This window comes from Artibeus jamaicensis, unplaced genomic scaffold (genome assembly GCF_021234435.1).
Source record: "Artibeus jamaicensis isolate MK-2021 breed Jamaican fruit bat unplaced genomic scaffold, CSHL_Jam_final scaffold_916, whole genome shotgun sequence".
In the NCBI taxonomy this organism is placed as follows: Eukaryota; Metazoa; Chordata; class Mammalia; order Chiroptera; family Phyllostomidae; genus Artibeus; species Artibeus jamaicensis.
Genome location: NW_026522059.1, coordinates 34,353,634 through 34,475,529, shown reverse-complemented (window position 1 = coordinate 34,475,529; position 121,896 = coordinate 34,353,634). Strand labels below are relative to the sequence as shown.

At 37.5% G+C, this 121,896-nt stretch overlaps 1 protein-coding gene and 1 non-coding gene across 2 annotated transcripts; one reads left to right on the top strand and one right to left on the bottom strand.

The window, feature by feature from the left end:
• The first annotated feature begins 733 nt into the window (after positions 1-733).
• On the top strand, positions 734-74,361 carry SLC26A7 (solute carrier family 26 member 7). Its single transcript, XM_037140386.2, has 18 exons — positions 734-970; positions 6,179-6,289; positions 8,923-9,095; positions 21,810-21,974; positions 24,789-24,941; positions 28,863-28,945; positions 31,168-31,315; positions 33,998-34,111; positions 36,943-37,020; positions 38,392-38,487; positions 44,386-44,492; positions 50,017-50,083; positions 53,177-53,314; positions 55,339-55,390; positions 66,109-66,209; positions 72,856-72,910; positions 73,012-73,124; positions 74,061-74,361. The coding sequence occupies exons 1-18, from the start codon at positions 778-780 to the stop codon at positions 74,094-74,096; spliced, it is 1,983 nt and encodes a 660-aa protein (XP_036996281.2). The 5' UTR covers positions 734-777; the 3' UTR covers positions 74,097-74,361.
• LOC119045630 (5S ribosomal RNA) lies at positions 29,048-29,166 on the bottom strand. Its single transcript, XR_008390831.1, has one exon. It is a non-coding gene; the product is annotated as a 5S ribosomal RNA (ribosomal RNA).
• Positions 74,362-121,896: the final 47,535 nt, after the last annotated feature.

Here is a 121,896-nt window from a genome sequence, read left to right as displayed (position 1 = left end):
AATTTATTGTGAGTTTTGATTATGGAAGTAATATATACTCAGTATATACACACACACAAACACACGTGTGTGTATATATGTAAACTTTTGAAAGGAAGTATATAATACAAATAAATATTGTTTTTGTGAATGAAAAATCTCACCTACCAGGGACTAAAAAAGATAGTGCATTTAGCAATGCCCTCTTATGTTGCTGAATTTTGTAGAACTGGAAGTGTATATTTCCTAAATAATACAGATTCTCTGAATTTTTTTTCAGGGCAGACAACTCTGGCAGTTTTATGTTTTTGCATAGTTTATAGGAAGAGTCTTAACTAGCTGAATGCTTCCTGTTTTCATTAGCATAACCCAGCCCACTTCCAACCCACAGCCAGAGCTACATTAGCCTTTGGGATTGGAGCCAAAATTTGAAACTACAGTGAACATAAGGGGATTTACTGGTGAGAGAGCTCTAGACCAACTTCACATTGAACCCATTCCTTTTCTAAGATCGGAAAAATGGTAACAAGAGCCATTTCCCCATATCGTTCAGATAAGAATTCAAGGTTTTAATCTATATTTTTATAGATTAAAAATATCTGGAATGATTAGCTGCACCACAGTAATACATTCAGCTCCGCTGCATATATTTAAGTTTGTCTGTTAATCTTTATCTCTCTTTTTTTATTGATTTATTTTTTGCATAGCGTTGACGTTATAAACCACAGACGAATTGGAGCTTCACATTGGAAGGACGCGTTCTGCAACATTTTTTTTTTACAAGAAGGGATCTGAAAAATGATAGGGACGAAGAGGAAAAAGAAGAGTGTGCTCTGGAGCAGGACAAAGACCCCCCATTGTGAAGACTTTAAACAGTGGGGCAGAAGGAGGCTACCTATTTTGGAATGGGCACTACATTACAACCTAAAAGAAAACTTGCCCCCAGACACCGTGTCTGGGATAATGTTGGCAGTTCAACAGGTGACACAAGGTAATGTACCGTCCTCATTTTTCCTGTCTTACACAGAACAAATGTCACTTTGCTTTTGTGGGAGAGTATTGTGACCTCAGATCTACAATTTAGCTAATGAAATGAATATTGAGTTAATTTGGGGGAAATAAACACATTGAACATTTAATACTGAAAAATGTATAAATATATAGAGAATTCTGTATGTCCTTAGAGCTTATGTTTATTGTGCATGCTGATTTAATTTTGGATCACATTGTACACTGTATTTATTTCTCAATAAGAAATTTAAACTGGTGAGAAGTCTCATTTTAATTTGCCTAAGGCAGATTCTAAGTGATATGCTGGGTTTAGATAGATGTTTCTCTTGGTGAAAACTTTTAGTTAACTAGTGGACACATGTGTGAGTGTGTGTATGTGTTTTCCTTAAAAGTATACTCATTTTATTTTTTAACTGATTCAGTTAATTATTTACTAACTGTAGCAAAGAAAGGAACTGACTTCTCAGGCTTGAGAAGTTAGAACACTTTCCTTAGCACAGACTTTGTAGATTTATATTTTCTTGCAGTTCCCCTACCTCCCTGTCTTGAACTATTACTCATACCATTAAACTATATGCACTCTTTGAACTGAATTATTCTGTAGCTGCAACAAACTTGTTTATTTGTGCTTTTAATGTGACTACAAACACCTGCACTAGGGCTTTACTTTAAGATCCATAATACTATCATTTTGTGGTGTTAAATTTTTCTAAATAGTCTTGTATTACTTTTTAATGACTGTTTGTTAACAGCAAAACACAGTGATCTTTCATTAAAAAGCAGAATAAATAACAGGTTAGGGCTTTTGCAGCCTTGTTTTTTATTTAATTTTATTCAAATGAGACACTGCTACGTTGAAACTTAGGGGATGAGTTTTAGTGGGGCTTTGTCACCAGGTAGTCTGAGTATATTTTTTAAACTTATTTTGTTTTAACTTAATGTGAAGCGAAAGGCTAATATATATTTAAAAACAATTTTTTCACCTTTGTAAAATACCAGGTTAATGAAGAAGTGTGGTAATATAATAAAATTACCGGTAATATGTCATTAGTGATATCATTTATATGTAAGTCATTAGTTAATTGTATGGCTTCTATCTGTGTATAGATTTTGAGGGATTTTGTTTTATAATTTATGCATTACATCAATTATGAAGAAAAACTGGGCAGATCTCAACTGATGAGAAGCACAAAGATCACCCAATGTGTCTTATAAAAGTATAGATCTTGCTATTGTTCCTTTTGGAAGTAAGTCTGCCCATGACTGGACAAGGCTACATCACGAGAGAAAGACCTTAAAATTTTGTGTTGGTGTATGAAAAGACTCATTCTTCTAAAAGTACCTATCCTCTTAAAAACAATGTTCTCAAACTTTCTCATGCTTACCTACTGTGGAGATATAAAAAGTGAAATATGCCCTGGCTGGTGTGGCTCAGTGGATTGAGTATTGGCCTGTGAACCAAAGGGTCGCTGGTTTAATTCCCAGTCAGGGCACTTGCCTGGGTTGTGGGCCAGGTCCCTGGTGAGGGCACATGAGAGGCAACCCCACATTGATGTTTTTCTCCCTCTCTTTCTCCTTCCCTTCCCCTCTCTCTAAAAATAAATAAATAAAATATTTTTTTAAAAGCAAAATGTCACAACATTGTAAGGAGCACTGTGCTAAACTCCATATATACGTTATATTCCCCCATCCCAACAAAATCCTAAGATAGCAGTTTCTTCTCCATAAGAAAATGTAGGCTTCAAAAAGTAAGTAATTTTTCTTGGACCTCATACCTAATAAGTGATAGAGTCAGGACTTGATTCCAAAGTCAACACTCTTAATATTTTATGCTTTACAATCTGTACTGCCAAAATAACTGGACATATTCATAATACCAATATTATTAATAATTGGAGACATTTCTTTAGAAAGGATCAAATATCCTCTCTTCAAATTACTTTTGCATTTAGCTTTCACCAGTGCGGGTTTCAGTCTCAAAAGTGAAGTTACAGGGAGAATAACTACAGTACAAGGGAAAATAAGGAAGGCATTTAGATATCACGGCCTTATGTTTGTGTGAATACAATCCTGGCAGATGTTACAGGCTCCATTTCTTTACAAAAGTCAGAAAAAAGAAGGGATAGTTTTTGCTTTTGCATCATAGCACAAAACTAGAAGCAAATACCTGTTTTTACTCTATTGATATTTGTTTCTTTTTAATATTTTATTTATTTATTTTTCAAGAGGGGGAAGGGAAGGAGAAAGAGTGGGAGAGAAACATCAATGTATGGTTGCCTCTCATGCGTCCCCTGCTGGGAACTGGCCTGCAACCCAGGCATGTGCCCTGACTGGGAATCAAACCTCGATACTCTGGTTCGCAGGCCCGTGCTCAATTCACTGAGCTACACCAGTCAGGGCTATTTGTTGTTTTTTTATTATTAAATACTTTTGAATTGTATTGTTGTTCAAGTACAGTTTTCTGCCTTTCCCCCATCCCTCCCAACCTCCCTCTGTTGCATCCCTGTTCGGACGCCAGATGTTGCAGACCCTGTCCAGCAGAGTCTGCCTGTTGTGGTTTATGACCAGAATCAATGCATAGGTGACAACAACCCTGTGTGGAGAAAGGGAACAGGCACGACTACTCTCTCAAGGGGAGAGTGCCTATGGTGCCTCAGCCACTCCCTCAAGAGGGGAGCACCCTGACCCTTGCCAAGACAGGCTTTTATTGTTTTCCTGGGGTCTTACATCATAGAAAGATTTATTATCTATCACATAGAATATTATTGTCTACATTCTAGGTACAATCAAGGAAATAAAAATAACATGCAAAGGGGAATGATAATGAGCTCATTAGCTCTGTTCTTGGGAGAACTTATACAGGCTTTGGAAATTACCTTGAAGATAGACAATACACATTTGTTGTTTTAGACCAGGGTGATGGAGTTTTAGCAAGAGCAAGACATAACAATCTATATGCATTTTCTAGGCCTGATTCCCATGGGAAAACTCAGTTTGAAGATCTGGCTCCTGCCCACCACTTCGCATCTGTAGGTTTTCCATACAGAGCTGAGTCACATTTGCCAGGCCAAGACAAACCGGTCTCCTGCATCCCTCCCCTGTTCCCAGCCCCCCTTGTTTTTGTCCATGTGTCCTTTATAATAGTTCCTGTAAACTCTTCACCCTTCCCCCCCATTATCCCCTCCCCTCTCCCTTGTGGTTACTGTCAGTTTGTTCTTAGTTTCAATGTCTTTGGTTCTATTTGCTTGCTTGTTTGTTTTGTTGATTAGGTTCCACTTATAGGTGAGATCATATGGTATTTGTCTTTCACCGCCTGGCTTATTTGACTCAGCATTATGCTCTCTAGTTCTGTCCATGCTGTCACAAAGGGCAGGAGCTCCCTCTTTATTTCTGCTGTGTAGAATTCCATTGTGTAAATGTACCATAGTTTTTTGATTCATTCATTTACTGATGGGCACTTAGGTTGCTTCTAGCACTTGGCTATTGTAAATTGTGCTGCTATGAACATTGGGGTACATAGGTTCTTTTGGATTGGTGTTTCAGGATTCTTAGGGTATAATCCCAGCAGTGGAATTGCTGTGTCAAAAGGCAGTTCCCTTTTTTTAGGAAATTCCATACTGTTTTCCACAGTGGCTGCACCAGTCTCCATTTCCACCAACAGCGCACTAGGGTTCCCTTTCTCCTGGGAAGGAGCTCATAGACTGTGTCAGACTGATAAAGGGGTGATTGCCCTTCCCCAAAGTAAGTAAATATAAATGTAGGTATGCTTATTTGAAAGAAAAAAAACAATTTAGATTATTTCTTAACCATGTTATTATAGTTTTTAGAAAACATTTGTGTTTTTTAAATACCGAAAACATGAGGGCTCTCTCATTTCTAATATTAGACAATGACCATTATAGTCAGCATCTACCACAATGCTTTTTAACTGACATCTTGTAAGATCTCACTACAGAATGTGTTTTAAAGATGAGCAAATACTCTAGAGAATGCTGTTGCCTTACAACGTGTCACCGATGTGGTTGGCAAGCTAAGTAGTATAGGACTCTGATTTGTAGAGTATTTATTTTGCATTCTAGCCTGGGTGACGACTTTGGGAGAAATAGCTCTTTTGTTTCCAACTTGAAAACCCAAATACTACAACAGGGCAGAGACTTACAATGCATGACTTGTCATGTAAGAACTCAATCCGCTCAGAAGCAATATGAGAATGTTTGATCTTATAATGCCCAGGAGCGCCTAGAATTTTGTCCCTAAGCCATGAAAATTCTATGCTGCCAGAGCATTGTGGGCTGCACAGAAAAGATGAATGTTCCTTATAATTATGCAGAATGTGTGACATTAATGGCACAAAAACGCATGTGTGGAAGCTCGGCGTCATTGCACCCTTGAGTGCAGCTTAGTGACATGTGGAACAGTAAGTGGAAACTCCCAAAGCGTACTGCTTTGTAAAAATTAAAGCTTGTCTCGGAATATTCTCCTGCATGGTCTCAGGCTTGAGGATGTGAAACCTTAGCATTAGCTACCTAGTTCTAACTTGACTCCCTGAATCACTGTCTTCCTGCTAGTACTTTTCTCCAGGAACAATAGTGACCTAATATTTCTAAATAAGTCTGAAGTATTCTTGCCTGGCCCCCATAAAAATATAACAAGGAGCTAGTAACACTCTGCTGGCTTTTCCCTTCTTCTCCATATCCCTCACCCCATGACCCATCATTCGTTCTTCACTATAGTTCCAGGCTTCATTCAACACTTCTGATTTTCTTTGGTGATTTGAACATTAAATGGCCATTTATATAATATATTAAGATTTGCAACAAAATAGATAGGCAGTGAGTGTGAAGATAAAGTGTGTGGCTTATGTAGTACCATGCATCTGTTTCTAGCAACTAGGGTCCATCCCTGTTTTTTTGTTGTTGTTGCTTTGCTTTGTTTTGTTTTAGTAACCTTGCCTCTGTAATCAAGGAAAAACACAGTATTCCAAAAATAATGATTTTTATCATTGAAATATAAACGAATGAGTGAATTATCTGTTATTTAGGACCATGATGCTATCTCTCATGGAGCAAATGGAATAATTAAATTATGGTTTATTTCATCATGAAATAAACCTAGATTAATTCTACTCTGTAATGGACTGTATTTGGAGGTTATAAGTAGGTCTTAATTATGCTGGTCTTCGTCACAGGGTTGGCCTTTGCTGTTCTCTCATCTGTGCACCCCGTGTTTGGTTTATATGGGTCTTTGTTTCCTGCCATCATTTACGCCATATTTGGAATGGGACGTCATGTTGCCACGGGTAATAATTCCTTTTTCTGCTTCTTATCTTACTAATGAAAGGGACCTCAGAAGTGATCCTTAGTTATTGGTTACATTTCTAACTTTGCTACTAAAAACTCAGCAAATATTAGGGCCAAGACATTTAACTTTCTGTGTTTCAGCTATTCCATACATATTATGATTTATTGCTATATTACTATATAACCAGGTTACTGTTAAAGACTCTGAATTTTTTAGTTGTAAAAAGCCATAAAAGGAGGACAATGTTCTGAATTTACAATGAAATGGAGAAAAATAAGCACTTTGAGGGGTAAAGAAAAGAATATATAAAATTTAGTGATTTAAATATTGAAAAATATTTTCCACATAATTGATCTTAGATTTATTCTAAGCTATAATCTACAATGTTCTTTATTTAATATGTCTTCTACCTTGTTTGGCTCTGCATTGTCTAATATAATTTGGTTTGAAGCATCACAAGTACAGTTGTCTGATAATAGAAGGGGATGGTTAAAAACGTGGGTTTTGGAGTTGTCAGGCTTCTTTTCAGCTAGATTTCAGGCAGTTCTGAATGATGGGGTTTTTTTTGTAGTTTAGTTGTAATTTTGATGTGGTTGTGGGAGGATTCAAGTACCAAGTTTAGCAACTCTGCCATCTTGACCTGAACCTCAACATTTTAAAATAGACATTTTCTGCATATTTAGGTTAAAAAGAAAAACCCTGGATTTCAGAAAGATTTCTGTGAGAACACAGACTAAACTCACAGGTGCGTGGATTAGAGCCCAGTTGTGGCCAAATCGAAAGCCCAAACTGTTCTTGTTAACAGCCAGTTGCTCAGGAAGGGACTGTCCTTTGTGTTGATGCAAAAGTAGAAAAGCACAATAATGAATTAGAATATTTTGAGGCCTATTATTTCTAAATTATTGTGCTCTCTAATTTCCTAAAAAAATTTTATTTTTCGAAATATTTTAAATATGTCATTAGCAAGAAAAAACAGATTGTTTTAGAGCTGACTCCAAAGCATTTTCTCTGTTAAAAACAAGAAAAAAGAAAAGGCAAAAAATTTTTCATGATATCATAAACACATAACTTGATATACATGTAAATGTACAGTTCACAAACCACTTTATTTCTTAAGCAGTTGTTATAGACATTTTACTGGTGGCATGGTTTTGAAATGGCCATTTTTATAAGACTCTTTAATAAATATTACTAACTGTAAATCATATAAATTTCAAAATACATATAATTTCTAAGGCATCGGTAAAGAAATAATTATTCTCTTGCCTTTTGGTATTATATTCACCCATTTATATGACCATATTTAACAAATATTAATTTAATAATATCATTATTTTGACTTTTTTATAATATTAAACATAGGGACCAAGTGAATCTTACTAAAATTTTTCTTTAGATATTTAATACAGATAATGTATTTCTCTTTTTAAATCAATTTATTATATTTTATAGTGGTGTATGTATGTGGGTAGAAATTCCTTTTTCCATTTTGTTGTTGAGAGAGGCATCAGAACTCTTGACAGAACACACTGGAAATGGTCCCACATTTGTGCGAAGCCAGGACAGTTCTTAGGAAATACCCTTGAACTTTATCTAATTACAGTAGACAGATATGGTATACCATATTTTGCTATGTATAATGTGCTCCCATGTATAATTTGCACCAAACTTTCAGGAAAATATCTTTTATTTTAATTTAATTTCTTAATTCAATTATTCATTTTTTATATTTAAAAACAAAAATGAATATTGTATTCCAGGGTATTATTTTGCATACAGATATTGTTATTGCTTTCTAGAGTTATGCTTTTAACACATAAGCATAAATAAAAGAACTAAAAACATTTATATAGGTACCGAATTAGTACTAACCATGTATAATGCACATGTTTATTTTTCCCTCAAAAATTTGGGCAAAACTGCGACTTATTCATGGCAAAATATGGTAATTGTTTTATGGGCTACAATATGTTGTTACACTATAATAAAGGTCCACTCTAATAAAGGTCTAATCTGCTATGAAAGTACAGGGAGTAGAAAGATTAAACTTGGCTTGCAGAATCCGGGATGAATCCTTATAAATATGGGATTAAAGCTAGACCTTGAAAGACCAGAGTGTGTGCACAGAGATGGAAGAGCAAGCACATCAGGCAAAGAGCTTCAGATTCATGCAGAGAACTCATATTTCACTACTGAGCCTACTGAGATTTTTATATTTATAATCTCATATTTCCCCAAACTCTGAAATGTAGATATGTGACTCTCATTTTATAAATGAGGCAATTTTGACTCAGGGTGATATACTGGATTTTCACCGAGTCCATGATTTTAATCCCTGCCCTGAGGACATTCTCTATGCAGGTCTGTAGAGAGGTGGGCACATGTATGGCCTGGGAGGGAATAGCGAATAGGTGGATGTGGCTAGAAGTTGAAGGAATGTGTATATGTAGGTAATTTTCTGCTTCTTCCATGGAGTGGAACAAAGAGTAGAGGAGTGGGGGTTGCAGAGGAGAGTGTTTCTAATAGATCTGCTCGGGTCTACAATATAGGTTCAACTTTAATGGTGGATTTCAACAATTTTCACTGAGTCTGTTACTAATAGGACATTCTCCACCCCATTCCCCCTTTTAGGCACTTTTGCCCTGACATCCTTAATATCAGCCAATGCAGTGGAACGTCTTGTCCCTCTGAGTAGCCAGAACCTAACTGCACAGAGTAACACAAGCATGCTGGGCTTGTCTGACTTTGAGATGCAAAGGATCGGTATTGCTGCAGCTGTTTCCTTCCTGGGCGGTGTGATTCAGGTAAGCAGTACTGAGATGTTGGGGGGAGGAAATTGAGATGGTAGCAAGGGAAAGGCAATTGGCGTTTTATTTTTATTCATGTTCATGGGTGTGTCTGTCTAGATGGATTAGGGGATATGTGTTGTCTTTATGAAAATACGGTCTGCTACATAAAATAGTTCATCTATAAGTGCTGGTTGAGTAAATGAGTTAGAATTAGTAAATGGAAGTTACAGAGAAGTAGTTTTTGACTTTTTAAGAACAAGCTTTCTCAAAAGTGTCTCACACAATGGATCAGACTTCCTTATGAGGCAATGAGGAAGGCCTCATGTTCACACAGTGATACAGTCATCACCATGCAATGATGTTATAGGAGAATTCTTATAATGGGAAGGAGACATGGCTGTTTCTATGATTCTTCCCTGTTTTCACAGTTGATGATGATACTGCCCATATCAATAGTAAACGGTGTTTAGTTGGTGCCATGGACTTGCTGGTGTGAGTGTTGGTGCATCAGTCTGTCTGGACCAGTCTTTGCCCCTTTCAGCATCAGGCGTGTGTGTTTTGCCAGATCATCTCTAGTATATTTTTCAAAACATCAGATCATATATTTGCTGTTTCTAGTCAGTTGTCAAAATTAGATAACTCAGAAATGAATATAAAATACATATCGACAAGTACTGACTATTAGCCATTGATTACCTGTTTCAGAGGTATTTTGGTTTACTCTTTCATTTTAAACTGAATTATGTATACATGAATGTCCTGGGTTGGTGGACACTATAGTTTACAGTATAACATTATTTACAAGGTCAAAGATGATATAAACACCAAAAATAGAGAAAAATAGTTGATGATTGTCTAAGATTGAATGATAGGAAGAAAAAATGTGACCTAGAGGTTAGGAACTTAAACTTAGTAGAATCACATCCCCTTCCAGCTACGTGGACAGGACAGACAACTTGATGTGCAATGAGAAAGAACTCCCGTCTTCACAGTTCTTTAGAGAACAGCCCATCTGTGTGTCAGCTTTGCCTAGGAGATTACTAGACTAGAAGGCCAGTATGCATTTTCTGTGGCTGATGTCTGTGCTTTCATGAAACACAAACTGGTTGCCTAGGTACCCTATATCCTTTGCTCTATATTTTTAAACGTGGATGATGCCAGCCTTTTCTGAGACTTGCAGAGGCAGAAATAGTGGCCTTTTCCTCCTCGATTGCCCTGCGTGAGGCCCTCTAATAGACATGTCATCTGTATCCATCTCAGAAATAATCAGCCTCATGAACTGGTCACTCGGACATGGACATGTTGCCATAGACTTGGTGTAGGTTTTCCTAATTTCTGTTCATTTACAATAAAAATCTTTTTATCAACACAGCAAAGATAGTATTGCTATTTCTTCTGGTCCTATTATTTTTCATTCATATTGCTTGTTAAATTTATTATTTTTGTTAGATTTAAACTTTCTCTTACTCTTATAAGATCTATTTTAAAGTCTGAGAGCATATATAATTAGCAATTAGACCCATCAACCTTTTGCTTAGGCTCATTTTTACCATTTTCCATAAATTTAAAATAATCACTGGCTATTTTGTTATCATCTACCATATTTGGATTAAAATTTAAATGATGAAATAAAAAAATAAGAGCCAGGATTTTAACATCATAGAAAAACAAATGTCTCACCCTGGTCAGGTGGCTCAATAGCTTGGAGAATCACCCCATACACCAGAAGGTTGTAGGTTTGATTCCCAGTCTGGACACATGCCCAGGTTGCAGGTTTGATCCACAGTTGGGTGTGTAGGGTGGTAGCAACCAATCGATGTTTCTCTCTCACACAGATGATTCTCTCTCCCTCCCTCCCCTCCTCCACCTTTCTCCCTTCCTCCCTCTCTTAAAAATATCAATAAACATTTCCTTGCAAAAAGAAAATGAAACTCTAGAATCACAGACTAAAGTGGGATACTATTGAAGATAATAAAAATAATTTGGATTTAAATACCTTTTGTTACAAGTAAAATATGATTCAGAGAGTTATAACTTCAAACGTCTGTTTTCCTTTGTCTTTAGTGCTGATACTGGGTGTGTGACCTGTATTTTAGCTGATTTTTAAACAGGTGGCTGGACTTCCTTTGACCTCTAAACTCACCTCTCCATAGTCAGTCAGAACCCTGAAGCCAGTCAGATCTTTTGGATTCAGCTGCTTAATTCCTTTTTCTTTTCCTGATCAGCTGTGAAATCCACCGAATAAAGGGCAGTGCCAAGGTATCCAGTTTGCACAAACACAGGAAGGCATTTGTTTGTTCACCTCATTTTATTTATTTATTTTTGGTTTGTTTTGCTTGTATATTATTTTCAGGTTGATTTTTCCCTCCTTTGAAGGTCTAACTAATGGAATTATTTAGGTTAATACAGTTATATTGTCAAGGTGTTTGAAACAATCAGATGTGGTCTGGTTCACAGATGGTGTATTCGTTGGAAATGCTCTCGGCCGTTAAGGAACAAAGAATCCTACCATCAGAGGCTTGTACTGTTTCTTGTGTAACAAGGTCATAGAAACAGATTCTGAAGGATCTTTGATGGCTGATCACCCGTTTGATTGATGAAATGATCTGCTTTATGGACACCTGTGACTTACTGGTGCTTTTTTTTTTTGCCTTTTTTTCTAGTAGTTCACAAATAAGGTTTCTTCCCCCACCTAAATTTTAGCATTTATTTGACTATTTTTCCCACATACTTCTCTCTCCAATTCTTTACATGGCATATATTCCTTAAAAGTTTTAATGATTCTGAAAAGTCCATCTCTTTCATTTTAACTTGTCTTATGCTATTTTTAGAAGAAAATATGGCATAAAATAATAAAGAAATTAAAATTATATTAATAGTATACTTACAGCAAATTATCTTCATAGCATAAAATTTCTGATTTTACTTTGAGAATTGGAGTTTGGTTTTATTTTTATTTTTTGCATTTCTTCTAACTTTCTGGAAATCCAAAATATTTTGGTCTTTTTTTCACACAGGATGTTGTTTAGAGCACAGGATTCTTCAGGTTAATTACAATATATTAATCCATTTTAAAGTCTTTATTAAACTTAGCATAGAATTCTGCACATGACAGATTCTCAGAAAAGTTGTTGAATTAAAAAATAAAATGTCAATTCAGGAACCTGAAAACCAAGAAATGACAGACATCATGCCAACTAATAATTTTGTGACTTAAAAAAATTAAGTGAGTCTAACCTTTGTTGATTTTAATTATTACTATATCAGGAGGGAACTATTTAAAAAGTACACTCAGAGGAGAGTTGCTCTTCCCACCCTTTTCTCCCCAGGTCTACTCCCTTTCCACCTCCACTCTGTTCTCACTCACCTCCTAGAGGTAACGTCTGATTCATTTCTGGTGTATGCTTCTTGTGCTTCACTTTGCAAAATGAAAAGATGCCTGCATATTTTCTTACTTGCTTTCTTTCTTACATGAAAGATAGTATTCTTTTGTATCTTTCTTTCTTCACTTAACAATATATCCTGGAAATCATTCTGAGGATCAATATATTTTTATATAAGACCCTTTTGTATCAATTTGGTGAACTGTTCATGTATCTTTCCTATTTATTATCAGTTGGTTGAGGGCTGATTTTCCCTCGAATTTTAAGAGTTCTTAATATGCTATGGATATTAGCTCTTTATCTGTGATATATGTTGCAGATCTTTTCTTCTAATTAGGCAGTTTTTCTTTGGTTTTATTTTACAGTGCATTTAAAAGAGTTAGGAAGTGAAATTTAAGAATTGTTTCTTTTATTGTCCTGGATTTTGAGTCAGCATTATAAAACGTTTTCCTACACTGAATCTACAGAGGAGTTTATCATATTGATCTAGTTAAATTTACTGAATTATTATCTGTATAATTTGTCTTTAGTTTTCAGATCAGTGTGTAGTTTATATTTATATACGATGTGAAATATGAATCTAGTTTTATTTTTTTTCTAAATGACTGCCCAGTTGGGCCAGCAACATTTATCAAAAAGCCTATCTTTGCTTCCATGATTTAAGATGCCAGCTTTATTATTTCTGTACCTATTTTCATCTATCTCAGGACTTTCTTTTCTATTCTATTGGCCTATAATTTTATTCTTATGGCAGTAGTACCCTGCTTTAATTATGGGGACTTATAGTGTGCTTTAATATTTGGTAAGACTAGTCCTTTTTTGTACTTTTTTGTTCTTAGTGTGTTCCCAATTATTTCTACATGTTTGTTTTTTTTCCTTATGAATTTTAGCATCAACTTGTCTATCTTCATTTAAAAAAACTTGTTTATATTTTTAATGTGGTTGTGTTAAATTGAAATTTTTATAATGTGGAGTTGTCCTATCCAGGAATAGGGATGCCTTTCCTTTTGTTTAAATCTAATTTTATGTCTTGTAAGAGAGTTTCCTCTTATAGGCTTTACACATTTTTGTCAAATTTATTCCTAAGTATTTAATCATCATTATTGCTATTATAAAAGGGGTTTTTTGACCATTTTGTCTTCTAGCTGTCTACTGTTTGTATTTACAAAAAACATTGATTTTTTGTATGTTAAGTATACATCCTGATACCTAATTGACTTCACTATTTGGTTTTATGGTTTATTGAATCACTAGTATTTTCTAGAGATATTTTTCACTTCTTTACAAATTGATGTAACTCATGATTTCTCTTATCCAGTTACATTATGTCATAACACCATTGTAATGTTAAATCATGGTGGAAACAGTGAGCATTCTTGCTTTTTCTTGAACTAACTAAAATGCCATTAGAGTCTCCACTGAGATACTAATAACGTGTGTAGGTGCCGGTCAAGGTAGAGTAGCAGGAGGATGCTACGTAGTGCCCCTCCTCACAGGACCATATCAAAATTACAACTAAATTATAGGACAGTGAACCTGGAGAACTATCTGAAGTCCAGCTAAACAGAAGTTTTATAACTAAGGTTGTACAGAAAAAGCCACATCAAGACTGGTAACAGGAGCAGAAATGTGAAACAAGCTGGGCCTTCTCCTGTGTATGGTGGTTGAGAATCTGGAGGGATATCTCAACTGACGAGGTCCCCCCTTAGGAGCAAAGGGTCTCATCCCCATGCTAGGCTCCCTACCTTGGAATACCAGGGTGGAAAAGAGAACCCACATAACATCTGGTGATAAAATCAGAGGGGATTCAATCAGTCAGGGTGAGATGGAAGGCTGCTGAAAATGTAAGCATACTTGTAAGAGGGCCAGTACACAAACTCACACTTGCAGGTCCTCACCTTTGGCTTCAGCTGAGGGACAGCAGCTCAAAAATTTCATAGATGTACAGGGAGCAACTGAGCCATGTGGCTTTGGGGAGAGGGCTGGAGAGATGGCTGCCATTGTCCCTGTGTTGAGCCATCCACAAGGGTCCCCAGGCCCCAGGCATGTGGCAGTGATAGGTGCTCTTTCCTGGGTTGAGCCCATCCCCCTCACCACCAAATCTGAATCTTCATGAACCTGGTGAATTCCACTAGCCTGAGGACTCCCTGAGACCCTTCCCTACCTAACTGGTCCATGACTCAAGGCTCTCTCAGTGTCAGCCAGCCTCAGCCTGCATTCGGTCTTTATTAAAAGACTCTCAAGGAATTCTGGTGAAGCTTGGGGGTTTCCAGAGACATACAAGGAGAAACTGTTGTATGGCTTCAGGGTGAGGGCTGGAGGGACAGCCACCATTGTCCCTAGATTGAGCACTCCCCACAAACCACAAAATCTGAATCTGTGTTGGCTTGGTGAACTGCACTCACTCCACCGTGATAAGTCCCTTAGACCCCAGCACTGCTACAAAGTTCCCCAACCCCCACGCCAGCAGTGCTGGTCTGTGTGTCCACTGAAACTTCTGCTGAGTATCTTCAAGCCCAGCACTGGTGCCAAATCTGAATCTGTATTAACTTGGTTAATATAACTTACCCCAATCAGGTGACTGCCTGAGGTACACAACATACGAGCGCTTTGTATATAAAGCAAATCTTGATGGACAGAAAGAGAGAGCTCAACAGTAATACAGTCAACAAAGAAATAGTAGCTGTGAATGCCACTTAAAATCAGATGGATTTAATTGATATTTTTAGAGCATTTCACCCCAAAGCAACAGAATACACATTCTTCTTAAGTGCACACATGTCAGGCAACAAAACAAGTCCCCATAAATTTGGGAAGATTGAAATTATATCAAGCATCTTCTTTGACCACAAAAATATGAAACTATAAATCAAAAGAAAAATGGAAAAACACATGGAGTCTAAATAACATGTAACAGAACAGTGAATGTGTTCACAGTGAGATCAAGGAAAAAATTACAAGATACCTTGAGGCAAATGGAAATGCAAACATAGCAACCCAAACTTTATGGGACACAGTGAAAGCAGTCCTAAGAAGGGAATTCACAGCAATACAGTGCTACCTCAAAAAATAAGAAAAAATATCAAAAACACGAACCCACGCCTAATGGAACCTTAAAAAGTACAACAAAGTACAAAGTGAGTAGAAGAAAGGAAATAATAAAGATCAGAGTGAAAATAAGTGAAATATAGTATAAAAAACAATGCAAAAGATCAATGAAACCAAGAGCTGGTCCTCTGAAAAGACAAACAATATTGACAAACCATTAACCAGATTCATCAAGAACAGAAGTAGGCCCAAATAAACAAAATCAGAATTCAGTGCAGACAAGAGACAACTGACAACACAGAAATGCAAATGGTTATAAGAAAATAGTATAAACAACTATGTAAAAATGGACAATCAGGAATAAATGAGTAAAATCTTAGAAACACACAATCTTCCAAGACTGAATGAAGAAGAAACTGGTAATGTGAGCAGACCAATCACTGTCAACAAAATCAGATCAGTAACAAAAAAAACGCACAGCAAACAAAAGTCCTAGATTGGATGGCTTCACAGATGAATTTTACCAAACATTCAAAGAAAAATTAATAAAAATAAAACAATATAATATATACAAAAAGAACAAACTGTTCTTTTCCAACTATTTCAAAAAAATTCAAGAGGAGGGAAGGCTCCAATACATTTTCCAATGCCACTATTGTCCTGATTGTGAAATCAGGCAAACACATTACATTAAAGAAGATTATAGGCCAATATCCCTGATGACCATGCGTGTAAAAATCCTCAACCAAACATTACACCCACTTCTCAGAATCATCATTTCACCTGTCTTTATACAACCTTTTAAACCATAAACTATACCTTTATTTCTGTATACTTCAATGATGCTATACTTAGCCCCTAACAGGTATTGTATTTTTAAAAATTCATTAAATGAATACATTGCAGACAAACTGATAAAACTTGAAGTGAATTCTGCATTCCACCACTTGGGAGGTAGAGTTGTTTTCTATGCACACTTTCCTTTATTCACTGTTTGAAGCCCACTTATAAAAAGTGGACTGAAACCTGAGGTATATTCAATTTACACAGAACACATGGTATTTACAGAAGCATTACCAAATAGTGTGCTAATGAATTTGATAATGTGCATCATGTTTTTAGTGTTATCTCAGAACATCAGCATTACTGCAAACAGCTGGAAGATCTTGCATGGGAAAATTTTGGAAGCTGGCTAGCCAGAGCAGCGTTATTATCATCCATATTATTAGTAAAAGGAACTGATGTGATTGTCTATGAAGTCATTCACTTAAAAAAGTCCTTAAAATTGGTAATATTTTACTGGTATAAAACAACTTTGGGTTCTTTCATTTCTTTTCCTCCTCCTTTCCCATCTTTTTCTCCTCCTCTTCCTATTTCTTTTTCTTAATGTATCTGCATCATCTTGGGTTATGGAGAGTGTTGTCATCCAGAAGAGATAAATGTCACTTCTGTTAAGTCTCACATGTTCACAATCATCCTTCATGAACCCAAGAGTTTGTATCAGAAATGAGGTCTCAGGAAGCGTCTTGACCTTTCAGAGTTAAGAATTCTCCATTTCAGGGATGTTTCCCTTGCTGGGAAGATTTTTTTAAGCACAAAATATGTGTATAAGTAGACTATTACAAAAAAAATTAAGTCTTATATAAGTTTTAAAGGAGGGTACTTTATCTTGTCTGTCTTCTGTTGTAAGGTAGATACCCGTATTTTCAACATCTGAAGTGCTTGAATTCTTATGGTGTCCTGTACTTTTCCTGAATCCTTCCTTTCATAACATTTCAGTTGTGGAAATGGAAAAGAAGCTGCTGCTGGAAGATAGTGATTGGCTGGAAGTGGTTGGTGACTGACTTTAGGTTAGGAGACCTTTGTTTCTCAGACCTGACAGATCATTAGCCCCTCTAAGTAAGTGATGGAATTCGGGAAACAAATAAGGACAGAAGATCAAATGGTGATGGTCTAATACAAGGACTCCCCAAAGGTTGCTTCTCAAGATAAGTGAAGGTAAAACTTCTTAGTGTATAGATAAAACTTTCCAAAATTCCATGTGCGCATAAAATTCCATATAAGCAAACAGGTTTCACAATTCCAAACGTTTGGATTGTTTGTATGTTGTAGTTAGCTGAAATGAAAATCCAGCTCTCTGGTGTTTGTCTTCCTCCAGTAAGTTCAGATTTAATCCTCATGGCCTGTGAGAGTTAATGTCTTAAATTGGAAGAAATTTACTAGCAGAGACATGCTTAGGAGAAAAATCATTCGATGTTTTTCTTAAGTGAGTTTGTCTTTAGGCTGAATATAACCAGACTATAAATCCAGAGTTGCCAGAAAGAACAGTGTTTTTCTTCTGTGCTTATACCATTTATTGATTGGGTTTGTCCCTCAGGAAATTTCTACTTTGACAAACAACATGGTTTCAGAAAAAAAATGTTAGCAGTAGAAGTGGCTGCTTTGGCTTCCTATGTTCATAGAACAAATTACTTGATTTCTACTTCAGCAATTCATATTATTTTCTTCACTATATATTGAATAAAAAGGAGGTTGTTACACCACAAACTATTCAAATACAATTCTTTCTGCACTAATAAATCCTTTCAAATTTTCCAGAGTTGAAAAATGTGCTATGACCCTTTCTACACATTCAAAGATGGTGGTGATTTTTTCTTACTGTATAAATATTTCTTTTTTAATTATATTTTATTGATTATGCTATCACAGTTTTCCCAGTTTCTCCCCCTGTATTCTCCCTCCACCCTGCACCCCCCAATCCTCCAGCATCCACCCCCTTAGTTTATGTCCATGGGTTGTACATATAAGTTATTTGAGTTCTCTGTTTCCCATACCACTTTTGGCCTCCCCCATCTATTTAATGCCTGCCAATTATGCTTCTTCCCTGTACCTTTTCCCCTTATTCCACCCCTCTCCCTCCCCACTGAAAACCCTCCATATGATGTCCATTTCTCTGATTCTGTTCCTGTTCTAGTAGTTTGCTTAGTTTTTGTTTTTTCTCTTTCCTTTTTTTAGGTTCATTTGTGGATAGTTTTGAGTTTGTTGTCATTTTACTGTTTATATTTTATTTCTGACCCCTCATGATATTACTAGTGCATCACATACAGGTTTCAAAACTCTTTCATGTGTTACTTGTTACTTCACATTCAACTTACAGCAGTTCTGTAAAGTAGCCCAGACATCACTATAATGATGCCAGTGATTATGAGGGTTAGCAAAAAAGTTTGATAGATCTTCCATAGCCATGAGGCTAAGACATAGTGGAGCCAGGATCAGAACTTAAGTTTTTAGGTTTGAACCCAGAAAACTGCATTTTGATATGTGTTCAGAGCATTACTGCTTTTGGCCAAGGCACGATGCATATGATAGAAATGACATTTTTGCAATTTAGGCTTTTGTGGTACCAGATAGCACTGTATTTTCACTGTCGTCAGTGTGACCTCTTGACAGAAGGAGATCTCATTGCTCTTCTTTCCTCTGATTTCCTTAATGATTTGTCTTATTTTCTAACAAGAATTTTAAGGCCTGACCTAAAAATGGTAAATAACACACCAAGAGGATGTGTTAACACGTCCTATGTCCAGTGTGGATAGTCAGGGATGCAATTTACTGTTAATTCCAAAACAGTGAACTTTGTTTTTTGCAGCTTCTGTAACTGAGTTTGCACAGTTGCATTCAGTCAAAGAGGGGGCCATCTCCTCAAAGCTCTCTTTCTGCCTCGAAGTGCTCATCATTGCCATGGCGATAGTGAGAGAGGAGAGCAGAGATTCTTCCTGTCATCTTGTGCCTAGCGGGGCTCGACACGCAGCTGCTACTCAGAGTTGATGATTTCACCTGGTTACGAAACCGTGTTGCAATGAAATATGATGCTGGAAGTAGCAAGGAAATATTTAAGGAAAATGATTTTTCCATTAATTCTTGGGTTTCTTAAGACATGTCCCTTTAACCTGTCTTTGTCTTTTGCTCTTCTCCATATACAGATAAGTCCAATATCTTCTTATTAATATTGGCCCCCTAGAGCTACTTGACAGAGTCTCCAGGCAAAACCATATTTTTCCATTTCTTAAAACTTGGGGGAACTCAAGAAATGGCTTTTTGTCCTTCATGTTTTTGAGGTTTTAGGCCTACTAGGTATAAAGTAGTCAATCCTGTCCTTTTGATTTTTTTCAATATAAGTTTTCTTTTATTTTGAAATTGAAACAGTGGAATGGAGTGTTTTGTGGCTCACACTGGAGTGCTCATACAGCAAAAGAGCAAACTGCAGACGTCTGAGCCCGCCACCCCACCTCCCCCAGGCAAAAGGCAAGACCAGATTAAAGAGTGGGAGGAAGGATGCACCAAACTGGTGATGATGGCTGGCAGGTTTCCAGCAAAGTGCAATTTTCAAAGTGGTCACACTCAGTCACAAATGTGTGTCCCCTCCCCCTCCGCCCTCATTGTGATTCATGTACATAGTGGAATATTTCTCACTGTCCCAAGTAAGAGGCTTCTCTTTCATACCCATTCACTCTTCCGTGGGGGAGGGCCTCTTTTGGCTTATTCCAGTTCTGGGACCAGGGTCAAGATGCTGGAGATGGGAGAATTCAAACTGTGGTGGAAGATGTTTATTTGTGATGCTAACTCATTGTTTGCTGAAATTTATTTTGAACACTTTTCCACCGCAGTGGGTTACATAAAATTTGTACAGAAGTGTTACAAGTTGCCCCCTCAGCCCCCACAGGAGAAATGGTGAGTCAAGACTTAAATACTCCAACACACCCAAAGCCTTGGCTCTTGGTGGGGATGAAAGTCACCTGGCTGGGGTAGGGGGTGGTAACAGGTGAGAAGCAAAGGTAGGACCCAGGGGCAGGAATAGGGTAGAGAGGCAGGGACAGGTAAGGCCATGAAATCTGTGTTTGTTCAGAGTAGCACATTACCTTAAATGAGTAGAGAAAATAAGAATGAAACTCATTTATGGGGGAAAAAGGACAAAAGTTTGGGGAATTAAAATAATATAGTAGTCACTGGAAAATGTATCCTTCTTTAAATTTCTTTTTAAAAAAATTGTTTGGGAAGTATTTTAAGGTAGTATTTTCTTTTCCTTTGGAAAAAGAAATCCCGCCCCACTCCCCTCCCCCAAGCAAGTGGAGTCGCCACCACCTAATTTATTTCTGTTGTCTGACGAAGAGGTAGATAAAACAAAAGTGAAATGGGGCTTCTAGGAGTAGGTCCATCAGAGGGTGGGACTGAGACAGTGGCCCAGGAGAACCCCGGATTACAAAGACACCTGAGTCACCAGAGGACCTGTCCCTCAGGCTCTCAGGACAAAGGATTGTGCTCCACCTTTTCTCCTTCTAGAGCCAACTGCCCCCACGGAGACTGAGATACAGTGGAGGTGGAGCATCTTAAAGGAACCTTGTTGAAGAGGTCTCAGTTCTGGCTTCCCCAGGCTTCCCCTGGCTTTGGGGCTCAGTGCTGGGTTCCAGACCAAGCCCCAGGTTGCACCTCTAGTCAGCCCCGTCTGGTAGAAGAGAAGGCAATTCCTCTTCTCACACTCTGGTTTGATGAAAACGTAGCAGGTGAGACAGACAGCTGGAGGGAAAGGGGCAAAACATGGGATCCTAGGGCAAGGAAGGCAGAAAGAGCCATCCCTCCTGCCCCAACTGATATGAATAGGGGATCCTGGCAAGCCCTACCTGTTCCTCAAGGATAGTTTTTGTGGAACATGTCTCAACTCACTCCTCCTGCCCTACCTTACCCTGTGCATGAGTCCCTGCCCTTGGTTCCAACTTACTGTAATGATTGAAGTAATTAATTTATACATGTAGTGTCTATCACCTGTGGTAATAACCCAAAACACATGCTCCCAAGGAACTTCCTGGTATTTCATTTAAGAATAATTCTTTCTTTACTTTGGTCTTATCATTCCAGATGCAACCATACTAAAGTACCAATAATGATGCTGTTTTTTTTAATTACAGATATGATAATGCAAATTTGATTTTTCTTCATAGAGCCACATATATTAACCGACTTCAGAATTTTTTGGTAACATGTATGATTTAAAAAACAGAAAAAAAAGAAAAGTAAATATTCAGGAAAAAACATGTTAACTTTAATTGAAACACTTTCATTGTTCCTTATAACATTTACTGTCTTGGACCTTGATAAGGTTCTCAAGAAAACTCAAGATATTAAATATATAAAGTTGTAGAAACCCATTTCACCTTAGTTCTTTATGTCTGTGTGAAGGGAAAATGTGTTGGGTATTAGTCTGCCTAGCAACCTGGGGAACTATTATTTTTCTTCGTCCTCTTAGGTGGCCATGTGTGTTGTACAACTGGGCAGGGCTACCTTCCTGCTTACAGAGCCTGTGATCAGCGCGATGACAACTGGGGCTGCCACACATGTCGTGACGTCCCAAGTGAAGTATTTCTTGGGGATGAAAATGCCCTATATATCTGGGCCACTTGGATTCTTTTATGTAAGTTTTCCATATGTCTCTGTTCATCCATGTTGGGTGTGTATTTCACAAAGTTGAATTTGCTTAATTATAATACTGAATTATTTCTTGGGTTTCAGTATAATCTTGAAGGATATTTTAAATGTGATTTAGGGTAGTAAACTGTTTAGTGAATAATATTTATTATTCACTAATTTTGGAAATACCTCTGTAATAAATGGTTGAATATGATATAGTTCGGGAGCTAGATTAGAAAAAAATAGCAAAATTTTTTGTGAGTCAGATATGTTGCCAGCTTCTAATGGAAGCCACCTACTGGGATCGTGGCCAAGTTTAACAGCAATACACTCAACCACATTCCATCATTACTGTGAACCCTGGTATGGATCAAATCACAAGCCTGGCCAAAACTGGTGTCTGGAGCTCCAGTGGCAGAGGGTCAGTTAGTAAAAGCCTCTTGAACCTGACAGGGCCACGGGTGGCCAGCTTCTGCGTATCCTGCTCATAACAGTCTATTGTTCTTGGTCTAGCAGGAGCTGGCCTACAATCTATGACTTTTCAGGAAGTCATTCTATTGGAGCTTTAAATAAAAAATTAATGTCTTGTTAATAAATTTGCAGACTACCAAGGTTCATATTATTTAATTCTATGTTGTAGAGGAGGAAAAATATTTTCCCTTTTACTATTCTAGGTTCTCAGCTATGGCCACTCAAACAGAAAACAGATTAACAGGAGGAAAACATAAGTGTATTAACATGTATATCTGATATATACATGAGAGAAACTCAGGGATGAGTAACTCAGTAGAGGTGGCTAGAACTTGGGCTTATATACTGTCTTCACCTAAAGCAAAGGAAGAAGGATGTGGGGTGGGCGAGCTTCCAGAAGGTGACCAGGAAAAGTACAGTGAATCAGGGTAAGGCTGCTGAGCAGATTTACGTTGGTGCCTTCCTTATCGATCAGAGTGTCTTGTGATTTTTTAGTCACCCAATTCTTTCTGGTATGGAGAGGGAGACACCCCACAAATGGAGATTTTTTAAATAAATCTAAATATTCCTTAAAAAGGGTAATTTATACTCTGTTTTCAAAACTTACTGTCTGCTGTTTTTCACAATCATAATCTTAAAATAATCCTTTATGTCAAAGAGGCACATTTTAAGGGTGACATATTCTGATCTTAGACAATGTAATGTTATATACTACATTGCATACATGTACATTTATTAGTACATACAATGTATATACATAACACTAATGCCTTATAATAAGAACATTCCTATTTTTAATTTTTTTATTTCAATGATTGAATACTAACTTGATATATGGGAATACAATGATATACTTATCTAATAAAACAAGAATACTGAAACTTTTCCAGGAAGTTACATAATTCCAAGGTCTAGATCAAACAAAAGCAGATCAGAGTAAGACTTTTGGTGATGCCAGGCCTATAGAACAGAACCCAATCAGCACTGCATTGTGCCTTGACCTTCTGGCTGGTAAGGCATGCTCACCTGTGCATGTGCTGTGTAAGAAAATATGAGCAGGTTGCAAACTGGTCTCTGCAGATATATGATATATCTGAATATATCATATATTCACATGTATGATAACCACACACAAATAACCATTTCTCCTTTCACTAGTTGTGTGAAAAGAAGCAGGGTAGCCCAATATGGGATCTGAAAGTCTTTCCGTTTGTTTTTCTGCTGCATAAAATGCTACCATAAAGTGTTTTGTGTAGGATTTTTAAAATTTTTGGTTTTCTTGTGAGGTAAATTGAAAGCTACTTTATTTGGCCCCGTAGATCAAATACTGTGTGGTTTTTGGGTGTCTTTTACAATTTTTTACTCTGAAATGGAATGAGGTTTAGAAATATTTTTAGATGACTGGCATTAAATTTATATTATTCAGCTGGTGGAAGTTGCTATGCTTTGTGCTGATGGAAAATAAAAAAGAGTAGCTCTTGTTTTTCAATGTCACAGAGCCATGTACCATTAGGTTGGAATGATGCTTTAGTTCTTTGAGAGGTTTCAAAATAAAAGCTGGTATCTCAGTGTCAAGAACTGTGATGATCTGGCCCTTAGGTTAAGAAATAATTTTGCATCATGCATAGGCTACACTGGCACATTGGGAAAGTGAGTTTCGACACAGAAGCTGGTGATGATCAAGTAAGTGCGCACTTGCTCTTGGGCCACTTAGGTGGAATGTGAACCGGCAGACCTGAGCTCAGCACAGAGATATGGAACAGAGGACCAGACAGAGGCTGTGGTCCTGCAGTCAGAGAACCTACAGGAGTGTGAATTAATACATTGGGGTTTCACTCTCTGTGCTTCCTGCTTCTGAGTTTTCACAACTGTTAATACTTTTTTGAAAACTACTCAGACAGATGAGAAAAAATAATATGTTACATAAATTTCTTGGGAAATATATTAATGTCAAGAACACTTGAGACTCTTGCACGATGAGCCAGTCACCGCTCCTAATTGTCTCAGCTGGAACACTCATTTTTCTTAAAATAATGCAGGTTTGTCCAATCAAAATGTTCATTCATTGATTCCAGCACAAGCAGTCTTTGCTATCAACTTGAATCAGATCTGAATCAGATCTGAATCAGATCCATGGAGCACTATGTCTGATGGAAGCGTCAAGGGCAATGCAATTTTGTACAAGTAAATGAATTGGAGCTTTGCACTGACCATGCATCTGTATTCCACCTTTCCATTCTACAGCCATTGAGATGCTTTAGTAAAACCTCACTGAGTTTATTTGGGGGCAGATGTTGTGATATTGCGGGTGACACAATTTTCTTTGTGTTGTTTCTTCTTGTTGTAGATATACATATACGTCTTCGAAAACATCCAGTCTGTTCGACTGGAGGCACTGCTCTTATCCTTGCTGAGCATTGTGGTGCTTGTGCTGGTCAAAGAGTTGAATGAACAGTTTAAAAGGAAAATCAAAGTTATTCTTCCTGTCGATTTGGTTTTGGTAAGTAGATCAACATTTAGCATTCTGCTCTACCAGGTTTGCCAGTTGTTGGGGTAACCTGTGGAGGTTCATTGTGTTGTCTACAGTCACCCACAGCTACTCTCGTCTTTCATTAATACATGCCCAATTTGCATGGCTATGCATTAATGTGAGAACAGGTAAAATTTCGAGTCAATAATTTGAGGATACATGTTTCCAAATAATAAAGCATTTCCTGTCATTTTTTTTACATATAGAATAACCTATGGCCTAAGAATTTAAATAAGGGGATATTTCCAAGGGTGAGACACAAAAGATCTGACATAATTCTTCCTGAAGGAAAAAGTGATACCACATTCTATTTATGTGGCATCTATATGTTATATGTAGAAATATTATTAATTGACAAATGTTGATTCATGATTGGTAGATTTATTAAAACTTTGTAAAATTTTTTTTTAAATTTTTCAACAGAGGGAAAGGGAGAGAGAGAAACATCAATGTGTGGTTGCCTCTCACGCACCCCACACCAGGGAACCTGGCCTGCAACCCAGAAATGAGCCCTAGCTGGGAGTCAAACCAGTGACTTTGCTTCACAGTCCAGTGCTCAATTCACTGAGCCACACCAGCCAGAGATTATTAAAACTGTCTTTAAACTAACCTTACTTTGCTTTAATGAAAAGCTACTTGTGATTTTCACTGGCTGGGGCTTTTCTCTAAGATATTAGTTGTTGTTGTAGTTGTACCTGGCAAAGCAAAATATTATACTTTGCTTCTAAGGTTTATGACACTAGAAAAAATACATTTTGAAAGCTTAAGAGACTCCACTGGGAACGCTTAACTAACAGCATTAAGTTGGAAAAGAAATATTAATACAACCATAGCTTGGGTTTTAGTTTTTTTTAGTGGTCTTTGGGTTGCTTATATATGTATATGACAAGTGATGTCTATGCAATTTCACTTATTGAAATACCCCTTCATACTAGTAAAATGACCTAGGTTTACATAAATATTAAAGTTAGCACACTAAAAACTGTCTCAGAGGGATATGACGTGTATCTGTAAAACTAAGATGGATGGTCTCTTTCCATAGCTTGACCTTGTATGAATCTATATCTTGATAGTTTGTGGAGATACATGTAACAGATGTTATCCATATAAGGTGTGTGTGTCTATATCAAACAAGCCATAAGAAGGACAGTATGATGATTATTGGTAGTATTCACAGCAATAACTATGAAATATTTTATTTTATTCCAAAGTCTTGGGGTTATTAGGAAATACTTATTATATCTTGGGAAGCATTATTACATAAGTTTCATGAATCCAAAAATTGAAATTAACCTTATGTAAGAAGGCTCTTGAGCTAGTAGTAAAAGAGTTGCTTATTCAAAGCAAAGATAATAGTAGGAGCAAAGCAAAGGGCTAGTAGGAGTTATCCCTATAAAAAAATAAAAGGAAACCCTTATGCACTGTTATTACCTCAAAAGCAGCTTAGAATAGAAAATTCTGCTGCTCCTTTGAGTTCTGCCAGAATATGTCATCACAGGGAGAACCAGCCTCTTGGCCTGCCCCTTTGTACTCCAGCTCTATCCTACCTACAAGGGAATATATCCTGGAGATATATATATATATATCCCTCTGTGTGTGTGTATATATATACACACACAGTATGTATGTATGTATGTATATATATACACACACACACAGAGATAAAGGGATATATGTATACACACACACACACACACATAATCTGTGCAGAAAAAGTCCAGTGGTTTTTAATATAAAGAGAATGGTTTGTGTGACATTGATGTAACCTGGCAGCCAAGGAGTGTGGACTGGAATGTGCGTATGCGAACAATGATGACTTCATTGCACTAGTGAGTAGGAGTGGTAGACGCTGTTTAGTGAGCATATGTACTCTGTGGTTATCACATTCAAAATGACTGAGCAAGTAAAGCAATAAATCTGCATCAAATTTTGAGTTACGCTTGAACATTCCTCCCTGGAAACTGGATAATTCAGAAGGCTGAAGCTATGGGCAGCTGGTGATGTGCAGCTCCATCATGACAACACTCCTGCTATGCATCACATCTTGTGAAGAGTATTTTGACAAAACATCAAATCACCCAGGTGATTCAGTCCCCCTACAGCCCAGATTTGATGCCCTGTGACTTCTGGCTTTTCCCCAAACTAAAATCATCTTTGAAAGGGAAGAGATTTCAGACCATCGGTGAGATTTAGGAAAATACAATGGGGCAGCCAATGGCAACTGGGAGAACTGTGTGAGGTCCCAAGGTGCCTACTTTAAGGGGACTGAGGCATCATTGTCCTATATACAATATTTCTAGTATCTTGTGTCTTCTTCTATAAATATCTCTATTTTTCATATGACATGGCTGGATACATTCTAGACAGACATTTTATATATAAAATTATATATAGTATGTGCAAATATACATATATACGCTTCAGTGAATATCCTCGTAACAAGGTATTGTCACATGAGTTTAATTATGTTTGTAGCTTGTTTTCCTTGAAGCGGGCTGTTGAAGCAAAGGTAGTACTTTTTGAAAGGCTTTGGATGCATTTTATCATAGTACCAAAAGATTATATCAAATTTACTTATATGGATGTATCTGAATAAATTTGATACAATCAAATTGTACAAGGTCTAAGCACAGTAGTAGCCTTGTACAAACCTATAATATTGAAATAATATTAAAGACAGACCAGTGAATTGATTGATAAGGGGAAGTTTAATTATGATTTAAAATATAGTAAGGAGCCCTAGCTGGTATGGCTCAGTGGATTGAGCCCTTTGGACTGTGAAGTAAAGGGTTTCCAGTTTGATTCCCAGTCAGGGCACATGCCTGGGTTGTGGCCAGGTCCCCAGTATGGGGTACACAAGAGGCAACCACACATTGATGTTTCTCTCCCTTTCTTCCTCCAGTCTACTCTCTCTAAAAATAAATGAATAATTTTTTTTTAAAATATAGTAAGAAAGTAAGACATTGTCTGAAAGTGGCTTAGGTTGCTTAATTTTAGTATTGACTATGTACATTGAATATCATCTGTGCTTACATTTTCAATCTTCAGTACTTGTGGCTATAGTATATTTCTTTCACAGCTCACAATATTTTCTGACCTGATATAAATATTTTGTGATAATTATTAACAATTAAATTTATTGACTTAGGAAATTTTAATATGTTAAATTTTGAATATGTTAATAAGAAGCTAATAACCTACATTTTAAACTACTATTATTTCATTAGTAAATACTATTATATCACACTTTAGCTGGTGTGGCTCAGTGAAGTGAGTGCCAGACTATGAACCAAAGGGTCTGCGGTCCGATCCCTAGTCTAGGGCACGTGCTTTGTTGCGGGGCAGGTCTTGTCCTGTGTCATCTATTATATATCATAAAACAGAGTGTAGAGCGCCTGAGACTCCAGGAAGCATGTTTTACTTCAAGAAATAGTAAAAGCTCAAAATCTAAAAATACTCAAAGAGATTTGAAGTAGTTATTGATGATTACTATGTATCAGGAATATCATGCACTGTCTCAAACCTTATGAAGCATCCCTTCATGTCACAAGAGACGAACACTGGACCGTTGTATGTGTGCACACACACACGTACTCCTACAGTCTGTGTGTTGCTCCCCTTACAAATTAGAATTGGGTCGGTATAGGGTAGAATATTTTTAAAAATTATTATAACATCATTTAATTTTTGAGACTGCAAATTAAGTACTCCCAAATCTCAGAAGAGTTTTTTGAATTTCAAAATTTCCTAATTTTAAAAAATCTGCATAATTGCTGCATTTCTCTTGATGATCATGGGGCAAGTAAAAAATGTTAAAATAGTCTTCATAGAGGTGTGTGAAAGGCTACTAATAATTTTCTTTTTTTCTTGTTTTTCAAATGGGCCACACAGATTATCGCAGCATCATTTGCTTGTTATTATACCAATATGGAAAACACGTATGGATTAGAAGTAGTTGGTCATATTCCAAAAGGGTAAGGTAGTCTCTCTTTTTTTTCTTTTTTGTTTGTTAATTAGTTTGTTTTTGTTGGAGGAATGGACTGGAGGTAGGTAGTGCAGATTTCTTTTTCTTTAAAAGCCTACAGCACCCGGTATTCACAGGCGGTCTCCCATCCAAGTACTAACCAGGCTGGACCCTGCTTAGCTTCCGAGATCAGATGAGATCGGGCACGTTCAGGGTGGTATGGCCGTAGATGGATTTTATTTCTTTCAAAGGACCTGTAAGAGACAAATTTCTAATTAATTTCTATTTTTAAGTGATTAAAACAATGTACCTATTCAGAAAGGCTAAATTCTTAGACTGTTTACATATAACTAAAAAAGGTGATAAATATTTTATATAGCATTGCTTCAGGTAAAAGATTTGTAAATTATTTACAAAGATACTATTTTTAAAAAATGGAGGGCATTGAATTTTTAAATTAGAGTCATGCTTTGGGATTTAGTCTTCCCCACTTCAATTACATATTCTTATTTTTATTTCTCTTAAAACACAGTAGAAGTACACACCTGAATTAGCAAATCCACAGGCCTGGATGATGGAGAGTGGTGAGGGAGAGGTTAGAGTGGAGAGGAGGGTGTGGTATTCTCACTATCTTAAAGCTTTCCTCTGAACTAAGAGGAAGGTCAGCAACAAGAAGTGTTCACCCTAAAAGGGCAAACAGTTGTTCCAAATATACAGTGAGAGGAGGCAAAGTCATCTTCAGGAAGAGGAGCGTGTCTTCTGGTTGCTTTTTAATGGGCTGTATGCACACCAATATTTATCATTTGGAGGCAAAGTTAGTGATTGAGTCCTCTATATCTTTATCTTCCAGTCCAAAATCTTAGTTTCTAAATACATTAAAGTGGAGAGACAAAAGAAAAATTTTAGATATTAAAAAAAGATAATTTAAAAAAATTTCAAAGGCTTTTTAAAAAGCCTTTCTTTAGCCTTTATGCAGTTACAGGAGTTAATGGAGAGCATCTGAGTCAATTCGGTTTTTCTAAAAAGTTACCTACTTTCCGACCTTGAAAAGTCAGTTTATTGTTTCTTTTTAGGTTATTTTGTTGTTATTAATAATTAGGTAAGCTCAACTTTAATAAAATAATTCTTATCCTTTGAATTGGTAGGACTTTGTATAGCATATATTTTAGCGCCTGCAATGCTACGAGTCCGTTGGTTTTGGGGGTAAACTGTAGCAAGTGAGTAAAACAAGTATGCCTCTTCTTCATCCACTTCTATTCCCCCTTATTACGAGTGAACTTTCCAGATCCAGCCTCTTAAGAAACTAATGAAAGAGTTTGGCATTGGAATTAGATGGAGCTGAGATGAAATCTCAACTCTGCCATTCACTGTGATTTAGATACATTCCTTAACTTTTCTCAGATGGTTTCTTCTCCACACAGTTACTAGGGGAGGGTTGAGCATGCTACTTACATACTAGGTATTAAATCAACATGCATTTCCTTCCCTTTTTCTTCCTTTTTTGCCCTGGAAGATTTTTTTTTGAGAGGAGATAAGTTTCCCAAACAATCATTGGGGATAAATAAATGGTGATACTTAGTTTGGTGCAAGTGATTTTCAATTGTCAGGGATTAGCTAAAGAACTATATTAAGTAGTTCTTCAAAACTGAGAAAAGTTACCTGTGGTCCTGTATTTTGCAATAGAAGGTAGATGGAGCCTTTATACGTATTTTTCCTAGCATATGTGGTGCATAGTTAAATGTGCTGTGAAGAAACCAAGTTAAAAATATAATCGAGATTATGAATCAGTGGCAACTTTAAGGATTGACTCAAGAATTACAGCTCATAGTGAACAAGTATTCTCATACAGCACCATAGTGTTCGAGGAAGGGAAGGAATAAGGTCTCTAATGCCAGCCGAAGAAATATTTGGAAAGGTTCACGTGAAAGAATGCTCCAGATGTGCTTCAGCTGTGATACAACCATTTTTGTTGAGTCAGTTCCTGCGGCGAACCTGGGTGCACATGGCAGTCAGGTGCATGGAGTTGCTCCTGTGGTGTTTCTTGTGATTTTGCTTTCCCGTTAAATAATGTTGAAAACAAAGGGCTTCTAAGGGCAAGGCTGCTTGGTTTTCTCAGGGGTATTTTATTTATTCTGTGTAACTTCAGAGTCATTACCACCTTTGAATTCATTGCAAGTTGTTACAGAAATTACATGAAAGTTGACAACTTCACTGTCCTCTTTCTTTCCATAGAATTCCTTCACCTCAAGCTCCCCCAATGAACGTCCTCTCTGCAGTGGTCACTGAGGCGTTCGGAGTGGCACTTGTAGGCTATGCGGCCTCACTGGCTCTTGCTCAAGGATCTGCAAAAAAATTCAAATATTCAGTCGATGACAACCAGGTGGAGTATGCCCTGGCCCCTCGCCACAGCTACTGTATCCTTGTGCCATGTGCTCCCTCCCAGATCCTGGGCATGTTGAAAAATATAACTTTCCTAAGTGTATAACAAGAATAGATAGGACAAAACAAAAGAAAAAAATCTCTAAATCATTCATACAAAGCTGAAAATCTGCCCTTCGTGGGTTGATTTATAACTTTATTTCATTTTTAGAAAGAGGGACATCTTGATTTTTTTAATTTGCTTTTAGGAGAGAATCTAAATATGTTATCATTGAGTACTTTTTTAAATTATGGATTTTAAAATAGAGATAATACTAGTATTATTGTTTTTAGTAAAAGACTAAAAGATGAGAGAGTGTATTTTAGAATGCTGAGGGATGAAGATAATGATCAAATTTTTGTATTTGTGAATCTACTTCTCCCACTGTCTTGTTTTAGGGCCTGTGGCCCCACATTCCTACAGGGTCTGCAGAGACATCGGTGGAGTATTGGTTACAAATGCCAAATTACCTGTGTCTACGCCTCACTCTGACACTACATTCCCTTAACTACTTCTGGGTCCCAGTTTTGTCATCTGTACACAAGAAGATATGTTCATTCAACAGATGTGTGTTGAATCCTACTAACGTGCCAGGCACTGGTCTAGGAACAAGGGAAACCCCAGCACACAGCACAGACCACACGTTTTCTCCCCTCAGACCCTCCCAGTGGCACACCCTCACAATCAGGTCGAAAACCTCTTTACCAAGGTTTGCAAGGCTCTGCAGGACCTGCCACCATCCTATTGTTCTCTGATCTCCTGCCCCTCTTCACTCTGTTCTAGCCACACTTGCTGCCTTGTTTTTCCTTCAGCCCACTAGCCGTGATTCTGGCTCAGGACATTTGCACTTGCTCTTCCCTTTTCCAGAAAACTGTCCCCCCAGGTATTTACATGCTGCCCTTCTTTAAGTGTTCCCTTTTCAGGAAAGCCTTCATTGGGAAGCTAAAATCCTAAACTCCAGATTTTTCACTCCTTCCTTTGCTTTACTTGACACATTCATCTTGTTTACCGTCGGCATTCTCTCTCTGGAATGGTAGTTCTGTGAGGACAGGGCTATTTGTCTGGGCTGCTCATTGGTCACAGGAAAAGAAGAAGAGCATTAGGAGATTTTTACAAAGATCTGGGTGAAATGTGATGACTTGTACTAGAATTTAGCAATGGAGGAGAAGGGAGGTGGAGAGACTGCGTTGGATGTAGATGCCATCTGGGAAAAAGGAAAGGAGTCAAAAATAATGTCATTTGCCACTTAACAATGGCTATGTGTATTGAGAAAGGTGTTGTTAGGCTTTTTTTGTCATTTTTCAAACATCACAAGGTTCTGTTACACAAATCCAGGTGGTATAACCTACTACACACCTCCACTGTATGGTGTAGCCTATTGCTCTTAGGCTACAAACCTGTGTAGCACATTATTGTACAAAACAACATGAGATTAAATTAAGCACAAGAAAAAATGATATAATCAAGAGACGCAGCAAGCACAAGATGTATGAGGCTGGTGCCAGTCTAACAGGGCATGCTGTTTTCCAGCAGAACTTTTTTTTAATAAGTGAAAAGAGTATAGTTTAAAATAGCAAAAAAAAGTATAATAAAGTAAACACATAAATGAGGAACATAGTCATTTATTATTATAGGTATTATATACCATACATAATTGTATGTGTATACTTTATACAGCTGGCAGTGCCTTAGGTTTGTTTACACCAGCATCACCGCAAACATGTGAGTAGTATGTTGCTCTATGATATTATAATGGTTGCAGATGTCACTAGGTGATAGGAATTTTTCATCTCTATTACAGTCTTATGGGATCACTATTTATATGTGGTCTATGAGTGACTGAAAGATCATTATGAAGCACAAACTATATGTGTAAAGCTTTTGGCTCAAGCCTTTGCTACTTGAGCTAGAGGAGAACTGGGGAGGACCAGGTTGGGAGTGGTAGCAATAGTCCAATTAAGTTTGGGATACCTGTTGGCCATCCAAGTGCAGATGACTGAGTAGCAGGTTGGCTGTATAAGTCTGAAGTTTAGAAGTGTGATCCAGGCTAGAGATATAAATTTGGGAATTGATAATGTGTATTTGGGTAGCTAAGATATAGATAGAGAAGTGGTTGAGTGTTTGTGGTTGGCCTAAAGAGAAAGAACCACAAAGGAAATTGAGACGTGGTGGCCAGGGAGGTAGGAGGAAACCAGGAAGGTGTGAGGGCCTAAAGGGGCCTACCACGAGTGTTTAAGGAGGAGAAAATAAGAAATTATGGTAAACGCTGCTTTTAGGCCAAGTCAGGTAGGAATTACCCATTGGATGTAGCATTGTGAAGGCGATGAAGTGGTGGGAACAAAGCCTTGCTTATAGTGCTGCTAAAATATACGAAAGAAATTCGCTACAGAGACAATAACTGTCTTGCACTTTCCTATAAGGTAGTTATGAGGATTAAATGAGTAAGGTGCTTAGAAAGGTTTCTGGCTCATATAACTACTCAGTAAATGTTTGCTATTTTTTTTTACAATGGTTAAATCACAACCAACAGAGAGAACAGAAATTGGAGTATAAACAAGTCTCATTGTTTGACAGGTTGCACATGCGGTCTATAAAAATGGATCGTTATTAAGAAATGATGTGTTCTCGTATTATCAATCATAGGAACTGTTAGCTCATGGCCTCAGCAACGTGATTTCTTCGTTTTTCTTCTGCATACCGAGTGCGGCCGCCATGGGAAGGACCGCTGGTCTCTACAGCACAGGAGCAAAGACACAGGTAACTTTCCTGTCTAGCAGGGAGAACGGAGCTGCCCGGCCTTTCCTCTCCCGGGAGAGAGTGGTAAGAGTGAGCTTCTACCTAAAGTTGAAAAAATATTTTTACTTCTTTGACTTTTTCCAAAGTAGTTTCAAGGAATTCTGTCTCCCTTCCCCTGTCTTGTACCAAGCTGTACTGCCAGCAGCCTTTGAACCAGAGCTGTCTCTAGTGGAGCCTCTGATTTTGTTTATTTGCTCAGCTAATCAATTTGAAATTTTTCTAGTTTTGTTCACTTCCTTTAAATAAAATGAAATCAATTATATGCAAAATTAGTCACTGACCTTGGGATTTCTGTAAGAATAGATGTATAAGTATTTAAACTGGTAAAAAAGATGTTTGTGCATATTGGAGGTTAAGGAAACAATTATATATTTTTAGGAACTCAAGTCAACATGACATTTGAGGGTCTCCTGTACATGAGTGTTGTGCTAGGTGCTGGTTAGATGACAGTGATGACAATGAAGATAATCTGTCACAACAGTCACAGTGGTAGCATTGGTGGGAGCACACATGTATATTGACTTATGTGCCAGGCAGTGCATGTCTCGCCTCCTATGTGAATAAACTCATGTAACCCGGTAGGCAACTCTGAAGAAAGTACAATTATTATTCTCAGTTTCCAAATGATGAAGTTGAAGGAAAGAAGGTTCCAGTAAATTGCCCAGGTCACCGAGTTAATGACTGGCAGAGCAGGGATTTTTTAAAAATTTTATTTAGTTATTTTTTAAGTACAGTTTTCTGTCTATTTCTCCCATCCCAGCCCACTCTGCCTCGTGCTCCTCACCTCCCTCCCATTTCCACCCCCCTTAGTTCTTGTCCTTGTGTCCTTCATACTCGTTCCTCCAAATCCCTCCCCTTTTTCCCCTTAAATTCCCTTCCCTCTCCCCTCTGGTCACTGTCCCCCTATTGTCTATTTCAGTGTCTTTTGTTTTTATTCTGCTTGCTTGTTTGTTTTGTTGTTTAGCTTCCTGTTAAAGGTGAGATCATATGGTATTTGTCTTTCAACACCTGGCCTATTTCACTCAGCATAATGCTTTCCAGAGTAGGATTTTAATGCAGCAAGATTTACTCCAAATCTCGAACTGTTAACCACTGTTCTATGCAAACGTCATGTATGTGTTAGTATAGAAGTTAAAGTTATCTGCTCATTTTTATTAAAACAATTCACATTTGTTTAAAATTGGAATTGCATAAGAATTTATAAAACATTTTATGTGATACTTCAAACATTTTTAGGAGTCTGACTTATAATTAAGTATTTTTGGGAGGTAGGGCTAAAATAATTTGGAAATAATTTAGATAAAATTATTTGGAAAGGATATGGTTCTTCCAATAATTTGGAAAGGATAAGGTTCTTGATCTTGGAGAGCAGGTGGCTTGGAGAAAGGTGACAAATAGATATTCAAATATAGCCTAAAACTAATAAAATTATTGATGATTACTAATTAATGGAGCACAGGGGGAGCAACCAAAAATCTAAATGTATAATAATTTGAAAAATAATTGTCGCAACTCATCAGCTAAGATGTGAAATCTTTATTCGCACTCATTTTACATGATAATTTAATTGATCTTTTATGCAGTTAGTGATTTCAAGCAGAGGTTCATCATGTGTATTGGCATAACCATTTTTTTGAATACTACATTCTGAGATGTTTATTATCTAAACTTGAATGTGTAATGTGTAATGCATTTTATTTGCTCAGTTTTAATGAATTTATTGTGGTAATATGGATTAATTAAATTATATAGGTTTTAGGTGTACGCCTCTATAATACATCGTCTTTATACTGTATCATGAGCATACAACCTCTCTCTCAAATAGCCCTGGGATATAAGGTAAGTGTATGTATAGCTTTGTAAGAAACTGTGGAAGTGTTTTTTTCAGGAATATCTGAGAACACTGGTTGTTCTGAATCCTTGCCAGCCCTTAATATTGATTGATTACTTGCTTATTTCTATATTTATTTTTAATGTTAGTCATTCTAATACAACCTAAATATCTTTGACTTCTCCATAATGACATTCTAGTCATCTCTGTGGTCCAGTGAAAGCCCTCTTTTCTCCTGTTAGGCTGACAGTTTTGCCAAATGTTTCTATTAAGTCATGAACATTTGTTTATGTGAAATCGGGTTCTTCATTAAGTGCAGCATAGCTAACAGTCAGGTTATTTGGATTTCCTTTTGTCAGCATGTTGAGCTGGTTAGAAGATAATACTAATCACTTTCCAGGATTAATGAAATTAGTCTTTTTCACTGCAGAGATTTCTCCCATAATCCTATATAACTACTTCATACTAGACACCTTTCTAACAACTCCAAAGAGGAGAGCAAATATTCCAGTGAAAATTTATCCTCAACACAGAAAAACCTTAAGCTGCATATACAGTTATTACCCACATCACTCCCTGGAAAGTGAGGAGGGGAGTCAAGCTGAACAACTATGGACTAAAGGACTTTTAATGGAAATGTTGCTTTCACTACTAAACAACAAAAAAAAGTCATTGCTGTGGTGGTTCATAAAAGTTGAGAGTGTCCTGTGTTTTAAGTTTTTTGCATGAAATTGCTTTTCTGTCATCACTTAATTATATCACACCAACTTGCTGAATGTCGCGTTTGATTTCTGTCAGCTGCAAAATACAGATAATGATGGTCTATGTAATTTAATAATGATATGCCAACATTTTGTTGTTTTTTTTCTAGTCAAGATGACCTATGAATTATATTCCCCCATAACTTTTGAATAATAAGAAAGTTCAAGGTTTTCTTTTTTATCTGTCTTGTATTTTACAGGTGGCTTGTCTAATATCTTGCATTTTTGTCCTGATAGTCATTTATGCCCTAGGACCTTTGCTTTACTGGCTGCCAATGGTATAGTAGTGCTTTTTCATGATCTACTTTTTAAGTTTACTTTTGATGAGAATAACTCTATATTAAAATTTCTTACAAGAGTAACTTCAATAATCATTACTGACCCATATGCCATTGATGTGGCATAAGTAGTGGTTGAATGGAGGAGAAGTGGGCAAGGGCCACATTTGATGGGGGAGGAGTAGGAGTTTTCTAATCCTTAGGCTCCTGTATAAAAATGACAGGGTGGAATTAGATTTATTCTGTGTTCATTTGGAGGGTGGAACTAGCCGATATCTGTTATAAGAAATAGACTTTGGAATAATTTTTTTGGATTGGATATTCATTGCCTTTACATTTTTTCTGATTTTTTTCTGCACTTTTTCCCCACGTTTTTTTACTGTTGTTCAAGTATAGTTGTCTCCATTTCTCCCCACAACTCTCCAATCCAACCCCAGCCATCCCCACTTCCCTACCTGCTTGATCCTACCCAACCTTTGGTTTTGTCTTTTATAACGTGTTCCTGAAAAACCTTCCCCATTTCCCCTCCATTATCCCCTCCAACCTCTCCTCTGGTTACAGTTAGTTGTTCCTAATTTCAATGTCTCTGGTTCTATTTTGCTTGCTTGTTTGTTTTGTTGATTAGGTTCCACTGATAGGTGAGATCATACGGTATTTGTCTTTCACTGCCTGGCTTATTTCACTTACCTTGTACTGTTAGACAGTGTGTCCTGGGCAAGAAAGTAGGGAACAAAATACATCCTGCCACCTTTGACACACTCATATGAAAAGCAACTCAGAACACTAGTACCAGTGGTTCACCTTATATTGCATAAGTCCAAGGCACCAATGTTACAAACTTCGGTGAAAACACCAACGTTTTCAGAGAACCAGAGACTGTCTCAGTCCTGTCTTGTTCTAATTCTTCATTCATATAGGGAGATTATATCATTCCCACTGGAGGATTGTTCAACAATCAAGTTCACATTTCTAGAGAGTTTTATCTTTCAGGTGAAACCAGATAATTTATAAGTCAGTTATAAAGAAAAAACATGATATAAATATAAATGTTTATTTTGTAACAAACAAATTTCAACAAATGGTGGTGAATAGTTATAGAGCTAAGAGAACAATCAGCATTATAACACCCACACTTGTCATTCATCACTTTTCTTTTCCTTCTTTCTTATTTTTTAGAGTGACATAAATTTTACTCTGTGACTTTTTAGAATTGATATTATATTCCTGAAGTGCAATAATAGGTTAGTTCTAAACAAAAGAAATATTACATTATTCTCCTAAATGGTGATTGCTTTTCTCTCATAAGTACTTCTTTTAAATTGTTATTTAAAAATTATCTTGCTTTTTCATCAACCTGTTTCTTATTTTTAGTGTGTTCTTGCAAGTATTATTGTTGTAGGACTGAAGGGAATGCTCATACAGTTTCGGGATTTAAAAAAATATTGGAATGTGGATAAAATTGATTGGGTAAGTAGAAATTTAACCTAAATTTTTTTCTTTGGCTTAACCACATGTAACAAAATAAATTTAGCACTTTCATTTGCAGAAAGTAGTTTTAGTCATTTAAGACATATACTTTATAAACTACCATTCATTTTTTCAAAATCTTAATAAATGTATTAAAATGTAAAACGTCTTTATAAGAAACAGACATGAAGTTTTGTTAAATTTTGATTGATGTGTTGTTTGAGAACATTTAAAGAAACACTAACTTGAATGGGTTCCCAGTTTCTGTTAGGAATTACTTTTGGCAGTAAAACTCACCAAGGAAGTACACACTGATAGAAATATGACCATTTATAACATGTGTGAAAAATCAGGATTAATTGTTAAGACATGTATGCCATAGTATTCTAAGGTGAAAATCTTAACAGTGGCCATATTCATTCTAAATACAAAAAGTTTCATGAGTTGTGTTCTCAATGGGTTACATTGAGAGGATTGTTGCTAATAGGATATTGCCGGGAACAGATGAAGTTATACTAAACAATGGTAAAGTGGCTCCTACTAACAGAAATAACTGACATACTTGTTTCAGAGAAATGTGTCTATGCAAGAGCATCCAGAAATCTTTTCCTCTGCAATATGGGTGGAGTATTTCATGAGTACTCTTTGTTTAGATCTGTTATGACATTCACCATATTGAAATGCTTCAATATCCGTGTATTCCCCTGCTTCAGGTTCTTTGAGAGACTCTGGGGATTCTTTATGCTGGTGCCTACTTTCACAAACTCCTCCTAGGGCTCAGCATTACCTAGCTCCTACCAAAGTATAGTGTTGAGGGCCATTGGTTATACGAAGAATTACTTGTGTAGGACACAGACACAGAAACATTAACTTACACAAGGCATAGTGCAACATGTTCCAGAAGCAAAAGTACAGACTTAGTGCTGGGGAGAAATAGAGGCTCGGGCATTTCATTCAAACTGAATTAATGTGAAAGACTCTCACAGCAGAGCTGAAATGTGAATTGAGACTTGAATGAACAGTATTTTGTAGGCAAACAATCAGGCCAAAATTATTTGGGTTAATGGAGGATCGTGACTTTTTCAAGGTGATATATGTGAGGTAGCACAAGGAAATAGAGAAATGAGAAGATGCAAAGTTAATTATCAAGCTATTTGACAGTCCTACTATAAAGGTATTTCTAAGAAACACATTAGTTACTTAAGAGGGAACATATTACCATATTTGAAGGGGAGAGATGTCAGAAGAAATTCCTTTTAAGAATTATGGGTAGAACATACGGTGTGAGGGTGGGAGTAGAAACAGATGAAGCTGGAAAATTTCAGAATGGGTTGGACTGAGAAAGGCTGCTCATGTCCCACAAAGAAGACTAAACTTCACCCTAAAGTCAGTGAAGCATCACTGAAAAGGGAAATAGGGATAAGATCCATGTATTAGAAAGGTGACTTGAGGAAGATGGGTCAAACTGATGAGGTAGGCAGCAACTGGAGCATTGGAGTAATTCAGGCAAACCCATGAGGATGGCTTCAACCAAAACTGAGACCATGAGGGTCAAGAGGAGGAAACAGATTGGAAAAATATTAAAAACATTACATTAGTTAGCTCTCACTGCCAATTCATCATATAAAGTGAGGTGTTCTGGAATGACTTCTAAGTTTCCAGATAGTAGCATCACTGGAGAAAGAAGGGGTTGTTTCTTGAGTTACAGAACATAGAATATCCTTTAAATGCATTTAGTGGTTACCTTTAGTCTTTTATTTTTTAAATGTGGGTTCTCAATCCTGATTTATTAATTTCCATTCATCTCTTTGTCTTCTGTATGTCATCACTCAGTAGCTTTCTGAGAAAACTCATGTGGTTTTTATTCCCTGGGCTATTGCATGGTGAAAATACCTAACAATTTTCTTTTTATACTAGAAGAAAGCTTTTTGCTGAGTCTAAAATGCTTTCCCTCAGAACTTTTTAGACATGAAACTATCTTCAGACCTTAAAAGAAAAGGCAGATAAATTACATATCAATATGATTTTTTTCTATTTTATGTTTGCTTTCCCAAAGGGGTACTCAATGAGGTTCTTTCTTGCCCAGGAAGTTTGGTTATATTATCAGAAAATTTCTTTTAGTTGAGTACCCATTATTAAATTTCTATCAGAATAACATATCCTTTTGATCTCAGAATCAAGATTATATACACATTTTTTCTAATATATCTTCCAGTATTTTTTCTAATCTAACATGTTCTTTTCTATTAACACATTATATATTTTTCAATCCGATTTTGCCTGTCATCCTATATGCACCTTTTTGCATGATTATTTTGGGGGGGGGTGTGGTTTTTCGGGACTAGTCACTGTATCTCTGATTATGTATTTCTGATTGTGATGATCTCATTTTCTTTAGCTTCAAATACGACTTCTGCCTCCGTGAGGGTTTTATTTCTGTTTAATTTCTTTCCAAAATTCTTCCAGTCTCCTTTTTTTATCTCCTGTTTATATTTTTAATTCTATTTTTTCTTCTTTGACTCTTCACATCTGTTTTTGAAGGTTTTCTCCATCAAAATTATATTACGTATTATGTCTAAACCTGCACTCCGTTTTATTATTTTTTTTATTTTACTCACTTCTGTGAGTAAGTCCTTTGATGATTCCTTTATGATTATAATGTATTTTTAGTGGACTTAGCTAATTGCTGAAAAATAATGTGGGGAGGCCTGGACAGGAAGTGAGGTGGAGCAGCCCACAGCTCCGATTTGGGTGTGTAATCTGGAGATTTGTTCCTAGTTAGGCAACAAAGCCTCACAAGTCACAGGCTCTGTGGTGATCTAACATTTGCTGTCTCCTCTCAGTTCTTCACGTTGCTTCACTTTACAAAGGGAATTTTGGCAGCAGTCTGGCCAATGATTTACAGTGCTGATAATTAGAGGAGATAGTTACATAGGAGGCTCTCATAATAGTGTAGGAAAGCAGAGTGTGAACTAATCTATTATCAGTGAATTGAGGAGAGGTTATGATTGGAAAATTTTTTAATTAATAATTGATAGAACTTGGGAAATGACAAGACAAGTAGATGAAAAAGGAGAAATAGTAAAATATGATTCCAAGATTTCTGATTGCAGCATATTGAAGAGTATTTGTGTTATAAACTGAAAGAGAACATTGAAGAAAGGGCAGATTTGGTGCTCAAGTTAGTTTGCATTTGGACATATTAAGTTTGAAGGTATTTGGTAGACAGTTTGAAAAAAATGGTTAAATACTTAGGATTGGTAGTCTCCTATATAGAGATTTATAGTTGAAAACTTGAAGTAGGCAGTGTAGTTTGGGCAAATAAGGTTGAAAAAAATGACATGAATATATAGCAGATGCACAGATATATTATGATTAAATGTGACATTGAGTTTAGCTTGTCAAGAGCTCCAATAGTTGAAGTGAACAGGTATCTTCTAGTTGGTAAGGGACTCAACTATGGGTTACTGGCATGTGATTTGAGTGTAGCATTTGTAGAGAAAATATTGCACAGACTATTATGTGGATGCAGGATATTATTCAATAGTCAGAATGTGTCTAGATTACTCAATAAATAGAATAGACCTAACATATGGAAGTAAAATTACCAAAGATATGTGTGTTTGTGTGAAAGTTGCAAGTTAAATGTTTAAAAAATCAGGTAAGCAGTTATCACATGAAAAATCAGAAATTTTTATATCTTTAGATCTTTTACAGCTTAACAAAGATTCTACTTTAGTTATAGAGCAAAGCTCTCTTTGAGGTAATGAGAAAATAGGGATCCAAAATAGAGGCCTGACCCTGGGCACAGGACTGAATTTGAGTAAATGAACAGCAGGGGTAGAAGTCAGACCTTCAGAAATTTAATAATATGAATCAGTCATCAAAACAGATAGGCTGATGGATGGCTCAGGGAGAGGTGGAGTGACTGAGTAGCGCTATATTGTGCTTTACACTGATGCATTTTGTTTAGGGAGCAAGGATTTGTGTGTTCCCAGTTTGAGATGAGCTTTGGCGTTAGTTTGTGTTTAGGGCCTGTGAGTACAAAATAGGAAAAGAATCAAGTAAGAACACATAATGAAAAAAATAAGTGCCCAGGAGCTAACCAATTCCTTATGACTGTGACAATCAGCATCTGGGTCTTTAATAGGAATTGTTGCAGAATAGTGCTGGCACTTGTTCTAACCAAATTACTGGTCTATGTTGTTAATTTCCACTCGATATTTTTTCAAAGGTATAAATGTAGCCCTGGGAAATAATTAAGCATTCTAAGCCTGGCTAACAACAGATGATGTTGTGGGAGAGTATGTTTCAGAAATGGAACCGGATGCTATGAAAATTGCTGGTGCTCTGGAGAATCCTGGCCTCCGGGCTCTGTGGTTTGTAGAATGGCAGGGACCAAGGTTGTCAGGTTCCTGTGCTCTACCAAATTATGCAGGTCGGCCAGGAGAAATTGAATTTATGAGGCTTTTGCCCCACCCATGCAGATTAAGTCAGCATTAGTGGATGAGTGAGAAGCAACAATCATGGCAAGTCAGAGTAATGATCACACCTTGTGACCTTATTTTGTATGTGATATACATAGTGATATATGATACAGATATAGAGAATACATTGGGAAAGAAAAAAAGCTTACTGTACACACATAAAGATTCGAATGACTGTCTGTTCACCTAAACAGAGATAACATCTCAGCATCCAACTTATTAGATGAGCGCCTGAAGATGATGTGATAATAAGCACTAATTTAACATTATACCTCAGGCGATGGATCTTAACATGAGAACACTTAAAACATACATTTTCTTTTACTCCAGATGCTTGTTTCCTTTATGTCAAAAGTAACTTTACAGATAAAAATCTCTCTTCTTTCAGCCCTGGCTGGTGTAGCTCAGGGGATTGAGCACAGACCTGCGAACCATAGGATCGTGGTTCAATTCCCAGTCAGGGCACATGCCAGGGTTGCAGGCTGGTTCCCTGCAGGCCAGTTCCCAGCAGGGGACGCACGAAAGGCAACCGTACATTGATGTTTCTCTCCCTCTCTGCTTCCCCTCTAAAGATAAGTAAATAAAAATTTTAAAAAACTCTCTTCTTTCAAGGGCTTAGCTTTTTGAAACAGGCCATCGTTAAGAAAACTTTTAAGCTCAGTGTGGATAAGTAACACACTGAAGAAAAGTATTTCAAGTAAAAAACAGAATGCCCTTTAGAAACAGTGGTTTCAAAGTTACGTGAAAAAACCCATCCCCCACCCTGAAAAAAATCTTTGACAAAACTGCTATAGTTTTGGGATTCCATCTAAAGGAGAAACAGTCTTTTATTGCCATCTTTTGAAATGTTCCCAAGAACTAAGTTGGCCCTGATGTTTTAGCTTTCCCGATTTCAAAAGAAGTGGCCCCTTGCAGATAAAGTAGTAACGACCTTTGGATCTGAAAGTGGCTTTGGTCACGTTGTTAGATTTCAGTCTTGTGGAGCAATAAACTACATCAGATCTTTTTATAGAAAACAGATTATTGCCAGGAATGAACACAAAGCTGCACACAATGACTTATAATATTACAGCATTCAGTGAGAAAACAATGGGAAATTGCAGCATGCTTTTCACCCTACACATCAACCAACTATTTATGCATCTTAAATAAAGTGTTCATTGGAGTTTGAACTAAGTAGTGGCAGTGTCTAGAAATAAAAGCACATGACTTTGTCTTACCTCTGCTTCTGAGGGTCTGACGGGCCCAGGATTGGCCTGGGCTTCTGTGTTATCGCATCTCAAATAATATTTCCTTACTGAGAGATTGGGTCACAGCAATGTTGTAGGATAAAATTGTGAGGAATTCAGCACTTATAACAAAGAAGAAAATACCAAAGGATCCAAGTCTTTTCCCTTTGTTTCTCTTTCAGGGCATATGGGTCAGTACATATGTATTTACAGTATGTTTCGCTGCCAACGTGGGGCTGCTGTTTGGTGTTGTCTGTACTGTAGCTGTTGTGATTGGTCGCTTGTCCAGGTAAGATCTTAGTTAAATGTTCTGTTTACTGTGATAACAGCCAAGTAGACGGTGTTACCAGTTACTTCTATTTCTGTGGATTATATGGCACTCTCATGTTTTATTTGGTGTCAGAGAATTGGAGAAAAATAAAGGTTTTATCTACATGTGGTATATAATAATGTTCTTTTTTAAAAAGATTTTATTTATTTATTTATAGAGAGAGGGGAAAGGAGGGAGAAAGAGAGGGAGAGAAACGTCTGTGTGTGGTTGCCTCTTGTGGGCCCCCAACCGGGAACCTGGCTCACAACCTAGGCATGTGCCCTGACTGGGAATTGAACCAGTGACCCTTTCATTCACCAGCCAGCACTCCATCTACTGAGCCACAGGGCTAATAGTATGTTCTGAATTAAGAAAAATATTTTGTCAGCAATTTATATAAAATAGAATATGTAAAATCTATTAAAGTAAAAAAGGTCATTTCATTGACATACACTGTACTGCAGAAGTATTTTTAACTAAGTAAAGAGATGCAGTATATTATGAGACGCAAACCATACAACAGTTTAATCACTTAGAAAATTAGAACCAACAAATTTAATTTTTCAGAAGCCATATCTATATACTTTTATACAATTTACTGAAGAAAACATTCTCTTTAATTTTTTTACTGAACATCTGTGAGCAGTTCTATCTCTGTTTTTCATCTGATAATGGTTTTACTCACCTTTTATTCTTCCCTTGAAATTCTTTGTACAATAATATATTCTCTTTTTATAATTTTCTTTTTTGGTTATATCTTATATTTAATAATATTTGTATTAGTTTCAGATGTACAGAAGAGTGGTTAGACAATCATATCCTTTACAAAGCGCTCTCTCACTATATTTTCAGTACCCGCCTGGCACCATACATAGTTATAATATTATTAACTATATTCCCTAACTATACTTTATATCTCCATGATTTTTTAACTTATATTTTATTGATTATGCTATTACGGTTGTCTCAGTTTCCCCCCCTTTTCCCCTCTCCACCTAGCTCCCCCCACTCCCTCAGGCAGTCCCCACACCTTCGTTCATGTCCATTGGTCATACATATAAGTTCTTTGGCTAATCCAATTCCTATGCTGCACTGTACATCCCCATGGCTATTCTGTAACTACCAACTTGTAATTCTTGCTCCCCTCACTTCCTCACCCCTTCCCCCAAATCACCCTGGCATCTCACAATCATCAAAACTCTCCATATTCATGATTCTGTCATCTTTGATCTTGTTTGCTTAGTTTTTTTATATCTGATTGTTATGTATTTATTGCCATTTTATTGTTCACAGTTTTGATCTTCTTTTTCTTAAATAAGACCCTTTAACACTTCCTATAATAATGGCTTGGTGATGATGAACTCTTTTAGCATTTTTTTGTGTGTGTGTCTGAAAAGTTCCTTATCTGCCCTTTGAGTCTAAACGATAGCTTTGCTGGGTAGAGCAATCTTGGATGTAGGTTTCTGCTTTTCATGACTTTGAATATTTTTTGCCAGTCCCTTTTAGCCTATGAATCTTCTTTTGAGAAATCTGCTGACAGTCTAATGGGAATTCCCCTGACAAACTACTTTTCTCTTGCTGCTTTTGAGATTTTATCTTTATCTTTAACCTTTGGCATTTTAATTATGATGTATCTTGGAGTGGGCCTCTTTGCACCCATCTTGTTTCTGACTCTCTGTGCTTTCTGGACTTGCATGTCTATTTCCTTCACCAAATTAGGGAAGTTTTCTTTTATTGTTTTTTTCAAATAGATTTCCAGCTTCTTGCTCTTTCTCTTCTCCCTCTGGCACCTTTATGATGCTAATGTGGGAGTGGTTGAAGTTGTCCCAGAGGCTCTTTTTACTGTCTTCATTTTTTTCTTCTTTTTATTCTGATTGGTTGTGTTTTGCTTCCTTATGTTCCATATCATTGATTTGATTCTAAGATTCATCCACTCTGTTGTTGTGTCAATGTAAACAGTTCTTTATTTCAATCAGTGTATCCTTCGTTTCTAACTGGTTCTTTTTTATGCTGTTCAGGTCCTCATTAATTTTCTTGAGCATCCTTTCAACCAATGTTTTGAACTCTGCATCTGATAGATTGCTTATCTCATTTTATTTAGCTCTTTTTCTGGTGTTTTGATCTGTTCTTTCATTTGGACCATGTTTCTTTATCTCCTCATTTTGGCAGCCTCCCTGTGTTTGTTTCTATGTATAAGGCAGAGACTCTGTCTTAGTATTGTGTCCTAATGTATTAGGTGTCCTATAGTGTCCAGTGGCACAGCTTCCCCTATCACCCAAGCTGGTACTGGGAATACACCCTCAGTACTCCCTCCTCTTATAGTTGAGCCTTGATTGCCATTGGCAGGTGAATGAGAAATATTTACTCAGGCCAGTCAGCTGCAAGGACTGACTATGACCATTGACAACCAACCTCTTTACTTCAAGGAGGATCATCTGAGCAGGGGCAGGGTGGTGGTGCTCTGAGCTGTAGCTGTCCACCAGGTGCACAGGCTCTGGTGTTTCCCAGGTGGTAAAGGCCAAGGATATTTTTCTCCTGTGTTCTGCCAGGGACTACCCTTCATGATCTACAAAACAATATGCAGATGGCTGCTACTTGCGTTTTGCTTAGAGGTTCCCAGGAGAAGCCAAGCTGTAAACCTAGGTGATTATGACTAGTGCTGGGCTGGGGCCACTTAGCTAGAGGTATGGGGGCTAGGGGATCACTGAAGCTGGCTGTTGTTTGTTTGAGAGAATTTAGGAAGTTATGACCAAGACAAGCCATTCATATGGAAAAGTTACTGTTAACAGTTTTGGTGGGCCTGTAAGTTGGGTGGTGCAGAGCCTCAGAGGATCTCCATGGCAGGGAAAACAGTGTTAGCCAGGTTGATGGAGTCTCAGATAGGGTACCTGCTCTGTGGCCCTGTAGTTGGAGGGTTCAGAAAAGGAACAATGGCCTCTGTCTGCCTTTCTGTCTGGGAGAAAGCTCTCCCCCAGCTCTCGCCTTGATGCCGTACACTTCAGGTCCTCCCTGTATGCCACTGGTGTCTCTCAAGCTGCTACCCTGGTGCTGGAGCTTAGAGGGAGTAAGTCTGAGTAAGTGTATATGCAGGTTCTTTAAGAGAAACTGCTTAGGAATCCAAAAGTTTCTTCCACTGACTCAGTCAATCCTCACTGGTTTTTATAGCCAGAAGTAATGGGCAGTTATCTTTCTGGTACTGGAACCCTGGGCTGGGGAGCCTGGTATAGGGGTGGGACTCCTCACTCCCAAGATATTCCTTTCTAATTTTTATCCGCCACACATGGGTGTGGGACCAGCCCATTTAGCATTTTGTGTCTCTGCCCCTCCTACAAGTTTGGATAGATGTGGTTTCTTTAATTCCATAGATGTCAGACTTCCATTCAACTCAATTTCTGATAGTTCTGAGGGATTGTGGTTCTATAGTTTAGTTGTCACTTTGATGTGGTTGCGTGAGGAGGGGAGCTGTGCTTACCTACACCTCCATCTTGACCAGAAGTCTGCATGATTCTTTTCTAACTCCCAATTTGTCCTTTTTAATCCCTGTACCTTTTTCACTCAGTCCTCTAACTCTCCTTTCTTCTGGCAACCATCAGTCTCTCCTTTGTCTATTACTGCTTATATATTTATGAGTCTGTTTCTGTTTTGTTTGCTTGTTTATTTTGGTTTTTTTTATATTACATATATACATGGAATAATGTAGTGCTTATCTTTCTTTAACTGACATATTTCACTTAGCATAATACCCTCTAGTGGATGTTGCTGTATTGTTCCTGAGCCTAAAGAAAATGTTTTTAGTTTTACTCCAATAAGTATAGTGATAGCTGAGGGTGTGTATTATATGGCCTTTAGTATGTTGAGATATGTTCCCTCTAATCCCACTATGTTGAGTTTTTATCACATATGGGTGCTGGATTTTGTCAAATGCCTTGTTTGCATTTTTTAATATGACTATATGATTTGTATCCTTTATTTTTTAAATGTGGTCTATTACATTAATTAATTTGTGAATTTGAGTCATCTTGGCATTCCAGAAATAAATTGTACTTGAATATAGTGTTTGATGTTTTTAATGTTTTGCTGAATTCAGTTCGCTAATATTTTTGTTGAGGACCTTTTTGCATTCATTTTTATCAAGGATATTAGCATATATTTTACTTCCTTTGTAGTATCTTTATCTGATTTTGAAATCAGGATAATGCTGACCTCATACAATGAGCATAGAAGTTTCTCCTAAGTAGAGACGTTATCTGTTGGCAGCTTGGGAGAGGAATCTAGCACGGGAACAATGGCAGCTGTCCCTGTAGCTCTCTCCCAAGAGCCAGATAACCCAGTCTTTTCTAGTACAACTCCTGTCCACTGCTGCCCCACCCCATCTGGGGGAGCCCAGAGTGAGTGCCTGAAAAGAAGATTTTTTGCACCGGCCTTTGATAGGGTGCCTGGTTTTCTAGAAGACTCTTGTCTCTCCCTGTTGATTTTCATAGCCAAATATTATGTAGGTTCTTCTTCCTGGTTCTGGTGCTCTGTGCTGGGGATTTGAGCTTTAAGTTAAGACCCCACACCCCTAAGGAGGGACCTTTATAGTTGAGGTATCCCTCTGGATTCTCAGCCACCACATGTGTGTGTGGGAACGCCCTTTTCACAACCCCCCCCTTCCTACCAGTCTTGTTGTGGCTTCTGTACATCCTTGGATATGAGTCTTGTATTCACCTAGTCTTCAGTTGGTTATTTAGGTTGATTATTTCTATAATTGAGTGGTAATTCCACTTTAGTCTTAGAAGGAGGTGAGTGTAATTTTCACCTACTCCATCTTCATCTTGGGAACCTGAAATAATATATTCTTTTTTTTAATTGTATTTGTTTACTTTTAGAGAGAGAGGAAGGAAGGGAGAAAGAGAATGAGAGTAACATCAGTGTGTGAGAGAAACACTGATCAATTGGTTACCCCTCATACATCCCCAACCAGGGAACCAGCCTGCAACACAGGCACGTGCCTCAACTGGGAACACAACCAGTGACCTTTCAGTTTACAGTACAATGCCCAGCCCACTGAACCACACCAGTCAGGGCTGAAATAATATATTCTTGAAAATTTTTAGGTTTTATCTCCATAAATTTTATCTTTATAGACTGAATCTATGTAGAGTTATCATCTTGCTTCCCTCTTTACTTTCTTCATCCTGAAACAAGATTTTTCTCAAATTCTATATACTTGTTAGCCTTCTTTTTTACAATTTTTGTTTGTCAATTCACTTTTTGTAGCTTGGATACATGGTAGCTGGGAGCCCAGATTAGGTAAATTGCATTTACCTAGATGTCTCCATTGTTGCCCTTTATTCCTGAGGATTCCAGAGAAATACAGATTTATCATTGTTTTATTAACAAATGTGATATGGGATCTAAACCATTTAAAATTATTCCTATTGTTAAACATCATTATTACTTCTTCCTGGTTAATGCAGTTATTACAAAATGGTATTTTATTTTCTATTTGTCTTAATTCTAGAGCAAAGACCCTGAGTATGAAAAACATGAAAGAAATGGAATTTAAAGTGAAAACAGAAATGGATGGCGTAAGTTTAGTTTCCTTTACTTTGGTGCAATTATTAACAACTTTTGTGATTCCCATAGTTTTAGGATATTAGAAATAGATAAATTATGACATTTTTAACATTATAAATGTATTTAATTAGTTTGAACTTTAAGTTTTATATATGTGACATACACACACTCATACACACATATACACAGGGTTCAGCAGAAGTAAGGCCTGCTTGAGTATGGTTGGTAGAGTAATAACTTGGGTGTAATAATTTATAGATTTTATTTGAATGTATCACCTAAAATATCATATTGTGTGCTTGAGTGTGATATTGTTATGTTACAGAATTGCATGCTTATGATTTAGTAATAAAAAGGGCATTATTTGTGCCACACCCTGTTTGTATGTTTGTATGTGTACGTATACACACACATACACAAAACAGTTGGCATACAACCAATTAGTAGAACAACTACAACAAACCTTGTATTAGCACTCAGATAAAACAATAGCATAGTTCAAAGAACTACAGTCCACATGTAGAATCATAGTCCAGATTAACTCAGGTGTTTAGAAACCTGTTTTTCATTACTAAGTTCCATCAAAGAACCAAACTAAACTAAAGGTTGTTCAAATTATACAATGAAGGAAGGAAGGAAGATAGGAAAGATAAAAAAGAATAAGGTGAAGTCAGATCGTTTTTTAACACACACAATGAGACTGTATTATTAGCAGATTTAATTCTATTGGTTATGGAATGCCAGTGGAATCAGGTTCTTGCACACTGCACACCTTTCCTTTTTATGAAAACGACTTCTTTGTCTCATCCTGTTCAGTATTAGCAAGTTAATTGTGTTTGTCTTCTAGTTTTTTATTCTGAGGGATGGATGGCCAAAACAAGTTTGAAATAAGAAAAAAATTGCCTTGAATTTTTTTTGCCACTTGACCTCACTTTGAACCCATTTTGTAAATGCTTAATCAACTTTATTTTTTTTACATTTACTTGTTCCAGTACCTCATGATCACCCTCAGAACAGAGACAACTGACCTTCCACCAGCAGGACCAATGTCAGGGTACTTCCGAGTAGAACCAGAGCAGCAGGTAGCGCCAGGAGTCCTTGTAGGACACCAGCAGCTTGGTTTTCATAAGTGTGTAGAGATTTGCTTCACAGAGAGCTGCTTAAGTTCAGAGCTTTTGAGAGTGTCCCAGTGTCAAGTTTCCCGCCAGTGCTGCCTTTCTTTTCTTTCCTGTCTCTTTGTTTTCTTTCCTTACACTTTACATTTGAATCTAGTGTTTTTGCCAAGTCCCAGACTGGCTCTTGGGAACCTAAATTACTCTATGGGCTATGTATCTACCCCCCACACAGATATATACCAATACATTAGCTTTGGCATTCTTATCTTTGAAACAGGAGTTTGAATATTTTTAAGCTTAGAGATCACTGGTTAATAATTTCTATCAGATCTTTACCTTCTCAGGCTAAACACATGGGGAAGTGAATGAAGGAATTTGTAGGAAGGTGAAAATGTTTCATGTCTTTAAACTTCAATCGGTTACAATCCAGTCACACACCTGAATAACAACTGTTCTTAAATGAAACAGTCATTCTCAGTTTGGGGCAGCTCTTCCCCTTCAATGAATTCAACACATTGAGAATTTATTCTCTGGCGCATTTTGAATCTGTATTCTTTAATGAATACCTGTATTTTTTAAATTATAGTTTATTGATTGTGCTATTACAGTTGTCCCGATGCTTCCCCCTTTCCCCACTCTGCCCAGCACCCGCGAATCCTTCAGGCGATCTCCAACCATTGTTCACATCCATGAGTCACGCATACAAGTTCTTTGGCTCCTCCATTTCCTGTGCTGTACTTTACATCCCCATGGCTGCTCTGTAAAAAATACTGTCTTAACTGAAAACAATCTACCAGCACAATTATGTGGTGTGATCAGTGGGTGGGTCTAGGGTGAGGAATTTCGTGGTAACTAAATATGACAGGCCCAAGAATAGTTTTATTTTGGGTTTGTAAGAGATTTAGTCTTAACTAGAAGTTGGTTTGATAACTTAAGGATTTTTGTGTTCTTCAGTGACTTATTGCAAGTGTCTTCACTTTCTAGAGTGTACTCAGTTGGATAGCTATAGGAACTTTATGTGATAATCTAGTTTAAATATTAACCTAATTGTAAATGTGAGAAAACTGAGAAAGGTTAAGTGAATTGTCCAGGTTCACATGCTTAATATTTCTTTTATCTTTCTTTCTCCGCTTGGATGATTTACTTTCCCCTGTGTCTCTTCTATGTAAATACTAAAGCCTGAAAGAGTAAAGCTTTATGTAGTTGGTATGGAGTTATCATTTCATAGAACATAATCACCCTCTCAATTTCCAGGTCTGACTCCTGCCCAAAGGTCATGGAGAAGACAGTTTCAGTTCCATACCATCAATTGCCACTGGGGAGACCTGGGCAAATGACCTGGGCAAATGACCAAAGCAGATACCTTTCATATCGAGACTTTTCCTTCTCTTTTTCTGTGTGCCTTACCTGCATCCTGGCAATGTAGGGCCTAGGCCTGCCCAAAGTGAAATGAAACTTCGGATACAACCTCTAGGTTTCTTTCTCTCATTAGGGTTATCAGCCACTTGTAAGGTCACACACCAGCCAAAGGAAAGCTGTGTCCTTATGAGGCTAATGGCTGCCAGTATGAACTTTTAGGACATGTTTTTGTTTTTTAAAATATTCATGATTAAGTAGATAAATTTTTAAATTTTATATTGAGTAAGAGAAATAACTTTTGGAAGAATAAACCTTCCTCATACTCTGGGTATTCTAGGCCATTGCAACCCCAAAACCCAGTAAGTAAGGATAAGAGCTATTTTCTGAAAAGCTTCAGACTTATTTCATGGTTATTAATGTTTCTTAGTGAATGTAATATACATATTTTCTCCAAGAAACATGGTAGTATATTAAGTTCCCCAAATATGTTTCAATAATAAAAATGCTAGCTAAGAGATTGCTTCCATGACTGAGTGACATTTGGACTTGTAAGATTGAGATTTATTGACTAGAGTTATCCTTTTTTATTTTATTCACGTCTCCGAATCTAATATTTTTCTCCTCCAAAAGGAAACCCTGCAACAGGTGAAAATTATCTCAATAAACCAACCACTTGTTTTTCTGAATGCAAGGAAGTTTCATACTGATCTGATGACTATAATCCAGAAAGAAAATGCCAGCGACCAGCCACTTGACGATACCGGCAAGGTAGGGCCAACTGTTTCATGGTTACATGTCGCGATACAGGTAACCCTATGTCATGATACTAAAGAATGTATACATTCATTAAAGTCCCCCTTCATTCAGATTTCCTTAGTTTTACCTAATGTCCTTTTTCTGTTCCAGGATTCCACCTAGAATATCACATCACATTTAGTTGTCTTTTCTTAGGTTCCGCTCTGCTGTGACGGTTGCACAGACATTCCTTTTTTGATGACTTTGACAGTTTTAAGTAGGTCTGGTTAGGTAGTTTGTAAAATTTCCCTCTGTTGGATTTATCTGGTGTTCTTCTCACTGTAAGACTAGAGATGTAACTTTTGGAAGGAAAATTATGGACGTAAAGTGTCATTTTCATCATATTATACCAAGGGTTCGTGCTGCCAACATGACTTATCACTGTTGCCAACTGACTTTGTCACCTGGATGAGGAAACATTTGTGAGGCTTCTCCACTGTCAAGTCCGCTCTCCTGTCCCCCTTTCCATACTGAACCCTTTGGAAGCAAGTTTCTAAGTCTAGTCAATACTACAGGAGTGTGCAGTCATTTTGTAGCTCCTTGTGCTTGGAATATTTACATAAATTCTTCAAAATTCTTCAGCATGGAGGACTTCAGAGGCATACTTTTAAGACCAGTAAAAGGAAACTCAGATCTGTCAAATGTCTTTCAGGGGCTAGTCCCCCTTTTGAGCTGTCTGAATCATCACCAGCCCCAGGACGTAAGGTAACCTAGTGGGGATTATTTGGTAGCTGTCAGAACCAGACTTAAAATACATAATCTGCACCATTGGGTATCTAGAAAGGAAAATAAATGTTCTGTAGTCAACCTCCAAGGTGAAGATTGATTTCAAGGGAAATATAGTGTAACTGAGCACTTTGGAGCATGAGGTTTGAAATGTAAAGGCATGAGCCCAGGTGTTAACCCAGGTTCTGACCAGCTTTGTGCCTTTGGTCAAGTTATTTAACCTTTTCAAAATTTAGAAATTTTAAAATTTTTATAAAAAAATGAGATCAGTAACATCATAGAATTGTTCTGAGAATTAAATGACTAATGTAAAGTCCTTGGAATGCAGTATCCATTGTCATAATTAAAAATAACAATAATTAACAATAATACATTTTGAGATGTGGATAGCATGCTATCTCTTTAGGGCATCAATTATCAATTTTAAGAAGTTTATAGGATATGGAGTCATTTTTATTACTCAGCATTTTCATAAATTAGGAATGTTTCTTGGGCATTTTCATAGGTCTCAAGATGAACAGTTGACTTCTGTATAATATGAAATATATGGTTAGTGATTCTCTCTCAAAGAATGCTGTGTTATTGATGTTACTTTCTGATTGGATATACTATATGAAATCACATTAAAAATTTACTTCCCGATCAAAAATCAAGCAGTCTTGCATGACATATTTCAAAGGAGATAGTTTGACTTGATAACATAAATTGTCTACTGAGCAAATTCATACTTAGAGCTGATGACCATTTTATTATTTCAGCCTGTTACATTTACGGTTCTGAAAAATAAGCTATGGAAAATAATTATTGGAAACTAGTTATTTTTTTATTTTAATTGTTGTTCAAATACAGTTTTCTGCCTTTTACCCCCACCCCAGCCCAACCCTCCAGCCCTCCCCACCTCCCTCCCTCCCATCATACAAATGATTTCCACCCCCTTTAATTTTTGTCCATGTGTCCTTTATACTTGTTCCTGCAAACCCTTCCCCTTTTCCCCTGAAATTCCCTCCCCTCTCCCCTCCGGTCACTGTCAGCCTGTTACCAATTTCAGTATCTTTGGTTATATTTTGCTTGTTTGTTTATTTTGTTGATTAGGTTCCTGTTAAGGGTGAGATCATATGGTATTTTCCTTTCACCGCCTGGCTTATTTTGCTTAGCATAATGCTTTCCAGTTCATTATTTTTGTTATTTAAGGAGAAAAGAATGCACTTCTTTTCAGGGGCAGAAATGAATTTTTATAATGCTATTATTCTTTATATTTATTTTTATTTCAGTGTGAACGAAACACCTTGCTCATTTCTCCATCCAATGGCAATAGTTGCAACGGTGAGTCAGTTTTTTAAAAAAAGTAAAGTGTTAGGACTTGACGGTACACCAGAGAATGGTACCTGCTTCCCCTTCTTCTCTCTCCGCCTGCCTCCTGCGTCCTTTTTCCCCTCCTCACTTTTCTCCTCCCTCCACTTTCTCCTGTTCTTCTCCTCCCTTTCCTGCTTGGTCCTTTCCTTTTTTTCTCCCCTCCCCCCTCTTCTCTTCTTCCTCTTGTCTTCTCTCTCCTTCTCTTTTTCTTCTTTGTCTTTACCTTCCTCTTACCTCCTGCTCTCTTTTAGAAGTAAATTTATGTAAAGATGTATAAACCTACACAGAATGAAGATGTAAAACCTTATTTCAAGGCATTAAAATACTCAAAACACTTAAATATATGGTATTTATAAGTAAATAAGGGAAATACAATATCCATTGTTTAGTATATTTGATATACATGAAATTACACCTCTCTCCCATATTGTATACCCAGATGAATACCAAGTGAATCAAAGGCCTATGAGTGGTAGACAAAATATAAATTTAGAAGAGACTATATACAAAAACTGTAAAGCATTAAACATAAAAACAATGGTTATTAAACTGCACTGAATTATTTATCAAGAGCACCAAATAAAGCATGAATGGCAAGCCAGAGTGAAAGATGATGGATGTAACAAAGAGTTGTGCTCTCCAACATATCAACAGGTAACAGGCAGATGGCCCAATATAAGAGCAGGCAGAAGACATGGACTGGCATTTCTCAAATGGAGACATTTCCAATTTTTCCAATAAATATATGAGAATATGATTAACTTCACTGTTATTCATAATAATTATCAGGGACATGTAAATTAAATTCACAATAAATAACTAGGTACCTAACTGGTAAAATCTGACAACTCTAAGAGTTGGTGAAGATGTGGGCAGCAAGCAGACTCTCACAGAGCTGGTGGGTGTGTCAGCTGTTACACCACCCTGGGGAATAGTGGGGCAGTACCACGTCAAGTTAAAGACACCCATACTGTATGGTCAGCTTCTAGTGATACATCCTAAAGAAATGAGAGCTTATGTGCAGCAAGTCACACAAGTAAGAATGTTCACACAGTATTGTTTGTAACTCCAAATCTAAACACAGCTCACAGTTCACAAAAAAGCAGCAGGTCTATATAAACTGCATATATTTATACACTTGAGTTTTTATTTGACATATTTATTACATAGCAGAGTTATTAAAAATTAAAATTGGATGAATCCTATAAACATAATTGGAAGAAAGCAAGACAAAGAAAAATATTTTAAAAGTCCAATTTCATTTATACAAACTTAAAACAATAAAAAAGCTGAGCTATATTAATTTTTGTACTTCTAAAGACAATAAGAAAAAATCTTTTGATATTTGTACCTTGGAACATATAGAGATTGTTCTTAGTAACTTTTTAAAATAATTTCTCCAAATCTGAAAACAACTAAAATATTTATTAACAGTACAAGAACATGTGAAATGCTTATAGGAGGATAAAATACATACTACAATATTTATTACTGTATATAATATGTTTTGAATGAATATGTGACATATAGAATAAAACAATAAAATAAATATGGCATAAACACATGAATCATTTGCACGACCTATATCGACATGGGTGTGGCTCAGACGTTAGCTTCTCTGGTCTTTTCTGACTTCTTATGTCACATTTTCTGTTTCTTGTCTTGGCTGTAAAAGAATGTTTATATAATACTATAAGCATTATACAATAATGTATTTAGTATATATTTTTATATATAGTATATGCATTATATATGTTTAGCATGTATATCAGTATTTAGCATATATAGAAATAGTCTGTCCAGAACGTATCCAGCCATGTAATATGAAAAATAGAGACATTTATTAAATAAGACACAAGATACAAGAAACGTTGTACATAGGACAGTGACACTTCAGTCTCCTCGTTAGGGGCATGTTAGGACCTCACACATTCTCTCAATCGCCAGCAGCTGCCCATTGTATTTTCCCGAATCTCATCAATGACAAGAAATCTCTTTCCTTTCAAAGGTGATTGGAGTTTTGGGAAAAACTACAAGTCACAGGGTGCCAAATCTGGGCTGTAGGGGCCTGAGTCACCGGGGAGATTTCATGTTTCACCAGAAAACTGCACGAGACATGATGTATGAGTGGGCATATTGTCCATGAAACTACCAGTCATGAGTTGCCCATAGCTATAGCCTTTTAAATCATCTGAATAGTTTTCTTGAAGGAATTTCCAAGCTTAACTCAAAATTCGATGCAGATTCACTGCTCTGCTTGCTCCGTCATTTTGAATGCGATGACCACACAGTACACATGCTCCCTCAATGGCGTCTATCCCCCTCCCACACTGACCAGTATAGTGAAGTCATCATTGTTTGCACATGTGCATTCCAGTCCACTCTCCTTGGCTGCCTGGTTACATCAATGTTGGACAAACTATTCTCATTAACAATGGCTGGACTTTTTCTGGACAGACTATTATATATATATATTATACATTATATATTATACATAATATATAGTACATATATACTATATATGTGACATAGTACTTATTTAATGATCATTTCTTGAGTGTTAAACTTTTTTAAAGCATTTTTACCTTTGTTTCCCTTTTCATTTCCATTGCATTTTTTTATACTTGTGTACTAAATGAAAATTATAATAGACGAGACTCACTTTGCACAAGAAGAGTAGCTGATGAGCACGGTCTCTTTTGCTGTATTCTTGTGAAGCCTTTGGCCCCCAGGGCCCCTTTTATAGCAGTCAGAACTGGTTGACCAGAATATTTTTCTGGCATCCTCCTGCTCTCCCTTCTTCTGATGCTCCAAGGTATCCCGGGTTCTGTCATTTATCCTTGTTCAGGACACCGTCCTGCTTTCATCCCGCTGTGTGCTAAATGCCAAGGTTACATTTCCTGTTCTTGCTTTCCTTTCTCGATTTAACTCCAATCACAATTCATTTACTACAATTCTTGGTTTTATTACCTTCATTTCTTCACTTTTGTTGCTCTGATTCTGTGTTTAACCATTTTCAAAATGAATCTGTATGATTTTCATATAGATGTTTTTTTCTTCTATGAGACATTCTTGTTTTTATTCCATGAATGTAAAATACCCAGTTTCCTGAACTTGCACTCCTCCTATGAGGCAAAGTAGCCCGAGAATCTTCCAAACAATAGGCTGCAAGAGGCTACTGCCAATGTTGACAATGATGCACAGGCTGAGATGTAACTGCCATTGCAGCTTTATTCTGTTTTGTGCTGTGATGGCAGGTTGACTTTAAGTCATCTTTACTTAAAATTTCTCTTATGCTTAAAACAATGATAAAAGGTCCCTTCTGAGAATTAAGTGCCCATGCTTGAGCATGGCACCTAAAACTCTCTTTTATCTTCACAAACTGTTTTTTCTTTTACTACAGACTACACGAGTCCTCCATCACGTTAGACAAATCAGTTAATGGCCCCTAATTTAATTATCCCTGGCTCTGAGTCTTTATACTCTCTCGAGTATAAGCATCTCCCTTCTTTGCCAATCTAAATCATATACTCTTTTCAAGATGTAATGGAGAAGTAAAATAAATCGAAAGGACAGAATCCTTGGCAACCCCATTAAGTACAAAAATAAGCCAACAAGACCCATGCAGGGAAGTATCCAGTCAAGTGCAACCTGGAATTCAGTGTCTTCAGGTGTTAAATGGAGATCATAATAATAGGGAAGCCAGAGAGACTTCCACACACTTCACTCAAATAGTCTTATATGGCTAGAGTTGTTTTATTTGTGCATATTTGTCTTTTAACTGGATTTTAAGGCAAAGGGTGCTTTTTCCCCCACTTCCATTGTATTATCTTTTATTGTCCAATGAACACTTGGCCAGTAAATGAAAATTATAATACCATTTGTAAAGCACTGTACAGTTTTCAATGGGCATTCTTCTTTTCAATAGATCTGAAATGGGTAAGAACTAAGTACTATACTTTCATTTTCAAATAGGTAATAGTATGCTATTCATTTTCCTGATGAAGAAGTTGAGGCCTGTGGGGCATGGCTTGCTCTGGATCGTGCCGTTGGTTAGGGACAGACAGAACTAGAGACCCTGGTGACAGCAGACATGCACACAGACAAGAGCAGCTGCTTGAAGTTGGGATCCATGAGTGCTGACCTTTCTGTGGCCTGCAAGGACACAAGCAAGAAGGGTGGGCTCGTTGTAATCCAGAGATGAAAAGGGACAGTGCCATCTTCTTCTGGTTTGGTCACAGGGTATGAAATTGCAGGGAAAAAAAGGATGGCTTCAAAGAGATTTCAGCATGGAATGAGCATAGCTTACACTGTTTGTGAAAGGGGAGGGCAATACAAGTGATGATTTTGAAGCTTTTAAACTCTCATTCTGGGGTAATAATGAATCCAGGAGGATAGTTAGGAGAAGAGACATGTTTATTTTGGAAGATGGTGAATTTAAGATACTGGGAGGTGCCCTGGTCAGGTGGCTTCGTTGATAGGAGCATCGTCCCAAAAGGTTGTGGGTTTGATTCCCTGTCAGGGCACATAACTAGGTTGAGGGTACAATTCCTTGTGGGTTCAATCTCTGTTTGGGGCAGGAACTGGAGGCAACTGATTGATTTTTCTTTCTCTCTGTTTCCCTTCCTCTCTCTCTAAAATCAATGAACATATCCTCAGTTGAGGATTTAAAAAGTAACAAAGATTCTGGAGGTCATCCAGGAAAAACCAGATAGATCTGAAAGTTACTAAAGCAAAGGGAGACATTAGTTGAGCAAGAGAGTGGGAAAGAAAAAAAATCCCCTTCAACAAACTTTACAGAAGGGGAAGGTTTGTAGTTGAGCACATCAATGCATAATCAAAATACATAAAACAAACTATGTAAATAATAAGATGGAAGTCATCATATTTCTCTGAATGAAAAAACAAAATGTGCTCAAATGTGGAGAAATTGCGCATTACCATGTTCACTAGGTTATGTCCCAAAACACATTAGTGAAGCTGTGCCATTACCAAGAGGCACTCTGACAACATCTCTCTCGGTATGATTTTCCAGACTCACCTGCGCCACCTTCTCACCTGCCTAACCTCAAATGCTCCTGCCTCAGTCCGCACATCCCACTTGCCTTTTAATTTCTGCATTAGTTAATGCATGCCCTGGTTCACTAGGGCATAGTTCTTCTAGGTGCCACACATCTCTTAAGTCCTGGGCACGGTGACCGGTGCTGCATGTTTAAAGATGAAAAAAGCAGGTATGATCTCTGCCATAATGAATCCATAAGTCGAGCATAAGCCCCCACTCTCACCACCACCCTCCACTGCGCAAAGTAGCCATTGGGGAGTACCATTTTCCTACTGTTGCTGTAACAATAGACAGATTTTCATAAATGTGGTGGTTTAAAACAACAAAGTTTCATTTTCTTACAGTTTTAGAGGACAGAGGCTGAAATGAATCTGAAAATCAATGTGTAATAGGACTAATTTTTTTCTGGAGGTGAACCCATTTACTTGCCTGCCTGTTACCACTGGTTGAGGCCACTGACATTTCTCAGGGCCCCTTCCCTTCTCTTCGAACCTGTGGTGCAGCATTTGTAAATCTCTGTGACATCTTCTTCCACCACAACGTCTGCTCTGACCCTGACCCACCTGCTTCCCTCTCATGAGGACCCTGTAATTACACTGAACCCTCCTAAATAATACAGGATAACTCCCCCATTTCAAGGCCAAATCAAGGCCTTACTTTCATGAAGTTGTAAGTCTCTTTACCATATAAGGCAACATATTCACAGTTTCTGGGGATTAAGATATGGACATTTGCGGGGACTTTGTCCACCGCACCAAGTTGCTCCTGTACACCTTCACGCTTTCTGCCTGATTTTTTCAGACTTCTTATACTTCAAATTACTAATTCAGTTGACTGGGTTTCGGGCTTCATTGTGAGTCCATTGAGGCAGGGACCATAATCTCTCTTGTTTACCACTCGCATTTCTGAGGACAGTGCCTACTGTAAGCACCAAATACACCTACATTGAATAAGTCCTTGAGTGAATGAATGATTGAATGAAGTACTCAATAACATGCATAGGTTTTCAAAAGATGGTGTTGTGGTTTGTCCTAAATATTTCTTATCTTTTTGTTTTCTTGACAAATTAGAGATGCAAATCTGCTTCTCAATAGTTAATTGATATTAACAGAAATGCCTTTTCAAAAAAATTATGAGTGACTCACAGACTGTCAAGAACTTATTGAAGTTTATGAAAAGCACTCCTGAATTATGCAGCCATGGATACTTTTAAATTAAAGGTGTTAATGAATATTCAACAGGAAAGAGCAAGCTTCCACAGACTGGAATTAATTGTCCACCCACACCTGATGGTTTATTTTTTTCTGAAATGTTGTTTTTGGTAGATAAGGCCCATTATTTACCACATTCTGCGTGGGTATAGATTTGTTGTGTCCCATACACACGCTCTGAGTTTACCTCATTTTGCTTAATGCAGGATATTAGCTGTGAATTCACTTTACTCTTTTCTAGGACGATGTGATTTTTATTGCAGCGTTTGATTTACTTAGAAGCTTAGACCCGTGGTTAGAGCCATCAAATCTGTACAATGGCAGAACGGGGAGGAGACTGTATAAAGGAAAATGTCACTTATTTTTGGAAAATTTTCAGAAATCTCCATTGTATTTAAAGTTTCATTTGAGCAAAATGGTAACTTTCCCATTAAACATTTTTTTTTTTACTTTACTAAAGACATCGTGAATTGCTTTTGTTAAAATAACTTACTTAAATTATTACCCATAACTACAGGGTACAGTTCTTTTGCTTCATTTGTTTTGTATTGAGTGGTCTGAAAATAAGCAAATACTTTAATTAAAGGAACAGGAAAGAAATTCAGGTGTAAAAATGAAATACAAAGCAAGTACACAGTCAGAAAATGGAAGGGAAATTGTTGTATCAGTATTGAAAAAACCAAACATTCTAATAACAGTTTATTACCACTTCAATTATGAAGAGATTACAAGAAAATATAGAGAATGGCAAGTGTAAATTACAAGTGAAATAAATGTGACAAAATAGAAAAGAAAACTTGTGTTTTAAAGAATTTTCTATACTTTTCTAAGTGACCATTTTCTAGTCACTTAGACTCAGTGATCAATCTCTCTCTACAACATATACATAGATTAATTTTTCACTGTAGTACTAAGTCCAGATTGACACATAACTTTCTTAATGAACTAGCAGTGGCTTCCTAAAGCACTGAGTTGATAAAAAGTCTCAGGCCTTCTTTGACTTCAGTGGAAAAAGTACTATGATTGATTAGCCATGACTGTCTGGCTAAGAAATGGCAATGATAGAGCTCCTGCCGTATAGTTATAGTTATGGATAATAATTTATGTAGCTCCTTTCAGGAAAGTAATGCCTTGGCCTTTTCTAAACAAACTAGCTGCTGATACTTTTCAGATTACAGTGTCTTTTTACTAAGCCTCTCTTTTAGCCAATACCAATGACAGTTATGTTTTCTAATATATAAAGAATAAGGTTTAAAGATCTCTGAAAAATTGCCCTGACTGGTGTGGCTCAGTGGGTTTGGCATCATCCTACAAACTGTAAAGGTCACCAGTTTGATTCCCGGTCAGGGCACATGCCTGGATTGTAGTTCAGTTCCCGTTTGGGGCACATTGCCGGTTCAGACCCCAGCTGAGGCACACAAAGGGCAACCAATTGATGTGTCTCTCACATCAGTGTTTCTCTCCCTCTCTTTCTCCCTCCCTTCCCTGCTTTCTGAAATTTAAAATTAATCAAAAAAACCCTGATAATTTCTTTAATTTTTAATTTTTGAGGATTACATATTAATAACTTTTTCTATATAAATTTTCAAACCATGGATTTTAAATTTTAGCTTATTTTGTAATGTGTGCTATGTTATAAAGGACATATCTTTTGCTGGGAATAGAATTAAATAAGCAGATAAAAAATTAATTGACTAATTTTGATAATAAACTATGTCATCACTTCATTTTAAGAACTGTTCCTAAAGATTGTAGTAATTTAAGTCATTTATTTAATCAAAGCCATTTGATTGTTAAAAATTGCTGATTGTTTTCTTTATATTTAACTAGTATATCCTCATTATACCAGTAATATGCTGCTGAATCTTTAACAAACAACTCTTGGAATGGAGGGTGTGATGTGGAGCAGTGGAGAAACCCTGATGATTGTAGCATTTGCCAATTTCCATAGTGTAAATATTTCATTGTGGCTAATTACCAACATGCTATAATGAAACATGGAATTGAGAGATAGTGGCACAAGTAACATATTGAAAAGATGTCAAAAAAGCTGGTATAAATTGACTTTAAATCCACTATTGCCTTTAAAGGAATTGTATACATATTATTTTATAAAACAGATATGTCAAAAATATATGTATAGGAACCCTTCAAATACTGAATTCCATGGGACATTGTCAATATGATTACTAAAACTATTTTTATATCTAATGTGGTATGAAAATATCTAATCCATTATATATATTTTGTATATGTATATCATGTGAACATTAAACTTCTCTAAAAAAGCTTATTTAATGTTTAATTTTTAGAGATTTTTATGCTCTGAAAATTCAGTAAAATATTTCTAAATCATCAGATAAAAATGTGCTTATTATTAAAAATATGTAAGAAAATGCATGTCACAAGTTGAATAATGTGCAATTTATTTAGTTAATAAATTTATTTAGTTGAATTAATCTAGTAATTCCTTTTCTGTAACTCTAAACAAAGTGCAATAAAGTATCTATAAGCTAATTAGTGTAGCACCAACGTGTGTGTGTGTGTATGTGTTATGAGACTAGGAGGTAAATGAATAAATACCAGTCAACAATCCACTTTTTATTCTTCACTTGGGATATGTGCTTTTTTCCCATGATCTGAATCCTCTAATATGTTTGATAATGAGCAGGGCGCATTCTATCTGAGGATTTAAAGAAGAGCCCTTGCATAGCAGAGGTAGGTCCTACGTTTAATCAGGCAAATAGTGCACGACATGACTACTACTGAGTGGTCAGTACATGAGCTACATTGTGGTTACTTCCCATTTTGACTGAGGTTCTAATTGGCTATTTTAAGCATGTCGTAGCATAACCTGAATCCGTACTTATTTCTCAACCCCCCTTCCCATGGGAAAAGCAGGGAAGCGGAAAGCACACTTAAGTGCCTGGCATGCCGTAGGCCCTCAGTAAATGCTGGTTGAACGGAGGGAGCGGCAGGAGTTTCAGATGGCCAGCTCTCAGTGCTCAGCTACAGCTGTCCCTGTGACCGGAGTCCTCAAACCCCCCCATCACATCTGCTGTGGGATGCATGTATATCCTCCAAGGTTACCTTGGAATGTAGCTTTCTTAATTGCTTTGAAGAGACTTCTCCTTCTTGTAAATTCCCTTTTTTTCATTTTAAATCATGTTATTTATTTACCAGTCCTATCTTTGCCACTCATGGGTGAGCTCCTAGAAGAAATAAGACCTTCCTCACATTTGTTCCATTCACTACATATGAAAAAAATTTTTGAACACAGTATATGCTCTATTTATTTTTCAATTAATAACTATCGTACAGACCTGAAGGTGAACCTTAGACACAACCTGTACCTGAATAGCAAATTTCAAATACATTAAAATTACTTTGTAGCATTTCCTCTTTTCTTATTGTTACTGTTATATATAAATGTTCGGTATTTTTTCTATGGTTTACACTCATCTGTTATTTCCCTCTAAGTTTTTAAAAATACACAATCCCTTATACTGTCTCTCAATGCTAATTGAGAAACTACCACATTCCCACTTTGTAATAACACCATAGGAGAAAAGCATGGATATTTTAAGTGGCAAAATTATTCCAATGAAGAATTTATTTTTACATAATGTTGCAGGAATCAGCCAATTGGAATTTATTTGATGGGCTTTGTCTTCTGACAGTGAGAAAGGCTCAGCCTACCAGTGCTGTTCTGAGCGCCTCATCTCTCCCCAGAGGGACCGCAGACGTGGCCTGGGGTTGCTTCAGACCCCTGTCATTTCACACAAAAAAGTGTGGCCCTTAGGACCTCAGTGGAAAAGAGGTCATGAACTCCTAAATGGAATTTACTTTTCCCAATAGCTGCTTTCAGAGGCAGATTTACTGCGAGCCTAATGAAGCAATTTTCAGGGGCCCTCCTTCAGACCCCTTCTGAGGCCCCAAGACAATCAATAGTCTCCTGAAAAGTACAGCTGCCAAACTGTTTAAGCTGCAGGCACCACCTGACAAGGCCCTGCCTGTGCGCATGCCCGTGAAGGAAACTGTCATGTAACTGTGGAAAGAGTATGATGCGGGCCTCCTGAGGCCTTGATTCTAGTCAGTCCAGCACCGGCTGCCAGACATTTCTTTCACAATTACGTGACCTTGCTGAGGTTCAGCTGGTGCGTGTTTGAAATGACCCAGGTGCTTACCCTGGCCCATCTTCTTCTCTGAGTCATGTAACAATGGCCTGACGTAACATTTGAAAAATCAAACAGTTCGGACATAATTAGTAATTAATTGAAAATGTAAAGATTCAAAACTGTACAGCACTAGGCTAGTCAAACATAAGGCCACTGTGACCATTCCCCTTTTCAACAAAACCGGCAGCAGGACGTTCGGAGAGCCCTCCTTAATGCAAGCCCGTGTTCCTCCTGCAGAAGAGGCCTCGCAGCCCGGCCCAGATGAGGAGTGTCCTTTGATCCTGGATTGCAGTGGAGTGACCTTTTTCGACTCTTCTGGAGTCTCCGTGCTTGCCGAGGTATTTACACGGCTTGCGTTTGGACTGATGCCTTCCCTTCCCTTTGGTAACAGGGTTTCACCATCTCCTCACTCAGCTCTGGGATGTTGGCCCAGCTTGTTTCAGTGCCCACCTCGCCCCTTCTCCCCAAAGGAGATGGGACTTTATGCCTTCCACCACCGGGCATCGCTTTTCAGATCCCGTCAAGCTTCTAGGTACGTGTGTGTGGTGGGGCGAGGGGCTTAGGTGGGAATATTCACATGAGATAGAACGTAGATTTAAGATGTAGCGGGCATCACATATGTACAGCCAGCACTGCTCCAACAGGAGGTGGCTGCTTCGCTGTGAGAGCGCTGCTGCTGACCTTGGAGTTTCATCTGCAGGGCCTGTCTGAAACCCTATCTCAGACAGAAAGTTAAGCCACAAGGGATTTCCCTGCAAATGCAGGGGAGGGATGGTTCGGGGGTGCTTTGGAAATGGCACTGAAACATTCTCACATGGAACAAGCAGCTCACAGTGGTGCTTAGACAATTTCCCCCCCAAACCCAGGCCAAGGAGGGTCCATCTGAAAACACTTCAGAAAGAGGGCAGTTTCTCATCTCACCACCATTGTCCTGATGCCACCTCAGCAGCTCCTGAAGTTGGGCATCACCTGCTGCCTGGGGAGGAGATGGCCCAGGGCAAAGGACCACAGATGTCTTGCTTTACCCAGGGAGAGACCTATTGGCCTGGCCCCCTTCTCCATCAAAAAGGGAGACTGCAGCTGTTGAATTGTCCAGGGAGCAGCACTTGACTTGAGAAATGTTCTGGTGAAAGGTGCTAAGTTTTATCTACTGAGCTCACTGCAGGCACATCTGTTGGAGAACCTCACTCACACATCCCATTATCCTAGCTGATTGCCTTCTTGCTCGCTTTCCTTTCTTTTTCTTTTTCTTTTTCTTTTTCTTCTTCTTTTTCTTTTTCTTTTTCTTTTTCTTTTTCTTTTTCTTTTTAACCTACTTGCTCATTGGCAAAGATACTTGGCTTGGAGGAGAACTGTGCCCCTTTACAGCTCATCTTTCCTCCTCTTGAGTCCTGTAGTCCTGTATTTGAATTTGTGATATACATGACCATCATTTCCATAGTGGCAGAAGCAGTAGCCTTGTGAAAACAGGATTTGCAATTCAATGAAAAGAAAGAACTGAAAAGACCCTCAGAGAGCAGCTGGTCCAGCCTCTAACACAGACAGGCACATAGCTAGGCAGACCAAGGACAGCTTTCAGCCAGCGCACCCTAGGAGCAAGAAGAGCACGCCTCTCCCCACTGCTCTGTAACTAGATGTCTGGTCATGTCAGTCCTGTGCAAACTGGCCAAGAGCTTCAGACGGCAGGGACTGCGTCTTGCCCATCATGTTCCCTGCAGCATTGTACCCAGTGTCTGAGAACTGTGGCCATTTCAAGGACTTTGTTGAATGATGGGGATGCTGTACGTTGAGCCTACAATCAGCTTTACAGCCAAGATTTGCTCTTGATGTGTCTAAGTATCTTTGTTATAATTTAAAGCAATTGTACCTCTGAGTTATTAATGTGAAAGCAGTAAATTATTCAAGGGTAGTCATGAAATAATTATTCATTCTAATGCCTAAGGCAAGTTATTAATTCACCACCTCATTTTTCTCATTGTCCTGCGTAGACAATGTCATTTGTCCACATGGTTGTCTTCCATGATAACCAAGTAGCCTTGGTGGTGACAGGATGTTCTCTCTCACGTCATTCCCTCATAGAGTGTGACCCGGTATCGTGTGTGGTCCCTGAGACAGTGCCCGCTGCAGGCGTTTTTCTCTATTCTCTGGGACGATGGTGCTTCCTACTCTACCCCATCACTGCAGAGTCTCTGCGCATCCTGGTATGCAAAAATAACAATTTTATGTCACTCAAACTGAGAAAGCTCACAAGCCCCCATTTCTATGAAAAAAACACCCAATTTTGCCAATTCAAGGAAAATGCCAGACACTTCTGGAATATTTTTCTCTTTTGGGTAAGTACTGAGTCAACAAGAAATGTACCCCCCTTCTTATCTCCATTTGGTCTCTAAATTTGGGTCAGCGTCTTGAGGAGGAGGCAACATCTGTCTCTCAGCTGTTCTCAGTCCCACACCAGCTTCTGCTGCGTCAGGCTCAGCTCACCTCGACTTCTGGCATTTGCAGGGTTCTCCTACCCCCGCCTCAGGCTGTATCCACTAAGAGTGCGTTTGCCTCTAGCAAAACACTTGCTGTAACTGACCGAGAGGACTGGAATGCACATGCGTGAACAACACTAACTTCATTAGGGTGGTAGACACCACTGAGTGAGTGCGTGTACTGTGTGGCCATTGCATTGAAAACGAGTGAGTAGAGCAACTAATCTGTGTTAAGCTTCAATATTTCTCTAGGGAAACTATTCAGATGATGCAGAAGACCACGGCTCTGGGCAACTGGAGATTGGCAGCTTCATCATATTTTCCTGCACAGTTTTTTTTTAAAACATTGAGTCACTCTGGTGACTTCTGGCTTTTCTTATAACTAAAATCATCTTTGAAAGGGAAGAGATTTTGGACCATCGATGAGATTCAGGAAAATATGATGGGACTGTTGATGGTGATTAGGAGAAATGTGTGAGGTCCCAAGGTGCCTACTTTGAAGAGGACTGAGGTGTGATTGTCCTATGTGTTTCTTGTATCCTCTTCAATAAATGTCTCTATTTTTCATATTACAAAAAAAAACCTATGAGCGTGTCTGGAGCTCTCTCTGTGCATGTCTTCTTCCTTCTATTACTCTCACAAATGACACCCCCCATTCTCCCTGGGCTCCCATTCTGTCTGCCCAGCCTAGTGAAGCACTCTGTTTTCCATGGGTCCCCCTCATCCCAACGCAGTGGCCCCAAGTCTTGTTTGCACAGACAGCTAAGATGATTGGTGAGCTCGCCTCATTTGTTGTCTTTCTCTTTAGTCCCGGGCTTTCTGTTGCCATTGTTTGAAAATGGTCGTTTGTATGTTTTTGTCCTGCCGTTTCTCTATTTGTGGAGGATGGGATACTTGTGTATTATTTCCTCGCCAGAGTTGAAATTGGACATGGACTTTTGAACGGTGAAGATCAGTAGTCTTAGAAAGTTCTCAGGTTGCAGGTTTTGACTTTGTGGTGTTTCATAACCATGTCTCTGTTGTTTGTACTTTAAGTTTAAAATGTCCAACCTTTCAAACTCGAGACAGTACACGGGTCAACTTCAGTGTGGCTTTTCTGGGAAGACGAGGTGGATTATGTGGAGGGAAGCTGCTCGGTGTGTGGCAGTCTGAGAGTGGAGTCTTGGCAGGGTCACGCTCGCTGTGAGAGGCTGGGGAGATCAGCTAACCTGTCTGCATCTCGGTTTGTTCATTTCGTACAACTGCGGGCTGCTTTTGTGTGGGCATCAGCAGATATCCAGAAAATACATTATGAACTGTTATTTAGTTTTAAATGTCCTAGGCCTTAAATCTAGTAGCCATTTTTGGTCAGCCATCCTTTCCCTATGTAATCAACCCTCATTATCCTGTTCACTGTAAAATCTTTATGTACTTTGGCATAGGGTTCCACATGAATACTTTTCTTGCATTGAAATTTGGACTGTACATAGGTAATCCCTCTTCGCTGGAGGGCTTCTTGTGCTCAGCATTTTTATTTTCTCTCTGTTGTCAAGGTTAGACAAGTGTTGTTTAATGTCTGTGCATAAGGATACCATGAAGTGCTCGTTTAAAATGCAATTTTCTGGGTCCTGGTTCTGACCCCGGGATCTGCATCGTAAGCAATCAGAGGTTTCTGAGGCCTGTGGTCCACGGATCATACTGTGAGAAACACTAGACTATGATTGTTTTTTTAATCCTCACCCAAGGATGTGTTTATTGATTTTAGAGAGAAAGGAAGGGAGAGAGAGAGAGAGACATCGATATGAGAGAGCAATATCAATCAGTTGCCTCCGATATACATCAGACTGGGGATTAAACTTGCAACCTAGGTTTGTGACCTGACCGGGAATTGAACCCATGACCTTTTGGTGTATGGGACCATGCTCCAACCAGCTGAGCCCCCTGGTCAGGGCTAGAAGTGTTCTTTTACTGGAAAAAAGCAAGTATGTATATTTGTTTCTTATAAATTTGTTTCCTGAATGTGCTCTAATATTTACTAGCTGTCCTCTCTAGATATTGCAAATCACAACAGAATTAGTAAAGAGGAGGAAATGGTTACCTATTCCCACTGAGTTTATAATCTAAGGTTGAAAATTTAAAGGAGTTCAAAAAACTCTACAAATTGGGCATGTTGAACAAAAGCTTTTCTAAAAACCACCATAATGGTTAAAATACTAAAATGATGGAATAAATTAACAGATATGTTTTATTTTTAAATTGGAAGAAAATTGTATTTTCTTTGGCCTAGTGTTTTTGCCTATATTTATGAAACCAGCAGTCTTGTATCAGTTTGCCCTTTTTAATTTCCTTATTACTATTTGATATATTTCATCATGGTTATAGAAAATTATGGTGGATATTAAAAACATAGGCTTTTAAAGACAGCTGGACCCTGGGTCCAGATGTTAGCTATATAACTGGTCATGTGCCATGGACTTAGGTATTCACTTTTCTATAAACTGGAAGTAGAAATACCCACTTTATTAAGCTATTGGGAAGCTTAACTTAGAAATGATGTGTTCCATAAAAAGAACATAAAGCTCGGAGAAGTTAGTAAATGCTCAATAACGTTAGCTTCTAATCTTTGTTCTTATTGTGCAAAAGTCATTTCTTAAGATGCAAATAATATCAGTGCAACCGACATCATGTCTCAGCTGCAACCACCCTGAAAGAGGGTCCAGAGTAAAGAGCCACAGAGTCTCCTTGGCCAAGCATGCCTTCAATTTTAATGACCCTGCCTGGGTTATTTTCTTAGTCACTTTAGTATAAGGAACAACCTCTTAGCAGTGAGAGGTCGAAGGAAATGGAGTGACTTCTGTTTACTTTTGGGCTTAGGACACTGGAGAGGTCAGTGAACTGGAGATTGTTTATCAGCATCCACACACTCACTGCCCACAGCAACTTGCTTGTGCCTTCTTGAGACTTCAGGAAAGTCAAACACTGACAAGTCACCTTGAACCGGTCATTTTAAGTTACACAGACAGGAGCCATTTCTTCACAGTGCAGGCCTCAGTTCATATATTACTTATTTGTTTGCTTGTTTATTCATTCTCCGAGAGAAACATCTCCTGTTCTACAATTCTTCTAACATAGAACTGGTTACTGCTAGAGGAATATATGGGAAATTTTTAGATGTTTCATGCTTAATATTAGAATGTGTTTAAATGCAGGTTTTGACATTTTAATGGTAAAATACATCACCGTTATATAAGAAAATCTATCTTACAGTCACTAAAACTTCTACATTTACTTGCACTGTGTTTTATGGGGTGACTTTGGTCTGGGTTAATTTAAGGTCAGGGCCTTCAATAAGTTCCTCTTATTTGAGATGTTCTTAGGCTTCAATGAGGCTTCCTTACAGTATGGCAACCAAATTAATTAGGATCTCTGGATGGACCTTTAAAAACGGAAGTTGGCCAGTCGAGCTCAAGTACAGTGAGGTTCTCAACTTACCATTCGTGGATGGGATTTTGAGAGTCCATGCATATGTACAAATTGTGAAAATATTAAAGTTTAGTTGTTTTCATCACTTTCACAAATGGGTCGTTGACTTCAAATAAAATAAAGTTGAGAACAATTTGATATATTTCTTATACAGAAGGAGAGGTAAGTCTTTGATTTTTATTAAATGAAGTGGAAAATGTAAGCAGCCAAATAAACAAAATGAACTAATAAACAAAATAGTGACGCTCATAGAGAATAGGCTGACAGCTGCTGGCAGTGTGTGCGTGGCGTGGGGGAGGGAGATTTTGAATATAAACAAAAAAAGGGACACAGACAACAGCGTGCTTCTGATTGCTGGGGAAGAGCTGGGCAGGGGAGGGGGAGGAGAGGGTGGGGGTTAACCGGTGACGAATGGAGCCCTGACTCAGGGTGGTGAACATATAATACGAGTACAGCGTACAGATGATGTGTTCTAGAATTGTGCAACCTATATAAATTAGTTAACCAGTGTATCCACAATAAATTCAATAAAAAGGAAAAATCTTATTTGTATAAGAAGATAAAATGCCCTGATGGATTCAGCTTTGCTAAGACACTTCAGAAGCCATCCAGGGTATGCCCGACTGTAAAGCAATGCCGCCCTCTGGTGGTCGAACATCATATTGGCACTTTTTATTAGAAATTCTTTTTAATTAATTAATTAATTTTTTATTTAATTATTTTTCAAGTACAGTTTTCTGTCTTTTACTCCCATCCCAGCCCACACCCCCAGTGCTCCCCACCTCACTCCCATTTCCACCCCCCTTAGTTTTTGTCCATGTGTCCTTTATTCTTGTTCCTGTACATACTTCCCTTTTTTCCCCTGAAATTCCCTTCCCTCTTCCCTCTGGTCGCTGTCCCCCAGTTCTCTGTTTCAGTGTCTTTGTTTTTATTTTGCTTGCTTGTTTGTTTTGTTGTTTATTAGAAATTCTTGATTTTGAAGACGGTTGTATCCGTTCATGTCAGTTATCCTGCATTAATTGTGGCTATACTATTTTAATTCTTCCAGGTTTACATGGACTGTAAGAGCAAGAATGTGGATGTATTTTTAGCCCATTGTACAGGTAAGAAAGAAAATGTCCTTGGCTAGCATTAATCTTTGAACAACTGAATGGTGATTTTTCTGCTGCAATGTAGTCCTTATGTCACTTGTGCTTTCTTGTAGCTTCCTTGGTAAAAGCAATGAAGTACTGTGGAAATCTAGACTCCGAGAAACCATTTTTCTTTAAATCAGTATCTGCTGCACTAAGTAACATTCGTTCAAATACAGTGAGACAGGTAAGTTGGCATGTGACAATTATAAGAAAAATTATGATGTAAGATCAAGGGCTTTTTAAAAATATTAGCCTACTACCCAACTGGTATCTAAAATACATATTAAACCCCACCTGGAGTCCTCTACCACATTGTTTAGTAATTTGGATCTTCCAACAGCATCATGGCACAGAGGATTTGGTGATCACCTATTAAGTATAAACTGCTTCCTTATAAAATGAATGCTTCTTCCGGGATCCACTATTTTGGGAATTTGAACCCACCTTTGTCAAATACAAACACTCTGAATATTATAGCATTATAGCTTTTTTCCTAGTCTAATGCCATTGCCTTATGTCGCCATCTTTGGAGATAGTATTTAGGAAGCCCAGCACTCACATGGACTGAAGTGTCAGTTGTCTTCCACACATGGGGCTTTATCGTGAGTTTTAGAGCTGATCCTAGAGCTTTGACGTCCTGAAGTTTTTCTTTGACTTTAAATTATGTTGCCTTTGCTCATGCCCTGGAACAGCAGTTGGGCCTCTCAGAGTTGTCCTATTATGTTCGATCAGAACTATACGTATTTATAAAATATTAACATTAATATTATTACTATTATCATTATATCCTAACATTTACTGAGTGCTTGTTATGTTCTAGGAATCTACTAAGAGCTTTACCGATATTAATTCACTAAATTTGCTGCAACCTTCTGTGGTGGATACTATTATTTAACCCAGTGTTAGAAATGAGGACACGGAGGCCCAGGGAAGTGGCACCATTTTTAAGTGGTGGAGCAGATTTCAAAGTCAGCACTCTGATCTTGGGCTGGGAGCTTCAAATTGCTCTACTCGATGCCTCGTAGACTGTTTTCTTAGCTTGGCTGAACAGCTCTCTTCAAGTACTACTATTCTTTAACTGGTCAGGAGCATGTGCTTTTTCTTCCCTCTTCTATTTCAGAATTTGAGCAAACTCAACGACCAGAGTGAGGTCTAAGACTGGTTCTGCTGCAGCACCACTCCTGCCATTGGCAGCTGCCCTGAAGAGGCCCTGCAGAATCTTGCACAACTGTTTTCTGTTGTTGTTTAGATCCGACAGATAGATGAGCTCTACCATGAGTACAATACAACTTCATAACCACGGAGTCCTTGTTCAAGATTTGCCAGCAATTTCTAATTTCTGTTAGTAAGCAGATTCACTGAGTAGGTTATTTATAGTTATTTTATAAAAATTGGTATGCACTTAGTTTTAGTGTGCTGAATGGTAAAGGTGAACTTATTTCTTTTTCCACAATAGTTTGTGTTGTTTTATTTCTTTTTTGTTGTAAGTTAGTTTGTAAAACTTGAGAAATACTTTGTCATCAAAGCTTTAGAACATTTGCAAACCATTTATAAAAATCCAGGACCATCTATAGCTAATATACAGAAACAACTTAGCAAATTGCTATTTTCCCTTATGGAAAAGAATTAAATATCAGTAAGGTTAAATATTATTTTATGCGCTACCATATGAAATTCACAGAAAAATAAGTCAAACAAAAACAAATAACAAACTAGAAACCATTGTTCTCCATTCTGTTCCATGCACCGAAGTCTTCAGAAATATTTTTAAGATGACTGGTATCCCAAAGAAACCAAATTCTTCACATTAGTCTCTTTTGCTGTGAATATTAGAAACGCTTAGGAAGCCTTAAGACCTGATACCCCTGATTTCCATATCCCCACCTCATAAGAGTCTCATTTTTAAGTTTAATTTTGTTGGAGCCCAAGGATGTGGAAATTGCACATTTTTTTCAGAAATATGAGTTTTAGATGAGAAAACATCACCAGTAAATAGGATGGCTTTGTGCTATCCTACTGATATAAGGTTACAGTTGTTTGAAACTTTCCTGTTTCAGAGAGATAGTCGATATAACATAATACACCTCTATATATTCATTTATGTATGCTTTTTGTTGTTGTTGGAGAGCTTAATGTATGTGATTATTTGTAAACTCACCAAACCAACAGGGTAATTGAAAAACACCATAGGCCAGACTGACCTATATAACCTATATAAGTTATCATTTTTATTCTTATACAAATGTTTTTATTTACATGCAATTACACTTGTTCATATTTTTATCGATCAATTTAATCTACCTATTAAGAAATCTTAATTTCAAAGGTAGGTGTGACTACATAATTATGCTTAAGTCCTAAGGCATTTTAACTGTTTTAGAAATTACCAGTATAACAAAAAGCCAGATACTTTAAAGTGAGTTTGAGAAACGAGTTGTAAACAAAATTGAAAGAGGAGTAATTTAATTGTTTTTGTGGACATCTGTAAGAGTAAATTCTTGTGCCTGCAAGTATGTGGGTAACATTCATATGGCCCTTAATTTTAATATTAAGTCCTAGGTAGGACAAGGTAATAAAATAAAAGGTAAATAATAACATTTTAAGCTCTTGTAGTTCATCCAGCCATGTCAACTTCAGCTGACATGAACTGTAAAGAACACTCTGTCCCCAAGAATCTTCAGTCCCTTTATTAGTGATCTGAATTGGAATGAGTGAGGCCAGCTTTCATTCCTGTCAAATAATGTACCAACAAAAGGTGGAGGTAGTAATTACAGGTAAAATTAGTTCAGGAAGAAATTCTACTCTGTCCAATTAAATTATTCCAGTGGTGGATTGTGGTAACATTCACTATCCTGAATCCATTGGTCATTGGTACGTAAACATAAGTCAAGGAAAGTTTTAAAAAAATGAAATATATTTTTCTATCTATAAATTGATATTTTTCTATGTGACTTTGGTCTATAATTAAATTCATGCTCTGCAGGCATTTTCTAATTTGTTAGAGATTATGGCATTACAATCATTATATTTAATCAATAGATAGAATGTGTCCTATTTTACTCTTGATGCTAACACAGGACTCCTGGAGCAGGTGTACTGGAATGCATTTCAGTGTTTGTAGAAGTTTAATGGATAAAGCTTAAAAGCCAAAAACTTTGGTGTCCAATGTTAATATTATCTCAAAGCAAAGAAAGACCAAAGCATGTGTCATACATGGAGCCTGTGTTCTAAGACTTGTTCTGCACATGAAGGTAACAATGAGTGTTGACCTTGAGAAACTCCTTGGAAATGAGGTCTGAGAGCCCAGTAGTTGAGTATGTGTTTCAACACACAAAATTCTGAACCATAAGTCTGTACTTCAAAGCAGGCACTAGCGACACAATAGGGTCCAGATGCTAGAATATTTCCAGTGAACTGAATGATTTTTATGAGATCACCTTTTTTTATGTGATTAAATACTTTCATAATATTTATTATGGCAAAATAAATTGCAAAATTAAAAGTGACCTGTAAGAATGTTAAGGACCTTGTAAACTGACATATATAAATTAACAATAAAATGTGTAACCAGGAAAGGACTGTTAACTTTACATTTATGCAAAATAAATGCCTTTTTAATTTTATCATTTGTCTTTCATTTTAAAGGTTATTTGTCCTCAATCATGATGCAAGTGTTATGAGGCCTAGCTTGAACCATGTTTAGTAATTTCATTTGATGGATCTCTGTTCTATAATGCATAATACAATGAAGAAAAAGATCTTTTTTCATGAAAACATTAATGTGTTAATACCTTCATTTGTTTGACATTTAGTGGTTTCTAAAATATTTAGTGTTGTGGAACATGCATATGCCTGAGAGATGCGTGTTCTGTATTTTCTGGGATGATGATCTAATTCAATATGGAACACGCTTTTTTGCAGTGAGTTTGTTGCCAGATTTCAAATAATGAGTTAAATGGTGTTTTCACAATCCAAAGATTTTTAGTAAAAGTCATGTAGTCTAATATACCACACTTACTATTATATATATATATATATTTTAAGTATTTTATTTATTTATTTTTAGAGTGAGGAGAAGGGAAGGAGAAAGAGAGGGAGAGAAACATCAATGTGTGATTGCCTCTCATGCACCCCCTACTGGAGACTGGCCTGCAACCCAGGCGTGTGCCCTGACTGGGAATCAAACCGGCGCCCCTTTGCTTCACAGGCCCATGCTCAATCCACTGAGCTACAGCAGCCAGGGCACATTTTATATTTTTAAGTGCATTTAACTATTGTTTTATTAAAATTCTTTGTATTAACTCAGCATGTAACAAACAATTCGTATAGAACTAAATTGCAATTTAATAACTATTGTGCTGAAGTAAATTTGTGTCCATCATGTCAAGGTATTTACAGTAAAGCAAATAATATATATATATATATATCGATTTTTCTTAGAATGGCCACAAAGTATTATGTGTTGAAAATTACTGGAGGTATTCATTATTCTTTTAATTCATTCTTACAGAATGTCCCCCCTGGAAGTGTGGGGCATTGTGTCTTCATTTATGGACGACTGATTAAGGGCACTCTGACTGTATGACTACATTTACATAATTCTTTTTCACCGGGTTAACATCCTTTTGTTCTAATTTTAACAAATGTGTGTATTTTAATTATTTGTTTGGGTTCTTCATTTGTATGCTGTTGTTTGTGTTTCCTGAGTTTCTAGGCTGATTTGTTTACTTTTCAGCATTTTAAAGGTTTGCTGCTCCAAGGACAAGCAGATAAGTTACTCTTCTGGGTTTGGGCGATTCAGCGATCAATAAAATAGAAAAAAAATCCTGCCCTCATGGAGCCTACATTCTAACAAGGAAGACAGAAAATAAATGAGATAAATTTAAAATACATTTAATATAAGTTAAATGATAATATGTGCTAAGAATAAGAAGAGACCAGGGTAAAGAGATAGGAACTATGGCAGAAAGTTTGCTGCGTCCCCAGATGGAGGGGCAGGAGCCATGATGATGGGAATGGTTTACTCAGCTCCGGCTCCTGTGATAGAATACCACAGACTGGGCGGCTTAAGCCACGGACTTTTATGTCTCGAAGTTCTTTATGCTGGGAAGTCAAATATCAAGGTGCCAGCCAAACATTCAGTTTATGGTGAGAGCTCTCTTCCTGGCTTGCAGACAGCCGGCTTCTTGCTGTGTCCTCATGTGGCAGAGACAGACAGAACGCTCTCTGGTGCCTCTTCTATAAGGACACTAATGCTGTCAGTGAAGACCTCACTCTTATGACCTTATTTAACTTTCATTACTTACCTCCCTATATGCCCTATCTCCAAATGCAGTCACATTAGGGGGTTAGGGCTTCAAAATATGAGTTTTGGGGGACATAATTCAGTCCACAGCAGGGAGTTATACATTTCCTATACTTTTAAAAATGTTTCTGTTTTCTGTCTGAAAAACAAGATTACCAGAATGTCATTTATGGTTAATATAATGTGATTGCTTTTGCATTAAAAACGTGATAAGCATGAGCTCTATGGTTAAGACATCCTGATGCCAGATACAGTAAGTAGTTCAGCATAGACATTACCAGCCACACCTGGCAACTCAGGTGAGAATCTGGCCATGAAACAGTGAAGTGGTCCAGCATGGTTTTGCAATATACCAATGGCCGTTCAGAAGCTGAGACGTGTTACATTCTGATGGTGGTTCCTACTGATCATCCATCTGATTAAAGAAGATAGAATTGAGTTAGTTTTAAAAATATATTTTTTTAAATGTAGCAACAGAGACATGCTTAGTTCTACAGGTTGTCACAGACTCAGGTGCAGAAGAGGGTCCTGATACTAACTGCAGTGAAAGTTTCTCACTTTGTCCCATGTTGTTTCTTTTTTCTTTTGTTTTATTTTCTTGTTTGATTTTTTTGAGAAGGAAAGAATACTGGGTTACTCCACATGGGCTAACTGCTTTGTGATTTATGATCTCTTCCAGAGTACTCATTATATAAAAGCCCTCATTTTCTATTGATTCACAATAGGAAGGATGGTTATTTTGGTCAGACTTACTTCCTTTCTGTCATAAATAATAAAGAAACATCTCCCTACTAAGTGTAGAAAGGTTTTTTTAGTATTTTTTTATTTGTGGCCTCTCTTTTTATGGCCACATTTAGAAATTGGCTAAGTAGTAAATCCAGTAAGAATCTAAACTGAATAAGAACAATTGTTACTTTGAAAAAATACTTCAATAATAAAATAACTAAAAATATACTAGCATTTCATCTTTATTTCCTTTGCTTCTAGAGCTGCCTTTTTAGAAAAGTTAGGAAAGTCAGAGCCTTTTTTAGGCTGTAATGTGTTTTCTTAGTCAACTTCCATATTTAACACTCATTTTTATACTGTCTTACACCTTGATTCACATCTTACAGGGCTTCCAAGTACCCATGCTCCCTGTTTTCTTAAATTTCATTAAGTTCCCTACATTTTATTTTATTTTTTTATTTGTTTTGTTTTATTTTTTAGAGAAGATAAGGGAGAGAGAAAGAGAGGGAAGGAAACATTAATGTGTGGTTGCCTCTTGCTCGCCCCCTACTGGGAACCTGACTGAAATCCAGGCCTGTGCCCTAGACTGGGAATCAAATCTGCGACCCTTTGATTCTCAGGCAGGCACTCAACCACTGAGCCACACCAGCCGGGGCTATTTTTAAATATAGATACTTTGCTGAGGCTAATAAAGCCTGAGAGAGTGCAGGGAAGGGAGTCAAGAAGCACAATGGCTGGGCATTCGATGGTCTGGGGGAAGAAAGAAAGATGAGGAGAAAGGCAGGATTATAAAGGCTACGGAGCATTGGAGGCGTGATTAACCCTATGATAGTATGATTACTGGAGTATCTAGGTGTCTCTTGAGTCCAATATTTACTTCACCAGTCTTTCAAGGGGTCTGCAGTGCTCACCATTAGTCACATAGACTGGAGTAAATAGTATAAGAAAGGAAAAAACGTGTAAGTCATTACCATGCACTGCGTTAGCCTTAGGAAGCACTAGTTCATCTGATCAGGTTCTAAAACTGCCATCAAGGACTCAAGGAAACAAAGCACAGGCTACATTTTAATGAAGGCAGCTTAGAAATGCTTTGGGGGCTCAGGGCATTGCTGTGGTGAGGATGAGAGGGGTGATATAGTGCTGGGAGACAGGCTGGCATGGCGGGAGGGAGCGGGTGATGTTGGGGACATAGACTGAGAGAGAAGCCTCAGGCATGCCTGGTGACGGGTCCTCCTGGTCCCCCACACCAATGTGGTGGAAGTGGGGTTCATGAAGCCGAACACGATTCTTCCCACGTAGCAGTTTTTCCTTTTTCTGAGGCTTGGACCCATGACTTTTGCTGTGAATCTGGAATTAAGATTTGAGAGTAGCAGTGTGACTGCCAAAAAACAGGACTGACATGTAATCTTTGTCTTACATAATAACCCCTTTTTTCTTTCTTCACTTGCTCCTCTCCACACTGCTGATGGAAATACTGAAGTAGTGAGCATCTCGCTTAACAGAGTAGAGGGTTAATCTGTTAAAACATGACACCAGTTTTCTCTTAAATCTTAATAAAAATGTTATTCTTATAATATTGGTACCAGAATTCCAATGGGCATTTGCTAAATATGCAGATTCAAACATAATCCCCAAGACCTAGTAGATCGGAATTTCACTGGGTTGGTTTTGAGAATAAGGATTTTTAAATGACTGTCCACTTCAGTTTACACCCTAAGGTTTGCAAATCAGTCACAAGGACTTTTTTAGCCAGGAATATGAGTGAATCCCCTGAACTCTAATCCTTAGGTGTGTACGTGTGCAACACTGGGTTTATTTGGTCTTGCGCATCAGCCACAACACGTTGTGGATACGTAGTGGATTTATGGTGCTTTCTTATGGAACCAGAACTGGGTGTATGATTATATCACGTGGCAAAGGACCATGTCAAATTCGCCATTGCTTTTAATTAATATGAGTTTGTCAGAATCAGAAAGTATCTGAAACATACTATCCTTATTCATATATTCCTGGGTGAATTTCCTAAGACCAGAGGTTGGTCTTTAATGTCTTTCATCATGGAAAATTTCAGTCTCCTTGTTTGACACATTTATACTGGTTCTGACAGATACTAATGCAGTCACATAAGAAAATGGTCTCATCCTCCAGGGTATTTCCCGCATATATCCATTAGAAACACATCATACAGAGGAGATATTTCCCTTCCAGCCCAAGGCTCCTGGGGTAATTATTTTCCTTTCAATACCTTCATTGAAATTTCTTATGTAATGCTACCAGAGTGAATTATAGTTAAACCTTTTTTATTCTGCTCAGATGGAGTTGGAATAAAGAGAAGGTGCCGGCAATATCACTCAGCTACTTTCAGTTTGAGAATTGAGGTGGATGTAAACCATCATAACTAGAGGGAAAATAATATTCAGTTATAAATCACTGCCAGATGTGCGAATTTATATCTTCAGGTTTCATTTTTCTGAAATATGCTCACTATAGCATATTTCTTATCTACTTTTTAAGTGATTTTCTTTCTATGGGCAATAAATTTAATTGTATTAAGTGTTCAGAAGATACAAAAATTAAGAAAACATGGGGTTTTTTTGCCTATTCCCTTCACCTTTTCACCCAGCCCCCCAGCTCATAGAGACAGACAACAGTATGGTGATTGCCAAGGGGAAGGGGGTGTGGAAAGGTAGAAGAGGGGAAACAGGGGGATAAATGGTGATGGAAGGAGACATGACTCAGGGTGGTGAACACACAATACAATGTACAAATGATGTATTATAGAAGTATACACCTGAAACCTATGTAATTTTATTAACCAATGTTAGTACAACAAATTCAATACCAATTAAAAAAAGAAAATATGTATTTGGACTCCATCTCACAACCCAAAAAAGGAAATTAGAAATTGTCCTGAAGAGCATTTGTGTAGCAATGCTCTGAAACCCCAAGTCCCAGGGAACCAGTGAGGGGGACCCCACTGTGCATCTTCCCACACTTTGCTTGCCCAAGACAAACCATCCAGGTCAATGCCAATGTAAGGGAGAGAGAGGGCAGGGTAATGTCGAGTAAAATAGACTATAATTGTTAGAAAAGCTACTTGCAGCCCGAGTTAAAATGGGGTGATAAGTAATATGTTGGTCTTGAGATCCTGGATTCCAAACTGTGTGGTATAGACAGACCAGCAGGTTGTTAGGTAAACGGATGAGGTGTCTGGGGAAGGAAGCCATCTCTGCAGATGGGCGTCCTCACGAATTCCGAGGCTCGAGGCTGAGGTGGGCCTTAGTGCTCTCACTTCTCTGTGCTCAGTGATTATGACGTTCCTTTTCCCCCCAGTATTCTAACCCTCCTCTAAGTCCCTATTCTAAGGGTCTTCTACAGATGACCTTTCCTCCACCTTCTGGAAGACACTATGCATTTTTGCCTGTCAGTTTTCTACCAACTTTGGCCACCTAAAGATATACACATCAAAATCTGTAAGTACTTTGTTGTTGAAGTATTATTGATTTAGTTGACCTTTCCTCTAACCAAGATTAGATCAAGATTAGGGAGAAGAAGTTTTTCTTCTCCCTACCTTGCTTTGTTATTTTAATTTTACCTTTTTTTTAAATCAAAATTTCCCTCTTGCTTTTCCAGGCCCTGTTTTATTAATTAATTCCTCTTCCTAGTGTCTTCGACCTCTTTTACTTGTCTAGGTATAACCATCGTCTACAAAAATCTTTTGTTATCTTATTCACCTAAGTAAAAAATCCTTATCTGGCCATGCTTCATTTTTTTGCCTCTTCTTTCTGCTTATGTTCAGTCCTACCTGGATAGATTTCAGTCCAGTTTGTTAAAGGGGTAGTCAACATTTGCTGCTCATCTCTGGTCTCTGTAGTTGGGCTTTGCTCCCATTATAGTTTTAAAAGGTTCTGGAAAAAGGATCATTCACTTCCAAGTTCCCAAACTCAGTGGCTACTTTTCATACTTTTTACTGAAACTCTTTGCTTTTCAGATTCTCAACCACTTTGTCTTTCTTAAAATCATATTCTCTCTTGGCTTCTGCAAACCATTCATGTGTTCAAAAAATATTTCAATATCTCTTACATTCCAGGTATCATGCTGGTTTAGGTGAATATAAGAGTAAGTAATTTCTGGCTCTCAAGAAAGTTAGATACTTCTGAAAGAAACAGATAAGTAAAAAGAAAATTATAATTCTATATGCTAAATACAGTTTAAGATGCCATTAAAATGTCATCCAGGGTAGCCTTTATGATTGCCTGTTTTTGTAGTCAGCTTTTAAAAATGAGATGGCTACCCTCAAAATTTGGCTTGAGACTAATAATGCCACAAAGACACAATTTTTGAGAAAAGATTTATCACTCATGTAATCAGCTTTCTGGGGAGCACAGGCCAGACCTCCTAAGCTAATCAAAATTGACTTGAAAGATCCAGGGAAGGATCCTACTTGAGATCTGTATGCTAGGCAGGGGATGTGGCTGGTGAAAGGGTCCATGAAGTGTTTTCAACTCCACAGCAAAGGAGGACAGACCCAGGCATTCTTACCAGTTTGCCCAGATGGGGGGCAGAGGGAATGAGTGAGGTGTAAGGTTTGAAAGCTATCATTAGTACTCCAACATAAAAAATGGAGTTAGATTCCATATCACAACTTATCCAATTAATATTAGATGTGCACTTGCTCCTTCCTCTATCACATGCCAAAATTTTATAATTGTTCACTTATATCCATTTTGAATTTATTGAGATAATATTGGTTAATAAAATTATATAGGTTTCAGGCGTACATTTCTATGATACACCATCTGTATATTACATTGTATACAGTCAAAGTCAGATCCGGTTTTGTCACCATGTATTTAGATCTCTTTACCCTTCACTAACCTCACACCCCCTTCCCTCTGATGACCACCATTTTTTGTATGTGACTATATTTTTCACTTGTTTTTCTTTATGTATTTATTTTTTGTTCAAATACAGTTCTTTCCATTTTCACCCCACCACACCCCCTGCCCTACCTCCCACCCTGGAACCTGCCCCCTTTGGCTTTGTCCATGTGTCCTTTATACATATTCCTTGATGGCCCTTCCCCTATTTTCCCCCATTACCTCTCTCCCCGCTCCCCTCCAGTCACTGTCAGCTTGTTCTTTATTTCCATGTTTTTTTTGTTTTTTCCTGTTTTTTTTTATCGGGCTTCTCCAAACGCCGTGTTATTTCTTATAAGGCATTTTCACATTTTTGTGTGTGTTGGTACTCACTTACAGTCTCCTATGCACTGGATATTGATTGGTGAGTAGAAAGGAGCTGGAACCTGATCTTGTGAGGCTGTCCTCTGTTAAGGGAAAGACAAAAACAATGCAAATAAACGCACAAATAACTATTTACATATTGAGAAAGTGCCCCGAAGAGCTAAGGAGATAGCCATTATCACAGAGCGTAAGGCAGCCGTAAGAGGGAGGGAAGAGGAGGGATTAGGTGAGACTTTCAGGAGCCCGTTCTGGTGATGGCATCCCAGGAAGGTTTCGAGGAAGAGACAATTTTTAAGTACAAAGTTATAAAAAGGAGAGAGACACCCCTAAAACAAGGCTGTGGTGTGGAAAGCAAACATGAGAGGACTCCCGAATAGGAAAATTCAGGCATGAAAGTGCTTACGTGTTAAGAAGCTGAGTGGACACCAGCAGGGCTTGGGAATGACGGTGTCGGGTGAGGACAGAGCCTGGCAGGAAGGAAGGATTTACAAGTGCTTTTAGTTTTTGATGTTTTTTTGAGAAAGTAAAAAGATAATGTATAAAAACCTTTTAGTAAAATGCCTGAGATATAATAGGTGCTCAACCAACAGAATTGACTGCTGTGTTTATTCTTTTTAGCGGTACTGGTAGCTTTGCTATTTTCTGAGAAACCCATTGCATTCTGAGTGTCTCCTTTGATACTGCTCTTGTGTATCTTTGTTCCTGTCACAGTCTCTGTGACTCCTACTGTGGTGTTTTAGTCTTACCTGTGGACTGTCAATATTAAGACTACATTCTAGATATTCCCCACATAGTTGTTAGTTCCTTTGAAATATTTGCTTCTCAAATACATTTGCATCATTTACTCTAGTCAAAGATTTTTTGGGCTTTTTAATTTACTAAAACATTTTAAAAAGAGAGATGACAAAACAAAAAAAAATGTAAAAATTGAGTTAGTTTGATAGCATAGCCCACATTGGGTATTGTAGAGATGGTCATTACTGTGATATCTGGGGAAAAATCAGAGTCCCGCCCTGGTGAGGAGGGTTCAGGGACTGCTTCTCTCCAGTCACCAGGAGGGAGGCCTGTTCCTCTCATCATAAATGATCATAAATGATTGATTTGAGATTCTGGATTCTTCGGAGCTTCTTCCAAATGAACAAAAGACAGGCATGCTCAGAGTCCTGATGGCATTTCTTGCAGTTTTAGTGGTTTGTGTGGCAGAGAGAATTAATAGTAAATTCATTATGGAAACCCATTTACCGTGGGGTTGACACCAGCAAGAGCCCCTGGTAGCTCAGGAAATTCTGGGAGCCGACATCTGTTTCAGGAACATCACTCAGACATTCCACATCCGTGCTTGCTCCTTGGTGTTTAATAGCTTCTTACACAGCTCCTCTTCTCCTCAGGACATACACATTCAGGCACTGAAAACTATAAGGGCCAAATGTCTTCTTTAATCCTCTGAACCTTAGCTAGCTTAGAGGAAACTGTCAAGAGCCGCAGAAACTGACGGTGTGAAAAGAATACTACTACTAATAGACAAAAGAGAAAAAGAAGCCGATTTGCTGACTTAATTCACTTAAGAATCTCTTTTTCTCTATTTTGCTGCATTTGTGTCAGATTTTTATGTATATTAAAATAGAACGTATAATTTCATTATGCCTCCTTCATTATGATTTACTGTTAATAACTTTGCTGAATTAGAAGTGGCCTCATAGAATAACTGAGTGTGCTTCCTGTAACATATGCGAACTGACTTATAAACTAACATATGCTGCTATTATTCATAATAGATTAACTTTGTTTGAAATACTTGTGCCCGAAATTACCATTTGGCATGTCTTCAAATTCAAATCCACCTCCTGCCCTGAGATGAAATGTAAGGATTTGTTTTCTGTTTACATATTTTGGACAGGCTGCTATTACTGCAGGAAAAGTGTTCAGTGTTTACATTATAAAGACTATTTATGGGGGCTTAATATGTTGCTTCTTGCAAATTGCATCCGACAGAAACTTGGCAAAGTGGCACAGAGATGCGGAATCATATTCAACTGTATTTAACATCATATCAGGTGCTTGGTCTTTGGAACATCTATGGAGTTAAATGATGTTTAGCATACTCTTACATACTTTTTTATCTTTTGCTTTTTGTAGAAGCTAAAATGGTGCTGAGTCTTACAATAACTTTGCAGGGAAAAAAATGTGTTTTCTGATTGCCAGTCTTATACTAAGATATGGGGGAGGGTAATGAGGGGACTGAAAACCAATCTACGTGTTAGTACTTTGTAGATTGCCACTGGGTTTTGGGACTTTTGTGTAATGCCGTCGTGTCCTCCGGGGGCGAAGTGGAAGATGGAGGCGAAACTGACCTGGAGGAAAACATCTGCAGATGTGAAAGGGAACACAATAGCCAAAGTGAAATGGTTGGTTTGTACTGAAAGAGCATTTTATATAAATCTATACCAGCTTAAAATATTGAACCAAATTGCAAAGGCTAAAGCCAGGTAAGTTCTGGATGGGCGGAATGAAAGAAGTATACTCTTATCATTTTAAACTTTAATTCGTAAAAAGGTGAAATGTTCTAGATTTTGAAAACAATTAAGGCCATTGAATCGGAATCTGATTGTGTAAAAATAGCACTTCCAGTTAGTGTTTAACTTCAAAGGAAAATGGTTGTTTCTTGAAAAGAGCATTGATGGGGAAGCAGTTTGTCATGGCCCCAGAGAACCCCTGTAATGGTCTTGCCACATGTTTAAAATGCAAGGTATGTCTGTCTCTGGATAATGAGCCATCTTCATAGTTAGCCACATGGACCACTGGGCAGATCCAGATGACCACAGCATGACCTTCATGTAACTGCTCCTTCCCTAGTGGAGGGGGACTGACTTGTTTGTTGCTTGCTCAGGAATTGCTGGTCCCTTGGTTCTGCTTCCTCAGCTGCAGTTCAAACCACACCATGCAGAGCATCCATCTGGCCCATAGTGTGACCTATGGGACTTGGGGACCAGGGATCTTTCCTAAATATCCTAGCTGATGCTCTGGCTGTGTGCTGTGCTATAATAAATGGTCTCACCTACATTTAGCATCTATGGAGTGGTCGCTGGGTTTTTCTTCCCCTTCTTTATAAAAATGGGATTCTTCCCTGAAAAATATAATTTGAAAGGCCCGCCAAAAATATTTTGACTCTAATTATTTTAAAATTTTATATTTGTAAACAAAATATGATAAACAATAGACAGTATATTAGATAGAGAATATAGACTCTACCCTTATTTAAGGAAGCCATTGCCTACCTTGTTAGAACAGCATTAAAAAATTCTTCCATTTACTGAAGTCTGTTAAGTGCATTTTTCTCACTTACCACCTCAATAGCCTAATAAGATCAGTGTTATCACATTGTTTTTACACACCAGGGAAGTTTGGTGTAATTAGTTCAATGACTTGCCCGTGTCGCGTGGCTTTTGAAATCAGGACGATCTGACCGCTGTCCAGTGCTCCCAATGCCTAACTCAGCTGCCTTAAAACTACTTATTGCTTTACATATTGTATAGTTTTATTTCCCGATATAAATTTTATGTGCTAAAACATTTTCTTTCAGAAGCACAGTCCTCTACTTTCAGGTGTGGCTCTTCTACACTTTTCACTCTCTTGCACTGTTGTTCTGAAACTGCAACTCATGTATTTGGAATGAGATCAGAACTTTAAATTCCAGTTTGAGCCTTTCTTGACCCTCATGGAATCTGGGCTTTTGTTAATATATAAGGTACCATGTTTTCAATGAACATGATTGTTTATAACAGTAATTAACTAGATAGCCCCAAAAGGTCAAAATTGTTGTAAATAAACTCATTCATGGTGTAATCCGTCTGCCTCACTTGTTTGTACAATAGAATCCAGTTTAGCCAAACGCGTTGACACTCTGGATAAATGAGTAAAGTCTAGGCTCATCAAAGGACCAGATGGCCCGAACCGGATGGGGTGGAGCAGTCTTGTGGGCGTATTTGATATTGTATGTTTGGGGATTTCTTTGTCATTGTTCTAATGTTGTTGGCTGGATCTACTACATTAACATAGTTTCAGTAAATAAAACAAAACCAGTTGCTTTCCTAAGTCAGTCTGATTAAATTTATAAAACTTTACTTATTGTCAAGTCTTCATACTGCATGCAAATAATTAACACATAATGGAACATCTGTTGGGGCTCTGCCTTTTTTAAGCCAACGCTTTATAAAATAAAACCAGACTCTAAACTGGACTGTGGGAAACAGCAGTGGCAGACTCCTCTGAATACATAAGGGTACTTCTAAAATGTTGCTTAATAGAATCACTAACTTCTATGTTTAAAATTGGCAGGTTTCTGGCTTTGCATAAGAAATGCTGTAGGTTGTAGGGCGGCCTGGGCGACTGACTCTCCCGTCCTGCCCTGAATCAGGGCTGCACGGGTGGGGTCTGGGGCTTGCTCTGTGGGAGGTGCTCTCTTTAATTCAGGAAAAGGTTACAAAATAGATGTGAAATAGGTATTTATTTAGAATGAGGGAAAAAATTAAAGAAATAAAAATTTAAAATATGACAAAACTGACAAATACCATGAACACCTCCAAATCCAGAAAATAATATTATTTTTAATTAATTAACTTTCCGACTCATTTCCATAATCTTTTAAAAAACATTTCTCCCTGCATACTCTTTGGTCACCACTTCATGTAACATCAATTATGTAATGTTTTTAAACAGAGAAAAAGAAAAAATTGTCCCTTAGCATGTTTGAGTAAAATTTGTATTTTTGTACTGGTAATTTGGAAAATATTTTAAATTTGTAAGTCAATATCAGTAACATCATGTTGACATTGAGGATATTTGCCAACGTTGTGAAATCCTCTATTAAAATTATTTGATTTATTTGCTTTACAATTTTAGGGCATTCCAAGTTTTCTCGTGCAACAAGGGCTCTCAAATGATCTTTGTATTGACATCTGGCATTAAGCACTTTATCACTGTTATTCTTTCTTTTTATTGTTGTTCAGTTACAATTGTCCCCATTTCCCCCCATTACTCTCCCTTGCCCTACCTACCCTCACCTCCCTCATTCAATCTCTGCCCCTCCCCCCACCTTTATACACATTCCTTGACTTGACTCTTCTCCCTCTTTTCCCATTATTCCCCTACCTGCATCTGGTCACTGTCTGTTTGTTCTTTATTTCCATGTCTCTGGTTCTGTTTTGTTTGTTTGTTTGTTTTGTTGATTAGGATACACTTACAGGTGAGATCATTTGGTGTTTGTCTTTCACTGCCTGGCTTATCTCACTTAGCATCCAGTACCATCCAAGCTATCATGAAGGGTAGGAGCTCCTTCTTTCCTTCTGCTACATAGTATCCCATTGTGTAAATGTACCACTTTTTTGATCCACTCATTTACTGATGGGCACTTAGGATGCTTCCAACACTTGCCATTAGTATATTTGCTATAGTGTAGTTTCCTGAATACTTTATTATCTGTCACTGTTCATACTGGTTAAATCAGCAGGTAATTTAAACCTTATCTCAAATGTGCTCATATGATATGCTTCTTTTTATTAATTAGATTTGCAAACTAATAAATGACCCCCTAATATAAAGAATTACTGATTTTGGTATTATATAATTTTTTGTGCTGTAGTTCATTTCCCATTATGAAATCATTTTCTTGATTTTCTTTCATATATTTTTGTTTTCAACTCCATTGATTTTTATTTATAATTTTAAACTTATTTGATATACAGACTTTTAAAACAGACAACATAGAAAGCCAAATCAATTATCTGTAATTTTTATTTGTTTTTTGAAACTTTCCAAAACATCCTTCTAAATTTTATTTAATATGGCATATTCCCAGCTTAGTTTCTCCTTAGCTGGATCCCAGAAGATAGTCACAGCCATGCTAAAGCCAACCACTGAATGTGCAGGGTGATGGAAAAGTAGTAGGCATGGAAAAGGCGGCATGGAGTTTTGTACCATAACATTTCTTACAGGGCTGTCAAAACTGTGGCCCATCAGGCCGCATGCAGCCCAGGATGGCTATGAATGCGGCCCACCACAAAATGGTAAATTGGCTTAAAACATTGAGATTTTTTTGTGATTACATGTCGCAATATATTTAATGTGTGGCTCAAGACAATTCTTCTTCCAGTGTGGCCCAGAGATGCCAAAAGGTTGGATGCCCCTGAATGAATTTTGGCATAAACTAAACTCAGTTTTAATCCAGTTTCTAGTTGTAGGTCTTGGGCAAATGACTTTACTTCTCTGGGCCTCATTTATAAACTGGAGATGATGATGCTTATAAAATTTTTGTGAAGAATACGGTATGTTCTTACTAATGTAATGATGCTAGGATAGAGCCTAAAACTATCAAAACTAGTGACTCATAAATATCACTCAAGTCATCATTATTTAAGGAGTTCAACTGGGTGACTGGAGTCAGCAGTAGTTTCCAGGTGAGGGTGATAATTTCAGCCAGGTGTAAATTGTAGCAACAGCATGCACTGGGTTTGTCCAAATAAAAGTTTGGTCTTTGAGAATGTCTTGGGAGTAGTGGGGAAGCAGTATCAGTTTTGGGGAAAAGAACTGGCAAAACCAGGTTGATTAAGCAAATATCAGCCAACTGGGCTGACTTCAGGGTAGCACAGAAGATCCATCAGAGAATTAAAACCACAACCAAAAAGCTGAAGCAGGTTAAAATCTTGGCCTTACATCTTTGGACAACAAATACTTCTTTGTACTTACCCTGTAGAAGATGTTGTTAGTGTAGATGACAGTGTAGATGTCCATTCACTAATGGACACTGAATTCCTAGCATTGAGCCTGACTCTTGGAAGGCACTGAATAAGTATGTACTCCAGACTTGCTACAAGTAGAAGGGTGATACAGATGAACCACCCTCACCCTGGTGAGGCTTAAGGGTCATATGCCACTTCTACAATTTGTGGCAAGTGAGCTGGGTACACAGATGCTTTAGTATCAGCCGTACAGAGATCTTCCTTGGCCAACTGAACATAGGTCTGTTACGGTGGGGAGAGAGAGGCTGAGTCAAGAGGCTCTCTCCTCTGCCTCGGTTCTTGTCTCACTTGCAACATGAATTTAGGCAAGACACAAACACATGTAGTGGAGATGAGATAGCAAGTTTATTTATGAAACACACCAGCACAGGCACTCAGCTAGTCTAAATTCCCCATGTGTAGAGGAAATAAAGTTGCTAGTACATTTATTAGTAAATTCTACACACTTGAGTTGAGGCTACATGTGAGGACTTAGCTAGTCCAAGTACATCTGACTCTTGGAGTTCAGGGTTTATATACCTTAGTCAGCTTCTAGGTCTCCTCCTTCTTCCCTTCTAAATCTTGGGAATAATGTACAGCTACAAAAGCTTCCTTTCTTAGTTAGTTAAGGCTCTTTGTCTTAGTGAAATTGTTACCGGGTCCCCCTTTCCCAGCCTAGGCCCCCTCTTCCTCCTGTTCAATTCCTGCTTGTGATGCTCAAACACCCAGCACTCTTAGTAAGATTATTACAGAAGCCCCCTTTCTCAGCACAGTCTCAAGGACTCTTCCCCTCTTCTATGCTATTTGGCTTGTAATGCTTGGGGCACCAGCAATCTTATCAAACCTAGATCAGAACTGCTGAGTCAATTGATGAGACACGTTTCTCTTTTGCTTCTAGCCTTCCATATTAAGTTCTTTGCTAGATTGCAGTGGCAATGGTCCTGCCTTTGTTTCCCCTCTGGCCACTTATTTCTAGCTGCTACCTAAGAGGCCCATCAATCTGAGTACCAGTGTCTGAGATCATATCTGCTCCCAAGACATAATCTCGGGAAAAAGTATTCTAATTGCACTGATCGGCTGAGCTGTAAGACCTGAGCTGACATGCCAGTGAGAGCATCAGGAAGCTCTAGACCTAGATATGCAATAGGGCTTAATGAAGGGAAAGTTGTAGGTAACATAGCAATGATGAGCTGAGCTATAAGCTCCTCAAGTGGCAGTTTCATCCCGAGAGGGCAATAGTTGTTTGCCGGTACTGCTGCAGGTGTAAACTGGAAGGTTAGCAAGTAAGTGTCTTTTAGAAGCTGGGGAAGGGAGAAGTTCCTTCTTTTGTTGGACGAATTGTCGGTTTCATGGGATAGCTGGGGACAGTATACACAAAGGGACTCCACAGATACATTTAGATAAGGGGCTGTCCTTTGGTTCAGTTATGGGAGCTGTTCTGGATATGAAAGGGTGATCAATTGGGCAATATATCGATAGCGAAAAGACAGCCCATTTTCATTGGAGAACAGCAATTGCCATATTGGCATGTACCTACTAGTGTTGAGAATGTCAGAGAAGCATGCTTTTGGCAGAACTAAGGGAACCACTTGTGTTAGAGGGGGCTGGGGCCTCACAAGAGAAACATACCTAAGATCTTTGGGGGAAAATATGTTCAGTAGTGAGCCTGCTAAGTTATAAACATCAAGAGAATAGGTATGACACCTGGCTTGTTGTCTGAATCCATAGCTCTTCTTCGAATATCTACTAAGGTGCCTAAGCTGAAGAAGTGTCCAATAAACATGTGTGCAATGGTTGGACAAATAAAATTTAATTTTAAAAATGAGTACACTGGCTTTCAAATGCCCCAGGTGATCTTAGGTGCAGGTTCCCCATCCATGAATGTGCTAAATACCCAGAATATTGGAAGGTTGTACAAAATCATAAAGTACAGAAATTATAAGGGGCTCAGACCAAGTGCAAAAGACAGATTGTTTCTTAGTTGCTACATTTAATTATTTGACTCCATTAAATAGGTTGTCTAAAGGAGTATTTTCACTCAAAATCCTTTTGGCTGATCCTACAAAGTCTTTTGTTCCCCAACAACCGAGAGAGAAGTAATAGCTGGTATTTTGCTTTCCCCAAGAGAACAAGATAGGTTTCGGGTAGCAGAAGTTTAAAATGCAAAATCTCACCCATTATCTTGCATTTTTTTCAAAAATGGTTACATTATAAAACTTTAAGAGTAAAGAAAAGCTTTGCTTTAAGCAACTTCTTCTCTGCTGTCTTTTATGTGAGCTTCTAAAATTATAATATTTTCTCCCTTAGAGAAAAAACAAACTTTCCAAATTAAAGTAAGCTGTCGGCTTCATTGCCTATCATCTTTGGCACATAATGGAGCAAATCTCTTACTAAAAGTCAGCATGTGAAGCATTAGTACAAACACACAAAATCCTCTTAGAGGAAAAGACGTGAGGAAATATTTCACGGCATAGCATGCAAAAACACTTTTCGCTAATTAAAGAACCACTGCGGGCTTGGCTGGCAATCCTATAATAAATATCATTCATGTTGCTCCAAAACTGAGTTCTCTGTGCCTGCAGCATGTCCCACATTACCTGAAACTGAATAATGAGGACTGAGGCTGTTTCCAGTCCAACAAGGGAATGAAGGATGACTTTTTACTTAATTCCCTTGCCCTGGACCATGTCTCTAGTAAAATTGTGACCTTTCTGTGTTTATATTTGTAGAACAGAAACCCTAAACTGATTCATAAGGATGCATATAGAATTAGCTTGATCTTGTCATTAATTCAGCTGCATCAACCAACTTTGCATGAACCAGAGAAATTTATAGTCTGACGGCTATATTTCATTTCAACGAAATTGACCAAGATGCCCTGGCTGGCTGGTGGTTCAGTTGGTTGGAGTGTTGTCCTGTGTACCAAAAAGGTTGTGGATTCAATTCCTGGCCAGGGCACATACCTGGGTTGTGGGTTTGATCTGTGGTTGGGATGTGTATGGGAGGCAATTGTTGGTGTCCTTCTCTCACATAGATGTTTCTCTCTCTCTCCTCCTCTCTTTCTAAAAGTCAATATAACATATCTTTGGGTGAGGATTAAAAAAAACATCAAGCTGGTATACAAGTACCTTGACTTCTTGGGAGAACAAAGCCCATGATTTCAAAGGTCATGAAACCCAATGTTCAAAAATAAGATTTATAATGTCTAGCATCTAATAAGAGATGCTAGACATATAAAGAAGCAGGAAATAAACCATAACTAAGAGAAAAAGCAGTCAATATAAAACGGATCCAGAAAAAACAGAAATGATAAAATTAGTAGACAAAGATTTTAAAAGACCTCTTATAACTAAGCTTGGGCATTGAAAAGAAAATACTGAAAAAGTACCAAAGCAAAGAATATTTATAGGACAATTAGAAATTTAACTTGACATTTGATGGCAGAAAATACTTAAAATTTAATATGTGGTAACATTATTTTGATCATTTAAAAAAATTTTAAAGAATAACACATTAAAATATTTTCAGATGATATGAAAGTTATGTGGGAATTACTTCAAAATATTATGAATGGGGAAGAAGTGTGAGGGATCATAAATGAAGCTAGACTGTCAGTGAGCTAGTCATTACAGAAGCTGTGGGGATATTGTTCGTTGTATTCCTGTACCTACTTCTGTATAAATGGTTAAAACACACAAAGAAAACTCAATGGAAGGATTTAGCAGCAGATGAGATAATGAATGAGAGAATGTGTAAACTGACTAATTGATCAGAAGAATTTACACAATATACATAGAGGGAGACAGAGATGAAAATAGAAGATCAGATCTATAGAGCAAACTCTATAGAGCAAACTCCAAAATATTAACAGCATTTGATCAGAAGGAGGAGCAGATGTAGTATTCGATGATGTAATGGCTGAAAATTTTCCAGAAATGAGAAATTCTTTCATTCACTGAATGAAGGAGCCCAGAGGATTCCAACTGTAGTAAAATTTAAAAATCTACACACAACCATATTATAATAATATTACATGAAACAAAAAAGAGAAAGAAAAAATATATGAAAATTTGAAGAGTCTAAACTTAACCCAAGTTCTATTTAAACTACTAACATCTGACTTCTCAACCACAAAACAGAAAGGTGGAAGTAAGTATAATATTTTCAATTTCCTGGGGAAAAATTCTTTATTTAAAATTATAAATCCATCAAAAATATTTCTTAAGAATATTATTTTTTAAAATACTTAATATAAATGAAGATATTTTCAAAGAAATAAATCTGAAAACAAATGATTAATAGCATTCTTTAAAGAGGATATTCCAAAGATGCATAAGAAAGAATGAAAAGTGATCCCAGATGAAAGGTAGGAGATGCAAAAGTGGACTAACAGGAAAAAAGTAAAGATGTAAAAAATGTAAATAAAAATTACTTATACAAAACATAATAATGCCTAGAAGAGTTAAAATTATTGAGTCAAAATACCTAAAAACTATAAAATATCAGTCAAGAAGAAGAGTAAAGTGGAAGTAAAACATTCTCGGGTCCTTGTGTTATCTGAGACAAGAGTAACTATTTTGATTAGTTTTGTTAAGTATGCATATTTTAGGATAACCTCTAACAGGATGAAATCAGGAAGAAAAAAAGAGAAAAAACATTTAGCAATACAAAAGTAAGCACTAAAGAAGAAAAAGAAGAATACTAATAAAGCAGAAAAAACAGATGATAGATTTAAACACAAATACATCAGTATTTTAAAAATGGAAGTAGAATAAAAGTTAAAAGATAAATATTTCTAAATAAATTTTAAAATTATACTATTTAAAAGAAACATCTAAAATATTAGTATATGGGAATGTTTAAAATCTGGATAGGAAAAAATACTAGACAAATATTAGCAGAAAGTTTTTATAGCTATATTAATGACAGACATTGTTAGAAAACACCAAGGAAGATAAAAAAGAATCATTTTATATGGATGAAAGGACAGAATTCATTGGGAAAACATACCAATTTAAAGTTTCTATATACCTAAACATACCAATTTAAAATTTGTGTGTACCTATGTAGATTCAAGATAGATAAGAGAAAACTTCCGATTTGCTAGCCACAAAAGGCTCAACAATTTCAAGGAACTGGTACCACGTAGGGCCTTTTATGTGATAAATAGGCAAATAAAAGTTAAAAGTAATATATCAAAAAGAGAACTAGACAATTCCCAAATATCTGAAAATTAAATTTTTCATGAATTAAAAATAAATCAAAATAAAAATAAGGTACTTTGCACTGAATGATAAAAATAGTTCATGTAGAAATATGCATACTGGAGCTATAGTCATACTAAGAGAACAGTTTAAAGCCTTAAATACCTATACTGAAAATAAGAAAGGTTAGAACAAATAAAATAATGATCTATTTCAGGAGTTGGAAAGGAACAACAAAAGACACCCAAGTAAAGTAGAAGAAAGGACACAATAAAGCTCAGAAATCAGAGGTACAGTACAAGAACGTACAATGGTGAGGATCAACAATAGCATGAGCTGGTTCTTTGAAAAAGTGAATGCAATCAACAAATATCTGGCATGTATAAAATATATTGTTCAGTATCCAGCTGAGAACAGACACCATACCACCAATTTGAAAATCCAGTATAAAAGATGATTCGGCAGCAGGGAATGAAGCACTATGAGAGGTGAAGAAACTCTAACAATAGAAAGAGCAGGTATAGGGACAGCCTAGAGCTGAGCGAAGGTACCCAAGGAAGAAAGAAACTTGGAAGAAAGACCCCTACAAGGATGAAGTTCGGACTTCAGAGAGGGTGTGGCTTCGGCCCAAAGCTTGTCAGAGAAATTTCCATAGCTGTGACAGGCCAGGGCTGTCAAACAGAAAACCACTCACTGACCTGTGGGCAGCTGTAAGGCACAGGAGCAAGAAGAAGAAAACACAAGAATCAGGAAGAAAGTCCCCTCTTCCTCCCATGCCCCTTCAGTGCTTTCTACTCACAAAGTTTAATATTCTGCTAGCTGGCAAAGAAGAAATAAGTGTAAGTCCAGCTCCAGTATCACAAAGCTGGGGCAAGGAAGGGTAACAGAAACAATAAATCAGTAACTGCCACACATGCAATATTAGATGGGAATAAAAGTAAACATACTGCAGCTGACTGCAATATCATTCAAATGTAATTTACTTAAAGAAGCAAATCACAAAAATGTATACACTATGATTATGTTTTATACTAAGTTGAAAAATAATGGTGGTAAATATGTAAAGGATAGTAAGAACATAATTACTTGAAGTCATTGTCATATCTCAAAAAGGGAAGGAAACCATTGTGATCAGTGATTTCAGGTGAAGGCTGGTCATGCAGGATGGGGGGTACAAGGTGTGTACTTTACAGCAATTTGTTAAGTTATATTGATGTGTTTGATAATGCTATTAATGTAGTCACACTAGCCGTTGTGTTTTCACATTGTACCTTTTTTATTCTTTATTTTCAGCCCTCCTTCATACTTAGATGTGTTGTTACATCTCTGAAGAGCTCAGGGGGTTAACCAAGGTGGTTACATAAACTGCAGGCTGAAAAAACAGTTTCTGGGTACAGCCCTAATTCCTAATCTGAGCTGCTATATTTTGAATAGTGAATCTCTGACTCACAGTGATAGAGACCATGACCTTTAAATCACTTGTATAGATGAGCAAACTGGAGCTCAGACAGGTAAATGAGCAACTCAAGATCACGTGGCAACTTGGGGCTAACACTCGGACTAATGAAAACTGCAATTGGTCTCTCAATTCAGTGCTTTTTCTATTATCCAATACTATTTTACATATTAAGTACCTTCAGAGAACACATTCCAGAATCAGTTGGAGTCAAAAAGGGGAAAAAGTGTTGATCCTATGTAGTCCTACACATAAGTCGTATTCTATAAAGGTCCTAGTTGAACACACTACAGAGATGCAAGCTAATTGCATCACTTTTCTTTTATGTTTTAGTCAAACAAGAAATGCATATATAAGGGGAGAGGGTAGGGGTGGAGGAATTGAGCGAAAAGAAAACAGTACTCATGGACATGGACAACAGTGTGGTGATCATGGGGGGATATAAGAGGACTAAATGATAATGAAAAATACAATAAAAATTATTTTAAAAGATATATTCATACATAAATCTATCAAACAAGATCAGTACGACTTTCAAGTGAGAGCCATATATTTTCTATTCATGTTCTTTCTTCTTCAGTGATTGTCATAAGATGAGATACAAGAGGAACTTTTTTACTTCATATTTATAGAAAATCAGGTATGTAGTTTGTCAGACCTAATGAACATATTTCTATACATCCTTTCATTTTCTTTAACCTGAGCATTGGTTCGATCCTTTAGATGTTTAGTTCTGTTGCAACTGACATACTCTTCCACTAACTGCCTGAACATATTCTACTCAATGTGGTCTGACTTGGCCAAAGATTTTATATCTCCTTTAGCTCTGCGGGATAGTTTGGAGTTATATATCTTAACAGGCTTTTTTTTTCTCTAAAGTTGTATAATGTGAATGGGTACTTTGTGCAAAGAAAAAATATCTATGGTCTATTTTAGCTCAAGGTTAATGTTTGTCTCATGGAACTTATAGCTCTAAGGATAAAGGAAACTTCAGGAATAGCTGCATCCTGGAAATCAGAGACTATCTGATTAGGATTCACTCTTACTCTTCTGCTGACTTAGACTTGACTTTATTCTGCAGGTGGACTCTCTCCATGTGGCAGTCAGGATGGCATTCTGAGCATCCTCCTGGAGTCCCTGTTAACTCAAGTGACAAGCCTCAGGAAAGAATTTAATTTGCTCTAGTAGAACCATGTGACCACATTAAAATGGTCAGCCCTGGGTCGTATTCTCTTCCTCCTGTGTCCAGGAGAAGGAATGGGAGTTTGCATGGAAGTCCACTGGGGCCATAACATGAGAAAGAGTTCATTCTGCATGGGAAAAAGCAGAGTGAAAAGAAGGGGAATCAGAGATATGTTTTATTGATAAAATCATGACTTTTACAGTCTACGACGAGGTCAAAATTTCTGTAATTGACAACATTTGCCTTATCATAGTGCAGCCCAATAAATGTACAAAAAATTAAGTTAAAATGTTGAGTTGGTAGGAATATTGCTTGGAAAAACAATACATTTTTGGACTTGTAAGATGGTTTAATGTTTTATACAAGATTTTGAAAAGAATTTTGGTTCAGATGCTCTTAAACTCTTCTGATGGAAATTAGAAGTGGTATAACATTTCTGGAAAAACATTTTGCCATTCTGGAAACAAGAAACTTAAAAGAATTTATAATATTTATCCTAGGTATTTATCTGCTTCTAGATGTATATGTTAAGGATTAGAGATGAAGACAAAGATCATATGTAAGAATGTCAGGTATGGTGATATTAAAACTTATAAAATTAGGAAAACAAAAGAATAACAGTGCAATAGAAGAATAGTTAAAAATCATGGCATGTATAAAATAATGAAATGTCAAGGTCTCCACCCATAGGACCCCCAGCCACTACAGATGAGAATAAGTCTACCAAGACATAATCTGCTTGGGGAAGAAAGGTGGAGGATCTATCAAAGGAGAAGGGTCAAGAGCCTTTTATTCAATGGGCTTTTATTAGGTTCTTTTTTGCACAGGTGAAACTCATTAATCATTGTTAGACAGATCAAACAATAGATAACATGCAAAGAACTACTAGGGCTTGTTCTGAGTTAGGATCTGTTAGCTAAAGGGCTACAAAACTTTGGGAAACAAACTCATTTCCTGATTCCTTATCATTTAACTGAGAGCATTCTTATAAAATCAGGTTTCACAGGATTTTATATATTCTTTCTTAGGCCTGATCACCCAGGAAACCCACCCTTTCCAGCACAGGGCTGTACTGCCCTCTGTCATTGTTTCAGGCTTAAGGCAGGCAGGGGAAGTAAGGCAGCCAAGATATTAGGAGACTACTCGCAGACAGAATGAGGACTCAAGCTATGTCAAAGCCAAGAGGAGAGGGTCCACCACCCCTTTTCTATAGCCCCCCAAATCCTTCCCTGGGGCCCCATGATCATGCCTGTCTTAGGTTATCCCTTTCTTGAGGAATCTTACCTGTCATTGGCTAACTGATCATGCATTGGGGGCCAGGCAGGGTGAAGTAAAAGGGGCAGAGGCGGCACCCCTGCCAGGGAGATAAGCTTTGTCTCCTAAGTGGCTTATGGTCTGAAGGTCACTCACTCAGCCTTAGCCATGGGGGGGTTACAGCTTCTGAAACCAGGCAGGGCGGTTCCCAACAATGAGATATGTAGCCATTACAACTTCAATGACTTGAAAAGTACTCAGATAAGAAATATTCAAGACTATATACCTATGGTACTACATATTTTATATTTACAATAGGCATATTTTTAGTTACATAAATATGTCAACAGCTTTTTCATGTGGTTCTACATTTTTATTCTAAATATATAATCTATTGTTACCATAAGATTTTTAGAAAGACCTTTTGTCTCCAGAAAGGTATATCCTAGTTAACTTTAGTAATACTATTAGACATTATCTTTAAGAGTTTCCATGTGCCTTGTGTATAGCTGTGCAAGAATGCATATACTTAACCACTTCCCACAGAACTCAGTGGATGCAAAAGAGAGCAGCTATGAAGGGCTCAGAGTACAATGGTGTGTTTGTAAACAAGCAGAAGAGAACTCTACTTAGACACCTGGAGGAAGATAGCAGAGGGGCAATCTCCCCTTAGTATTTTTATTTATTTTTAGAGGATAAGGAAGGGAGAGAGGGAGAGAAATATCAATGAATGGTCACCTCTCGTGCATTCCCTGTTGGAAACTGGCCTGCAACCCAGGCATGTGCCCTGACTGGGAATCAAACCACGGTTGTTTGGTTCGCAGGCCCGTGCTCAATCCACTGAGCTACACTAGCCAGGGCTCCCCCCGCTTAGTACTTTTAAATGGTGCTAGAGCATGTAGGCTTCCTGAGGGGAAGATCAGTATTCACCATCCCCTGCCCAGTGGCTGGCACTGGCTGGATGCTCACGAAATGGTTATTGGACACACTGTTCAACCACCCATTGAAAACAATTCACCAAACTATACCAAATAACTATGAAAACAGTTTGCTCACCATCTCTACCTTTGAAACGCTTAGGTGTTGGCACACTCGAAGAGAGGCTTGTCAGTTGGTGTTGATGGAGAAAAGAATTACACAATATGAGATCTGGGGGTTTACTAGGTGATTCCCACTGTCTCTGATGTGTGAGTTAATTGTCATGCAAATAATATGGAACAATAACTGAATGGCACTAAAATCAAAGAAAAGCAGCCACTGGATTTTCTGACAAAGCAAAAATAACTTGTCAGGTGCAGTCTTCATACTTATGCTGCCACTTGAAAGTTCTTACTTTTGGCAATAAGTGTTGGGAAGGGGCCGTGTCAGCAGTCTTGGGGGGATGCTGAACCATGGTTATTCGATTAATGGTGTTTCAAGTCAGAACAGAAACTCCCTCCTGACGTTCGGTACACGCTAGAATTGGTGGCAATGTGTGTGGATGGAATGGAATTTACCTAAATCTGCGTGCTTTCCATTGATTTCTACCTTTGTATTTGCTTCTGCTAAGAAATTGCAAATGACTGAAGGCAGCAAATAAAACTAGTGGCTAGGACATAGCTCCACAATAGTTTGACAAAGGTTAGACACGCTGAGTGAATAGCAAAAGAAAACAGCCTAAGAATTCACAGATGAAAAAGATTTAAATGCATTTGTTATAGCACATACCTGCAAATGTATTTTGGTAGAGTAGTTACTGTGCCGTGGTGCATGACACAAGATTTTGTGTATACGACAAATAAGGGAAATGTCACCAAGCCATTCTTGAACTAAAGTCCAATCCCATTCTCTGCATTGAAAGGATTCCTAGGGCGCAGCAAAGTTGAGATGTCTCAGCCGCTGTGAGCCAGAGAAACATCTTGTGGTTGAGCACAAAATTCAGAGTGAGATTATCTAAAATCAGGGTGTGATGAAAGAGCAGCGTACCACCTAGTGGCACAGTACTCATTGAATGGTCCTCATTCAAACTGCAGCATCCTGAGGAAATCAGGCTGTAGAGGAAATACCTGGAGGAACCCTGAATGGGGGAAGGAGGCGGGAAAGAGATAAAGACATAATGTCTGGAGTCAACAGAAATAATTTTCCCTCAGGGCTCCTAGTTAGGGGATGGAGAGAAAAAGGCTGAAGGAAAACAATGGACGTTACCTTGGCAGGTATGAGTCATGGGGGAAAAAGCCTAGCGCCTCTCCGATAGAAGTGCTGCTCCCCGAAGGGAACTCTTGGGTACATTTGATGAACACTAGGTTCCCTGCGGCATTTGCCACACAAGAGATGTTAATGTAATGACAGCCAAGATGGCATAATGGGTAAAAATAAACTAGCAAGTATACTCAGCAGGGAGTTCTCCACAAATTGCCTTTGCTTTGCTTGGAATCATCCAATCCTCTCCTTTGTGAGGAAAGTCTGAGCTGTTCCTTTTCAACAATGGTTCTCAAACTGAAGGGTAACAGAATGACTTAGATGACTTGTTAAAACACACATTTCTGAGCATTTCACCTAAAATTTCTGATTAAGTAGGTCTGGGGTGGGACCTGAGAATCTGCATTTCTAAGTTACCTGATGATATAATGTGGACGCTGCTGGTCCAGACCACACACTTGGAGACCCGCTGCCCCACAGCACACAGGGGCCTGGAAGTGTTTCTAGGTGGCTTTGATTGAGTAGGATTTTTTTTTTGCCTCAGCCTCCCAAACCATCAATTTCATGAAAAGTGTAGTAGGACAAAGTAACTAGGAAGTAAACATGTTAATACTGATTAATTCCTTGGAACATGACACCTGGCAGCTTTGCCTGTCACATATTTAGTTCTTCTGTTTCATTTGTCTATGGGGAATCAGGACTTAGATATTCTGTGTGTCTCCATTCTGCACTGTAACAGTGAACTTTCCCTCCCAACTCAGAGGGCAGTCCCAGGTTAGAAAAGTCTTCGGTTGGTATGTCAAGCCTCCAAGCCTCCTGTAGCGCCACTGCTATGCCACTACCAGGGCAGGAAAGCCAATTCCAAGTGAATGACTGGCAAAGATTACACATTTCTCGGGAGATTGTAATGCCTTTTTTGCATAACCAGCTTAATTGAGAATGCTTGGCAACATATTAACCAAAGCTTACAATCTCAATATGCCAACCAAACAATGAGATAAATGCAGGTGTCAAAGCACAAACTTGGCCTAGGAAGATCTATAAAGGCTTAAAGCTGCACTTTTGGTCATCTGTCAGAAAGCAGTGGAATAGCTGGGCCTGGGGAGAGCGGGGTTTGCCCATTGCAGTTTAAATACCTATGACATGAGCTCCAGGAATGAGCTAGTCCATACTTGGGTAGCATTTCAGAGTATGCAAATAGAGCTAAAATCTTTGGTTTGCAAAACCATATTAAGGTAAGAGTAGCACCAACAACAATGAGAAAAACAACATATTCCAAGGCACTGGCCTACTTCTAGAGAATATGGGTGGAAGCCAAAACCAAAACCTGTATTCCAGGTCTGTTACTGTGATATCTTAGACAAATGATGTCTCTTTTTCAGAATGGCTAGTGAGGTAGGAGTAATAGTAGCTGTTTTTATTTGTTTCATAATAATAGTTATCTGAAAAAAGAGTAGTAGTTTTAATTAGATTAATTTATTTTTTGAATGACTAGGTTTTTTTGAATAAGTGCTAATATAGAGGACTGTCAGCATCTCAGTGTAACAGTCTCTCGTCTAGATTAAAGGACTTCTGATGGGCAACTTGCAACTTAAGGCGAGTTGGTTGTTAACCTGAAACACATGTTCTGGTCACTGAAGGGCTTGGCCTTGCTGGGTGTGGTGGTATTCATCACTTTAATCAAAATTGAATGAAAGTAAAGTTATCAAATTTGTGATCTGGTAAAATTTGAAAGAGATAGCTAATATATTCTGTAAAATAATTAAAAGTCCAAATATACTTTTTTGTTGTTTGACAGTAAGTTGACTATAATAAGTTACATTTTAATAGAGATGAATGTAAGATTCTCCATTAAGATACAAAAAAAAGACCCCCCAAATAAAGCCAACCAATACAATAGGTGACTTAAATGTCATATGTGTGAAAATACTTTCAAGTTTCAATATGAAGCATAATTGGCTTCTAATGGGTAATGTAATCTTTGTTGCCTTTAATGGATTACATAAGTAATATACAGAATGAGAGAGGAGACCGTGTTGCTGTAAGTTAGCCAGACCACATCCGGAGTCTCATCCTCAGTTCTGGACACTAACGAGTGCTGAGAAAAACAATGTGGTGAGAGAAAGATATGGTTCTACATGAGGTATGGCCGAATGAACTGGGAGACTTTAGCCCTTATAAATAGAAACTGAAGGAAGAACGTGAGCTGTGGTTTAAAGTACTTCAAGGATAGTCATTGTGAAGGGAAACTATTATAGTTTTTGTATGTTGAACTGTTTAATTGGGATCAGAGGGCAGGGATGCAGGTTTGGGGTCAATATAAGAAAAATATTTTTTTCTTTTTTTTTCTCCTGTTACATTTTAGAAACTTAATTTTTTTAGTTAGATCTTTTTTATTGTTATACTATTACAGTTATCCCAATTTTCCCCTTTTCCTTCCTCTGCGATTATCCCGCCCTCCCCACTCCCACAGTCAATTCCCACACTTGTCCATGGTCATTCATACATGTGCTTTGTCTAGTCCCTTCCCCTTCTTTACACTATTATCCTGCTCCCATCTGGTCACTTTTAGTCTGTTCCGTGTTTCCATGCCTGGGGTTCTATTTTATTCATTAGTTTACTTTGTTCATTAGATTTCTCTTACAGGTGAGATCATACAGTATTTGTCTTTCAGCACTTGGCTTATTTCACTTAGCATAATACCCTCCAGTTCCACCCATGCTATCACAAAAGGTAGGAGTTCCTTCTTTCTGCTGCTGAGTATTCCGATGTGTAAATGTACCAGTTTTTTGATCCACTCATTTACTTATGGGAACTCAAGCTATTTCCAGAATTTGGGTATTGTAAATAGTGCCGCTATGAACAAAGGGGTGCATAAGTTCTCCTGAGTTGGTGATTCAGGATTTTTAGGGTACATTCCCAGCAGTGAAATCACTGGGTCAAAAGGCACTTCTATTTTTGGGTTTTTAAGGAAATTCCATACTATTTTCCACAGTGGCTATACCAGTTTGCATTTCCACCAACAGTGCACTAGTGTTTTCTTTTTTCCACAGCTTTGCCAACACTTGCTGGTTGGTTTATTAATGATGGCCATTCTGACAGGTCTGAGGTGATAGCTCATTGTGGTTTTAATTTGCATCTCTCTGATGGCTAGTGATGTTGAGCATCTTTTCAAATGTCTATGGGCCATCTGTATGTCCTCCCTTGGAGAAGTATCTATGCAGATCCTTTGCCCATTTTTCAATTGGATTGTTTGTTTTCCTGATGTTGAGTCATAATAAATTTTTATATACTTTGAAGGTCAAACCCTTGTACAACATATCATTGGCAGATATGTTCTCCCATACGCTTCCAAGTCTCCACATTTAATTAATATTTGGCAAAGAGAGCATGAACATACAATGAAGTAAAGATATCCTCTTCAATAAATAGTGTTGGGAGAAATGGACTAGTACATGCAAAAAAAGGAAACTAGACCACCAACTTACACCACACACCAGAATAAACTCCAAATGGATAAAAAACTTAAATGTAAGTCAGGACACTATAAAAGTCCTAGAGAAAAACATAGCCGGGAAATTTTCAGATGTTCCACGTAGCAATACTTTTGCTGATATATCTTCTAGGGAAAAGAAAATAAAGAAAAACAAAAAACATATGGGACTACATCAAACTAGAAATATTTTATCTTTAAAAATATTTATCAAATTTATACACACACAAATACAGGCTACAAAGATGAATAGCACTGCAGAGCATGTAATTAAACACCAGGTATTGCTGCTTTCTCCACTCTAGTCTTGGTTTCCCAGGGGCAACTTCTAGGGACTGTTTGCACTTATTCTTCTGGTATTCCCTTCCATTTTCTAAATATAATGCACATTATTTTAAAAAAATAATTAAATCTAATGACTTATATTATAGAAAATGGGAATTTGGTTTTCTGTCACCCAATCCTACCATTCTTCCATTCTTCTCATGTATTTATTAATAAATGTTTCTGGTAAAATCAATTCTCAGGAAGTATTTTCATAAATAGCTCATGATTGAGTCACATGAATTATTAAGATTGCATTTTCTGTCTTATACAATATAATATCTTCTTTAGAATTAATGATTGTTCTATTTTTGTTTGTGTTTTGTTAATTTATCCCCAAACTTTCCATCAGAACTGCAAGGCTTCAGTCAACACAATTAATAGCATGTCAGTCAATCACTTAGCACTGTTTTTTTTTTACACAAAATTCTCTCTAGAGTTCTTAGCTCACCAGCTCCTATCTTTCTGCAGCTCTGGTTCTTGTGATTCCCTTTATCTCTCTCCTGAGTTGTACAGCATCTTCTTTCTTGTTCTGTTGCCGTTTGGACAGAACATTTTTCTCAGTAACTTCCTCAGAAAAGATGCATGATAAGTACAGTTTTTGAAACTTGACCATCTGAATATGTCTATATTCTCTCCTAAATTTGGTTGAGAGTATTTCTGGGCCTAGAATTCTAGGTTCCTCTAAATTTTGAAGGCATGAGTTGTTGTTTTCTAACTTTACAGGGTTGTTTTTAGGAAGCCTGAGGTTGTCCTTTGCATATATGCTGCATTTATTCATTTGTTTTCCTACTGGGAGGTTTTCAGTACATTCTCTTTTATTCTCATTAGTCTTAAATTTCTCAGTGGTATGCATTCATGTGGAACTTTTAAAATTCAGTGTGTGAGGCACATTCGAAACTCTTGTAATTCAGTTCTGAGCAGTTTTCTCACGGCCTGCATTAGCTTTTCTGAAAACTAATTTTGCACCTCCATGTTTTACTTTCCTTTTTAGAACTCCTATTCGTCAAATATTATACCTTCCAGATTGTCAAATTTTCTCATGTTGTCTTTTTTCTTCTCTGTATCTTGTATTTTGTTTCATATTCTGGAGAGTTTCACACTATTTTTCAATTCTTCTATCCAATTTGTTCTTATTTTCATTAATGTAAATTTAAACTCCCAAGAGCTCTTCCTTGTTTTCTGAAGGCTCTGTTCTTATAGAATTCTGCTTTTTATTTTATGCATGAAGCATTTTATCTCTTTAAGAATAATTTAGTATTAATATTTTCTGTATTATCTGTTTCCTTCCAGCTCCTTCATCCCCTAACCTTTGCATTGATTAAGACTCAGTCTTTCATATTAGAGTCTTCCAAAAAAAATAAATGCTAAGATATCTTTTTATATTCTAGAGTGAGTGTGTTAGATTGGGCTCCCTGGAAAATGGACTTTGGGTAGCAAATTTATTGGAAATTCTCTTGAGATTAACACTTCAGGGAGAGAGAAACAAATTGGATGGGAATGATTTCAATCAGTTATCAGGCAATCCCACAGAAAGCTCTGGGGTGAGGTTGCTTCCTCAGGTATACATCAAATTGGGTCACCTACATCTACAAGTCACTGGATTTGTGCTGTCCCCTGGGAAGGAGTATAACCTTGGAAAAAGCAGCTCTCTAACTGATGGCAATTGGCTATGATCCATCAAATACTAACACTTCTAGCAATTGTAGACCTCACTACAAGGTGATCTTTTTGAGATATCATTTAGGGAGAGTCTCAGATATAAGGATCAGGGATGTTACTCATGGGCTAGTAAATTTCCACTGATGAACTTAGGGAAGGGGTTGGGTGGTGGCTAGTCTGCTGTAAGGTCAGTTGAGGGGCTTACTCAATGGCAGACTTACACTCAATCCCCTTCTTTCAAAAGGTGCTTTACCTCCATCATCCATCGTCCCTCATGGCAATAGTTTTGTTGTTTAAAATCTCCAGAAAGTTACCTATCATGCCTTGATGGAAAGGACAGTTCCTTGGTATTATAAAGTAGGGAGAGAATCTGGGTGTCTGACTCTTCTTAACAAGCCCATCAATAAATGATCCCATTGTCAACCCTATACCACATCTCAGATACACCTGTGCCCTTCCATGGTTTCTCTCCCCACTGCCAGCTTAAGTTTCAAATTCCTCTATTCTGCTACATAAGCTCTTAAACTTTTGTTGACATCCCTGCTTCTTTGGGGTTTTTGTGTGTGTGTGTAATATTTAGAAGTTCTTTACTTATTTTGCTTGGATTTGGGAGATAATGAGGGGAGAGCAGTTGGTTGTTTGGTCTTCCATGTTTGACTTGAAGTCCCAGAAATTACTTTCTAAGAGGCAGAGTATGCTGTTTCAAGAGGTAACGAATTCTCAGTCACTGGAGGTGTTCAAGCAGAGAACGAACAATCATCAAGTGGACTTCCGAGAGGGTTTCTGCTTCATTTTGGAACTAGGAGCTAGATTCACCAAATCCTGAGATTCTACAGCTCCATATGATGAAGAAGCAAGGGCTTGGTATCTCTGAGGGGAAATGCTACACGACTGTCAGAGAACAGGAGTCTATGTAGCACAAGTTCCCCATTTGACAGCTGGGCTTAATACTCTAGGCCCTTTTTAGTTTTATTTCTATTTACCATTCTAGTTCCAACTCATAGTATTCCCCCCAAATACCCTTGGATTCAGCTATGCAGAATTTCTGGCAGTTTCTCAAACATATTTCTCATGCTATTTCATGTCTCAGTATCTTCAGACCTATAGTGAACTTCACCTTCTTTTATCAAAATGATTCCTGATAATTCTTTAAAAACTTAGCCCAAGAGTGTCCTCTTAACCAAAACCTTCCTTCAGTGCCTATCCTTAGTCTGTTTAGTTGCTTCTCTTCTGTGATTTCTCAACCAGTCTGTAATTATTTTGGACATAGGAAGTATCTCACATGCACTTTTGTGGCTAGCATAGGACTTAGCAAACAGTTAATGTCTCAATAAACCTCTGCTGAATGAACGCGTGAATGATGAATGAATAAGGAAACTGAATTTGAGAAAGTTCAAGTGACTTGACCAAGGATACAAGTTTGATCAGCAATATTAAACTGGAAACACAAGAAGGGTCCATCAAACTGTTCTTTTAACCACACAACTTTATGTATTTTTCTATTGTCATATGCAAGTGTGAGATGACAAGTCTGTCTTTGTTCATCCCTTTCCTTTTTTCCTCTTTCTTTATCTGTTTCATTCAACAATTGTTAAGTAACCTCTTTTTGATTATTCTAGAAAATACAAACATGAATACCTTTTTTCTGGCTCTAAGTCCATTTCTCTATTACAGACCTTCAAGTATTTCTCAAAGCTTCACTGATCATTTCTGGAAACCTGTAAGTTGTCTCATATTAACTCAATATTAAGTCATTTCAATTCCTATTACTTATCTCTCCCTAGTTTTGCTTTTTTCAGGGCAACCTCTTTCTTGGACCTTCATTGCTTTTATAGGCATTTCGCCACATTACTCTTTCTGAGGATACAAGTTAGCTGAGGATTCTGATGTCTGTGAGAAAGTTGTTTTTCCGATGTTTCTACTTGCTTTGTGTTACACTTTTTATATTGGTTCTAAAGCCAATGGAGCTCATTTTCTTATGGAGTTTTAAAATATTCCTAACCACCACCCTTCTTCCCATTATTCAAACATAAGCTATGTAAGTCTGGGGCAAACTCAGGTAGCAGTGACTTACCTGCCCTTTTTGAGAACTAAGGTTTTTTCATAAGGTACATTTATCTGTGCAAATTTCTTTTTTCTCTTAGGATAGGTTATTTCCAAAGAAATTTTCCATTTATTACACAAATAAACTCAAGTGGACCTGGATTTTCAGTCAGGCAGAGATACCCAACCATGTCTGAGTCCCAGCAGTGAACACAGTTTAGGTTCAAGCTGAGATGGTACCTGTATGAGAAAGAAAAATAGATTACATATTTCAGTTGAATATATGTACCTATAAATGTATAAGCAAGACAAAGTGATCAGTGGCCTTTGAATTTTCTCTGCTGTGCTATTCAAACTTGGATAAATCTGCCCCCTACCCCTGAAATTATTGGAAGAGTAGGTCAAATGTTCTCTTTGTTTTTCATGTCATTGCATTTTAGATATTACAATACCCAGGGCTAACATTTATACAGCTCTTACCTTGAGCCAGGCAGTACTCTAAAGCATCACAGGAATCAACACTTTATTCACAATAAAACCTCGTGGTAAGTCCTTATAATAAAATTGTATGAGATCAAATGAAGTTTCATCCCGAGTTTATAACTGATGAAACTGTGTACAGCGAAATGAAGCAAACTGCCCAAGATCACACAGTAGGAGACAGGCCAAGACTTGAGACACATTCTCATCAGGCTGTAGACAGACACCAAGCTCTCAGGTGTTGTATAGATCTGACCTTTTTTTTATTAGTGTAAAACATACCATCCAGAGATTTCATACAATAACAAATAAGTGAAACAATGTATTGTGTCATACACATTACAGAGCGATGCACAACACACAAAGGCAGTAATAGAATAACCATATCTGTGACAAATAAGCACTGTTTTCCTCACGTAAAATCCAATTAGCAATCACGAACATGTTAACCATTTGGGGGTGCCTTGTGGGTGCCAGGCCAGCCTACCACTCAGTACTGCAATTTACAGTTATAGTGTGGCTCACTATTCTTCTTTATTTATAATTTAATTAAAACTGAATGTTGCACAGGCATTTGAATATACATAAATTCATGATGGTTAAACCTTCTTGAACATTATAAAACCATGTTGTATGACCTCACGAATTATATTTGCATATTATATATGATTATGTTAACTATATAATACATGAACATATATAAATATATACACACAGATACATAAACATATGTGAATATGTTTTCATACCTTTGTATAGAGCATAGTGCTTGCTACACTCAGGTTGCATTGTTCAAATGGCTAGAACAATGGAAGACTCAAATCCCTGTAATCAGTTTTTTTTTTTTTTTTTGCTCTAGGAAATCACTAAAGAATTTCCATGTTTATAGTTTAAGAAGGGAGTTAGTTACTGATGTTAACACCATAAAGTAACATCATAAAATATACCAGGTGCCACTTCCATCACAAAAGCACATTTTTTTCCCTCCAGGAAGAGAATATGAATCTTAAAAACTTATTGTGAAAGTAGAAATGTTAGTGACTAGACTTTGGGATAAAACCAGATTATTCCAGCAGATGTCACTATTTCCCTTTTAGTAAAAATTGTTTGCTATCCAGTAGTTTCTAACATATTTAAAGCAAAATGGAATAAACAATTTTCATGGATGACTCAAATAGCACAACCTGCTGTCTACAAAGAGATGCATTTCAATACCCAGCCAGGCCCTGCGTGTTAACTCTGACTCTGGCGCAGTGCAGCCGGTTCAGCAAGGGGCCTGCTGTATACGGTGTTGCTACATATTTAAAAGAAAAGAATTCAACTGCAGTTCAATGGCCTAGATCCCTAAAAAACATGGATAAAAGTAATTTTCCTATTAAAAGTAAGGATTTCAGTCAGTCTACAAAACCTCACAACCATTTTATTACTTGCTCCTTTATTCTTTGAAACTTCTCCACTTTATTGACCTGAATGCAGAAGATTAGGCTCTAAAGAACACAGAAAAAAGATTGAGAAATATACCAAGTTCCCCCACCTTGTCCTCAGCATCCTGAAGTTTATTTATTAGCATCGTCTTTTTATGGGACATGCCATCCATTTCAATAACCACATCGAATACCATGGCATAAGTGTAAGGCTCCAAGTTTTATCTCTTTTATTTATTTATTTTTTTATTGATTATGCTGTTACAGTTGTTCTATTCCTCCCCTTCATTCCCCTCCACCTACCCCCCTGTCCCAACCATTACCCCCCCTTTACTTTATGACCATGTGTCTCAAGTTCTTTAGATTCTATATTTCCCATACTATTCTTGCCCCCCCATCTATTTTCTATCTACTGTCAGTGAAAGGACAACAAACTCACAGTTATTAACAACCACACCTAAAACAAATCCAAGTTTTATCTTAAACTCTTGGCATTCTCATGCTGTGTTTTATATTTTTCTGTCTGAAATGCTGTGGCTGTGCGTCCTTGAGAGCAGATACACAGGTGATGCTAAAGTATAAGATAGAATATTTAGAATAACTTTGCATTCTTTCCAAAGCCAGTCTTCTTTCTTCCAGACGTGTTTGAAGATGTGGGCCTGCTAAGCCAACCAAAAGGATGACCAGGAATAAATGGATTACACAGATTAATTCCTTTTGCAAATATTTGCCCATCTCTGCTACATTTCCATTATTTTGATAGGAATTAAAAACAGGAAGATGTGAAAGATGAGGTCCCAGTCCCCAGGGAGCATCCAGTCTATCGAGGAAGGAAGATTGGCAAAGAGGTGTCATGCACTGAGGTGTCATGCACTGAGTGCAGTAGCGGACGTGCTCTTAGGTAAGCACCATAAACTGACGGACTGAAGAGAGAGGGTCTGAGTTCACATTCCAGAAGCTTCAGTTGCCCCTTGAGCCCACCGTTTTAATTATGGCAGGTTAGCTAGCATGAAACCATGAGGAAACCTCCCAGTTCAAGGTTTAATAAACAAACAAACAAATAAATAAATAGTGTAAGGCATATACATTACACAATTGCTCACCTAAGAGACATATTGCAAAATAATGTTTAATTCAAGCAGACATGAGAACAGGATATTTTTAAAGGATTTCCACTAGGCTTTTAGCCTTCACATCTTCCTGTGAGACTGAGTTGAAAACAAATTACGCTTTGTTTCTCACCCTAACATAAATCTGAAAGTGGGAAAAGAGTGTGCTGTGTGTTAACATAAAGTGGAGTGGGACTACTGGTCACCTCACTCTGCTTTTATTCCCACCATATAATTGTATAGATTGATTAGCATTTTAGCCAAATGAAATGGCTATCTTTCTTCCTATAACAGTATGAAGTTTTTAATATCTGGCTAATGTAGGAACAGTTTTTTTATTTTAGTGTTTGCTACTCTACTCCTTGAAACTTTGGTAAATTCAAAAACTGATAGAAAATAGCAGAACCTGCTTTATTGGTTACAAAGGTGATCAGTGAAGAGAAAGGAGAGGAAAAGGAAGCCAAATATGTAACTACACATTATTGATCATATAAATTATAGAATGTTTATAGACTGGAGTAGCATTATATCATTAAAAATAATTTTGTAGAAGACCAGTTAATGGTAAGTACACCTATCTCCATGTTAAGCCTTAAATGAAAACACAGATTATAAAGCTAGGTACAATGTGATTCAAATTCGTTTTTACAAAAAAACCTGTGTACAGTTTTGCTAATCTTTCCTTCCTTAATTTGTAAAAGAATTATATAATATATTTATAATAACAAAAATATAGTAGACTTTGTGTGTATATCTTTATTATCTTAAAGAAATAACTAATCTTTAGTCTGCTTTTTAAAAGGCTATTCTTTCAAAGAAAGACATTCTAGCCTGAAGCCTGTGGTTATAGATGTCTAGTGAGTACTTAAAAATAATTTATCAGTTTTTTTATTATAGTGATAATAGTTAATTATGTTCCTACTAAAAAAAGGAGAGAGAAAAAACTAGGGCCTCTAGTCACAAAATCCTCAATCACTTAGATTTTCAGGGAGACTACATTAAAACTAAATGCAGATTTTTTAAATACTGTCTATATTTAATCCAGTGAAATCCATTGCCCTCATGTGTTTCTCAAAACCTTCCAGTTTTCTTTAAATCCTACACTGCTTCTTCCTGGGCCTTTCTCTAGGCCTCACCCGTTTTCTCTTACCAAAAGCTATCCTCCCCACAAATGTGACCTTGATACTGTGTCTCCTTTTGGAGAGTAGAGTAGCTTCCAGAAGGCGTTGAGTGTACTCTGTCAAAAATACCTGACTTACTGAATAATTTTCTTTAATCTCTCAGCTCAAGGTTATGGAATGGTAGAAAAGTACAAAGGCAGCCAAAATATATGGTACATAGTTAATAAGAAAAATATAAGTAGCGATACAATCTCCATTTTAAAGGTACTCACCACTTGAATAAGAAACAGCTTTTTAAAAAAAATTGGTAGTTGAATGGATCATAAAATGTCTTAAATTAATCCTGTTTAATTTCCCGACTCTCATTGCTAAAATTTCAGAGGGCAGCTATCATTTTCTTTGAATGATTTTAAGATTTTTAAGATTCTGTGATTTTGACTGGAATTGAAGTGATGTACTCTAGTTGAGTGAACCTCACTTCAGGTCTCTGTTTACTGGACCAGCTACCTTGATATGATACACACCCTTCCCATTGCTCATTACCTGAAGCCACAGCCCCATGCATGAGCCCTGTAAGTCGTGAGTCCTACTGTGAGTGGTTTTAAATATGCACATATAACATCTATGACTGTCATAAAAAGAAAATGAATTTATTAATGCTCTTGATGTGATCTCAGTCTTTCAGATTTACAGATAATTCCTCCTTGTGTTTGAACACTATGGAAATTGTCTTTATTCAGTGTGATCACATTCACTTTCTGACATTTTTCTTTGTGGATTTATGTGTAAAATTTTATTTCTCCATTTGCATGTATTTGTTCTGTTCTCTTATTTTTTAGATCGAAACATCTATATTGCCTATATTTGGACATGGGTCCAGAATTAGTTTATACTGAAGAGCTCAGGTTTGGAAAGTTCATTCCTTCAGTAAGAGTATTTTGAACTACTCTCCTTCACTCTGGTATGTTTTTCAAACATGAATGGAGGTCTTTCACAATCTAGTCACACAAAACTTTTCACCAGTTGGTCTCTTCATTTCTTACCAACCTGTTCTCTCAGCCTGGAAGTTTTTTTGGCTACTCACTTGGGCTCGACTAACTCCTTTTCCAAGTTTAAATGTCAATTCCTCTGTTACGGGTGCTGCCTCAACCCCCCTCTCCAATTCCCTCACATAAAAGCAGCATAAACATAGATGTGCAAACAGAAAGTGTTCCTAGAGCTGGGCTACTTTGGCTGATTCTTTAAAGGAGTATAAATTCTTTCTCTTCTAGTTGATGGGGCCAGAGCAGAGCAGGAAACCCCATTTAGCACCTCCCCTCCACCTGCAAGAAAGTCTCTTCCAAGCCAGAATAGAAATGTAATTAACAAAAAGACACTTTGGAGGTGGCCTCATCAGAGCAATAAAATACATTTCCAACCGGATTATCTTAGAAATACAAGATAAGTTGCTAACAAGTGGTATTTCCGTCTCAAAATAACTTTGTTCTTACTTCTGCTTATTCTTTCTCCAACGTATTCAACATCAAACCATTGATTCCTCTTTCTGAAGTATCCCTTCTCTCCCATTCTTCAACTCAGTGACTTAAAATAGTCTTCTTTATTTTATTTTTGCAAACTCACCATTATTTCTTATAAAATAATGTTGCTTTTTTTTTAAGCTATCTTGCCCATGAAGCTCTTCATTATCCTGGTTCCAATTCCGGCTTGGTTCTCTCAGGGCGTAGTTAACAGTCACAGTTTCCTGAACCCCAAGTCCTCCTCTCTCTCAGTTTACTCATTTATTTATGCTGCTGTACACGCACCAGGAACTCCTGAGAAAGAATACACAACAGGAAAATTTTATGAGACCACACATGTCTGTAAATGTTTTCATTCTGTTGTCTCCTGGTTAGTTGTCTTATTGGTTATAAAGTTTCAAGACTAAAATTTACTTCTCTAGAATTTGAGAATGTTCTCTATCATCTTCCAGCATTAAAACTTGGTGTTAAACTCATGTCACATGACTTGATATTTCTACACAGGTGATGTTTATTCTTTTTGAAGCTTTTACTTACATCTGTTATGAAAATTAAAAAAAGAAATGCCATGGTGAGGCCCTTTTTTTATCTGTTTCACAGGGAACTGGATGAATCATTTTAACCAATAGAATAATGTACATTCACTTTGGGAAATGTTCTTGTATATTTAATATTATGAGTGAGAGTTCTGGACTACTGAAGCATACATTAGGTGATGTTAAAGTGCTTCTCTGTTTCTCAGTTTTCCTACCTAAAAATTGAGGTGATAACACAATCTACCTCACAGAGGTCTGATGGGATATGTAAGGCCTTTAGGACAATGGCAGCCATCTAGTTTTATTTTATACTTGGTTTACACGAAAATGGGTTGTGTCTTTTGTGGAAGATATTCTAGTTCACTAAAGAGAAATTAAGCATGGCAAATTTTTTAAAAGTATCATATATAATAGGGAATTTGGTTAAGGAAAAAATAAGCTTTTGCAATTTTTAATTTCTTGATGCAAAGCACAATGGGTGAGTTAACCAATATTCACTGAGTGGGGGAAGCCTAGACTTCCAAATCCAGGCACTTCTGTCAGATGATTCGATTAGACCTCATAAGGAAATAAAAGGCTTCATGTAGTTCTGCTTACCTAAGTGATATTTACTGAGCTGGAATTTGCCACTTTTCCTATTATAATATTTGTAGCTGTATAGACAAATTTCTAAATAGTCTCATGAAACTTTTCTGTAAGTCTTGATTTTTGGCCAAAGAGGCATTGTCATTATGGATAAGAATTTTATCATTCTTTTTTAGCCATTCCTGTGAAGAGACCATAACATCCATCACTTAGGGGCATCGTTTGGATTTGCGACTCTCTCTGGAGGCCAGTGTACTCATAAACCAATGAATGGATTAGATCCATTCAAATCTGAAGTTTTTCATTTATGACAAATGTAATATTGATAACACCCTTCATTTCATAAGTCACCCAAGTATAATTCAATGAAAGTTTTTAGTATAAATGACCAGCCATCTTCATCTTCTTGACTGTTTTATAACGCTAAAGAGAAGCGCACAGGGCTGCATAAAAACTCCTTGTTGAAATCTAGGAGGGCTGCCTAGGACTCCAGCAGCAGGACTGGCTACCTCTCCTTTGAGAAGTGACACAAGCCCGGCCTGTGCCAGAAAGTCGGCTCATGTGGGCATCGCTCCATCTGGCTGTGATTGATTTGTGGGCAGACAGGTACAATGGGAAAAGGAAGGAATTCTTTAGAAAGCTCTATCAAACCTGTCCTCTTTCCTTTATCACTACACAACTCTTTCCCACTATTTTCCCTGGTAATGGATTTCTGTCTGTCCTGAGTCAATGTGATTTAGAATACAGACAGCATTGTCTGTTCTTTTCAAAGCATGTAGATGCCTGTGAACCAGATGGGTGACCTGGAAGAGCTGAGGGAGCCAGATAGCAAAGGATCAAAGTCTAAGTGAAATTGATAATCTGATGAGAGTCTCAAGTGTAGAAATATTGATTATATGCAGCTATGATGACATGATATAGAAGCAGATGAAAAAATCCATGTGAAAGTCAGGAATTAGACCCAGTGGGATTAGAACCACTGTTCTTATTTCCATACCTCTAACTTTCTGTTTAACCACCACACACTGTCTCCATTTTACTAATGGAACCACATTCTCTAAAGTCACTGTGGTAGTGTAATGCCCAAATCTATTTTTTCACAATTCTAGTTGGATCTTTGTGTTGTGTTTGACCTGAGTAATCGAATCTATCTTTTTGAAAGTTTTCTTCCTTGGTTTCTAAGATATTATGTACTTTAGAATGTGCCATTTCTAAATCTTCTAGTTTTCTGTGTTTCCTTTTGTGTGTTTGTGTTGAGGATCAAATTTGATGATATCTGTAAATCATGCATCATAGTTGTTAACCCGTAATACATTCCCTGTAACTAGTTCTATTGGAAAGATTTCCTGTCGACACACTATATCCAGAAACTCAATGTACTCTGAATGTACACATTTAAAATAAAATTTATGGTATTTCCATAGAACTGACGGTCTCACCCAATCTTCCTGTTTTAGTGGTATCACCTCTCTTCATTTCCTCACCTGAAATCTCAGTGCATACGTAATTTTTCTCACTTTGGAATTCTGTATGGGATGTTTTAAGAATAATTCCCTGTTCTTTAGGGCCACTTTCCTAGCAGCCCAAGCTCACTATGACACCAATGCCTCTTGCTTGGCTCTCAGACGACTTTCATTCCTTTCCCCCACTACCCGTAAGCAAATTGGGCTCTTCTGGTGCTGGTTTCTGGGTGAGTGGGTTTGTGTACATCCTAGGACCCTGTGGTCTCCCCGACAAACTCTTCTATGAAGCTGGGAGTTCCTCCCACTGCCTCAACCCCCACAGGTTTTTTCAGTCAGTGGTTTTGAGACTTTATTTCCCTGTACTGGAAGCCTGGGTTGCATGGTCTGTCTCACTCCCCAGTTCTTTCTCTTGGTTTATCCGCATGTAAATATGGGGCACAGGCTATGCTAGCCACCATCTCACCCACCCATGTCCTCCAGCCACCGCCTTGCCATAAGTCCTCTCTGCCCTGGCTGGCTATCTCCACCCCTCCTACTGGTGTGGATGAATGTTTTTTCTTTAACTTCTTGGTGGTTGGACTTCTATACAGTTCAATTTTTGGGCAGTTCTGGTTGTTTTTTGTTTTTAAGTTTGTTGTTGTTCTTTTGGCTGTGCAAGAAGGCACAAGGTATCTACCTATGCCTCCATCTTGGCCAGAAGTCCCTCTGCTCACTTTTTTAATTGGATTTTTTGTTTGGTGTTTTGTTGTATGAATTATTTATATATTTTGGAATTAACCCCTTGATACCAAAACCTGGTAAGGGTAACACAAAAAAGAAAACTACAGATCAATATCTCTGATAAATATAGATACAAAAATCCTACCTTTTCTTCCTGAGAAAATCTTGAAATCAGAAAAGTAATCCACATGCAGATACTTTAGACTAAGATAGCAAATGTTGTCTTTGATAACATGATTCTGATTTAAATTGCCCTTTATTAGCATTGTTGTTTCTTCATTTGTTCTTAGAGGATGTACGTGTTTATGAATTTTCCTGTGCAAGCCCTCATTCACAAACTGCTAGAAACAGGGAATAAAGCTTCGTGAACTAATCTCAACCTCCTTGACTCCACGGACATTTTTCAAAGCTTAGCATTGTACAACTTGGAAAATACACAAAAAAATTCATGTTGTGGAATTGTCCTGAAGAGAAGCTGGGGAGTCCAAATTTGTGGGTAGGGAACAGAGTTCTCGTTAAAGAGAATGATATTCCCTATGAATCCATTTGGGCAGAGGCCAATCAAGAACATAAATTGAATTCTTCTGTGGAATCAAGAAGAGAAAGTTATCTCTTTTCATTTCTTTTTCTGGCCTCAGGGGGTTGACATCTAAATTATAAGAGAAGAGGATACTTAGGAAGTCCCTTTGCTTATTTACCAGGATTAAGCTGTACTCTATAACATGGAAGAGACGAGAGATGGCAGGGAAGTTGATCTTGACCGCAGTGAAGCAGGCCAAGATTTAAGGTAAAAAAATGGTGGCAAAGGACCCTGATTTATGGTTTAGGACTGTAGTTTCTAAAAGCCACACCAATTCTAAGTTTCCTGATTATAATTCCATTCTTATTTCTTTTAGGAATAGTCTTGTTAGACATTACATAATCCAGTTGTGCTCCAGATAATTGAGGGATTATCTTGTCACTATGCTTGGTGAAGCTAAGAAGAGGAGAAAGCATCCTGTGCCCTTAGATACAACATAAAATGAAACTTGAATCGGAACTGGGGACCAGAATGGAGTCCAGAGTCAGATGCTGGTTATTCCAAGAGGCTGGTGAGTACCAGAAAAGATTCTGAGAGCATGTAACAAACGCCTTCAGGATTCTCAGAGGCACTTGGGAGAAGGAAACCTAATAAAAGACTAGCACCCCTAAGTCAAACAGAGTGAGTGCTTGTATCAAAATAAATCAGTTAAAAAAGGAAGCACAACTTCATTTTGAAATCAAAGTTTTCTAAGGCTAGAGAACATGAGTTAAAATATATTTAAATATTTTTCTTTCTTACTTTCCAGCTTTTCTTGTGTTTTTTTTTTTAATTCAGTTTCTGACAAAACAAATGTCTAAAAATTTCCACATGTAAGTTGAAATACAGTTTTATCTTTCTAGTAAAGTTCTTCATTACATTTGAGAAAAAGGATTTAGGACAAGAGGAAAAGCAGTGATGTTAGAGAACTTGAAATATAATGACTTAAAATTGAAAAAATATTTTTAAAATTAATTTCTGAACAGGAGTTAAGGTTATATATGTATTAATTTTATCTGTAAAACAAACTCTACTTCTGAGTAACAATGAGAACATTAATAAACAAATAAAGTTTGAAAACATCTAGCATATAAGAACTATAAGAATGTCTTCTAGAAATACACTTTAATTAAGAAATTGTATAGACATAAAACATTCACAAACAGAAATGAAATGTATTTTACTTAGGATCGTGTACATGTACATTAGAGAAAATATTTTTTAAAAATATTTGTTATTTTAAAAGTAATCTAAAGAGCAGACAAAAGAGTTTATTTTCACGCCATCCCTTTCTTTCATCCCTAAAAGATTCTCTGATCTCTTATACCAGAAACTGCCATTGTAACAGAAAAATGTCATACCATTTAAGGAATCACTGTGAGTCAAGCTGAAATACATAGTATAGAGTGAAGAAGAAAGTATTTGAATTCAGGAAGTAGTAAAAAAGCATCTGGCTGGTCATAAAAATTATAGAGGGGATTCTCTCATGAGGTGGAGGTGGAGGATTAGATTTCTAGACTTTCTTCAGGCTCTTAAGATTTTATAAATTTGATACTTTTGTCCACCATTGAATGTTAAAGTACACCATACTAAGTTTATTTTTAGTTGTTATATCTTGTGTAGTTTTTATTATTTTTATTGACCAAATGCAAATACATTTGTGCCATCTGCCCTCACATAACTTTCAAAAGAAAGTTATGAAAATAATGAAGTCGACCATGCAGGTACTTTACCCAACTTGACCCTAAAATGTCACGAGGGACTAGGACTTCAACCATCCATATTTTTAGGGGACACTGAGTGAGTTGTTGCAGCCGTGCCTGGTGTGTCACAGGGTCTGAAAGCCCCACAGACCAATTGCTGCCTCATAATGTTAATGACAATAACAAAAAATCAGTGATCCAGGCTGCTGATATTTTATTTTTGGCTTTTAATGGTTCACAAATAGTATTTCTATCTCCTATTTTATTTAATATTACCACTAATCATATTTATAGATGGAAGAATTAGATTTGGGCAGTTAAAGCAGCCAGGGCAAGGTGGCATAACTTGTTAATGATGGTTAATGATGAAGCAGAAACTTGAATCCAAGTGTTCTGGCTCAAAAATTTATTCCCCTTGGGTGTTAGATACTGGTTTTATCCCCAGTACTTTTGTAACCAAAAATGCAAGAGCATCTGACGGAAGCCAGATGCATCAAGAGCATTGTGACAAAAGCCAAGCTTGTGAGACAACTGTTGGTGCAAAAGGAGAGATTTATTCTGGTACAGAAACCTGGGGGATTGGTGGGCTCCTGTCTCAAAGACCATCCCCCCTTTCTGCTCAAGCCTGCAGTTTTTATAAAAATAAGAAGGGGAGGAATTTTTTTCTATCCAATTATCTTTTCACTTTTTGGCAGTGTCCATTCATATTTTCTAGCTTTTTTTGTCCTCACTGTAAGAAATCCCTTCTATGCACTCATGGCCAAGGGGATACTCCCCACTGCTCCCTGGCAGGGGTGTCCAACCCCATGGCTCATAAGCTTTGTAGGGCACAGAATGGCTATGATAAGGCCCAACACAAAATCATGTTTACTTAAAACATTTTTAACTCATCAGT

What these genes read in the sequence shown, in the direction of transcription:
- SLC26A7 (XM_037140386.2), top strand. Translation starts at nt 778, where the DNA reads ATGATAGGGACGAAGAGGAAAAAGAAGAGTGTGCTCTGGAGCAGGACA. An exon ending in TGAAAACAGAAATGGATGGC is followed by an intron (nt 50,084 to 53,176) that starts GTAAGTTTAGTT and finishes CTCCTCCAAAAG; the next exon opens with GAAACCCTGCAACAGGTGAA. An exon ending in CAATGGCAATAGTTGCAACG is followed by an intron (nt 55,391 to 66,108) that starts GTGAGTCAGTTT and finishes TTCCTCCTGCAG; the next exon opens with AAGAGGCCTCGCAGCCCGGC.